This window comes from Epargyreus clarus, unplaced genomic scaffold, assembly GCF_041222505.1.
Source record: "Epargyreus clarus isolate Ecla_fem2 unplaced genomic scaffold, WU_Ecla_fem_2.2 ptg000001l, whole genome shotgun sequence".
Taxonomy (NCBI): domain Eukaryota; kingdom Metazoa; phylum Arthropoda; class Insecta; order Lepidoptera; family Hesperiidae; genus Epargyreus; species Epargyreus clarus.
The window spans coordinates 8759572-8903750 of NW_027332209.1; the positions used below are offsets into that span (position 1 = coordinate 8759572).

General features: G+C 34.3%; 1 protein-coding gene across 1 annotated transcript; it reads right to left on the reverse strand.

Moving 5' to 3' along the window:
- Positions 1–26037: 26037 nt before the first annotated feature.
- LOC140757305 (uncharacterized) lies at positions 26038–88823 on the reverse strand. Its single transcript, XM_073092988.1, has 4 exons — positions 88301–88823; positions 31869–31928; positions 28909–28983; positions 26038–28288 (listed from the first exon to the last, which is right to left on the reverse strand). Exons 1-4 carry the CDS (start codon positions 88430–88432, stop codon positions 27290–27292), a joined length of 1266 nt encoding a protein of 421 aa, XP_072949089.1. The 5' UTR covers positions 88433–88823; the 3' UTR covers positions 26038–27289.
- Positions 88824–144179: the final 55356 nt, after the last annotated feature.

Here is a 144179-nt window from a genome sequence, read left to right on the forward strand (position 1 = left end):
TGTTAGATCGGATCAAATAAAGAAAGACAAACATACAAGATACGCGCGAAAAACATAACCCTTCCTTGGCAGTCGGGTAAAAATTAGCCAAGTGCAATCCGAACTCTGACACGGAGAATTCCATAAATTTTTACATTTCTATTACAAGAGAATCGAAATCTTAGTACCTAATAGAATTCCATTTTGATCTATTAGGTAGGAAACCCTAAAAAACACATCACATACAAATCTAACATATCACCCGCTCCACACACTCGAGACCCATCTGTCCCTGACGTAGAAGTTTCACGCATCGATTACAATCCAATTTCGAGCTCACCGAATACCTGCCGCCCGATCTTTTGTCGCCTCGTCACGTGCTCCAGACTACCATCTTCACCTTTATTTTAGAGTAAAATGAAAAACGTGCTTCTAAAACAAATAGTGGGACAAGTTCTAGGCTCGGCGGTTAGGAATTTTGACGTAGATTAAATAGTAGGCGCAGAGAAATGTAGATAATTAGCTATATTTATGTAATCGTTACAGAAAATACAAAAAAATGTTTATTTATTATCTTGATATAATATTAATTTTATTTAGAATTGCTTAAAAACAAAAATATTTAATGCTTATAATATATAACATGATTATTTTTATATGGTAGAAGTAAATAAATATCAAACATGTAGTTCTACCCTTAAAAGTGTCTTTCTTACCACGCCCTTTAAACTATAACACAGCTGCGCATAACATTGCTCTTAAAATGCATAAGTAGAGTTAGCCGTGGTGACTCCGGGGTCAAATCTAAAAGAGTTCTACCACCTTATTTTATGGTATACAAAGTATAGTATTTATTCAATTAAAATTGTGCCAATTTGAGATACCTACGATACAATATATACGTGGTATGGACGGACGTAAAGTAATAATTATGGCCAGCGTGTTGGATGGTGGACAATGGTCGGAACCCTTCTTATTCTCAGAAGGGACATGTGCTTATTACTAGGGTAGTATAATGAGGTTATCATGATTAAATCATTTTTGTTGCGTAATATTATTTTTATTGCAATACGCAGAAATACAACGATATTTCATAAAGTTACTATACTCTTACTTTAATTATGCTATTTTGGAGCGAAACACGTATTGGTGGTACTCGTATATATTGTAGTTTCTTATGTAGGAAAAAGGGTCCAAGTAGGTACGGCTTAGAAATACACCATTACCAAATTATTCACTGTTTATTGCGACATAAAAAAATTGGATATATTATGTTATACAAAGGATAAAAATCCTTACTTCATAGCACGGATTTAACTAACACGATACTAACTCACTAAAACACTCAAACTTTTAGTTAACGAAAGCTTTATGCGAAAACACGGTCCCTTGAGATCGAACTAAAAAATTGAACATTCGATTCGATGTCCGCGATGAAAGCTCCAAAGCTCACAATTAAGCTCCGTTGCCATGTCCAGATCGGAAATCCCCGCAAACTCTGCCGCTTTGACCTTAATCCCAAAGCTGTATCTAACGAGAACTCAAAATAGGTCATTGCATTGTCAATCAATTAGATAAGATAAAATAATGTTATCAGTACTTTATAACAATCATATCAAAGCATTTGAAAAAAAGTTAAAAACATACCATAGGATTAAAACTTATGGTGCGAATTTAATAAATATAGGTATTAAAGCATCCAGTATTGATATAGTACGGGAGACAGTTATCTGAGACGTTCCAACTCAGATTTCCAGGGGGGGGGGGGGCAACGCATGTGGGCGAACCACAAGAACCATTTGGGGTTGATTACTGATGTTCATAGACTATAGTTGCCACTTACACTCCGGTGGAATGCGTGCTCCTTTGTTACTCTTATAATGACGACCCGCGTGGCGGAGCGGTCACCATACCGGTCTGCGCAAAGGGTTCCGGGTTCGATCCCCGGCCAGACAGATATCTGAATGATGAATTTAGATATCTGTTCTGGGTCTGGGTGTTTGTGTATTCGTCTTTGTGTGTGTTCATGGCACCCACGACACAGGGAATGCTAGTGTGAGGCTATGATATATTTATTTATTTAATGCAAAAAATGTGAAGTTCCCACATCAGTAATATTTTCATACAATTTGAAATGCAGCACATATTTACATAATTCATCAATCATTTCAATACACTGAGTATCATTATCATTTTCAGTGTAAATATTTTAGCGAACTTACCTTACAATTTAACAATATTCTAACTAATAATTTATCTAAACTCATATTCAACTCATCAACAAATTCAACATTGTTCGCTACTTTACGCTTTAGTTATTTACACTATTCCACGAGCTCGAAATTGCAATAATGGTTGCATACTAAAGTTTTAAGTTAATTATAATATCATCCCAGTTTACAATCCTAAAAGTATCGCGAAATAAGTAATTTATAATTTATTTTTTTGCTCATAACATTAATAATTACTTACTTTACATGAAAGTTGGTACGAGTGGAACCAATGCGTTAGATCAGGAAGGTAAGCCGCTACTCTCAGGTCTAGCGAGAAGTAGTTCTGCCTTTCGGAGGAATGATGCCAGCTGAGATACATATGATCGATAATCGTCCTCCTTAGGAACGGCAACGCATCAATGGTCAGCTTCAGGTGAAATCCGATTTCTTTATGTAGTTGGTTACAGATGTCCATTAGCGGTAGTAACCACTTATGGTCAGGTGGATATGCCCGTTTACTATACAAATCTATTATTTACTACTTCAATCTTAATAAATAACATAATAACCCACTCCAACTTGAACAAAGTAAACTCAAACTAAATAACTGTTTGAGTTGCGTGTTAGTGCGAATGTAATGAAGTGTAATTTCAAAATACCCGCCAATCTCCGTGGAGCAGTTACAAATTAAAACCGATTTAATTAAACTGCACCCAGATAAATTACAGCGGCAAAAGCCACAGCTATCGGAAAGCCCGCGGCTACAGGTAAAACCAATAGATAAGTAATACCTATTTCATTTCGCATTAATTCAATTATGAAACCGGAGTAGTGGAACAAATTAGAGCACGGTAGACGGTAGGCAAGTGAGCGCCGTCAATCCGTTCTATCTAGATTAGATGGACTGGCGATAACTTCGTCCAATAATGCAAGTAACCTGAATTCTTATAAAATTTTATAGATAACCCAAAAAGTTTAGCAACAACAGTTACCTTATAATACTAGGTATTGATTATAAATAATTTCAATCTTTCATATAATATCCTGCTCCTTTCCTCCTGAGATTGAGGGTTTGCGTCCTGGTTTGCTCAAGCATACTCCATTACTCTGCTTATATGCCCATTTGTGGTGGAAGATAATGCCTCCAACAAAATAAAAACCTCCGGTGGCTGACCTCGGCGCTACATGAACTACACCGAGATGTCCAACGGAAAACGATCGAGATTCTCTGAGCTCGGTGTCCTATGGAACTCTGCCTAGGTGATCATAAAGCAGTTGTGTCTGCAGTAGTGCAGTTGGACCATGTGAAGTGCCACCTCGTAAATGCCATCTCATCTGTCAATCGTTCATTCAGCAAGAAACCTTTATCGACTACTCCCAGACAGATGCTGACTCGTTTCTACGCATTCCTGTACTTTTATCCCTCTTAATTCAATTAGGATTTCGTGTCTCTGATAAAGTCACACGCCAATCAGCTTGATAAGCAATTCAAATCGTGTTAATCCTATCGCCCGATGCATTATGTATATGTGTCGCGCACAATTCTACTGAGCAGGGACCTCCTGCATATTGATGTGGCTGTAAGGAATGACCTATCTAGATTTACGGGGATTTCTATTTTTAAGAATCATTATTAATTCATTAATGTCCAACAGCTTGACACGGGTGAGCTATTGAGCATCGGAAGATTATAATGCAGAGAGTTAGAATATATATTATAATAAAGAATGCGGATGAATTGCTTCAGAAATATTTTCTTTCATCGGGCGGGATCAAATCTGAAACCATTTATGCATCAAACCGGCATTGTGACAACTGTGTCACATGGCAAACATCTTTGCCTAACATAAACGAAGATAAATTTTATAGAACATATTCAGATTTAACTTGTAACGGTTAAAAGTAACACAAGAACATTTTATTGTTACTGATGACATATCTAAAGAACTTTTTTGAACCGTACATAGTGACAGGTGATATGATTGACACGATATTGTCATGCATTCATCATTGTTTGTTAAAACGTCTAACTGTACCGACTAGCAGACTTTCTATCGTTTCTCTGCCATTAATATATCCCACTTGACTATGAACCTATAAGTTTTTTTCTGTATTTTTTAAATGTACAGTTCGATTGCTTTACACCTATTTCTAGCGTAAAACAGCTCTTGCGTTTTGGTAAGAGAGTTAGTCCCCAGGAATTGTAACTGTTACGTATTCGGTGTTAAGTAGAATCCTTGTTTTATTTGGAGTTAATTGCAAAAGTCCATGGGCTTTGACACTTACCAACAATTGGACTGCATGATAAGCGATCATGCCTCAATGAGAAAAAGTTGCTAGTAACAGATTTAAACACCACTCAAAATCAATTATTGTGAGAACATTAAATCTATTTAAGAAGCTTTCTAAGTTAAGTATTCCGGCGCGCAATATAACAGATGAGTAAGCAGAGGCGGATGTTTCCATTAACATTTCACGTAGCAAAAACTGTTGAGTAACAAATACATAATCAATTACCATTAGCATTAAACCCGAGATGGAAAACAGATAGACGCAACTAAATCGCAACTCTGTGGTTCTACCCACACATTTTTCACCAGTCGAGCGCAGAGATCGTATCAATAATTGGCATATCTTTGAAGCAGCATACAGTAGATCATTTAATTTTCTTAATAATTTTCTATCGGAGTCCGCCTGAGGCGCTCCACGCCGGTCTAGCTTGTATCGTTTTGTACTTTTTGCTTCTACAGTGCAATCAATCTCGCTGTACGGATGCTTAGGCCTAGATGAAGTATATGCAGAGTCTTCAGATTGTAATCATACGTTTTGCTATTGAGAAATGTTTGCTGTTGTAAGATTTAAATGAGCACTGCCAATATCCATCTTGGAATCTAATCATGGCTTACGAAAGATACAGTTTATTTACAACTACAACATTTTTTACATTTTTTTTTAACTTAAATTGATATTTCTTCTTCTTCTCTTTTAGTATATATCGCATTACGTGTAAAGATTCAAATATACAAATATTCCATTTATTCCATTCCATTCCATTTCCATGCAGGTAAATATCAGGTTCGGTTCATGTTTTTTTATTCCATAGAACTCCTTTTTTGGCGAAACGAATAATCAAACGTATTTTCATCCCACATATTGAACTTATAGTAGGTATATTTACTTCCAGTTCCCAAGTACCCCAAAACCTTTATGTTTTTAAATAAAAAATAAACAACTACAACAATATAAAATACATTTCAAGCATTAGTAATTCGCTCAATATTAGCAATATTACAAAATGCCCTTACTCTGTAGGTAGGCAATCTGAATCGGTTGCGGCCTGTGATTTATAGGACGCTCTAACGTCTAACATTCCGCCTTGTCTCGCTGTAATAAAGGTAATTTCGTTACCGGTTGCGGGGGAGTATGGACAATACCCTGGTAATATTGGCCAATAACTGGCTAATAGGGTATCGTAAAATAGAACCGCAATACATGTCAAACATGCTCCGATAGGTGTGTCCTTAATGTCGAATGCAGACGCGATTAATGTGTTTAGTAAGCAACCTAGCAGACTTGCTACTTTTAGACTTATCTTTAACTTTTATCTTATCTTATTTTTAGTTTAAAAGTTAACGATTTATATGATTTGCCGAAGCTAGATTTTAAAGGTAGGGCCATCGGTGATTCGACTCCGGCGGCAACACCGCCACATCTTTTTCTGTTTAATAACAGCAGTGTTAAGCGCTGCTGTGTACTGGTTTGAAAGGTATAGTAAGGAAGACATACTTTTCTGAGGCGTTACAGCCTAGTCCTCAGGAGTAGTGTGGCATATGTGGTTGACCTCAGGTAGGAATATCTAATCCTATCTGGTTATTACATCCAGCTACCGTCAGGTGAATTATATGCTCGTCTGCTACTCCTATAATTATAAAAAAGCTAGATGCGGCGATCAAACTCTTATACTATACACATTCAAGCATCGGTCGCGGTCTATCTACTTTGGTCGCTCGATGCAGGGACTGAATGCGAAAAACGTGATGCAGCATTTAATGCAGTCACTGAAACGCATGTTTCCGATACAATCGACTTCAGTAGGTCGCCAATACGTGATGCAGCATTCATGTAATCGCCAAAGTGGGAATTGCCGATACTAAAAGTAGTATGTCTGCTAACACCATAATGCAACAGGTTCGAAAACTTGTCAGATGTGTTGCAAAATGGCTCGTAATAGTTTAGAGAATAATTTAAGTGATGTTTTTTTTATTAGATCGCAATCGCACTACGTCACTCGTATATCACCTAAGAGCCGTAAAGTAACGCTTTGTTTTTATTACCCGACTGCCAAGGAAGGGTTATGTTTTTCGCGCGTATCTTGTATGTTTGTCTTTCTTTATTTGATCCGATCTAACAAACGGCTGGATGAATTTTAACAGTTAAAGTGTCATTATATCTGTCTCAATGACCCGAGTGTCCTTAGATAGGTGTTAGTAAAAAAAAATCAAAATGGCGGATTTTTGGCGCGAAATAGTAACACATTTAAAAAAAAAGTTAACCGAACCTATTGAGTAGGGTATCAAATGAAAGGAAATTAAACGGAGATTATAAAAACATATTTGTATATATATAAAACATTAAGGTGACTGACTGACTGACTAACTAAATTACTTTTTCATTTTTCAGAAATCAACGTACAGCCTAAACCAAGGACTTTACAGTTCTGAAATTTTGCACACAGGTTCTCTATATAGCTTGAATAAGTACTAAGAAAGGCCTTTTGGAAATTCTACCCTTAAGAGGGTAAAATAGGGGAAAACAGTTTTTTTGAAATCCTTTAATTTTGAAGCAACTACTATAAAATTTTGTATTTGGCTTTCTGGATAGTAACAAGGATGCACTTATTTATCCCCCTCCGAAAAATCAACCCCGTAGAGGGTAAAATAAGGGTTAAAAGTTCATTTGAACTATCGTCAATTTTGAAGCAAACACTATGACATTTTGTATCAGGCTTGTTGGATAAAAATAATGAAATGCTACCTCTAACGAGGTAAAATAATAACCGAAACTTTGATTTACTGAAGTTATATATTTTATAGACCGTAAATGGTGAATTTTTTCGCGAAATAGTAACACGTTTTAAAAAAGTTAACCAAACCTATCGAGTAGGGTGTCAAAATAAAGTCAATTAAGAGGAGATTGCACATACATTATATAATATATCTTATATATAAAATTCTCGTGTTAGTTACCGTACTCCTCCGAAACGGCTTCACGGATTTTCACCAAATTTTATATACATATTCAGTAGGTCTGAGAATCGGCCACTATCTATTTTTTTACACCTAAGTGATAAGGGTTGTTCATCCTTAACATTTTTTTATTTATATGGCAACACAACGTTTGCCGGGTCAGCTAGTACATATACAGGGTGAATTTTTAAAACGGGCCTTCAGGGCCAAATCCGAAACTATAAGGATTAGCGAAAAATGCTGTAAGGAGTTACGAGGCCGATTTTGATAAAAACTAAAACTGCATCATTAGTTTTTTAAAATATCTTTTTCCTTAGCCGGGAATCGAACGAGTTCATTTTGAAAAAAAATACACCCTCTATATTATTCCACCATCTGATAGTGTCGCTTATAAGGAACAAGTTCTGGGAAGTAATGTTATGTGACAAATTAAAGGAAAAGGAAAATTTTGAAGAAAATACATATTTTTCCATACATTCCCATACTAATCCTTAAGGATTATACATAACAAATGATTTATGTATAATTATTTAGAAACATACGTAAGTCATACCATTGAAGAATTTGTTATCAACTAATCAACTAATTATTCGATGTTATAACCGTGACATACGGCTTAGTATGAGAAAGTAATAGTTTGGCAAGTAAATTACCGCCGTTTTTAGGATTTATTTTTAATAAAAATAGATATAAGTGATTAAATAGTAAATTGATATTGTTTGTTGTTTATAACTATGTTTCAACAGTAAATATGAATTTCTATATCTCTTTGTTTAGTTATCACTCGGATTTGACTCGAAAAAGACATTCTCGCAAATTGTCAATTTTACATCTGTATTAAACGAAACTCTGCCCATAGCAAATTAAATCTATTATAATGGTCCTAAAAGTAACCTTAACTAAGTTGGACATAAAAATATAAATTCTTGAAGAACAAAACGTCCATTTCGAATGATTGAGCCAAACAAATTGTTAATATGCGAAATGTTTAAATTGATGAATGGCAGGAACTTAACTGCCAAATTAATATGAAAAAATATGTATTTTCTTAAAATTGAGGCTGTTCCTTTAGTTTGTCATTTATCATTACTTCCCAGATTTTAATCCTTATAAGCAACACTATCGGATAGTGGAATAATATAGAGAGTTTATTTTTTTTTCAAAATGAACTCGTTCGATTCCCGGCTAGGGAAAAAGTTATTTTAAAAAACTAATGATGCAGTTTTAGTTTTTATCAAAATCGACCTCGTAACTCCTTTCAGCATTTTTCGCTTATCCTTATAGTTTCGGATTTGGCCCTGAAGGCCCGTTTTAAAAATTCACCCTGTATACTCGTATATACACATCGAGATGACTGTCTGACTAAATGAGAGAGTTGATGTGCCAGAGATCAACGCAAAGGGAAACCGCTGAACTTAAGCGTGCTGGAATTTTACACATAGGTTCTTTATATAGCGCAAATGAACACTACGAGGATAAAATAAAATAGGATAATATTGTTTGAACATTTTTTGTTTTTGAAGCAGACACCTACTATGAAACTTTGTATTTGGCTTTCTGGATAAAAATAATGAAATGCCTATTTCACTGCTTTTGGAAATTCTACTTCAGCCTTTTTGGTGCAGTCGGGTTTTTGATTTTTTAAATTAATTACTTGTTTCAAGTAAGGCTGATTACTCGATACAGTCAGGGTTAGTTCTCACGTGATTACGTTTTGATAAGACTTGTCTTATTTGGGCTTCATTAATATAAGGTTGTTATCTAGAGGTCAATTTATAGATGGCAGTTGATTTTTATTTTAGTTGTCATTTGCAAAAGCGAACAGTTAATGTTTGAAATGATGTAAATATTGCATAGCTAAAATGCAATTTTATTAGACAGGGTAAATTACAAAAATAAATTCGCTGCTAGTGTATTATCGCGTAAAATAGACACACATTATATGATTAAAAAAAGTTATAATAAAGCATATTTAATTGTAAAATCGTATTCAACAACTGAAATACCTTAAAAGAAATTGGAACCCCACGTAACGGCTACCGCGTTCTTAAGGTAAAGGGCCAACAGGTGGCCCTGATCGGTCACTAATTACAACGGTTACAAACAACCGGTTATAATAATTAGTGATGGGCGGGGAAGGCGGGGCGACTCGTCCGTGTTAAGGCGTGGTCGGTTTTCGGCGATGGCAATTCATGTTTAATTTAACACGCGATCGAGTGTCGCGAGTGCGTGGCTCGAGTTTTTAGGTGACGGTCTGACATGGTTTTCAAATTCTACGGCGGTCTGCGCACCGCTATTTCGTTTAAACGGAGTTTGGAAGGAATGAATTTAAGTTTTTTTGGTTACAATAGCGAATGTAATAACTTTATTTTAATGATTTTTGCAGATTATTTATTTATTGTTTAAAACATTGAATATTACTTTGAAGTAATTTTTATTTTATTTAATTTAAAAAAATAAATGACAATACAAATTGCAAAAACAATTTAACAATAGGTATAACTTTTTATTTATATTCCACAATTATATACAACAGTTTTTTATCTGAAATTGTAAAGTACAGCCATTAATTTTATATTTATTTTTAATAACGTCTTGCTCGAAGTATCGCTTAAACTTAACTTGGCTCTCATGATAATGAGATACGTGGACTCTATAGTTGAATGACTCTTGTTTACCCACCTATGTTTTATATTATAGTTATTTGTATTTCAATGACATATTTTTATAACGCGTAAAAACGTTTGTGTTTATGTAAAACTAGCTGACCCGGCAAACGTTGTGTTTCCATTTAAATAAAAAAAAATGTTAAGGGTGAACAACCCTTATCACTTAGGGGTATGAAAAATAGATAGTAGCCTATTCTCAGACCTACTGAATTTGCATATAAAATTGGGTGAAAATCGGTAAAGCCGTTTCGGAGGAGTACAATAACCTTGTGACATTTCCATAACAGAAACTATCAATATAACTTGCCACTCCAAATAACTTTTCAGTCCTTCAATTTTCTGTACCTATCATCTTCTTAAGTATCGTCGCTCCACCTACACTTATGCAAATAAGAAATTACCATCTTATTTCGTATGAAACTTATTACAGAAAAGGAGTCATCTTCACAAAAGCTCAATTAGCTTGCGATGCGCGTGCGCACTTCGTGCGAGCATAGCGCGTGACCGACATTAGTCGCCGGCTATCTGGCTACATTTGTTTACTTATACGAGACTCTGGAACTGAGTTTACTGGTTGTATTCTAGAGCCTTATTTAGATTATTGGTCTATACTCAAATAGAAAAGGATGAAGTAATAACGATTCACGTGGCGGAACGGTCACCATGCCGGTCGACGGGCAGAGGGTCCCGGGTTCGATCCCCGGCCAGACAGATTATATATAATGATATAAATGATGAATGTTGGATTCTGTTTTTGGGTCTGGGTGTACGATATAGGGAATCCTAGTGTGGGCTGTGAGTGTGGAAAGCGTTTAATGGTACTTTTATTGATATAAATTGTCTATATTGACATAGATGCATAGCATAGCTCGTATTCAGAGATTTTGCTTTGTTTGTGCATATTTTTTCCTCAATAACAATGTTTACTTATATCAGTAAGTCAGTAATCGTATTTGTAAAAACAGAAAATTATTTATGATTTTTTACATGCGCCAGATCTATATGGTTTAGATCGAAACCTTATTTTCGCTCATGACATGAAAGTTTTTCAATTCAAACGAATTTTCGAATCATCCAGTAATGTGTAAAGGTAACATTCCGTGTCTTTAAATATCTGCACTTGGAAAAAGTTCACTCCTGACTGAGTTGAAGTCAGCTCTTTGAGCTGAGAGATATATGACCAAATCCACACAAAAAACGCACTAACTCCTCACCAAATATTCAACAAAGTGAGCAATCCCACGTCGGCATACAACAGAGGTAACATCCTAATTGACTTGCAGCTCCCGCCTCCGAACTTTTTGTAACGACCACCTTTCGTGGTGACGCCGTGAGTTTATTGCCTACGTGACAAGTTCTTTGATGATGCTTAAGCGGGCTGCAGCGGTTCTGTAGATACTGCCCTATGAATGAACAATGCCGAAGGTATGCACTCGGTTCGGGGCTTCTTGACTGCTACGGAATTTTTGTTGCATTTTGTGTGCCACGTATCGAGACAGAATCGTAATAACATCATTTTGGCCATAAGCTTTTTTTAATAAAATATATTGAAAGAAATTACTCATATTATTAAAGAACATGGGTTCATGGGTATGCGCATAGTATGGACTATAGATAGATAGATAGATAAATAATCTGACTATTGAATGAATGGTTTCGTTTAGTTTATTTTATTTTTGATCCCGTAAGTGAATGATCCAATAATAAGTTTACCACAATATTTCTATCTTTCGGAGTGCACCTTACGTCGTTGGTTTTCGTTTGCTTCTTTCTTTCCCCAACCCGCATTGGAGTAGCTCGTAGTATAGTATAGTATAGTATGCTACGGCCTCCCATAATTATAGGAGAGACTTGCCCAATAATTGCAGTAACCATCCAATCAATAGTTACCGGTTTATTTACCTTCAAAAACCGTTGCCAGGTTGCAGAAATAGTTTATTGGAACGATCAAACTTTGAAGCCAGTTACGAATTTCAAATTCGCATTTCTATGGTGGAATCAATTACATCGACAGAATAACTTTAACAATATTGTATTCAATTCTTGGTACTGGAAATTTTGACTTCAAATAAATACAACAGACATTCTGTTTCGTATTTGATGAACTATGATTTATATCGCAATATTCCTAGAAATCATTTGAAAGCTATACCTACCGACGAGAGGAGTTCATATCATTAATTGTTTCGAATCCGAATATAATATTTTGAAGATAGTTTTGTCAGAAGATAATTATTTCGATCCTAGATATAAAGCTGAATCTTTAGTGTTTGACATATAGTATTTAGTGTTTTCCAATTTATTTTCGAAACTTATAATGATTTCAAACACGACCTTACTGAAAAGCAAGTCGATGCTTAATTTTACAAGAAACGACGTCAAATATAAAATTAAATGTTTGATACAAAATACACATTAGGTTAAGGTTAAGGTAAGGTATGTATGTATAGGTACATATATGTATAAGGAAATATTTATTAAATTATTAAAAAATAAAACGTAATGTATATGTATGCAAATTAATATGTCGTACATATTCTACAAATTAATTATATTTTTTTACCGTTATATTAATTTGTATATAAACATTTAAAAATACGTTCATAATCTGACACTGTTAGTCAGAAAGTTAGTTTAAAAATAAAATACAATGTGATCAAATGTTTAAGGAATGTTTTTGCTTCCTTTTCTGAGACAGCAACTGGTATTCAAAGATTCACATATCACTCATTCGATATAAATTGCAAAAGTTTTTAGTGCAGTGTTTTTGTAGCGCCTCGAGGCGGTTGTATATTAATAATTTTAAAGGTTATTAAAATATGCTACTCGTTTAAATTTATCAAATGACCTGTCCTGGGTTGCCTCAATCTACATGGCGTAAAAACAAAACCGACTATTAATCTATAAAACAAAACGTTCTTTACTATACTTTTTTATAATATAGGAGTAGCAGACGAGCATGCAGTCCACCTGATGGTAAGTGGCTACTGCTGGCTGGCTAAATGGCTAAATGGTTTGATCTGCTTTCTTCTGTATAAAAGTATGTCACCACCGTCAGCTTATTATTGTCTGTTATGGACTGCTTGTGTTGTGATCACGCGGCAAATGGCCACTGCTGCCCTTCACAACTTCACAACTGCACTTCACAGATAGATTACACTCCTATATAGTGTATACCCCGTCTTAAATTTTTTAAACCCGAACACAAAGGTATTTACTAGAAAAGGTAATCTATATATATGTCGGAACAGGATAGCCGAATTAGTCAATTTTTGTATGTATTCCCGAACCGACATCTTTGTTATTCCATATTTGTCAGGATAATTATGATACAGGTATCACGTATACAGTCACAGATATTCTTATCACTAGCTTATGTCTTTTAACTCAATCACTGGTAATACTTTACATAGTCCCTAAATAACTTTACTGAGAATATTCTAATTAATCCAACTACAACTAAATGGACACTATCAAAACGGAGACAGTTCCTCGGTGCGCGCAAGTCAACTTCACTCGTCGGGTCCCAAGTCGCTCTCTATGCGTTCGTTCCTTACGACCGCCGCACCGAGACTCTGTCGAAGCTCCACCAAGTGCTTTAGGCGTAGCTTGTGTTCTGAAGTACCCATTTTATGACGTCACAGGTGACCACTCCGACATATATAAAAGCGAAAAGATACTTACGTTCATAACGTATTAATCAAGGTTTTGCCTAAACTACTGAAGCTAGAATCATGAAATTTGGAATATAGCTTCATAAGATTAGATTAAAGTTACAAATTAACAATTACAGTTATTTGTATGTCATATCATATTTTTATACGCGGGCGAAGCCGCGGGTTTTGCTAGTATAGTATATTTCCTTATTAAGTCCAAGAATCGTAATTATATCACGTAACTTAATCGTAATACGAGTATAAAGTTACTAGCTAATTAATAGAATGACTATAAACGCTCATTAAGCAAACTTCTCTACTACGTCAACTTCAGCGAAATAATTACCTTTCACGACACCCGCGTGTGTGATCCGTATCGCGTGTATAATTTCTTATCGCCGCTAACAACATTGTTCGACTATCCGTACTATGTTGTATTGCATAATTAAATATAGGTATACTAATTAAATAATAGAACAAATGCACATGCGGTCTATAACAAGGTTAGCGGCCACTGCTGTCCATATACAACTGCACTTCACACTCACTACACTCTTCAAACTTGAACAAAAAAGTGTTTACTAGAAAAGGTGATAAAGTATATTTCCTTATTAGCTCTAAGTATTGTGTTGTATCACATAACCTAGTCGTAATATAAGTATAAAGTAACTTACTAATTAATAGAATGACTATAAACGCTCATTAAACAAACTTCTCTACTAAGTCAACTTCAGCGAAATAATTACCTTTCACGACACCCGCGTACGTGATCCGTATCGCGTGTATCATTTCTTATCGCCGCTTAACAACATTGTCCGACTATCCATACTATGTTGTATTGCATAATTAAATATAGATTTACTAATTAAATGATAGGAATGCTCATCAATTTCAAAATAGTTTACACAACACACTTTTTATGTAAGTAGTACTTTTTATTGTCTAGCAAATTAACATGCAGTTCACTAGATGGTAGGTGGCCACTGTTGCCCATGCACACCTGCACTCAACTCCAGATAGATTAGAGTAACACCTCAGGTCCGCCACGGGCTTTGTTACCCATATAACTTAGTAAGAATGCCCTATACCCATAAGGGTCTCTTCCTTCCTTCCTTTTTTTAAACCCGAACACAAAGGTATTTACTAGAAAAGGTATAGGTTAATAAGTATATATCCTTATTAAATCCAAGAAACGTAATTATATCACGTAACTTAATCGTAATACGAGTATAAAGTAACTAACTAGTTAATAGAATGACTATAAACGCTCATTAAACAAACTTCTCTACTAAGTCAACTTCAGCGAAATAATTACCTTTCACGACACCCGCGTATGTGATCCGTATCTCGTGTATAATTTCTTATCGCCGCTAACAACATTGTCCGTACTATGTTGTACATAATTAAATATATACTTCTCACTACTAATTAAATAATAGTAATGCTTATCGGTTTCATAATAGTTATTTTTTTACCGACAAAGAAGTTTTAATTGTCCTATATATATGAAATATGTTATTTTTATTTCGTAACATGTTTCAAAGTTTATAATGCTTATTAATATGAAACGATCTGGTGGCGGAGTCTGAGATGCAAGGGCTCAGATTCGATCCTCGGTCAAGAAGAAATTTAAGGAAATTTTTAAGTGTTCTAGATCTGAGGTTTTGTATACCTATTTGTATTTGTGCCTGTCTACTATAGCAACTACGTTGTGTATAAAAAGATAAAAAGTAGTTTTCACTAATAAACGGGACAAAAATATTAAAAAAAAAAACTAAAATCTACTCTATTTTGATAGGTATAATGGAAACTTAACATTTAACCGCAAAATTTATAATTAATACATTTCTCGTATGTAAAAGCTCATAATTATAGTAACTAAATAAATTGCCGCCTATATGCTGCTGCCTATAGCTATAAACCATTCTATTCCTACAAAAACAAAGTCGAGGCAAGCTCATAGTTTCGAAACAGTACTTCCTTTCGTTAATTCTGAGAATTGATTGATTGCATGTGAACGGCAGGCGCTAACATTAATTCAATAACGTTACTTGTTATTCATACGTATGTAATATATGATGTACTGGTAGAAGTCAATTCTACTAGTACATCATATATTATATCTAAGTCATTTAGATTTTTATCGGATGTATTATATGCTATTATATGCTGTTATATGCTAATATATTTCTGTCTTTCAGTGATAAGGTACCTAAGGAAATTAGTCCACAGTCTAAAGAAACATTGCTATCATACTTCATTATCAACCCATTACTGTCTCACTGCTGGGCACGGGTCTCCTCTCAGAATGAGAAGGATTATGCCATAGTTCACCGCGCTGGCCAAGTGCGTATTGGTAGACTTCGCATACCTTTTAGATTTTTTTTTATAAATCTCTTAGATATGCAGGATTCCTCACGATGTTTTCCTTCACCGTTTAGCAAGTGATAATTAATTTCTAATAGGCACATAACTTTGAAAAATCAGAGGTGCCTGGGATTTGAACCTCGGACCCCTCGATCGAGAGGTCGAGTTTCTTAACCACTAGGCTATCACTGCCACTATCATACTTGTACCTAGCGATAAGGCAGAAGGTGACCCTACCCATGGAAAGCAGTTACCGTTGCCTACGGACAATTGGAAAACCAGAAAAGTTTCCTGCATATCACCTGCTTTGAAGAAGAGCTCGTTCTGCATCTTTTTTGCAGAGCCCCGTGTCATAGCGCTCTAGGAGGGAGTTGATTCTACAAGTTTCTCTTGGATCTTGTAGAATGAACTTCCAGAAGATCGTGAAAACTGAATTGTGGACCGCCCGCAGTCCAGGTAACACACACATACTTAATATGTAACTTTGTCATATTGGAGGTGCGTCCCTGAGTATCGAACATTCAACTTCTCTATTAAGATGTCAAATTTCGAACCACTGCTATTTTTTATCAATTTAAAATTTGTAAATTCTCTCACACACAAAACTGTATAACGAATAAAAATAATTAACACAATAATTTAATCAATAAAAATACCTACCAAACAGATTTCTAAACGTAATGCGTTAAGTGTTTTTCGCTCTAAACTGTATAGTTGAAGTTTTAATGTTTCTATTATAACGCAGTCGTGAATTAATTTAGTCTTACAAGTTAATTTTTTTGAAGTCACGATTCGCTAGACGTGAGGTACCTACGTGTGCTTTGAGATTTTAAGTGAAGACCCAAATGGTCTAAAGTGTAAGAAACGGTAATTGGACTTTTTTACCATGGAAATAGCAAATGGGTACCTACTCCATTTGAGGTTCAACGGTCATTGCTGCCAATCCATACATATTGCCTTTAGGTAGATACATAATATGCTATGTTTATTACAAAATAACCTTCATTGTCTGTTGGCTATTTTACAATAACCTACATCTCAAATTATGAGTACCAAAAACAAATACTTCATTTTATTGTACGTTTTGATAGTTTTGAGAGGCTAACTTAGAATTTAATGTACAGATTTATTGATGCTTGAAATCACAAGATAGGGTAGAGTTAATAGGAGCCCCGTTTAGGAATATTGTAGTTAGAAATCCTAGGACAAGCGTAGCGGGCTCCCTTATTTGTGGGGAGACTCCCGTACGTCGGAGTAGGAAAACAACCATTTGCAGGCAACGTAGGTTAGTTTTATTCTGAGAAATACTTAAAAAAATGCATAAATAGTTTGGTGATGTACAGACAACAGATTAAGGACTACTTCCCCAATAACCCAATAATTTGAAGGTGGTAGAACCCTTTGTGGTTCGACTCCGGCGGCACCACCGCCACACCTATTTCTTCCTAATAACAGCAATGTTAGGCGCTGCTGTGTTCCGCTTTGAAGGGTGTGGTAAGGGAGACATACCTTTTCGAGGCATTACAGCTTAGTCCTCAGAGGTAGCGGCGCATCTATGGCCGACCTCAGGTAGGAATATCTAATCCTATCTGGGGTTGATTACAGATGTCCATGGGCGGCAGTGGCCACTTACCATCAGGTGGACTGTATGCTCGTCTGCTGCTCTTATATTATAAAAAAAATAACCGCTAGTTATAGTTGTCTTTGAACGAAATCAAGAGGAAATTCATCAAAACAAAATTACGTAGCAAAACCCCCCATTTGGAATTCATGAGAGTTACTGCATAAACTGTTTCCTTTTGCATAGTGAAATCAAAATGGGATAAATCTTGGGTTGATCCAGGTACCTATCTATAGTTAATTGTAGTCTAGTGATCCACAGGTTTGGTATGGATAGAAATGGCATGTATCAAGTGCTGTGCAGTAATTTTCGAATTGCACAATTTTATCATTTATATGATGAAAAAGTACATTATTTGCAAAAAGTAGCTATAGTTACACTAATTCTGAAATAGATATTTAAACAATTGGAATCTGTGGAGTTACTCATGATATATCCAGAACTTTATAACAGGTAGATGTATGCTGTCAATACTTAGAACTCGTGATTATTAATATAACTCGCTTGAACAAAAAATATACTTCAAAATGCATTTCTCTTTACCTTGAGCACAGTTTCTTTAAAGTGTGTTTTGTTCATCTGTAACAACCAACGCAAATTTCAATTATGCTCTTTATTAAAACAAGTTACATAGGTACAAGCAGTTACACCACCAACATTATCGTATATAGCTTTTAACCACCGTCGGAAAAAAGAGTGTTATTAAATTTTCCTTTATTTTAAAACGTGACGTCACTTACATATGGTTAGAAACAATAATTTCTATATATTGACCATGGCCTATTTCTGTACCTGCTTATGGTGAGCACCTTGGAATCATTTCTATTTAGTAACCATTCTGTGAGCTAGGCTGTGGCTGATCCCCGAGGGAACAACGCAATGGGCGGCTGTCAGCCGGAGCGGCTAAACACCGCCTTGTCAGCGCTGCGCTATCCAATATTTGTCTTCAACGTAATTGCTGTACAAAGATATTGTGTATATCTAGACAGTGTAGAGCTCTTACCTGTGCTGAGAAGCGAAAGAAATGAGGCAGAAAAAATAGTTAGCTTTTATATTGTTCATACACTCTAGGAATATGTACATATGTGGGTTGAATGAGGTAACGCAGAAACTCACACATTGACAACGCTCAACAACAAAAGTCATCATCATCAACATATTACTGTCCCACTGCTGGGCACGGCTCTCCTAACAGAATGAGATGGATTAGGCCATATTCTACCGCGCTGACCAAGTGCGTATTGGTAGACTTCACATACATTTGAAAAATATTTTTTAAGATTTCTCAGGTATGCAGGTTTCCTTACCATGTATTCCTTCACCGTTTCAGCAAGTGATAATTAATTTCTAATACGCACATAACTTTGAAAAATCAGAGGTGTGTGCCTGGAATTTGAACTTGGGACTAGGCTATCACTGCTTCCTATTACTTAATCATATTTACCTACTTACTACTTATAGGTTATCTACTAAGTCGTAACTTATTAGATCCTACGATCGGCTATCAGTATAATATAAAACGTAACCAAATTCTAAAAATACAATTCCAAATAGTGCTTCTACACTTTGTTAACATTTTACAGTTAATATAAGTCCAGCTAGTTGTGGTCCTCGGAGGAGCGTAAGGCTGACAGCTGGAGCGGCTAAACACCGCTTGTCAGCAACTGGCCAATATTTGTCTTCAGCGTAATTGCTGTAATTGCTCGTCTTTGAGATTCTAATACGGGACTAACACTGAAAGGACGTAAGTGAAATTGGTTTCCAATTAAAAGGTTCTACAAGCTTCTTACACCAGGTATTTCATTATTTTAATCACAAACTACATAGGTAAATAATACTTTAATTGTTTGTCTTGGGATGTGTTAGCACTGAAAATTTGTATGTGGTGAGCAACATTTAAGTCACTCTACTTCGTAAAGGATTAGATTAAATTTTAAAGGCGCACTAATTATTAAATTAGACTTGCGGTGGGGGCAATTGAAAAATCATCGTAATTACCAACTAATACTTACTACTTATAGTTACGATTATACGATCACTCAAGAGTAAAAAACGTAACCAAATTTTAGAAAACTAATTCCAAATAATGTTTCTAGACTTCGCGTACATTTTACAGTTAATTTAAGTCCAGCTAGTTGCAGTCCTCGGAGGAGCGTAAGGCTGACAGCTGGAGCGGCTAAACACCGCTTGTCAGCAACTGGCCAATATTTGTCTTCAGCGTAATTGCTGTAATTGCTCGTCTTAGAGATTCTAATACGGGACTAACACTGAAAGGACGTAAGAGAAATTGGTTTCCAATTAAAAGGTTCTACAAGCTTCTTAGGCCAGTTATTTCATTATTTTAATCGGAAACAACATAGGTAGATAATACTTTAATTGTTTGTCTTGGGATGTGGTAGCACTGAAAAGTTGTATGTGGTGTCATTTAAGTCACTTTACAAAGTACGTGAAGGATTAGATTAAAATTAATAGCGCACTAATTATTAAATTAGAGGTCTTCTGCTACTACTCGTTCCGATCCGGTAGTAGTTTAAGAAAATATTGTAACTGACAATTTGTAAGTGCCGCCGTTGGCCTATACAAAATAAATATATGTATTTCATTTCATTTCATTTCATTTCACTACTGCTACTTGCGTTGTGGTCTACTGAAAAATAATCTTAATTACCTACTAATACTTAGAAGGACGTAATTGAAATTGGCTTCCAAATAAAAGGTTCTACAAGCTTCATAGGCCTTATTTCATTATTTTTACCGCTTATTATTTACTTGCTATGTGAGTAGAATGCAATGATATTATTTGAGGGCGGATTTGATGATAGACCAGAATTCCGGCTGTAGCGACATCTCAACTATACAAAACAAAAGCTTCTTAGGGTCATTTCGATAAGTTTCTTTCGTTTTCTTTCTTGCGTTAGTTAAAGCACGGTAATAGTAAGTACTATTATCATGGGTAAATATTGGTTTATAATGATTTAATTAAATATTATTTTCATGTAACAGAAAGTAAGAAAATAACTCCAGAGACCACAACAGGTTATCCAGACGTTAAAATTGATGAATTGACTGAAATTTATAAAATAGGTTCAGAAGATAGGCAAGTCATGCGTGCCGTTACAGACCATTTATTAAGGACCATAGGCCTTAATAAATGCTCAATCGCCAACGCAGATAAAACGTCCTGAGGCTCTTGAAATGTCCACCTGACAAGTGGCTGTAGCGGTAATTGCGGAACGTAAATTTCCGACAGCCAATCCCAGTTCGTAGATGACGGGAGATTACGTCCGATCGCATCTACTGCTGAGCAATGTTTCTGTTCATTATTTGTTATTCAGTACATACCTATATAAATTGTGACTGAAGTCTGTCTCAATCTTTATTTACCTGGTGATGATGTTTATTGGAGGGTCATAATAATGTATGACTATACTTTCATGGTAAGTTATGATGAGAGTTAGTTGTAAGCTACAACCATAGATTAGTAAAGATACTTCGCCGCCTGGAAATTGAATGAAGCCACAAACGGCTTATTAGTAAGTTCTTTTTTTAATTCTTGGCAAATAAAAACATTTTTAAAGAAAATTTACGAATAAATAACTAATACTGCATAATTTACATAATAAATAAATAATTATTTCAAATATTTTAGGGACATTTTAGCACGGAGACGTGGCAAAACTTTTTTATGCAACTATTTCAATTCTCAAAACTGGGTACATTTTATTGTTAGGAGTGAGTAATCTTTACTTATCTATGGCTTCAACATAACATTTAAAAGAACGACCGCGAAGTACCTACGCTATAGACATCATCCCAATCTTAGGGAGTACCTACCTATACAAATCGGACATAAGAAATATAATAATTTTCGTGAAATCTCCAATACTAAGATTACCGTCATTCCTTAGTAACAGTCAAGTTTAGCTAATTTTTGCCTACTACAGTTCTGATATGTTCTATAGATTCTATTGATATAATTAGGCAAAAATAAAAAAAAAAAGAATTTTAGCAAGTAGGCAAAAAATTTGTTAAGCATGATTATTACCAACGTGAGTACATTTGACGTTTAGATGCATGTCAATTGATCTGTTTTTTTACGTTAAAGAGTACATGAAACACGGTTTTTATAAAACAAGTGTTTCTGTTTACAATCTAAATTATTATAAATCAAAAACAGACAGATAAAACGTAAGTTATTAGTAGTTATTGAAATAAGCAGTGGTAAACCTGTGCAGTGGAATATAGTTGCGTTTAAATTAAAGTACCTATAAAAACTTAATTGCCTGTAAGAAAATCATATAATATAATAATTATTAATTGCGATGGTGATAAATAATTAAAATCATAAACAACGTGTTACAGTGTTGTAAATAGACATACAACTTTAGTTTCCTAGCTAGACTGATAGAGAAGTATGAACACACGTTTACAAGAAAGGCTGTCCAATACATTCACCCCGCACCTGCAATTTAGATAAAATTGACGTAAAATATATAGATTGCGAGTATCTTTACCTTATCTTCTTGGGAGTTGTTAATCGAGTGGTAACTCTGTCCGCTGCTTCTAGAATGTTGCCAACTATCTTATGGCAATCGGACGGGTATTTTATGATATTGATATCGGGAGGTTTCACCATGTCTTTTATGGCTCGTTCTACTTTCCCGGCGAAAGGTCTAACGTTTAACTTTACAGCAATTATTGCGTTTATGTGGGATCGCTTCCCGTATAACCGATATTTACCGGTGGTAAGGTCAAGTTATAAAATGTTATTATAATAACTGTTAGTGAAAATGTATATCCTAGTAATAGATGATTATTATTATCTCCTTTAACTCAATTTACACATAGGAGTTAGCACTTGTATATAAATCGAGTTCATTTAACTGTTTATTTTAAAGTACCTATCATATAAAAACATTTTGAAAAAAGCCTGACTTTTTCCCTATTCGATAATAAAAATAAAATAGGAATAGGTTATAAAAGCAGAAAAAGCTACTTTAAAACATCCCGATCTTCTTACAAGTTACATATTACATACTGAATTAAGATGAGCAACGCACCACTTTCTCTCCCACACATATGCGAGAGTAAATGCGTCCTTTTAAAACAAAACATCTCTTTAAATAAGAATCTTTGTCATACAAGTGAAATATTAAAAAGAGAATCGACTAAGAATGTCCAAATTTAAGGGAGTATCGGATGCCAAGGCACATAAGGAATAAGTAATGTGCTCAAGTTCAGTAATAAATCTTAAAAGAATGCTTTGGCCGCTCCCAAAAGGATACTCGTGGAAGCATTCACCTTCTATTTTCTTCGTTATTTATGAGCCTATGTTTTATACTAGGACCGCGGGCCAAGAATAAAATGGATAACTAAAATAAATGGTTCTATGTTACCATAATCATAGATTTTGAAAGCCAACTTTCCTTAATGAAAATTAATGAGAAATGTGGAAGCTGATGCCAAGGACATTATCTAAAGTGCCTTTTTATAAAAAGCAACATCGGGATCCAAAAGTTACGTCATGGTAACAAAAACTTATCTAATCTATGACTTGATTTACGTAAGTCTTGAGTGTAGTGGCTATTATGGTCGCTTTACACTAGACGACAACGACCGATCCCGTTTAAACTTTTAATTGATTTTGAAAAGAATACCATAATTGTATTGACGGTATGTTGTTCTTTTTTGGTTGATAATCCAATCAAATGTAAACTCTGTTTAGGTTGTGAGAGGTTAATAGTTCCGTTAGTGAATAGGCATCAACTGTTTAAGGGGAATAAGATTTTGCTTAGTATATTAAGTTAAAAATATAAATATCATTAAAATACCTTAGGCAGAAGGACATCCTTATACAAGTTCTAAATTTTTGGTAATATAGATAATTTTATAACAGTTTATGACTATCTTTTAAAATTATGGGAAGTGATCTGTTCATGTACATTTTTCAAGAAGAAAAAGATTTCGTAGTCTGAGTTGCCGTCGCTGTTATATCGATGGAGTTCCATTTCATACACATAAAATATTATAGAGCGAGCCTTTGCTCAGTAAAATAGATAGATACTTCACCGCCATGAAATAGAATTGATTTTATCATTTATTTTTTGAATTCTTAACAAATATTTTTTAAGATTGAATTTACGTATAAATAATTAATACTACGTAATATATAAGTAAGTATTTCAAACATTTTAGGGACATGAAGAAGGGAGACGTGGCAACACTTTATTTACGTAACAATTTCAATTTTCAAATCTGGTTATACTTTCTTGTTAGGTTAGGTTATCCATGTCTGTATTTTGCTCATCTAAGGACGGAGTAAATGCTATTTAAGAACAAAACTTAAATAAAGTTAAGTTGATCGAATTTCAAAAAGACCGCTCCAAGCGAACAAGTCCGAGCCGTGTATCAACCATTATAGTTCGAACGTTATCTTCCCATAATTTAAATCGCTCCTTCGCATTTGCATGCCGAATAACCTTCTCATAATCGTCACGTCGTCGGTGGCTCTCAACACGGCGATTAGCTTAATGGATTTCTCAATTTAATGAAACCTAAACTTTGTAATTGCTTTTTAAAAGATAGGACCGAGTAAACTCTCGTTTTATCTTCTTTGTCGATGCCGCCAGTTTTATTGGATCAGAATGAGTATTGTTGTGCATTCTGATAATTTCAGAATTTAATATCTACTGAAAAGTACAAAACTTACATACATACTTGATCAATATTTCTCCAACCTCTGGATCAATATTCAGCAATGTTTTTAAGCTATTGCATAGCTTTTATCGCGGGCTTTGAGCGCGGCGACCGAATCGAGAAATTCCGTAACGAAAATAAGTAACACCTTTCAACAACTCGGTTGCCTGGAGACTTGATATCCAACTATCAAGTCTCCAGGCAACCGAGTTGTTGACTGTCAATAGAAAAATATGGATATAATTGAATAAAGTATTATTTTACATTCCTTATTATTTTATTTGATATTGGCGACGAGATGTCGAATGAACTAAAAAACAATAAGGAAATACGAGCCACATTACGTGGGTTAATGAAACGAACCGAAAATTACATTTCGGGAATAGAAAAAATTGACATTGAAGAAATAAATATACGACTGAATTCTTTACAAGAAAATTTGAACAAATTGTACGCGATTCAAGAAAAAAATGAATAGCTTACAGAAGAAGAAAATTTAGAAGAGGAAATAAAATACAGGTACGAATTTGAAGAAATATATACAAAGCTAAAATTTAAATTTTTGAATGTACAAAAAGAAAATAATCGGCTAATATTTTTTTAATTCTCAATAGCAAAACCAAATTCATTATCTGTGAATTAGGAAATATTATTGAAAATATTTCGTAATTTTCCATGATTATTAGATACTAAGTAAATCTTTTTTTGAACTCTGTAATTGTTTTTATACTATGTGAAGGTACCATAAAGGCTTAGTTTGGGTATCATTTTTGTATATTTCGCTAAGCATTTAAGCTCGTGTAGTTGAGCGGGCAGCAATAATGGAAAAAGGGTTCCGTAGGGCCACGTGACGCAAATCTTTTGTTTGATCAGGCGTTTGTTGACAACAAATTCGTTGACGTTAATCTCTTCACAATGGTACCGTTTTATCCGCTAGAGCAAATGACGGTTCCAGCGGGGTCCTTTAGAAACTCCATGGCGATATTTATTTAAAGGATTACTGAACGCTATTTGAGATATTGCTATGTCTGTGGACTAGTCCTGTGAGTGATTTCCACAATCAAATTGCAATTAATTATCGAGTAAATTTTAGAGAGTGCTTATTGTTTTAACAACCGGGTTACTAAAAAAAGCTGTCACATAAAGGCAACATACATGAATATCTGAATGGGAAACTAAAGGAACAAAAAATATTTAAGTTACACTTAATAATAAAGTGAATCATCACAAAAATTAATTAAGCTTTCTCAAAAGTAAGTATCTTTATGACATATACCATGACATTTGTGAACTAAAATTGCAAATTGCCATAATATAGGTAATCACATATTAGCACTGTCTTGTCCAGTGTTTCCAAACGAGGTAGAAACGAGACCATAAAAAGTTCAGGCTCTTTGGAGGTGTCAGAATTCATCTGATAGGTACGAGTATCATTGTCGCAAGCCGGCCTAAATGGCATAAATACTTCGTTTTTTCCCTTTGTGAAGATCCCTATGGTATGCAATGAAGGTAACGACCTTCGTTCTATAGGAATGTACGACATTCTATATTAACAATGGAATATCTAACTTGGGCAAAAAGAAGGCACGCTTTAATTTGGCAGACATATTTATTTATACTTGTTAAGGTTCAGCTTCAATTATAGCAATATTTATTTACAATTCGAGTGAAGGTACGAAAATAATCACAAACAATAAATAAGTTTAACTAAGATCCTAACTTATTCTACTCTGGATTTGGTCATCAAAAAAACCAAAATGTATTTATTTACTCATACAAAATAATTTTGGCCTTTTTATGTTTTGCACTACGAAACGAACTAAAGTTAGTTAAGTACATTGTTTAAAGCTAACATCAACTTTAAACAAATCACTACATCGTGACAAAGACAAATACGAAGTTTTATTTGACGTATTAAGGTCTAACTGTTTTATTTTGAAAATAACACCACTTAGAATTTCATTGAAGTAACATTACATCCACTCATAACATTAGAAATATTCCCTTCGACACTTCCAGAAAAATATAATCCCTCTTTCATGTTTTTACAATAAACGCTTCAAATATTTACAAGTACATACACGTATTTTATTGCTGAATACGTAATTAAAAAGTTTCTAGAATGATTAAGAATTAGAGTAAAATATATCTAATAACTATTATAACTAAATGATGATAAGGACTAGTTGTAAAAACAGTTTTTATTTTACCAATAAGATTATAAATTAAAATTTTGATTCAAAAGCACAACATCATTAGATACGAGTAGGACTAAAAGGTTGTCATACGCTGCTTTATCAAGAAAAAAAGGTATCGTTCTTTAGAACGGGTGTTCTACTTTCGCGACATTTACATTTGTAACACGAAGCATTTATTTATTCGATAACACTCCTAATATGTATGTACAACATGTAAAATTATAATTAAAAAATTACGGTTTATTGATTTGCTCCTAACGTATGTACAACTAATTTTCTGGTGTTAACCTTACTGATTTTCATAAATACATTTATAAGTACAATTTTCAATTTACAATTTACCTAAATCTACATAAAAAAAAATTCGTAATATAGTTGTTAATTTTAATATAGCTGCATGTACAGTGTCTTTTATAGTTCACATTGATATAATAAATCACAAAAACGCAAGAAACTAAAATGTTTTCACTCAAACCGTTTCCATTGTCTTAACTGTTTGTTGCTAATATTTAACTTGTATCACATTCAAAAATCCATTATTTCACATCATTGACGAAAATATCGTTTATACGGCGAAAATCTCATCCGATATTTTAGGAACTGAAGGCGCGGTCTTCTATCGACAGCATATCAAAGCTGTGACGTCACACCACTACATCCCGTGACGCAGTATCGTTAGTTGGTGTTTGTGGAGCCAGAACCGGCTGGAAGCAATGTGTAGCTGGAGTAAAATCCTCAACTAGTTTTCGCTTGAGAACCGACGAAGATCCTACATAAACGTTGGTCCCGGGAAATGTCCCTCTCCTTCTCCGCCTCCATACGATGGCAGCGAGCACAGCTAAGCCGAAAGCGACCATGGCCGACAAGCAGCCTAATAATAATTCTGAGTCAGGAGCTCTTTCGGGTACACGCTCTCCTCGCATAGAACTAACTAACACTGACATAAGACGATCGCCTTCGCTAACTTCTACATCTTGGACACTTTCCGTCGACACCCGTTGCGCACGGCTAGTATCTATTGTCATTGTCTCAGATTTCTCATTATCTACGCCTGGAGTACGAGAGACAAGCTCGACTTGAATATGATAAATTGTGTCCGGCCACAGCGACAAGGTGACGCGAGTTGAATCTGTGAACAGATTTCCCTTTAAGCCTCCTCCATCAACTTCCCACGTCACTAGATACACGCCGCGTGTAATTCTCGGTTCCCAAGCGATTTCACCAATGACAAGAACCTTTTGATGAATGAGCGATATCTCTTTTAAGGTCCATTTATGTTCGTCGTGGTTGGAAGTGTTAGTGTCGTGGGCTACCCAAGTTTCGTCAGGGCTGTAGATTGTTACTAAGCCTTGTGGGTCGACAACAAGAACTCGGAGAAGTGCTCCTTCGTTATTAGAAGGAACTCGAGTTGCTAGTGCTTGTGTTTGTATGATTTGTCGCCATGGACCGTCAGCAGCTCGGCGCATCACGACGTAAACGAGGGGCGCTGGTCTGGAAGCAGCGCGAGGAGCTGGCGGTGGCCAGCGGGCAAGTGCGCCACTTACGCGCATAACGCCTTCACCCTTAGTGTGAATGACCGGTTGCGTTTGAGATGCTCTAGCTGCCTCCATGTGGAACTCGCACGCGACTTTGCATCCAGGAAACTGTAAAGAAAATCCAAGTTAAGTACTTGATCTTGACAAATAAAAAATATAAGCATCAATATTAATATAGAATAGAATAGAATAGAATAGAATACTCTTTATTGCACACTTACAGTAGAATTTAACAGTAGTAATTAAGGTAAAAAGTAAAAACAGTATGCAATAGGCGGCCTTATCGCTAAGCAGCGATCTCTTCCAGACAACCTATGCATGGGAAAGAGAAAAGGACAAATAAGGAAAGTAGGATAGGGTGTGCGAAGTTAGAGGTGGAGCAGACTACAAGGAATAGAATTACAGTAAACAATAATAACATAAGATGTAGGAATCCGATAATAAATGAAGGCCAAGAAAACAAAAAAGACAAAAGCACATCAGATAAAATAGCAATAATAATAGACCAAATAAAATATATAATAATAATAATAATTGAAAAAAGAAAAGGAGTAAAACTAAAATGTGGAAATGACGAGAGCAAGGGATGAAAAAAAAAAACAAGATTTATAAATAATGTTTCCTCAGTTGATTTTTAAATTCGTCAAGCGATTTAGCGCGGCGTATGGACAAAGGTAATTTATTCCACAGGCAAACAATATAATATACAACAATAATAATATACTTACACAAATATCTTTTTCGTCGCAAACCGCTCCCCACACTTGGTAGTTGGACTGAAGAAGCTCACAGTTCTCCCAGCACTGCAACAACAAATGTTTGCTTAATTGTTATTTGTCGCTTCGTTCCAGCTGGTTAAATAAATGATCATTAAAACGAGCAACAAATATAAATATGTTTTGGGAGAGATGATATATTGCTTAACGGGCCATTACAACAAATGAGTTATACGCTGACACAAACAAATTTATATCTCTAACGCTAACGTTCGTCTGAGAAACAAGGAACACCTTCAAAGAGAGCTTTTGTCAAATTATTCTACGATATCGGGTGGCGACTCGCGTGTAGATGCGAGCATCATCGTTTGTCATTACTTTTGGAATTGGGGCACGCTCGTTATGGGGTCACGGAACGAAGTGTTACTAGATCGGACCTCGTGTTTTTCAAGTTTAATTATAAAATTGTTTGTCTTCCGTACGTTAGAATACAACTATATTACTAATGGAATAAATTCCAAAAAAAATACTCATTTTTAAAAGCGATCAACTGTCTGTGTACGAGCTACTGCACGTACACGTGATGCCAATAATGCGTATTGGCAATTTTTCGTATGTAAGTGCACACATATAGACATTTCATGCACACTCCCATAATTTCACAGTCATCATTTTTACATATTCTACTTAAATAAATTAGTGTAAAACCGACACTCATCGGGATTGGTTTTATTACGCTACCTTTCCCCCAAAACTGTTATCTTAGTTCCTACTACGTAGTGAACGGTACAGTCTGTATTACTTTATTTTGTTTATCTTGAGGCTCCTTCTATAATTATAACGAATTGAACAGTTCCACCCAATAAATAATTATAAGACTTGAGTTATTGGGGCGACAATCCAATTAGCAACAATAAATGGCCGCATCTAGCCGAATTTCCTCAAGATGACCATCTCAAATGCAGCATTTGTCATTGGGAACACTCATTAGTTGGAGTTGACGTTAACTTGACGCCCACTCTCGCTTCAGTAAGCTTTAATAATTATAAGAACCGACGAACCACGGTTATTAATTACTGGTATTGACAAAACGTTCTGTCGCCTGGATTCCGCGGGCCGTTTGAAGTAGAAATTTTATTGATTTTAGCGAGCTATTCCACCAGTCCTTTACAAGCTTCACACTTCTGTGCTAAGTTTACTTCCTTTTGCAAACCAATAAATATTTACTTCTCTGTGAGTTTTGATTAGTAAACCTAAACCTGTAACTTGCTAAGTACTAAGTGCAGAGCCATTAAACGTGTTAACACTAAACTAAAACCCGGAAGATAATTCAATATAATTAAGGAAAACATTTAAAGACGTAGAGTTGTAAAACAAACATGCAGTAACAATACGTTTAAATTAAAATCCGAATAATGAATGTCGATTTTACGATCACCGTCCATTAGCTTTAGGAGTTGCCGTAAAATAGGAGTCTAGTAAAGTCCAGAGATTTAATTAGCGGATATAGGTATTCGTGATTTACTTAACTGTAACTAATTATACGTAATTGTAAATTTAACAGACATATGACTAAAGTGTCATAAGGAAGTAGTAAAGTGTTAACTGTGTGTTTATAACGTGAAATGCTTATGATTATCGCCAATTTCGAAAACGAATACAGACAGTAAGGTTACAGACAGTAAGGTATGTAAGGTTTTACATTAAGACAACTTATGAGGACTCTTCAGTTTGTAAATAACTCGATTATTAACTAGTATTAAAGCATCATTGCTATAAGATTATGTAATGATTAATACTGTTTCAGATCTTTTAAATCGAATAGCCATTTTTTTATAGTTATTTGTCATTTGTGAAAAATAATCCTGTTTCTATAACAGAAGGATGAAATATTACAATGAAATCAATTTTATATACTTTATGAATGTTTATGAAGTTAAATAATAAAACTTGAATTCGGTTTAGGAGAAATCATTCAAATACATGGAAACTCTGTGTTGTTCCTAAACATCAATATTATTATTAAACTTATAAACATTGAAATATCAAACCTCACTTTTATAGGAACCTAACTACCTCTTAGCAGAAGTATGAGTATGATAAATGGGCTCTGAATTAAATGTGACAGGAAGTCCCACAAACGACTTGCAAGTGCAATGAAGGGGAAAATTAAAAACATGTCGCAGAAATCTAGTTCGTAATATATTACGTAGCTTATTATGCATCTATGGAACGGTTGAAAAGTAGGTATCATTGTTACGTTATCAGTATTCTAAAGCTAGCATCAGAAATACTTATGTAGTATGAATTACGCCTTTCACGCCTGAGTTCAGCGAAAAAAATATAAGATATCATGTTTGAGATCTCGAGATCGTTTATTAGGATTATACAAGAAAACTCCGGTTTGCCCATACCTCGTTTTTTTTTTCCAGAATGAATGAACTGTCTTTAAGGTCTTATAGCAGCGTTGCTGTGTTCTAATTTAAAGAATACGGTAAGGCAGCTTTAGCTCATCGAATCGTTCGGTCTTGGTTATTAAGAACAATAATGGAACTGTAACTGTGTAGACAACGTAGGCTTCAGTTAAATTTGAGTTACATATCAAAGCATGTGGCCTACAATTTTCTAAGTGTCAAGTGAAGCACATGTCGATTTGATACTTCCGAACAGTAAAGAAAAAGCCCTGACTGTACAGTGTTCTAGCAACATCAAGTAGGTAAACCAAATATCCGGCTTAGCTATTTGATTTATATTTTTAATTAAGAGGCCCTTTCTTACCCTAATAACTTTAAAATAATTATGCGGTTTGATAAAATTCTTATCACATTTTCCTTCTATTTTTACGCGTGTCATATTTATCAATAATATGTAATACGCGCACAAAGAATCGAAGCTGGGAATTCAACCCCAGATTTTACCGTAACAAGCCGAAATTCATACCACTAGGCTTTATACAACTACAAGTGACTTACCATGAAACAATCAGGGCCTTGCAAGCACGACGACTCCCCGCCGGGCCTCGGTACCGCGAACTGTGAACAAACAAAACTGAATGTCAGTCAACAGAATCCATTTAAGATTAGTGCGAGTAACAGTTCCAGCGGCAAACGGCTTTTTTATCTGTACAAAAACAATTAAATAAACATAGATGTCGATTTTGTACCTAAGTACGATGTACTGACAAGTGTCGCTTATGTGAATGATTGTTGTAGAATACAGATAATATGGGATTGAGTGAGTGGCACTATACTAAACGTTGTACCTTTTTAAATATGACTGTTTTGTGTCCGTAACGTAACATTAAATGTCTAAATTGACAAAATGGCTTTTGCGAACATGTGAGGCAGACAAAAAGATTTGAGCACTTACTTATTGTTACGTTTACTCAGTTTACTGAAGCAAACGGAACAGAATAATGGATGGTGTAAACGTAACGTAAAATTGTGGGATGTTTTGAAAACTCATGGGTACTGATTTCGTGAAAACATGAAAAACAATTGAATGGTTTCTTACGTATGACCGTCACTACTTATTCTCAAAATAAATCGATCTAAATTGCATCTTCTAATGCCGTTTCTAATCTACTCGTAACATTGCCTATAAAATCTAGCTCTCTATCTTCTATGTATAGAAAATAGTTAAACATTTATATAGTAGTTTCTAATTTAAACTATCGAATGAACAAAATATCTTAACTGAGTTATATCGATTGAGATAGTTCACGTGTTGTTGTAACTAGATAATTGATTGGACTGACTTTGGATTCGAACGAACGAAGCGTGAATAAACTTAATTGCTTTTGGTGCGATCATACAATTTACTACGTGAGATAATATGTACCGGTTTTTGTATATAAATAACCCTTTCTACACTCATAGCCTTACTAGGATTTTCTGTCTTGTGGGTGCCATGGACACATAAAGACGAGTAACAAACATTAAGACCTAGAATCCAGTGATAGATTATGTAACACATAATAACATTTTTTTTTATAATATAGGAGTAGCAGACGAGCATACAGTCCACCTGATGGTAAGTGGCTACTGCCGCCCATGGACATCTGTAATCAACCCCAGATAGGATTAGATATTCCCACCGGAGGTCGGCCACAGATGCGCCGCTACCCCTGAGGACTAAGCTGGAACGCCTCGGAAAAGTCTGTCTCCCTTACCACACCCTTGAAACCGGAACACAGCAGCGCCTAACACTGCTGTTGTTAGGTAGAAATAGGTGTGGCGGTGGTGCCGCCGGAGTCGAACCACAAAGGGTTCTACCACCTTCAAACCTTCAACATTAATAACAATGGAGACATTATGATTGTACCACATGGAAAGTTATATGGATTTTATTATGACGTGGATATCAATTTATTGCATATTTTCCATGATAATTTTAAATAGGTAATTAAATATCACACAGACTCACAGACGTGCGTCAATGTTTTTAGCTAATTGAAAAATAGTAGAGATTTGTAGTCTTTGACAGTCATTAGATAGTAGATCTTTTGATGTTTTCGCAGTGAACGATACCTAAGTGATGCTAAACAGATGTATTGAAGTTGTTATTTTATCGGTAGATCAAAGACATAGTTACATCACATTTTTTATCTAATTCTGCGCAAAAAAGTTCCTTCTTAATACATTAAAAGTTCTGGGTTCGATTCCTCTTAGATTTTCTTTCTTCATATTTTATTTTTAGGATATTCGTAAAAATCTTAGTTCAATTATAATTTATAATGCAACATACTTATAATCAAATGAAATAAACAAAAGGTTGTCCAGTATGTTACAATAGCACTGTTTACTTTAAACTTCATTACAATATTTAGTTAATCTAGTAGAATTTACCCTACCTACAATAAATAACGCACACCTTAATAAAACACCTACAATATTCCTGGCATACGTACCAGTATATAACTTCTATAGTTATAATGGCTGACCACGAACGGTTTTCAAACTAGCCCTTACTTCCATTTTGCGGTTTAAGCCCTCTAGGAACGTAAAGCAAAATTTATCCTTTGAGAATAACGGGCAACATTAAGGAAACTATCCTCAAGGACTTTTATTAGCGTCCCTTAAAGAATTTAGGGCACAAGAAATGGTTATTCGCAAAAGAGGTACTATTAACCTAATATATCTTACAAATTGGTAATGTACTTAGATGTTAAGACATAGTAGATTTTGGTATCTTTTTAATTATTTTTTTGTTTTTCTTTTATATATTGATGTAACAAAGGCGACATTTAGTACTATTAAATAAAATTATTTAAGACAATATCGACTTTCTTACTAAAATCGATTCATTAAATTTATATCAACATTCCTTTTATCGAAACATTATTCATAATTTTGTTTCTTTTGTACCTGTCCATATGAACAGATAATAAAATACAAAGTTCTAAAAGCACTGCTTTATGACACTGCGCGTAATAAGTAGCAATCATCGAAATTAAACGTTGGCTTAAAACATAAACTTTCAAATTTTAATTAGCAATAAACGAACTGTAAAGCCGAACGTGCAACACATCCATACCCGTCTTTAATTATTCCTCAGACATACATTACGCGTTATCTAAGAGCTCGAAGTGGGTTTACGGTTGAAAAAACGAATGAAAAAGCTAAATGTTCGATTCGAGGGGCAAGTTTAATGTATTTGATAAGAGTGACAGGCGTCTGCTAACCGTCGGTCCTTTTAATTGCCCGATACAAAGAGCAATCCGCCTGAACTAAGGAGCCCGAAAATGTCAGCTCTCGAGTGATGAAGAGCTCAAATAATGTCATACGATGGCGAAAATGTAACGTCACGATGACTGGTCTTGTTTGGTATTAAGGTCTTATTATAAAACAGATTATCATCGCGTTTTTAATAAAGACCTCTCAAATATAATGCGTGGACTTAATTAAAATTGTGATGATAATATAAATTCTTTGTCACTAGCGCCGTATGTGATATGATTTGTACGCGTGTGTCAGTAGTGTTCAAGTTGTTGTGATTAGACATTAAGTGTTTAGTAGGTAGGCGTGGATAAGGTTGCTCTAAGCCCATTCAAATATTCAGATCACATGTATGTGAGTCGTTGAGCTAAAGCTACAATGTAAACTAAACGGCTTACGACATACGAATAAAGCAGGAGCAAATCAGTCTTCACACGGAGTCATAGTCACGTTTCTAAGAACTAGGCGCGGCATATTTTGAGTACTAAATGAGTTTATCTATGTGTCAATTGTACCAATTGAGTTTATCTGTCGAACTCACAGATAAACTTAGAATTTTTGTCCTTATATACAAACTTTAGCTTGGACATAGGTCACACATAATTATTTAGTCATTAATGTCCAGAGGCAAGTTTTTATCTGAGCCTTAGCAGAAAAGGACCAGTGACCGTCCTCAGGTAGGACTTATCTTAGAGTTTTGTTTAGGTTATGTTAACAATGTCAAATAACCATTTTAAAATACAATACAAGAAACATATTAATTTATATATTATCGTAATTGATTCCATTAATAATTAGATTATCTCTAAATCTTTTGATGTATAATATTCGAAACTTAATTAGATCACACGTTCAATAAAGATTTTACTTTCCTATGCATGACTTTAGCGACAGTAGATATTATAAAGTCATGCATAGTATTAAATCATTTCATGAGTTATAATATTTTATAGAAAGTGTCGTTTCATTTTTTGAATACATACATTTTAAAACTGCAATTTGCAAGCTGGAACCTCTAGCAACTTCATCATGAAGCAATGAATAATTCATGAACAGACCTTTCTACAAGGATTCTTTTTAATTTAAATATGTTTTTAATACCACTATATTTTCTTTGGGGTTTTATTTTATCTGACAGTTTCTATCAGAAAATTAAAATGAGACTTTCTATATTCCTATATTTTCACTATTATCTGTATTTATGAAGACGCGCACAGACAAATATAGGTATTCAACCACCCAAACCTGTGGGTTTGGGTGGTTGAATACCTATATTTGTGAATCGATATTCACAAACCAGGTCCACAGGTCTCCTGGAAACCAGAACGTAAATAATTTCAGACCTAATGATGACCTCTTCAATATGTTAGTATGTACTTATAGAACCTAAAATCATCTATTGAAGACCAACAATAAAATCTTTTTTACATTGTTTTTCCATAAAAATTACTGCGGATTTGTAAATTATATACTTTTAATACAACGGAGCTGTAGCTCTATTTGACGAAGAAAGTGGTAATTCTAGTTTTATAATGAGGAACTTAATTCAAAAACTAATAAGCCCGCGGCAAAATACGCTACGAGTCGCGGCATGGTTTGCAAGTTCAGCAAAAAGCTAAAGCAACATTTTACATGCGTCGGTTGTTTATTCATGGACGAAGTAAATATTTTCTACGCTAAAGTTATATCGGAACGAGTAGCAAAGAAAACAAAATTACTCTTGTAGGTCACTATCATTGCGCTTAATGATGCCAATCTCTGGCAGAGGCCATCAAACGAGTCCGACCGTCCACCCGTTATTAGATATAATCATCGTAATTTTTCACACAATTTATTTTTTTGGATCACGATACAACGCAACAGAAGTGTTATTTCACGTCAACTAATGATAACAAAAAATGTGGCAGAGAGTTCTACGTATGCTACTCTGACACAGAAAACGTACGAGTGTTTATCTACTGGATAATACCAAGACGAGACTTTTGACGTCGAATAATCTTATCAAAACAACACCTATAACTTCAGCGCAGTTTGCGAAAACATTTAAGGTTTTAGCCTAATCAATTTTCACCTCTCAAGTACCTTCGCGAACAATGAAATTTTAAGCAATTCAATTATTACAAGCATTGTATAGCACGGCTCGGTCTCAAAGACTTTGAAATATGAAAGTTAAACAAAACAAAACGGGTGAATATACTTCGGCAACTGCAAAGGGAAGTGAGTGAATAATGAATGACGGTGATTGAAATCAGCTCGTCGAGTGGCCGCGTATTTGTTTTAGATGCCGCCGCAGATTACCCTTTTGTTAATCAAACAACGCTTATTGAATATTATTTAATTAATCTTTCGTATTTGACTTCAGAGGTAGAAGTCACAGAAGAATTGCTCGACGAAATCGAAAGCTAGTTGAATTATGTAACAGTTGAGCGATTCGATTTCTTCGAACGTCTGTGTACCGTCATTAAACAAAGTCATCTATTAGCCGTAATAGAAAACGACCAAAAGCGATCACATTTTTTACACGGCCAAGGATCTCGTACTCACACTTGAATTTTCTAAAACCCATTAAACATAATCGTCCATAAGTCAGCCCTGGGGCTCTCGGGCAGGAACTAATCGATCGATGGGTACACACACGGTCGTTTACAATCAATCCATCAGCGTTTATGTAACGCGTAACTACCGATGATCTTCATTTATCATTTTGTTTTGTGGGTAGCGCCCGGTCGCTCTTGGGGGTCAAATAAAGGTCCGTACAAAACAAATGCCAGCTTACGAAATATAATAAGCAAACAACATTTTTGGATCCCGCTGTGCAATGTCTGTATCGATTAAATATTGTTAATTCGCAATAACTACGTACTGTTTTAAGAGAACAAGTTTATCAGCATAATGCATAAAAAACTTGTCTTGTTAAAGCGATCTTTATAATTGTAAGAACTATCAAAGTTATGAATTTCATCGGTTTTAATAACAGAAATAATAAATACTATATTGTAAGAGAGATAGTCGTAAAAAACGTTAAACACGTAAGAACCTTCTTCAGGCAGAAAGCAAAAACAGCATGAATTATGATTTCACATAAAGATAAAATACAATCTAAGCTAGCGCGCCAAATGGCGGAGAAAAAATGTAATTTTCTTGGGAGAACAGAGACCGCGACCTGAGCATTGGGACAAGAAATGGGAATACGTTCTTGATGTACCTACCTTGGATAAGGCATTGGTTTTACTGCTGGCAATAAAAAGATATGAGTAATAAATATAATATGAAAATACGAAAACGTAAATATTATTACCTAAACAATAACAATCATAGCGGGTTTTGTAATGCTTTTGCAGTCCTAGTGAGGATGAGAAGTCAATAAAGAACACTTAGAAACGTTTAGCTAGTGCAGTAACGTTTTATATAAGATTAGTCGTAAATATATTACTATTCTTGAATACTAAGTTAGATCATTATTATGTACGATCACATTACTGGGGCGATACAGGGATAGGGTAGGATTATATTGCTGTTTACGAGCGTATATGAAAGAAATAAAGATTATAGTAATGTCTACACAATCGAAATTACACATAAGTATTATTTAATTGAAATAGCTTATTTGACGAATATTGTTGTGATTGTCTATCGTGGACAACCAGTTCTTGTCTCATAATAATAATAAACAATAATAAAGCCTTTCTACGCTCACAGCCCCACACTAGGATTCCCTGTATCGTGGGTGCCATGGACACACACATAGACAAATACACAAACACCTAGACCCAGAAACAGACACCTAAATTCATCATTTAGATATCTGTCTGACCAGAGATCGAACCCGGGACCCTGCGCATCAGACCGGTATGGTGACCGCTCCCCCACGCGACTCGTCATAATACGTCATATCGTATCGCATGATATCGATTTTTTATTTCCTGTCTTTAGCGAGTAAATCGTTTATGTGCATGTGGTCGTACCTACACGTTATACACCTACTCACACTTGATGCGTTACATTATGAAGTAGTAGAACAGGAGCTGGAAGGCTTTGTCCGACCACAATACGCGTTATAATGACACCGGCTTCAAATGTAATATTCAAATTATAATATTCTGATTTAAATGTAAATTCAGTTGGTTGTTTAGGAAATCTGGTTCAGGCACGTATGCTTTAGATTTTTGTTAAATGTGAAACATCTTAGTGTTTGTTGAACACATGTTTAATGATGGCAATAAAAAAGAGAATAAATATTATTTAAAAAAAAAGACAAACCCGCTGAGTTTCTTACCGGATCTTCTCAGTAGAGGTCGCGTTCCGATCCGGTAGTAGTTTAAGAAAAATATCGTACCTGACAATTTGTGAGTGCCGTCGTTGGCCTATACAAAATAAATATATTTTATTTCATTTCATTTCAATACATTAAGTGCTTTTAATGATTCGATGTGCATGACTCATTACAGTGATATTTTAAAATAAATTTACTTAAGTGCCACTCTGTTTGTTTGATTGGAAGTATTCGTAGGATATAGTTATGCAAATAACACATAAGGATCATTATAGCATTTAACCTATTATACCCCACGTATAATGATAGAAATTGACATGTTAAGATAAGGTAGTAAATGTTATGATTAAGGTGGAAAGAGATCATCTTGTGATTGGCAATAGATATATAGCTATAAGAAGATTTACAAAATGAAAAATGCATTAGAATAGTCTCAAGAGGATATATCAAACAAGTCCACTGCTAGAAAAAATAACAATTCGTCTGGTATTGTAGCCCTTTCTTCAATTATATAACTTTTATTGCGGACAATTTTGAGCGCACATCCAAACTCTATTAACTGAAAGGTTAATTCAAATGATATTTGCTGCAACCACACCTTCAACAACTAAAAACGTAACCGGTTCCAAATACTAACGAGTTTGTAGTAGTTAACCGTATTAAACCCAATCACTACGATCAATGGAAACATAATTAAAAGATAGAAAACACGTATCGGACTCAACCACGTTGCAATTGGAAAATAAATCTCTCAAAGTAACTTGCAGGGACTACAGTCTCCCGTACGTTAGTTGTTATTTTATTTCATCTGCCGAAGGTAAACTCTATTACCGGTCCGTTTTTACAAGTAGAAATTCAATTTCAGCTCCCTCCCTGTTCTAAGTAAAAGTAGGTTATTGGATATGGGAGACAAAAAGTAGAATTGAGTGAACTACTCGCAGATGTGTTCTATATTAGTTTTCTTATAGCGATACAGATTTGGATAGGCGGATCATTTTGAACGAAGTGCGGCTTACAACTTTATTAGTTTTTTTCTACTTACAATATTTTGATGTCTTTACAATCATAGATAAGTATAGATATCTCACCGCTTTGTAATTGAAGGAAGCAATTAAATGACTTAATACTAAGATTACTTCTTTAATGGCTGTCATGGTGTAATTTACGCGGAATAATGCTGATATGCGGAGTTAAGACACGAAATAAAAAAAAGGTGCGAAGAATTATCGTTTCATTCTTAAATGATCTAAAAACTACATTTTTTAATATTTTTCAAACACGAAAATAATTGACGGTGACAATTGTCAAAAGGCTACTTTTCTTGTTAGGAGCGAGTAATCTTAACTTATCTATGTTTACAATAGATCCATTTTTATAGTTTAAACTATGTCAAATGATTTTAAATAAGTGTAGCAAGTTATTATAATTACTGTCTTATGCGCAGACGATTCCGGATTCGATCCTAGGCCAAGCAATTTAATGATTATGACCATGGTATGTATGATACGGAAGTTTGGTTATAGTTTTGCTTATAGAAAGCAGCATTTTAGCATCATATTTAGATGTGTTGCTATAAATTATATATTTCAAGCATTACAAGAAATTAAAATAACATTATAATCGAATTGCTGTTAAATATCAATTTGCAGTAACTATTTTATTACTCAAGTTTAGAATATGACTCTGTTACATAAGGTTAAAGGGGTACACATTCTGAAAGACGATTAATGAAAGATGTTCCTGTTAGCAATAAAAGATGGCATCGGTATCATTAGGGCCGGGTCGTGGCATGAATTTTTCATGAAATATGGACCCGTATATCGCGTTTATTACAAGTACAACGTAAGAAACCCGTATTATGGTTCATTTCTTTCCTTATCCAACGTTGCGAGCGTTACGAAGAACTCGGGCATTGATAGTCTAGTAACTCGACCTTTCAATTGGGAGGTCCGAGGTTCGAAACCTAGGCCACCCACTTCAGGTTTTTAAAGGATGTGCTTATTATAAATTTACTTTAACTTGCTGTACACGGTGAAGGAAAAGTTCGCGCGAAAATCAACACACCTGAGCTCTTTTTAACAGTTCTTATTTTTATAATAAAGCAGCATTTTTATAAAAAAGAAGATCTTTTTAAAAGTTTCTAAACCTTTGTTAACCACCAATTCGCACTTAGATGACATGGTGTAGTACCTGTAGTACTACAAAATATGGTAGGCTAGTAGTGTACATAAGTGAGATAGTTATGTGCTAACTCTGAAAACATTACTATTACACGTATAATAACGTCTAATAACAATATTAAGTGCTGTTTGGATTGCTTGTAAGGTGTGTATTGTGATATAATCCGTAGCCAACCTTAAATAGGCCTCTAAAGCATCTTATATTTATTTACGATATCCATGAACGTCCATCAGATGAACTGTATACATGCTTGGGTACTTACACATCATAAAAAGAAATCAAACAATGCCCAAACATTTCTTACCTTCCAACACTCCTATAGATTGTCACTGAACAGCGCTAAGAAACGTGATCGAGAATTCATTAAAAAACAACGCGATTGGATTGTTCCTTTCAATCAACTCCGAACAATGGCTTCAAAATTGACCGCAATAGACCTTTGAGAACGTACAATTAGGTAAATTACGTAAATATCTAAATAACGAGCCGTTTTGAATAGCAAACCGAAGTGTTGACCCATTTACTTATTATGGACGCATCCTGCCAATTTAGTTTATTGATGTAACATTATAGGGTCATTAAAGTTTTTATAGCCATTGCCTTTGATGGACCACCTATAATTATGATTCGAGACGATAGTCCTTAAACTATTTTTAAATTACCTCAGAATGGAGTAAAACTCAACTTTTATTATAAAGGGATAAATGTGTTATGGAGTGGTGCAACCTGATAGACCCACAAAGTCGTTTTAAGCTACTCTATGAATTATGTATTAAATAATCCTAAAAATGATTATATTACTTGTTTCTGTGGATTTTAATAGCAGATGATTATTTAATTACTAAAACTCAAAGTAAAGTAAGCAGTGATCCACTAAAGAACCACTAGTCTGGTTGAAACTTGGTCTCTCAATAGAGGGGCCTCAGGTTTGAATACCAAACTTTTATTTTTAAAAATAATGTGCGTTTGAGAAAATTAATAAAAAGTTCATAAAAAATGTTCTCAACGATAAGTTAAATATATCAATTCTAACAATATCTTTGACTATGGCTTGAACCTATGGAGACCCATGCCCAACAGTGGGACAGTAATGCGTAGATGATTCCAGCTGATAAAATGAAACTGCAGTAGGTATGTGGTGGGACAATGTGGTTCGCATAAAAGAGAATCCATTCCATTCTCCAAATAAGGGTTGTTTTTAAATAAAGCAGTCTGGATGTCGCCCGTTTGGGCGCGTAAAAGGTGAATTAAATCAAGTTGGCACTACAATGATACAAATGGTCAGAAACATGTACCAAATTTGATCGTGCGGGGAATAAATTAAATGTGAACACAATCAAGGATTAAATTACTGCTTCATTCTACCTCCCACACGATCGCGAGTTGCGACACATGCGACACTCAGGCAGACGCGTGGCGTAGCAATGTATGTAGGTGCCTTAACATATAATATTGTAGCACAATGTGCGGCTCGGCGACCGCATATAAATGCGCCGAGAGCAAATAAAACGGTGCTATAATTTCAAATCATACGGACAGAGAATGGGTGTGGACGGGACCCTCATTGTGTGGAAATGATGTAACCACTATTAAAAGTGTGGGCCGTATCCCTTGAATATTTCTTGCAACGAAGACGTCGTAGGGTCATATCGGTATTTTATATCTCGCCGGAGACAATAGCATACATTTCCAGCAAGAAAACTGGATCTGAACGCTAAGTGGTTATGGACTCGGATTTCAAAATCATCGCGACACTTCCTACCATTACCCATAAAGAGTGTTTGTTATGTTCCATAATAAAAACGATGATTTTAAAATAATGTATTTTGATATAACTGCTTAAATATGACACTAAAAACGCTCATATCAATTAAAAACACATGGGGTACGTAGGCACAGTTTTATGGACAACAGTAACAAGAAACAAGAACGATAAATTTAAACACTTTATGTAAAATAAAACAGTCAAGTTTATAGCATATTATAAAAACTTTGAAAATAAGGAGTGATATTTCGACCACGATATTAAATTCCCAATTTATTTGGTTTACATGGACAGTTTATTGAAATTCGTTTAATGTTTGAATATCATTAGCTCATTATAAATTAATCACGGACTAAGAGAGCGCGGGTAAAAAATAAGGTATCATTTATAATGTTCGTTAACTAAAACAACCTGCTCCCATTTGTGTCGATCGGAGCTATTTGTAATACGGATAGTAAATCTATTATGGAAACTAATTAAGCAAGATAAACAAAAGAGAATTATACACCTAAATTATTATCCCTTTCACAGTCACCACAATCCAAGCGTATTCAAATGAAATCCCAGACACAAATCTGTTCCCTTTTACGATACAGATGCGTAAAGGATTACGAGAAACTATTATTACATTCTATTTCGTTCCGAGGAAATTCGAATGACTTATGTTCACTCGCCCTATTTCGAAACCAAATTGAAACTACTTTTTCTCAAAAAAATCAAAGTTCGCTACATCCATTGTTGCTATCGCTTATCAATATGACAGCTCATGAATTCCGATTAATGTAATTTTTTCGACTCAAAACCAAATTTCCTTCGAAACCCACCGAACTTGAAGGACAGTTGTTCCCCCGTTAGGGATAATTTTATTCGGTGTCGTCTCTCTCTAGCCTATGCAAGAGTTGTATAGGTTCGTCTCTGTCTGGCAGGCCTCGTCGGTTTTTGTAAGTCTCAGAAGTTCCGTGGACCATGCGACAGATGTGCGCATGGATGCGGCCGCTAACGAAGCGTGTTTCAATTGGGATAATCAATCAAATCTTTGATTGTTTGACCGGTGAGCGGATCTTTGATTTTGAGCGTATTGAAGATTATCGAGAGGTGATCATTATACGCGTGTACATTATACGTGCACTCGAATGTTATCTTAAACGTGTATCAAAGTAATTGATATGCTTTTAATTTCTTCTTTTAATCTTACGATTCCTTTCTTTTAACCTGCACTTAGAGTAGCATTTTGATACACGATCTAGGTCTTATGCTAAGTTTTATAATAAGATATATGTACATTCTATAGAGTAAGTTAATACCTAGTAGTGACATATGAACTTGACATTGTCTATTGGATTTTCTCAAGTGATATAAGTAATCATTAAACAACTTATTAACGCAATAAAAAATAGTGACAAACTAATCAGATGCGAAGCTTTCAAAAGCCACAGGAACATAATAATCATGCCAATATATGTACGTCACGTAGATACAATCAAGACAAATGCAATCGAAAAGGAAATGCGTAGACCAATACAAGGACCGTTACACACCGATATCGACACCAAATCCGATAGCCGCAACGCGAATATTATCCAACCAGTATGCAATTGTACGAACGAAGGCGTAAAGACGAACGGAATGGTTATGTTTTGCTATGTATCTGATTTAAGTTCTGACGCGTCGTTTATTCTGTACGGGTTTACCTAGATGTGATCAACTCGCTTCTCTATACCTGTTTAATAACGAAATTCTTGTTTGTATTATTGGTTATCCTAGACACGCGATGTTTGAGCTTAATGGATGAAATATTTTGTTGTTGATCCGAGTTGTATGAAACCCATAAATTTACTTTTTAGTTGTTATTTATGTACAAAATCACGAAAAAACGTAAGCGTTTGCTTAAAAAATACTTTTATGAAAACAACGGAAGTTGTCTTTTAAATACCACGAAAATACACAAGAATCGAAACTATTTTCTAACTAACGGTCCGTTCTATAATTAAAATGAAATTCCTTTGCATAGCGACCGATAGCACACTTGTTTATTCGAACTACTCCGCTACTTTATGATCTTGATCGCTCGAATCTCGGGCTAATTCAATGCGTAGACCTTATTTGTGATTTCCGCAACAACTAACAGTGTACTCGAGTGTACTTACGATCGATCTGAAACGTGAACAATGCCGATATCATTAGTTGGAATGTACAGTTGCACGAAACACCCGTTCGATCTCAGTTCGAAGCGTTTCCTTTGATCACAATCGACGATACCACGACCCATATCAAATCGAATCATAACTCTAATCACATCAACCCACTATTCAACGCGTTTATTTTTGAAAGCAAATGTGGAGCATTTTTTACGGGTGCGTTTACGACCGGCTTAATTTAATCGCGGCCATAATTCAAAAGTATAAAATAAGAAGAGCAATTAAAGGGTTCATAACCGAGAGAGTAAATGGGCGCATTCTTACAAATATTTATGTAGGCGGTCGAGCAAACAGTAGCGTTAAAAGCAAAGACATGCGTTTAATCCAAGACAAACAGGCTGAAAGAATTACACGAGAGGGACACAAACACCATGAGGCCCTCTCGGTCCCTAGGGGTAAACAGGAGAACATCCGCGCGAAGTGACGTAATCCCTAGCACAGAATGTAACCCGTTAAGGCGCAGCGCTACAAAATGTAAATGACTTGCTTAGACACTCAACTGGATTAAAATATAATGCATATGCATGGTAAGTTCGGTATATTGTTGCCGACTAATAAACTTTTCGGGATTATATCTTTATATCTTCGCTGTGTTTGTTGAAAGGCGACTATTTTGCCACAAGTTAGTTAACCAATATGTTATTTGTGATTTAATATAGTCAGCGTAAAACTGCTAGTCCGCTCTGAATACAGAAATGAATAGCGTCGCCATAGCAAATTGTATGACTACTGCTCGCAACAACTTCAGAGCGGAGCAGTTTGGCGCGGACTGTACTTAATTTAAAAATGTAGTGCGTCTCAAATAAGATCAAAGTTATCTAAAGCCAAGCAAAGTCTATTAAGTTTAACGCAGTTGTTTGATATGGAAATTAGGAATTGCGTTGAGAGCGGTGGAGCTTAACTCATAAATGTATAATTACCCCGCATGTTAACTTCTTAGCATGTCATGTACTATGCACCGTTAAACTTAATGATACTTACGCGCATAACCGTTGAAGTACGTTCTTGTGAAGATAAAGTTCTTTGGCACTAAACTGTTCGTTGCTCCGCCTTAACACACTACCCTCGCAATGTAAGGACGCGGCCATATAACTTGTGTGGTCGAACCCACGACATTCAACGATTTATAACGGATAATTTTTTGTCTATGTATAAAGGTAAGTCCGAATCTGTCCTATGTTTGTGAGGTTCACAGTTATGTTATGATTTTTCAATTCAATGTATATTACCGAATATGGTTGTTTTTTACAAAGGAACTAAAATTCTCGTGATAGAAAGTAACTAATGTCACTACAGAAGTTAAATGTCGAATCTCCGATGATATTATAGTTTGAATTTCGATATTATCTATATGTAATGGAAGCGCAACCGAACTATTTTTAAGTGGTTACTACTGGTCATATCTATTACTGCCCAAAACAGGATAGGAATGGAATGCCTTCAATAACTTACTCAAATACCTCACATTTCAAACTAAAATACTTCAGTTTCATATCGCTACTGTTAGCCAGAAGCAGATTTGCCTATACTGTTAAATTTTACTTATTTGTATAGAAATTGCGGAGTCGCAATAGTAGCTTGGTCGCAATGGTTTAATTCCATTTATACAATGCATTACGGGACATACATTGCATTATGCTGATTTACACTATATGTAGAAGCTACATAATTACAAAATGTGAAGACCGCCTCGTAAAACCCGGTTTACGTCCGTTACTAATAATTGGAAAAATTGGATCAATCTATCCAATTCATGAATAATCCATCCAAAAATATAAAGGCAATGTGTAGTAGGCAGAAATTGCCAAATATCAATCTTTGTAGGACAAAACATTGTATTGTTAATAATCATAATCCGATATTAGTAATTGGTAATAACAGCCGTTACAATAAACGTCACTTACATCTGCTATGCGACATCAGCAGCAAACTATCATGTGTTCGCACCCTAATGTGGGCGTAACAGACACTTTTACACTTTAGTTCTGCCACTAATTGTGACTCCTCCTCATGGCTCGACTAGGACGAACTCGGATGTGAAATGAAAAGGGGAACACGAAGCCGTACACAATCTGTGCAATCATTTGCGTCCACTGTTGCGCGTTTCCATCACATGTTGCGACGGAATGAACGCTCCCTTTGTCAGGATCTCTGTTGCTGATTAAACAGACCAAGTGATTTCTAATAATCATTTTTATTCAAATAGCTTTCCTTTTGATGTAAAAGTGGCCTTAATTGAAAATAGGCATTTAAAACAAGGATTCAATTGTTGTGGATATTATGAACACATACAAAGAAAGGTACACAAACACCTTAAATCAGAATTACATCTAAATCTAATATTTAGATATTTACCTGGCTGAGTATTGAACCCAGAACCCTCCACGCATCAGACTAGTATAGCAATCGTATAGCCATGTAAATCATCTATATAAAGATGTCATTATACTCTTATGCAACCTGTAATCGTACCGACAACGCATGATTAAACTTCAGTTACGATCCGCTGTAAACCTCAACGTATTATTAAAACTGTCCCACGTCCTTAAAACATATAAACTTTACGATAAATCATAAACAACTCGTAATTTATCAGAAATTACGAGTCATCATATAACAACAATGCACCGTAATAATGTTCAATGTAGATTAAACCGACTCGCATAAATTTTCCACATCTCCCCGCTGGCGATAACCTTCTTATCTTCGAGACGAGAAAGCGTATCGCATAGTCGGGAACCGGCCAACTTGTAAGAACTTAATTTATAGCCAATTAAGTTAGTGTTAAGCTAAACAAACTGACAGGAAGATAGCACAAGTAGCTGGCTATAAACCTCTGGGATTGGACTAGAACAAAACTCGAATCGTTTTACCACCCGATCCCCATAAATATTCCGGTTTGTCCTGCGTTATACTCCCGATGACAACTACACCAGTATTTGATTTATAGCAAGGTGCGCCATAGAAATTATAGCAGCGGCTGCCCTTGCCTCTTATTATTGCTTATTGAAACGACTACCAAATGAGGATTAATAAGAATTTATGTTAGCTGAAACAGAATAAGTATTTCCTATTGATATATCAATAGCTTTCCAAGATAATATGCAGCTGAATGCAATTACGCTACTTTATAATTCACTTGTCCATCGCTTTGTGCTGTTCAATTCATTTCAAATATAATTCACTTCGCTGCAGTCCTCTTTATTAATATAAACTGACATTGTATTCGCATTCATAACTAAATAGAGCCGAGACGTTTGCTTTTGAAATAATTTTATCAGAAGTTTAAAATGACAAAGTTCGAAATGGCAACTAAAAACTGAGCTAAAGAAGCCAGATGCCACAGACAGTTGGTAACAACTGGCTCCAAGTCGCTTTATAAAAAGTTAGCTTTTAAACGTAGCTATAAATCAATAGAGGAGTTCAGAGGAAGTGGAAGCGTAAGACGGATATTTACGGTGATGCCCGCTCTTCGCGATAAATCTACTGAACCCTCTTTGTGCCTTATTTTATGGAAGCGCTAATCACTTGTAATGTTTACACTGATTTGTCGGTTGCTTTTGCTGTATGACGAAACAAAAATAGTGCTAAAACGCGGTAAACTTTAAAAAGAAGAAATCTTTTTAAAATAGAATAATTCTAAATTGTGCCAGTGATTGTAATTGGACAATTGATAAAAATTAAGTCTGTCACTTTCACCGTCCGTCTCTTTCGCAATGTAATGAAGCTTCCACGATTTTCTCACAAAATTTCATATTGTTCTTCGTTTGACGATAAAATTACCGAGACCATTCCATTGTGTACACAGAATTACGTAACGATATCAAAGGAAGGGTTAGAATTTTTTGTTGGATAAAATTGTTACGCTTCGATCGGTATCCAATTTACTTGAGGCCACCGTCCGGTATCTGATGCTGACGGGACGCATTGTCGCGTGGTCGCCGTCACGCCCGCGACGGCCTGTAATAGCGTCTTATTTGTGTACTTTCTAATTAAAATATTTGTGGTCCGATATCGTGGACAAAAAACGCTATTAAACTGACTTTGATGAAAATAAATTGGATTGAGCGAGAGACCTTTGACTTGCATTTAATAGATGTCAGATGTACTGATGAACGAATAACGGTAGCTGCCGCGAACAGCGCATGACTTCTAATGATGTTAAAAACCGAGGACTTTCTAACGAACATGTCTGTGAGGCAAATAGTTGTAAAAGACCTTTCCTCCTTTTTAACGACTTCTGTTTGTTAGATAGATAACACGGACATAATTCTTCTTAACAAGCAGAAAAGGTATGTTTACTTTGGGAATAGTTCTATGTGAGGTTTTGAAACTGTCATGTTTGTATTTGAAATTTATTTGATGTTAATCAATTACAGAATTGATTATTATTGATAACACTTAATAGCTTGGGTTGATCAAAGTCCTCGCTTTTTTATTTAGGAGTATGTATGAAATAAATTTACTATTTACTTGTACTAATTGTACTAACAAATGCAGCTTGTAAAATTGTAGACAAGAAACATTTATTTAACTCCAGCGGCACTACCGCAACACCTATTTCTACCTAATAACAACAGTGATAGGCGCTGTCGTGTTCCGTTTTGAAGGGTGTGGTAAGGGAGACGGACTTTTCCGAGGCGTTCCAGCTTAGTCCTCAGGGGTCGCATCTGTGGCCGACCTCAGGTAGGAATATCTAATCCTATCTGGGATTGATTACAGATGTCCATGGGCGGCAGTAGCCACTTACCATCAGGTGGACTGCATGCTCGTCTGCTACTCCTATATTATAAAAAAATAAGTTCTCCAGTAGTAAACGTTCAAACGCTAAGAAATCTAAAATATCGTTAAAAGCCTAATTATGACCACTTATACAAAAACCAAGAGCTTTGAATATTACCTTAATATCGGTAGGAAGTCACGTTAACATACCGAGCCGAGCCACTTACGGTAAACGTTTGGTGGGGCAAAAACAAAAGTGCTTAGTAAACACTTCTATGCCGACATTTTTTCTAAGCCAAGTAAATGTACGATTTAGTTCATTTATTAATTAAAATAATTTCGCAAAGCACTTTTAGTATAGTGATAAGGCAAGTTTTGACATAGCACTCTAAGGTGGTTCTGTTTTCTTTGGCTGTTTTGCATGAAGCTGTAACACGACTGTCAAGTCTATTTTTATATTTTAAAAGAAATGCTTATACAATGTTTTATTCCATATAATTGGCAAATAAACTAGCAGTACATGCTATTAAGTGGCTGCTGATGCCCATGGATAATTTTAATAAACCCTAAATAGAATTCGACGCCTAAATGAGATCAATTATGGAAACCTTAATGTAGTGCCTTTCTTCTCTAGAGAAAAAAATACCTGTCTAAACAAATATTTAAATTAATCAAATATATTTAATAAGTATTATGTAACCATTTTAATAATATTATTAATGTTTTAAAAGAAATAATAATAATACCCTTTAACACACACTCGCGTAAGTAATAAAAACAAATACATAAACACATACAGAAACTCTAAAAAACACATACAGAGCTTTTAAGCGCTCCAAATGACAGAGCTTTAATATCGCTAGGAAAAGCCGAGTTAACATACCAGGGGAACTGGCCACTTAGAGGCGTTTAGTACAAAAACAAAAGCGGCTAAGTAAACGCTGCAGTCCTCTTTGTACTTACACTATCTAGTCGTCTACTTATCTAAGTTACGCCGCTTCAGTTGGTCCTCTAGTAGTAGCTCTGTTTATTTTGCAATTTAATACGAGCTGAAAAAGGCAGGAATTAAAATGATTTAGAGCTGCCAGCAAATATTTTTAGATCGTTGCCTTGAAGCTCATTTTGTTTACGCTAATTTTAGAGGACGTACAGAGTAAACTACGCGAATTAATTTATGTGTTGGTGATTTAAATAAATAGAAGCGTATTTTCTGAGCGTATTTATTTGAGTAAATACCATTTTATAAGATCCTATGCTTGTTTGAAATAATTTGTTTATTCGTCTGTACAGGAAAATCTTTGTACTGACCGAACTGATATTGACAAAGCATTTAAGTAAATATGAAAAATACTAAGGACAAACATATAGGTACTAACTTGATTTAGATAACATAAAAAATAACCATGTTACGAGTGGTTGGAATTTCATTTTTATTATTTATGTTCAATTCTTAAGATTTCACTAAAAAACAAGTAATACAAGCATAATAAGGGAAAACGATGACTGATAAATTACGAGTACAACTAAAATCGAAATAAAAAAAAAGTTTAACTTAATAAACATTAATGCCAGAATTTCTTAAAATATCCGTAAATCACTGTTAACATTTCCGAAGTAGATACAATGTCGTTAGGAAAATAAGGGCTCTTATTATTTAAAGGCAACACAATCTAAGCACAGCTTGTCCCTAACAAACTGGACCGGGATAACAAAACAGTGACAGGACAAGATTGAGAGTCCACAGCGAGACGAACACGGTTGCTGGACACAAAACCAGGAAATATTTATGTAACAGCCAATAAATTCATAGAATGGAACCGATCTTGAATCTATATCTCGTCCTTTGCATAGAAAAGCCAAGTCGCAGTTAGCCGCCGGTTCTGTATTCTGCGAGGAATGCGCTAACTTGACGTAATGTATCAGAACTGCTTATAACTTTCTTGATGTGTTAATATATATGTCTTACATTTATTTCTGACTCATCCATTATTCATAATCAATCGACCAGTGTTTTACCACGACGACGACCAATTTTTACACTGTTTGCGTACTAAAAATTGTCAAATTTAGATTGTTGGTACACAAATTTGGGATAGATTTATCATCAATTAGTAACGGACTTATATGTGCGTCTATTTTCAATAGCTTCTCATGCGTCATTAGATTAACATTATTGATCTACAAATGAGAAACTTATTTCTTTTATTATATCCAGCACTTCAGTAATATGTAATTTGATTGTTTTCTATTCCAAGTATAGAGCATTACTTTATCGCAAGATGAAAGTGAAATAAGTGTTCCAGTTTATAAAGAAAGTTATTGCTTTATTGGTAGCTTTTACGGTAATTTGATGATCGTAGCGCAAATTGCTGTGGATCGAATCTCTTCAATATGTCTGTCAACATTAACGTCAGCTAGTTAATGCTAAGCTTGACTTTGTATGTTACAGAGCTTGATTCCACGAAGTTACTTGCAAACACGTACACTGTCCGTTATACAGATGCAGAAACTTGCGGTATCTGCATATAAATGTAAAATTAGATTGTTTGTTGGCTTCCTTGACTTGGCTCTAGTTTAGGTTCAATTTGAAAATATTTCTCTCACCGATAATATTTGATTTGCGGTTACGCTTGCATGCTTTCTTATACTCAAGGTAACAAAAAGTAGAATTATTACGGCAATCCCAGCAAATTCCTCTACCTTTCCCAAAGTGCCAACAAAATTGGTTCAGCTGTTTCTAACTTGGCCCTAGTCCATTTCTGCTTGTGATTTAGTATTTAAGGTAAACGTTTCCTTAAATAAAATTGTTATCGATAAAATCGTATTATATAAAGTAAGGCGTCAAGCACTTAAATTTTTAAACGAGCAGGTAGTAACTATTTTGGACACGACGATAAATAAATCAGTCACGACGCACACCTTTGTTACAATTGATAATAATAATATGTGTCTAGTAATAATTAATTGTCTGATATTTCAGACACCACGATCGACATTATCAGCGGACCCATCGATGTCTAATATCAGGCTGATTTGGTACAACTCTACCCACCAAATGGTTTAGACCCCTGTAACACACCCACAACAATAGTGCAAGCGGTTCATATTACACTAGTGAGGTTTTTATATCACGTTGAGACTATAGACCTCCTAGGGGGCAAGTCGTTAAACTGTTTATGAGAATTTTATTGCTATTTGTGAAGTTTATTAAATGGATCCATTGGGATTTTAGTCACGTGATACATTCACTCAGAGTTGTCAAGATTTCTGAGAATACGTGATCTTCAGGTGTGAGGCGTTGCCAAGCAAAGCTTTAATATAGAAAACTAAATATTCTCACTACATCGTTTTTCTAAACCTTTGAAGTAGTGTATTCACGTGAAATAACGTAATATGAGCACTTGCTTTACATAATCCGATACCATCATTGTATTCGAAACGGCTTAGTACTAATATCTTTACCTACCTAGTAGTGAATAGAATCTAGTATGTAAAATATTATAATGTCTTGTAATTTACATTGAATAATCACTATCACTTGCTTTACCGCTGAAAAAAGTATGTTTATTGCAGATTCTCATATAGTTCTTAAAGATGAGCCAAGTTTACCGATCCAGATTTGGCTGCCGTGGTCGATTATAATCTAAACTCTATTTTTTCTGAAAAGTGACCAGCAGTGTAAAGGCAATGATCAATGCATTGCTGAATTATGATATGATTTTTAGACTTAACGAAGATGTTTTAATATCGGTTTTTGAGTAAATCACAGCCTATAAACGTATCTTCTACATAAGCATACCTTAAGGCATTTTTATATGAATATGAATACATTTTATGGCTATTATTCGGTTAATTCTTCACACCGGAGCTAATATTAAAACTAGATCATCTCTCATGTTATTATGAGATACGTTATAAAAATTTACAAGCGTATAAAACTTACGCTTCGTAATGTTTCCTTATTGCTTAGTAAAACTATTTATGTTTATAGATAATAAATAATGACTATATATGTGTTTCGGATTCAGCAGCACCTATTTCTGAGTGATGTCAGCAGTTCAGCGATGCTGCGTTCTGCTGTGCAAGATATGGTAAGGGAAACTTACATGATGTATTCCAAATTAATACTTAGTGTTAGCTAAGTATCTGAGGCTGATCTCAAGTCAACTTGAGATAATCCTAATTGAGTTGATTGGGACATATGGATATCTACATCTATTGGGGACAGACGTCACTCCTCTTTAGTTTGTTGCTCGTTTGTTATTTTAATTTTATTTAAAATCATTGGTATCCTTACTTTGACTGATGTGTTAATCAAGGGTTATTAGATGAGGCCATTTTTGAAAAACCCAACTTAAAAAAATAGATTTAAGTTATGAGAAATCAGAATTCCCATTCAATAGTTTCCACGTCCATGAAATGAAAGTCTGTAGATAAAATAAGGAAAAGGGTAATCTATTGGGTAATCTTGTTGACCATTTTATTTTCTTATCTATGGTAATAAGCATTCCATTAGCTAACTAGTTTATTAAGATAACTATAATCAGATCGTTCAAATGATGGGCCGTTCCGTGAGATAGTAATCATGGGTTTATAGATATGACATTACAGATTATTTTTATCTGACTGTCCCGGAAGAAGATTTTTTTAGTTGTTCGTTCAGTTTGCTGGAATGATCTGTAGTCAAAAAGGATTGATGGGTTGTAACTTTTGAGGTAACGATAGATTCGTCTACATTTACTTTAAAATATTTTAGCAAAGAAACATATTCCGCCATGTTGGTAACCATACCTAAGGAGCGCAGTGCTCCCATACTGTCAGTCGATACATGGTTTTTGAAAAACTTCGAAAGCGTGATTCAGAAATACGTGTTGCCATCTGTTGCCGAGTTGTGGTAAGTCATCTCAATATTAAATACAAACGGCTAAGTAAACTTTCTAAATCGAGTATTTGACGGTCGTCAATTTATTTTTTAGGCAGTAGACTTATGTTTTATTCGTGATAACGGTATATTACCTTTTATTAATTTTTATGTATTTATTTGTTTTGCTCCTTAAGCTAAGAGTTTCAAAGGGTAAACTTAATGCCTAATGGCATACCTTTTATTACACTGTTTATAAAATAAATCTGATATCTTCGCTAAGATCTGTTCTATATGAAGCCCTTTTAGTCTTAGTAACGACGTTAAATATTATATCCGTAACATCGCAAAAACTAAATCTATGAAATATAATATTCTGCAGTCTGACTATTTTCAGAATACTTCTCATCTAATGAGCTCCGCAGTGGGGTCAAGGCGGATGAGAAATGACCTTAAATGTAAAGCTATTCCAAAAATATTATCTCCACTATTAAATTTCAGAACGAGCATTAAATCTACGTACAGTATTATAGCGTTAAGCCAACTTACATAGAAATTTTATATGTATTTTATCTAGGAAAGTATGTTAAATATAGGTATTTGAATAGGTTTTATAAGTAGCAAATAAGTGTACAATCAAGTTGATGGTAAGTGAGTCTTATCGTTCATGAACATCTGTAATCAAACCCAGATAAGATTTAAATCCTATCTGAGGTTAAGCACAGACGAATTGCTACCTGAGGACTAATTTGAAACACCTCGGATACCTTTGCCTCTCTTATTTTAAATCAGAACACAGCATCACTTAGAAATGATGTTATCTAGGAAAGTATGTTAAATATAGGTATTTGAATAGGTTTTATAAGTAGCAAATAAGTGTACAATCAAGTTGATGGTAAGTGAGTCTTATCGTTCATGAACATCTGTAATCAAACCCAGATAAGATTTAAATCCTATCTGAGGTTAAGCACAGACGAATTGCTACCTGAGGACTAATTTGAAACACCTCGGATACCTTTGCCTCTCTTATTTTAAATCAGAACACAGCATCACTTAGAAATGATGTTATTAGGCAGAAATAACTGTCTACAACTTCACATCCTATATATATTTAATGCACAGGCACATCAATTACATACAAGATATAAAACAAAAATAACTTATGTTTCTTAAACCAGATAATGAGATTAATTTTTATATCTATGCACAGACATGCCATTTTTAAAGTTTCGCACGACACGGTTTTAAAGGTGAGCTGGCTATTTATAATAATACCTTTATCTTGTTAGCTAACGTTACCTACAAAACAGGTCATGTCATAATAATAGTATGCATTATGTGATAAGCTGAAGACATTATGTGCAAATATGACCTCGTTATGGCTAAACGTTTCTATGGAAGGACGTTAAGAATATCACCGATGCAATCACGTCGTTTTGGTTATTGGAGCGATAATGTTGACATTCGTTTGAGAATAAATTATAATGTGTTTATTTTTAACGATAAACTGTACTATATGAATCGAACTGCATAGTTAGACACCGAAGCATTATGGTACATCATTTTTTTTCATAACACATTTGTAAGAATAAAAGCTATCTAGCACTGTGATGTTATTAGGGTAACATTTAACAACAATGTAAGAATTATAACACCTGCAACACCAGGATTAGATGCCACGATTCTATAGTGCAAAGACTCCCGCTTAATATTTCAACCAAATGAATAGCTCGTGCGCTTAAAGCTTGCTTCAAATCCGTTATTTATGTAGAAAATAATAAATAAAGTGAATACTTTTGTACAAAAAATCTCACACGTATTTCCGGATATCAGTGTCATTCTGTAAAGGATTGTGAATGGTCGCCTTTACTGTCGCAATGTAGTTTGGACCCGCTATTCGCTGAAAAAGTCAATTAGAACTATATAGCTTGTACGCACAATGGCCCGGCGGCCGCTGGACGCGTTCCATTCGACGCTCACAATGCACAAATTATAAACAGTCCACTTGCTTCAATACACGAACTCACATCGTTTCCTGTGCCATCCATTGTCAGTTTTCAATACAATAACTTTTATTGAAATGATCCTAGAACGGAGCTGTTGGCATAGAATAGACATTATTTGTGGGTTCGTGCTACATTGTGTCGCGGCCAATTTCAATTACCCCGATTTCCGTTTTATCGAAAGAATGCTGTGCGTCCGATGTTTGCCGAATGCTTTCCAGTTACCGTAGTAGATTAACCAATTTATCGTGACAAATTTATGTCGGTTCCACAAAGGCTGGGCGGCTGTCGTATCCGTTTAATGTGCGGTTACTAACTCACCGACTCAATGGGATGTCATCTCGGGTTAAATTACCTGCAAGAAAAAAACCACATGAGTCCACATTACAAAACAATATTCCCTTGCTTCGTCCATAACTTTTCAATAGCTTAACTTGCTGGAAAATTGGGTACAATTACTTAACACTACGTAAGCTGTTACATGTAAGACGTATATATGTAAGATTACACGTAAGTTCTATTTACTCGTATATGGCACCTGGATAAGTAGTCTGCAAATGTCGGTCATTGGACCGATTTTCGGTATAACAAGAACAGGAGGTTTATAAGGTAAAGTAGGTACTATCGAATTAACAATATAATTTAACTATGTATTTTACAATTGTTGTAATTATTGTGCCAATCATGATCAACCTATATTGTTATTAATAAAGCTTATCAATTTCCAAAATTACAATAGCCTCTTTGTTTTTAGAATAAACTTCATTTTCTCGAATTTGATTCACAAGTGACTAAAATATTGGATATAAACTGAATTTTGTCTGTACTACATTTATTGGTGTATTTACCTGAAATTTTACGATTTCTTCAGACACTAATCTCATGACAATGCATAATTGTTCAACTGAACCGTTTTAAACTGTCTGGTTCTGTTATAAATACCATAAAATTTCTTTAACTAGACACGTATAAAAACGATCTAAAAATAGCGGCACTGACCGTTTCAAATTAAGTATTTGAACTTACAAATACGTACAAGAATTTCGAGCTTCTGGTTAATAGTAAATGATCCCAATGTGAAGCGTATTTTTATATTGATTTGTTATAAGATAAATTCATTTTATAAAAGTCTTCCATTACAATTTGTTTATACTTTTGGCAACGTCTAATTGTCAAACGTTTTTAAAAATTTTAAGCTATTTTCCTTTAAGATTTCACAGTTGTTCCCTATCATAAATAGAAATCATCTTAAACTGATATCATTAATAGAAGTCATTTAGCTGTACTTAAGTTATTTTATAACGGAAATTGTCTAGCCACGAAGAAAACTACATATTTTATGTAAATTGAATTAAACTTCACACAAAAACATACATAACACACACATCGAAGGTTCACTCGTGACACACGCCCCGCCGTGACCTAATTTGTATGTATGCGTCGTCTCTACTTAGGAAGTCGTTACTGTTAACTTGATACAAAGTTGCCGATTATTATACATATGTTAGAAATTAATGCTCATTCTCAGCCATCATAGATGTAGAGGGCGCTGAACTCGATCTACCGTTATCTTATAGGTCGGGATACACTGATCTTACCTACATAGTCGGACAATTAATCATAATAACATGGACTGAAGATCGTAGATTACTTTACGCTATCGGTGTGACATTTAAAAAGATCCCAGATCAATTTCAAAGTCATGTTTCATATACCGTATTAAGATTAAATGTATCGCTCTTATTGTAATGCCTTGCGTAGTTTTGTTAAAAATAATAATAACAAGTGATGCCTGGTTAATGTTCAATGAAATTCTTTTAGTAAAAAGTTATTTTTGTTTCATATTCAATTGGTAATAGAGAAGTGTGAGTTTTCCTAATTTTAAGGTAGGTAAGTTATTTGTTTATATTGTAACCGATAATCATTACGATCAGAAATCATTCGTAATATGCTTTTTTTTAATTATATATGTAAATGTCATTACCTACACAATTTATTTTCGTTAACTATCTTGAATGAACGTGTTATTTATAAATGTAATTACTTCAACACCACACAACCCTAAATTTTCATTTATATTTAATAGACGACATTAATGCATCATTAATTTCATAGCAATGCACGTGAGTACATGCAAGTGGGTATTTGTTAACAGACCGCGTGCACGACGTGCGGATCGCGCGTGACAGTGACGGACTTGTGTGAATGGCGAGCATATTGAATCGAATTACACTGTGAGTCATTGACGTTTATTGGGTTAAATTATCAATATTTAGATAATTTATTTAACTATTTTATTAATTTTAATTTACACTGAATATAAATTAGTAATTAATTTCGTAAAAATGGCCATGATTATATGCAGGTGGGTATTTGTTAACAGGCCGCGTGCACGACGTGCGCATCGCGCGTGACAGTGACGGACTTGTGTGAATGGCTAGCATATTGAATCGAATTACACTGTGAGTCATTGACGTTTATTGGGTTAAATATTGATAATTTATTTAACTATTTTATTAATTTTAATTTACACTGAATATAAATTAGTAATTAATTTCGTAAAAATGGCCATAATTATATGCAGGTGGGTATTTTTTAACAGGCCGCGTGCACGACGTGCGGATCGTGCGTGACAGTGTGTAACTTATGTGAATGGCGAGCATATTGAATCGAATTACACTTAGAGTTATTGTCATCTATTGGGTAAATTTTTGATAATTTATTTTACTATTATCCTAACATTTTTTCCTGTGTAAGTTTCATTATATTTAATACACAATATATTAATGCCTAATAAATTTCATAGACATGCACATGAGTACACGCAGGTGGGTATTTGGTACAAAACATATTCAAAATAACTCGGTAATGGTACGAGTATCTTATTTTGTTTCATAACAAACAGATTTGCAATCAACTATGTAGGGAATTTTTAATCTCAAAACATTCATTCGATAGCATAATTCAGATGTACTAAACTATGAATGTTAATTTATGCAAATTACATTTATACCTGTATCGTTTTAACGTAACAAAACAAGCACAATTTTAATTTAAAATCCGAATGAAGTTCTCGATTCATTGTATGCCTTCAGCGTATTTATTGTTCCCGCAAAACAGCGACTATTGAGCAAAAATATGGCTATAACGATGGTAGTAAAGATACCCTTTTAACGAGGACCTTAATCAAAATACTCGCGCGAATACATACATTTGAAACTTTAATTAAAATAAAACCGAGTCGTAATTTATGCAACGTTGCGTAAACGCTGCGCTGCAACAATAAGAATACTCATTCCAAAGTTAACGTCACATAAAGTCGTGGGCGAGGAAGACGGTACGAATAAAAACAAAATCTTTTTTTAATTTAAGGCGAACAGACAATGAGCAAACACAGCTGGCGGAATGCAAAACGAAGCTTAAATAAAGAGAGGAACCCACAGTTGTGCTACGCGAACCCAAGCGATCCGCGGTAGCTGAGCGGAGTAATTTATGTGGAAACAAAGTGTCAAGAATAAAAGAATTGTCACGTCACATTCGATAAATGACCCCAGCCCAAACAGCGGGTCCCAGAGGCCGACGACACGACGCTTTTGGGATTCCGTAATCCTTATCTTTATTTTTTGTGTTATTGAAGTAGCGAACTTGCAGCAGCTCGTGCGAAGAAGTTACTCCAATGCACATAATAATATTTAACTTCTAAATACATCGTGAGTGCATTGGATATGTATAACTAAAAATAGAAACAGAAATGATAGTGCATTCAGATCTTAACTTTCTTGTCGTGTAAAATTTAAGGTCATTTATTATTTCCAGCTTGTTTATTTATTTGTTGGACGCCACGTAGAAACAGTAAAACTAATTTTATTGGCACGATCGAACGAGGTTCTGACTGAAAATACTTTAAACATTCAATGAAAGATTATAAAAATAGGAGCCACGTTATACCGATAATCGTTATTTAGCATATCTGCTTAGGTCGTGAAGATTTCTAGAAATAACAGACAACTTTATTAATATACGTATTGATGTTAACTAAAATAGTGGTGCATCTGGTGCAATATTACGAAATATCCTAAGATATAAATACTAAAGCACTGTCGTCTGCATCAGATAGTGTGAAGATTTTTTGCTCTTCAAGATAAATTTATGAAAGCAAGATTTTTATTTTTGTTCAGATATAAGCATTTTTAGGTTTCAGAAATGTTACATCACCACAATTAAATATGATAGTGATGTGTTGATAAAAGTCAATTGTTATTATAATTATGATTAGAAGTGCAGTGATGTGTGAGCGTAGGAAAAGATATTATCTTTAGCATGTGCCTGTGCCTATGACTATTGTGTAATATAATATATACTATGAGAATTTATTAATGTTACCAATATATTGGAAATATTTAGTAGTTTAGTCTAAAATACTACTCATTTTATTTTAATACTTTAAACAGCTAAAGACGCTATATCGGGGACCGAACCCGCAACTCTTTGGGTCTCAGACCGGTACAAAAACTGCTCTACCACGCGTCCTCATAAAATTAATAAAAAGAAAAAAAAGTCTATTCTCAAAAACAAGTGAACTAAAAGTCGACTCGGACCTTCGGTTAGACAAAACAAAACTAACATCAACTTCCAACTACGACAGTACAATCTAGTAGCTGTTCTTTATTGAGTCTACAGATAAGAAAACAGAACGGATATAAGAGCTCGAATACCTCGATACTTACGACATCAGATAAACCGAGATCTTGCTGAGAAAGGAAACGCTGCCATGTATTATTGTTGCGACTATTGCCGGCCATAAAGTTTGGCCACCAGTCCTTAATTAACAAGGAACGGAACCGTATAGGCCTATTTAAACGATTTATAAACTGCGTACGTGCGGCCCTGTTCACGAATGTCCGGTGCGCAATGGATTGTGTGGCCAACGTTTGAATTTTGAAGTTGAAACGGCACTTTGTAATATTAATAAAATAAATTAAAAAAAAAACTCTATTCTTCGAAGCCATTTTGACAGCACTGTGTAATTAAAAATATATATGCAAAGGGTCTTGCCAAAATACGCCTAGAATGCGAAGATGTAGGAATTCCACTTTTTAATGTTAGTGTGCTTAAAATATTGTTATCTGCACTTGTTTATGTTAGTGAGTGAGACTCTACACTTATCTTCCCAAACTAATGTTCGAAGTGTATGGACGCCATTTACGTAGTCGGACCACATTGAGTTCTACTACCTTCGGATTTACCGTTTATTTTATAAATTGCAATATGGTTCTTAAAAATTCTAGCGTAATTAAAAGACGTGTTATTCCTAATTCAAAAATTGCTTACACAATAGTCAATTCGGCGCCAGACCATACTTGCTTAGGTTATAAAAATCTACTTTACAATCATGTATTCAAATAAAGGTTTTTATTTAATGCCATAAAAAGAAAAGAACGCTTAAATAGATTATATATTTATATAGGAATGTCATTTCCATAAATCACCTACCAATTTGTCATCCGCCCGCATAGGGACTAAAATTACTCTTCCCGTGCTTTCCAATAAATATGTCAAATTGACACGATTCACGGCCGAAAACAACGATATTTAGGAGTCAATTAGGTACAAACATGTAGGAACGCCCGGCGTGGTTCGCGTAAAACGTGGCTAATGGCCGTTTAGATGGCAACACTAACAGCAGGTAGCCATGTTCGATGGCGTTGCTCGCTTCGCCACAGGAACTAAACCGGCGTTTACGACACATCGCTTGTTCCCATTGATTGAATTCACAACAAATTAAAATCTTTATTGCCCGCTCTATAGCTGACCCGTCTCAAACTTTTTGGGCAATAAATTGTCTTTGTTTTGCATTGGATTTTTTGAAAATAATTAATTCGAATGATGAATGCGATGGCTAAAGTCATTGTCATTTTAATTAAAACTTTTTGTGATTTTTATTTCATGTGCAAGGACCCTGTTAATTTACCAGGAACGTGTTTTCAAAGTTATTTTTATGCAAGCGCTGATATCCAATGGAATGAATTTTGGCTTCCCACGCTAGAGGTTCGCATTCAAGGCAATTTTTTTTCTGATATTCCGAAGACATGTGCATATTATTATTATGAAATTATCACATCCTTCGTGGGTTCAGATACATATTGATAAGAAACCCACACAAAGTTCATTATGATATTCTCAAAGATGTGTAAAATGTAAATGTAAATGAGCAATTCATAGTAATTTATTAATGTTCTATATAACGAATAAATTTCCTTTATACTATAAAGAAAGGGAGAAGTTAAAAAGTAAGGAATTCGTTTAAGTTAGTACCTATATTGAAAATTAATAAGTCGACTAAATTTAACTCAAATTTTCATTCCTTGTATTGACCATTTCATGAAGCTAATAGCAACTTCTATCTCATCTATGAGGAAGCCTAAATAGTCTAAAAGCTTAATCCGATTCAAGTTAAAAATTAAAGGTCATTTGAGATTAATGAAATACCATGGTAAGTATGAAGACCAACACGCAGCAGAAGTCACGAATGAAGCAAGTCGGTCAATAAACTTAGCTAAACATGACTTCTCTGAATCAGTTGACTCATTACTTAAATCTTGACGGACAGGTCCGTTCCAAGCCACGATATAAAGTTTCACATGATATACAATTACTCACAGTTCGTTGAAGAGATCAATAGTAACGAAAGGATAGTAATCGTAATGAGAGATATAAGCGGCTATTGTGTTATCCGATATCTGTACGACTCAAGAAGCCATACAATCCGACAGAGCACCGATGTGTCGGTTTAGCTGTGAACAATACTGCAAATCTGTTTAGTGTTATTCGGACAATTTCTTTTTTGATATTTCTAGAAATTCTTTATTGTTGGTCATTGTCATAAAGGGATTAGTAGCTGATAACAGTTAACTGTTTCAAATAACCTTTTATGAATAAGCAGGAAGTTATTTCGGAAAATAAACAACAATATTTTGGTTTCTCAATTTATGATAATTACATTTTGTTATGATATCAATATGTCATTTTCATTCATGTTTTAACGTTTATTATTTTATAATTGTGATTTAAATAACATATAACACCATGAAGGCATGTTCCTATCTTCCTGTTCCTACATACATTTGCACTTTTATTGTTAAAGATACTTAGTCGTCATAATCAAAAAGCTTACCTCTAACTTGTCAGTCATGTCACCTATAATAAATTCCTTTTTCTCCTATGTTCGTAAAGTATTTATAAATTCCGCTTATTCAATTACTTTATACCCTAACACTTCAAGATAAACAGCGATAAAGTCCGTAATCTTAAACAATGGTAGAATCTTATGTCATTCGTAGTAACCATTTGTTTCTAGAAACACAGTATTTGTTTTTGTTGCTCAGTTCCTCGGATTTGTGCGCTGTACGTATTTGTCTCTATGTTAATTAAACATTGTTACCACTGTTTTTGGTTGCATAAGAGATAACCCGTTCGTTGCGCTGGGTGGGCCGGCGGCAGGTGGGTTTGATACAATAAGGTTAGGCATGTGTACCTGGTTTTGGATCATCGTCTAAGCAAATAAAGGGTTAAGTAAAGATAGGTTAGGATTCGTATCTTCTATTTTCTTAAGCATATCTGTTTTGTTTATGTACCTTTTGTAGCCATATTTTAAAAGAAATAAGATAACCCACATAAAAAGGCAATAAAATAACTAAAAAGAAATTCAATCAATATACAGTTTGAAATTTTATGTATTAAATTTTATTATGGCGCTTAATAATTTCGTTGTAAAAATCACTTACTTTGATATATTGCTGCAAACAATAATTAAAATTATAAGGCGTATTAAATTTAAACTGCTCTCATATTTCATTAAAATTTATACCTTATTTGGTTAAGTCCATTAAAATGCCGTTGTGGACATTTAGAGCTTTCCATGAAGTTATTTAGTTTGTATTATTGATCTCAACGTTTAATAAAGTACCTAAAAATACCGTGATCTGTTTTCAAATTGATGTTGTAAAAATTTTCATCTCCGAAATAACCGAACGATAAAAAGTGAGACAAACGCTGGCAATAACATTCACACCGTTATCGTTAGTCGCTCGTAAATATTTAAAGTCTCCACGACGCGTCAAATCGTCAAGCGGGAGTCCCTCAAAGAACATATCCGAACACGTCAATTTGTTTACGAATTACGCATAAATTCGTCCCCGAAGACAAGACATCTCGTGCTGGGATCGCTGTTGCGACATTTCAATAAAATTTACGATTGTGACTTAAATGGCGTGTCCGATGAACAAAAAATGCTCCGACATGTTCCGCTTTTATTTTAGACGTATCTCGACTTCGTTAAAATATCTCCGACGATAATAAACCTGTCCCTGCTTTGTGCAACTAAACAGCAATGAAATGGATGAATTATTGGTATAACCAGGGATAATTAAATGTTTGAGTAATGGCTGTAAAGTTTTATACGTGGACCATGCACATAAAACACTATCTTGACCCGCGGGTGTTTTGATGGCTCAATCATTGAAAAATCTTTATCTCGCCGTTCAAATTGTTTAAACTACCTCTGTTATTAAATCATTGAAAACGTGTATAAATTTGTATAACTACTGCCTTCGGAGTTTATCGATACAAATCAAAATTTTATCTCTCCAATGATTTATTAATATTTACTAAAACGGCAAACGTGAAAAATATGGACATAAAATAACAATATAGGAACTTTATTTCGATGACACATTTTGATTTTTTTCGGCATTTGCGAGCAATCTTTTTTATGAATTCGTCCTATATAATTTCGGTTTTATCGCTAAAGAGCAAATTCGGACTTTAACGTTTGTAGTGTGGGTGTATCTTAAGAGCTTCTAAGAAATATGAATTCTTTAGAATCGCATTTATTTCGCCACGAACATAAAAAACACTGTAAGAAAAAGGAATACGATAGGAAAATGCGATATCAAACTCCTTTTTTTAAATTTCAAAATATAAAATTCTGTTATTATTTTAGTTATATTTTATAATCTATTAATGAAAAAATCATTTCATATTTATCTATAAAACTTTGATAATGATTGATTGACAGATATATGTAAACAGATGGATAGTGGAAAAAGAAGAAGAAGATTTGTATAGGATAATATTTTGTATAACATAATAATCGAAGAATTTACCATAAATTTAAAACTTACTTATGTTTGATAAAGCTTATTTATTTGATTGTAATAAATATTCTAAGTTTATCAAATAATTAACATATTGTTGCCCTTATTCGAAGAAACAATGAGTGGTAGTTAGAAATTTGGGACAGACTTTACATATAATAGAGACACAATGCATCAATTGTAGTTAGGAGTGGTATTCCAAAAATAAAAATATGCAAGCAAATATTTGATTGGAGTTCAGTTTAGAATTGTACCAGAAAACACTTACCTACGTATCAATCCAATAATACCATCAAATTAAAATTTAAATACCATTTATTTTAATCATTAAGTACTATACTAAATAATCTATATAATAATAATAAACATATGATACTAATTAAATTAAAAATTAACTAATATTAAAAAATAAATTAAACTTATAAGATAAAGATATCGTCCAAAACTCCAACTTGTGGCATAGTGCCCAGAACGCTGGCAGCGTTGCCTCGCTGTATGGCGAGGCTAATTTTTTGGGCAAAATAGCTGCCAGCCCTCTGGTCACCCGAAGCGAGGATAAAAAAAAAAATTAAAAACTTACAATGAAATCTTGAAAATTATATTTGACGAAAACAGATATGAAATAATGTGAAATTAAAAGCATTAGTAAAAAACCTTTTTGGTTCTACAATAAACTTAGTAATCACGTAAGTGCTCTCAATTAGTTTAAAATTTAAAGTATCCGCATTTTCATAAGGAATTTAAAATCTAGTGCTCTTTCTAGAACATTCCAGAAATAAAGCTGAGTGGCATTGCCAAATGCATGTTACACTGATAGGTATGTGTGATATTTGCTGTTGGTACTACACACTATGACACACTTAATATGTAGGTGCCCTGCACAAGGTGTCAATTTATTATTCATTATTTCGCTTCTTATATAAATCAATCTAATGTGTTATCTACTAAAGATCGTAATTTGCCAATTGGTTTTATTCTAGAAATATCGGTCTTTGTTTAGCAAAAAATAGGACGGATTGATTATTAATTAAGGGCGTAGATTGGACTTTACGACAGATGTCTATCAAATTCTAAACTATAACAATTATTGAACGATTCCATTCGAATTTCAAATTAAACATTTGAATAAAGCGAATTTCATAGCAGAACAACAATGCGCTAGAAAATTCCAGAAATAAAGCTCTGAGTGGCGTGGCCAAATGCACGGCACATTGATGTGTGTTATTGGCCATGACAGTCTTGTCTTCACGACAGATCGCTATTCTCCCTCTATCGATATTTTTGTATCCTTCAGACGAGCAATACAGTTTAGTACAGTTAGTTAGTATTTGTAGATAACTTCGTTTTGAAAAAACTCCTGATGATCAAGGACCAAAGAAATAATGCTTATTCCGCGTGGTTTCAATTTAAATGTTACGTTGACCAAGTGAACTTTTCGATAGATGTCTATCAAATTCTAAACTATAACAAATTATACTTTAAGCGCGTATTGAACGATTCCATTTCAATTTCAAATTAAACATTTGAATAAAGCAAATTTCGAGCAGATCAACAATGCGCTAGAAAATTCCAGAAATAAAGTTCTGAGTGGCGTGGCCAAATGCACGGCACATTGATGTGTGTTATTGGCCATGACAGTCTTGTCTTCACGACAGATCGCTATTCTCCTTCTATCGATATTTTCGTATTCTCCAGACGACCAATATTGTTTAGTAGCGTTAATTAATAGTTTTATTTATTTATAATAGTTATTAATTGTCCTATAGATAACCGCGTTTTGAAAAAGCTCCTGATGATCAAGGGCCAAATAAATAACGCTTATTTCACGTAATTTCAATTTAAATGGTACGTTGCCTGGTTGGATTTTACGACAGATGTCTATCAAATGCTAAACTGTAACAAGTTATACACTAACCGCTTAAACGATTCCATTCCAATTTAAAATTAAACATTTAAATAAAGCGAATTTCGTAGCGGATCAACAATGCGCTAGAAAATTCCAGAAATAAAGCTCTGAGTGGCGTGGCCAAATGCACGGCACATTGATGTGTGTTATTGGCCATGACAGTCTTGTCTTCACGACAGATCGCTATTCTCCTTCTATCGATATTTCTGTACCCTCTAGATGATCAATACTATTTAGAGGCGTTATTTTATAGTTATTAATTGTACTATTGATAACTTGGCTTTGAATAAACTTCTGATGATCAAGGGCCAAAAAAAATAATAGTTATTCCGCGTGGTTTCCATTTAAACGTTACGTAGACCAAGTGGACTTTACAATGTCAACTTCTAAACTATAATAAATTATACTTTAAGCGCTTATCGAACAATTAAATTCCAAATTCAAATGAAAGTCATTCGAATAAAGCGAATTTCGTAGCAGAGCAACAATGCGCTAGAAAATTCCAGAAATAAAGCTCTGAGTGGCGTGGCCAAATGCACGGCACATTGATGTGTGTTATTGGCCATGACAGTCTTGTCTTCACGACAGATCGCTATTCTCCCTCTATCGATATTTTTGTATCCTCCAGACGAGCTGTACTGTTTACTCAGATGAGTTGAAACTTTAAAATTAGGTGTGTGATTTTCGTGACGATGACAGCTATTTAAAGTTTGTTTAGGATATAATGGGTTGTATTATTGTTGTTAGTTTTGGAATGTTTTTCTAGCTGCGGTTGTGTACTGTGCAAATGTACGGAAATGCACATTATTATTACGAAATCCGATATTTCATAAATATGGAAGTAGCAAACGAGCATGCAGTCCACCTGACGGTAAGTGGCTACTGCCGCCCATGGACATCTGTTATCAACCCCAGATAGGATTAGTTATTCCTACCTGAGGTAGGCCACAGATGCGCCGCTACCCCTGCGGACTAGCTGGAACGCTTCGGAAAAGTATGTCTCGAGGCGTTCCAGCTTAATTAAGGTAATTGGATATAAGACTGTAAAAACCTTCTGTACTATTTTTAAAATTTGTATGACTACTTTTTATGACTTGTTAAAATCTCTTAAAAGTATAAACTTAAATTAAAGCAAGACACGATTTCAAAGAAACGCTGTAAGGTTGTGACTGCCTCGAGGTCCTAGCCATCTGTTTTTTATTACAGGCGATGGATACTCTTATGTTGAATTTTTTAATGAATATGTTCTTTATATGTACACTTTCCGGATAACAAATATTTCTATGTAAGATTTAATTATGGGATATGATGACGTTATATAATCATTTCTTCTGTAGAGTCACAATTTACTGAAAAAAAGTGGTTCGATTGTACATATAAATGCATACGTACGTACAAAATATATTATAAACATATATTAAGTACATAAAGAAACTATTTTAAACTTTCTTTATGAAACTGCAAAAGTTCTTATAGCCTGAAACAATCCAATCGAATGCAAATTTTATTTTCAGCTTTGTCATTTAATCCGATTTTTAAGAATCCGTAATAAAGTCTCTTTTATACGTCTAATATCATATATTAAATTTTGTAACTTTGTAAATAATGAACCCATATCCGAATACGATGTCAGGATTTTCCATTTATACGAAAATTATATTCACTCTTACTATTCAATAGGGGACAAAATTCAACCGAGCAGTGTTCGAACTCAAATTTTATTATTTCCTGCGGCTGTTCATTTTAAATACAACACTTAGAACACTCAACGTTTTACATAAAAAGCGTTATAAACAGGCATATTTCATTATTTTTTTCCTCTAAAACAACGGGGTGCCGGTGTTTTTTGTAAGAGAATGCCAACTGCGCGGCCCACGCGATCCCCAATGATCGTTCACACTTTAAGTGGCTGCACGGTAGTGATATACCTACTCAACTCAATATTCCAAACTTCTAGGAATGTTTTTTGTACGAAACACTCGACTATTTCTCACACATGTTGCTGTACCACTTAAAAATTCAAAACTCATTTGTAACGCATAAACTTATTATTGGATTTAGAATTCATAAAGAGCTCAAATTAATTTTATGCGCGACAAAATTTATTCAATAAGCCATAGTAAATTAAAATAACTATCATTCACATCTTCGACATACTTCTAAGTTGTATCAACACCTCTAGGAATGTTGATCGCCGCGTAGATTTCAGCTCTAGATAAATGACCGTCTCTCCATCAATTTCGTAAAAAATATTTGGTAAGATCCAAAGATTCGTTTTTATGGTTTTTAAAAGATTAACGAGATAAAGAGATTTGGGGCGACCCGGACGGTGGAATTTTAGGGACACAGTAAATTCTGACACCTTATTTGCTTTGTATAAAAATAAACGCGCGTGTGTTTTAAATGATTTGTGTGTGTTTTTGTTTCATGGTTATTTATATGAAGAAATAATAACGAACTGAACGAATTGTATGGGGCAAATCCCTGGTGGTTCAGCTTTGGGGGCAATACCGCCAAAACTAATTCTGTTTATGACAGACCAGTAAACTCTGATGTATTCTGATTTGAAAAATATTGTAGAGACCTTTCTAGGAGGTATTTCAACTTGCTCCTCAAAGTTATAACCCCAACTGTAACTGAGTTCAGAAAGAACTTAGGGCTGTAGTGGGCTGTGTATAGGCTGTAGTGGGCTTACTTTTAGATTACATTCGTAATTACCACTTCTATATTATAAAGAGGTACATTATCCCCTCCAGGTCTGTAAAACTGACCCCTTTACAAGTGCACTTGTAAGTTGCGTGTACGCATCGGTCCGGCCCCGCCCTCCGCGGACATCCTCCGCTTTGTTTGAAACAACAAAATTGCTCTTGCGTGAAGTATCTCGTGACCATGTACAAGTATTTCTTACTTAATATATAAAAGTTTGTAAACGAACTGTTCAGTGTTCGTGCTGTCAAGCGCCTGTGTACTTTATATGGGGAATCGATGATCAACGGAAACGTAATTATACCTAATATGTTAAGGATAGTTTTATATTCTAAGTAGGTACTAGGTTTGCTTAAATACTGTGTTTAAGGCCTGCCTGAGTTTTTCATTCGCTTAAATTTTACTAGTAAAGTGAACAATATAAAATTAGGAATATTTATTTTTATTTTTAAAAGAGTAGCAATGATGAAATAATGCTTTTGACTTATTTTGCAATAATTAATTGCATGGTTAGAAAGAGGTAGAAGAACTTGGTAGGTAAGACGTTGGTAGAAAGCACAGGTGGTTATAATACCCACTACTTTACTATCTTTAAACTTGTATTAAAAAGCCTCATAATCTACATCCATTGGCCCAACTAACGTAGTAAAATTTATTAATAGAGTTTTATCCCCGAAACTAGCGCCGATGCATAATAATTTCGATGGTTTTATACAACGGGATGTTCGGAACATTCTAACGAGAGCGATTAGTCGATCGAACGACGGAGTCTCGGAACAAAATTTACGGGCATTAAAACTATCTCCATTTCATCGCACGCTGCGGGCTTTAGACTTGTAAGGCACTTGTTTAACCAAAAGCGAGTTGTTACGTAGGAAATATCTACTGGAAGAAATTATTCCAATATTCCAGCTATTGAACTTGCATTGACGGATAGAAGCAAGTTTATAAAAAATAAAATGACAAGCATCAATAAGAAAGTAAAAAGTAAAAACAACATCTGAAAGACTAATAATGGAAATGCCTTATATTGTTTTGCGATGAATATCTATCGTTTATTCGTTTATAGTAAGACGAGTCAGCGAGAGCAGCTGCCTTTAATCGAATCCCAATCAACTACGGCCATGTTAAATAGTTTACTCGAGTATTAAATGTGTAATCAAAACTATGCCCTCACAACTTTAAAAACTGAACTGTTAATTTTTTTGTTTATAAGCCGTCGATTTGTTTATCTTTCGTTTATAGGATCGTTGGGCATTGTATCCGTCGTCAGTTATGATAGGGCGTTTAAACTCTAAAGTTAAAAGCTTTATGAACGGCCTAATATAACCACAACTAACACCGAACATGATTTTCAATTTCCAATGTATCAAATTAATCGTCGAATTTATGGATAAGGATAAAACATTAATATTAAACAAACACCCGTGTAAAATGATAAAGGAATGCAACAAATCATTAGATAGCGTGCCCGTGTGATTGATCGTAAGCGCGATAAGGGACCAGGGAGCATTAATTTGTTTACCGAATCACAACGTAGGTGTTGGGAGAAAACAGTAATGTCAAAAATTGGACGGCGACACAATGGGCTTTAGGATTAAAAGCGAAGCGATGTAGCAGTAGCTGCGCATCATTTATCAGGACAAGCCTGTCTTTAACACGCCCGTGCGATGGCACCGCAAGATATTTTTTTCGAAAATAACGGACGCCGTCTTTAGGTGCTTAAACTGCACACAATTGATTATATGAAAGCGACAAGCAATCATGTTTAAATGATCGAATAAAGTTTGTTATTAATAATCAAATTTATCCATTTTTTGCAACGAAACATCGAAAAATGACAATGTCTTGAAGAATTCGTCAAATGTTGATCTATCGTAGGCAAAACATTAGATAGATTGATTATTAATAACGGAGTCAATTAGAGAGACGTAAATAGTAGAATTGTTTTCAAAAAGCAAATCGATCTTATTAAACCATTCGGATATTTTAACTTCGAAAATTCTTATGTGTCATTCGCTTACAGTCGTTTATATTCCGGACCATTACTTACGATTCAAATCCATTTTGCTGGTCCTAAAGTCATAAATTAAAAGCAATTAATATTAAGCAAATTACTAATCAATGCCTAGTGACCATTTAGAACGATTATTGACTTATTTTGCATAAAAACCTCTTATTTTATCGGAAGTGAATAATGTTTATAGAAGTTAGAAATAAATAAATAATTTATAGAACTTAATGAAGTTGGTTTACTACCCAATTAACAAATAGAAGCTGAGAATTTTATTTATTGGGGATATGATTATTAAAAGAGAACAAAGAATTTGGGTTTAGGACATTGGAAATTATTGCTCGAAATTCCTAAATTTGCGTGTTTCTAAAACTGGAAAGATTCGATCATTTATCAACAAAACGCACACAAACATAATGTTATGCCGTCTCGGAATCCAGTCTTGTCCACGTTTAGTTTAGCTTCAGGCTTTATCGCCGGATTGCGTGACAAGAGCCCCTACTTCAAATTTCGAACTAACGGATGTCATGTAATTTCTGGTAACGATGTGTTTCTTTTATTGTCATAAGGCACCGAACTGTTAAATTGTTACATGCGCAGCCAATAACAAATCCTCGAGGCGTGTTCCATGTGAATTATTGCTTCATTTACGTCCCTTTATCATGTACGATTATGAAGAATTGCCCAAATTTATTTTCGAGTTACAACAAATTGTTTCACACGTTCCCTTCCCTACGTAACACTAAGCTACGATGTGTACCGTTCATTCGTTTGAAAGTTTAGTAAACTCAGCCGTTCAACTTATTATAACTTCATGATAAAGCCGATTGTAACATCAGCTTATTACCAGCAGACAAATAAATTCCATCGGTTTCCTTATCTACGATCTTTAAGAGAAATCCGAAACCGTAAACATGCGCGCTGAGCACACTGTGTTAACTATTCATTCGGTGTCTCTGGAGAATATATTGAACAAAAGACGGGCTCAACATCCGACTACACTATTTCTCACTACATCGGTGCGATGTAATCAGAGAAGACGACGTGTCGCGTTTATTTATGTATGAACGGGGCGCGGGTGAGGGTGGGCCAAACGCGGGATACAAACAGAATAATATTGATGACACTGCGCTACGAGGGGTCATGAATCATTAATCGTCCGCTCTCGTCTACGGCTCTATTACGACTGCCTTGTTGGATAAGCCGCCCTTCACGAGGTGATGCCGTACGATACCCATAACGCGCCTCTTGCGTACGTGTGCCTTTTTCATAACTTATGGGGTTCAAATGCGACGTCCAATGGTATGTTCCAATGCTCTTTGCATCAAAACGAGCTAACATTAGGGCCTTCGCTAAAACTGACGCGTACGGAACGGGTATTCGCTCCATATAGTTTGGGACCTGTAGCGGGTGTCCGTATGTACGATACGTAGCGGCGGCGTTCAACTGATTTGGAGAAAAAGTATTCGAGCAGGCTCCCGTCGCGTGCTAGCCGAACGTCGCGCGTGTAAAAGCTTGTCCCACACGCGCGTGCATAGATGCTCATACTAATTTACAATACAGACACGCGAGCGTGCATCCACGCCAGTTTTAGCAGATGCCCTCTGAGGGCATTGGGCACACAGCTTGTAAGCAGCTGTTTTATAAGTACTAGAACTTCTGATCTGCTGAAAATGCTCAGCTTTGAGCTTTGTCTTAAAGTAACTTTATCTCAGATACAGTACTTAAGTCTAGGAACGGGCAATTATGCAAATACGCGTTCTCTGAATTCGGGGACAAAAATTACTTTTATAATATCAACTCTGGGATTCCATTAGATTTTCATAAAATATCCAGAGAACTAATTTAAACCGAAACGTTTCCAATTTACCAACACCAACCTGTGAAGTTACGATAACAAAAGAAACATAAAGTGATCTTCTTAAATACAAAAAGCGAGGGCAATTTAAGTTAATTCAGTAAGCAACAGACATGGCTACTTCCAAATGAACTCAAACGTAACAAAAACGAAAACAAATCGTGGACAAAAACGCAGGTCATTTCGGCGTGGACTTTCTCGTTTATTTTTTCTAAGCGCACTGGGGTCTGAGGACGTGTATCCGAAACCTTGGGTAGTTTTTGTTGGATTTTTTTTATTCTTCCTTGTGTATAACTAAACAGCGATAAAATAATAAAGCTCAGCGCAGTCGCTTCGAAAAGGGACCGTAAGGGAACTGGCGAACGCTCCTAAATTTCTAATCAAGATTGTTATTTTGCGATCAGCCGGCTTATTCTTTATGGTTTATTTTTCGCAATGCTTGAGGGTCTCAAGGTGAAACAGCTATTATTCCTGTCGATTGATCTTGCGTTACTGTGCAGTCATATAAAATCGGTCATAATAACATCAACATAATTATTTTGCTAAAGTTTAAATACCGCAAACGAGCCAAAGTAAAGAAATTTGAATTCAGCTCGAGCACTATTTAAAAGATCTACAAAAAGGCACATAAATTCTACATGACAGCTCGAGCTACAAACTTAATGCAGTCATAACCATATCTACATCTTGGCACTTATGGAAGGCACTTTTTAAAATTCATCACGTGTAGTAAAACTGCCTCGCCGTCGGGGAGGCACGCTTCTAACAAAAAGACCCAAAAAATCTCTAAAAAAGGTAGAGAAAAACAGAGACCAATATATTTAAAAGGACGCTGTTACAATGACACAATAGAATAAATAGTTTCTGGCGACAGTAAGGGCAGAGTCACAATGTGCCTACTGCCTGGATTATTGGGAATTTGTATTGTTGGACGAAGGCTTAAAGTGAACTTGGTTCATGTGAATAACAATGAAATTTGGTATTAGAGGCCTCATTATGTCGAATATTAAATTCCTTTAATGATGGAAAATAATATTAAAAGTCAATGACAATAGTAAATCTTATTAAAAAAACAACAAACTTTCAGATTGATAAGTGTGGTTTATTATAAAAGCTTTATTTTAATAGTTCATATTCATATTAAAATTTCGAGTTTTTAAATGTATGAAATATTTCTAATAACAAAAAATGCTCACGGTGGGAATTTCCGGCATACGATTACATTATTTAGTCAAATTTAAATTAATATCATCGGCTGTAAAATATTTCCTTTATTATGATTTTGTCTAAAATGTCACATTTTTAATACCTACAAATAAAATTAAATAAGTTTCTTAATTTTTTAACAGTATTGTATAAAGTAAATCATTCAAACTATTCCACTCTGCGTACTACTATAAATTCTTTGTAACCGTAAAAGGTAGAGGCACTCCATAGCAAGTACGCAATCGTCTGTTGTTTAAATGAAGTAATTAAAATTAAATATTTTAACAGGTTATACACAAAAAGTAGAAGTAATTTACATGTATAATTATTATCTCATCAGTAATGTATAAGTTGCAGGATGTTTTTTGCTATAAAAGTACTTTGAAGCAAGGAATATCTGATTATTATGACTGAGTAGATGAATTGCAACAAATACAAAAATCGGAATGTTTAGAAAATATGCCAATTGACTCCCACAAGTAAGACAAATAAAATGATATCTGATATTTTAAAATCCGTAAAGCCGTTTGAGCAGCAATGCGTGCCAAAAATGAGACATACAGACATTCGAAAAACATTACCTTCCGCTGTCGTGTTAAAAGAGGAAAAAGCGAGATTTCTACAAAGACATTGAAAATTTTAGGTATAAGTTGTAACATCTTGCCAAACCCTTTACCGTTGTAAGCTTTTACCAAATTTATTAAAAAAAAATAAGACCTAGCAAGATTTTATACTACTAAAATTTTGTCCAAATAAAAAACTTGCTCAAAATATTTCCCTTAAGATTCGTACTGATAGCCCTGTTATGAGTACCTACATCAACTGAGAAAGAAGCGTGGGATCTGAGACGATTCACATGTGTACAATACGTTACACGATGCCGTTAGGTCCCATGCATCCGCTAGAACCAGAAAACATTATGACATGTGAAAGATGCCTTGTTTTCTGCTTCGGTATTGAACATGAGAAAAAGGTCTTAAGTACCTCTGTTTGTTAGTAAATTGTGATATATACGAAATAAACTCTGTCATTGTTAACCGACTTCAAAAATGTAGATTCTATATTTGACCGCTATGTATGTATGTAATTTGTATGTCCGCGATTTTTTCAAAAACTACTAATCCAATTCGGAATTTGGATAAAAACTAAATTATGAAACACCTTACGATAATGTAGCATTTTTGGGAACATTTGTTTTTTTCTAATAAAATGTAGAAAACTCAAAAATAATTCTCTACTAAATGCGTATTAGGTAATATAGTAAAATGAAATGATTATTTTATATTATTATTTTGTTGGGTAGGTAATAAATATTACTAGCAGAGCCATAAATATTTTCAAACGATATGAATCATGCGAAATTAACTTAAATTACGACCTCATTTACAATAATTAAGGTTTCTAATGAATTGCTCATTTTTAACAAAAATGTTAAGTAGAATCATGCGTGTAAACAAGTTGTTAAGTGATAAGTCTAACTAAATGATTAAGTGCTTTGTTAAAGCTCTAAATTTTACTTAATCACTGAAATCTTTGTGCGTAAACTTCTAAATATAATTTAGAGCTGATTTCAGGCCTTAATTATAAAGGAAAAGCGGTTTGTTTGCGAAACGTGCAGATTTTTCAGAAACGATTAACATGACCTAAGCAAAGTTCTGGGTTCGATCCTAGCCAGGCACATATCTAAATAAAAGCGTTTTAAAACTATATTGGGTAAGAGTGTTAAAATAATTGTTTGTCTATATATATATCACTCATCACAAAAGCTTTTTTTTATATTTATAGACATTCAGTAACAGACAAATTAATATTTTTCTATATAATGCATCTGCCGGTATGTGTGTGTATAGAAATATATTACTACACATTGTATATAAAAATATTATTTTGTCTCTCACGATCCATGTCTGATACGGTCAATGCCTGTTTAACAAATCTTAATCCTAGCCTCAAAACTCTGAGACTCGAAAGTTCATTTACTTAAGCTGTAAAGTGACTAAATGAATTATTAATTTAAGCCGAATATTTAAAACTTTAATAGTATTAAGCGAGTTATGAAGAAGTTATAAAATCATAATCATTGGCATTTCTATTTAATTACTACTACTTATACTTTCTATTAACTATTTTTTAGCTACGATAAATCTCTAATCTTAAATTTAAATTAAAATCGAGCTTGTCGTCGAAAGTTTTCGTTTATATTAATATCGATTTATAATAATATTATGTTCTCGGAATGAAAACATAAATCTTTTAATGATAATCCGCGTGGTATAATAATCAACATGTCTCTAAGCATATCTTGGGTTTAACGCGACCTATCTAAATGGCTAATTTAGGCAACTATCTGTGTCTCATATACCTATGGTTAGTGATCTCTCTGTGAGACTTCGTCAACTCTTTACTATACCATTGCTGGGTATGAGTCTCCTCTCAGAGTGAATGGTTGATACCAAGTCGACCGCGGTGTATAATCGCTAATCCATGCACGTTAAAACTTTTTGTAATACGCGTATTATAATTAGTTAATTGATATTCATTTTGATTAAGATATTTTTATAATGACATGAATCCTAGAATCCTAAACCTGACGAGCATATTACGAGTATTTTATTTGTTTGAGACATTGTTTTGGTCAGCATTCGAGTCTATCATCAGATTTGTCATTATAATATTTCATTTTCATACAAATGTCATACATATTTTATATAACATCTAAATCAGTTTAGTGACAGTAGATTGGAATTAATTTGCAAGACTTAATCCATATCAGCATATCACCGTAATAGGTAAGTTAACTAGTATAATAACGCGACTATAAAAAAGCTGTAACTAATTTAATTTTAATGAGCTTAGATTTTATTAAATATGAGAATATTATATTATTATATAAGAATATTATATTCAGAGCATAATTTGTCGACTTTTGCATACTACAGTAGAGTGATAACCGCGTTTTCGGATGCACTAAAACTGAAAACGGTGAGTAGCGAACGAGGTCGAGTGCTTGAAACTTGTCGCTAACTAGAGCATTCGTATCATAGGTGCACCAGATTTGAATAGAACACTACTACTAACCTCTGTTGAAATGTAGATTTTTATTATAACTTATTTTTATTACACCTCTGCAACAACTTCTCTGCAACCAGATTATATGTCGCGCGGATTTTTCATAATAATTATTATGAAATGCCATGCCATGCTGCTTCTTTGCGAATTAGGAATTAAAGGTCTTTGACAAGTAAAATAGAACGATACTTTACCGTCTTGAAATTGAATGAAGCCACAAACGGCCATGATTAGAGAAAATTTACGTATTCTGCGTAATTTACGTGATAAATAAATAAGTATTTCAGACATTTTAGAGACATTTTAGAACGGAGACGTGGCAAATTTTATTTATAAAACAAAAGCAAAAAATTCAATTCTCAAAACTGGTTATACTTTCTTCTAAGGAGTGATCAATATATGTATTTTAATCATCTAAGTGAATGAGTACCCAACCTTTGAATAACGTTTCATCCCTATTAACCAGCCCTCAGCGTGCATAAGGCCTCTGACCATATTTAAGGATTGCTATCCAATGATAACGATCGTCATTGGTGTGTTCTTAAGTGCGCGGAATATCGCATTTAATTTAGCCACTACTGGTCTCCCATCAATCTTCTGACCTCAGCCAATGTTCCTTAGTTTTATAAACCGTGTAATCGACACAAGATATAATGTAATCTTTCAGATATTTCTTTAAAGAGTTCCCATTATTTGATCTTTAATAAATGTTATTATTATTTATCATCAACCCATTGTCAGGATTTATCATCAACATTGTCAGGATGTTTCATCAACATCATCAACAACCCATTACTGTCCCACTGCTGGGCACGGGGCTCCTCTCATAATGAGAAGGATTAGGCAATAGTCCACCGCGCTGGCCAAGCGCTTTTGGTAGACTTCACATACATATGAGATTTTTTTTAGAAATCTCAGGTATGCAGGTTTCCTCACGATGTTTTCCTTCACCGTTTAGCAAGTGATAATTAATTTCTAATACGCACAGACCTTTGAAAAATCAGAGGTGCGTGCCTGGGATTTGAACCTCGGACCCCTCGATCGGGAGGTCGAGTTTCTTAACCACTAGGCTGTCACTGTCTTGTCAATTATTAATTAGACGATTTATTTTACTATAGTTACGAGCGATAATGCTTAAATTGCATTAGCTAAATTACGTGTTGCCATTTATAAGCGAAATAGTAATGGTAGAGGTCAAGTGTATGATACTTATCCTTTCATTTCTATATTATGCTTTCATTTCTGTAGTGTATGAATAAGTCATATTTTCTCTTTTACTTAATAATTTTTACTGTCTATATTTTAATATTATGCAAACAAAGCAACGTTTTCAGTTAGTATTTTGTTTGGCGGTTTAACTAATATTTTAAATTAAGGTCACATTTAAAACACTTTATGAGACGCAGATATCTAATCAACGTTATAAAATCATCGACGCGATTTTTATTCGCACTTGTTATTTTTATTATCCTGCTATTGTCCAACTCTGATAAAACATTTTTAAGATGATAGATTTCTTCTTAGTTCAACTGCGACCTGTCCATTCATTACTTAACCAATCACTTCAGAATAATTAGACGATTCTGTAAAGCTTCGGTAGTACAATGGGCAAGTGTAACGTGTTTACAAACTGGAGCAGTAATTACTTTGGGTTTTTATTTAATAAGTACCCATTCTATTTGACGGGCTTTGAAACACTTAAGGCCACTTTCGCTGTCATGTCTGTGTTTTAAACAGCTATTAATATTAAACAAACTTTGCTTTTTTTGTTTATAAAGAAACAAAAACAATCATGACAACCAAATCAATTTTATTTTACGGACTTACATTGTAAATAATGAGTAATAATTTTGTAAACACACATAATGTTATAAATATTTGCTCCCGATGGGCATCAAGCCCTGACCAGTCCCGCATTAGTCGCAATATTACAAAATTTGTGTCACGGACTTTCTGGAAATTTTCATTGAAATAACACTTATCTATTCGCAGAATGTTATATTGCAAAAATAACGAATGTGCTTTTGGACGTCATCGAACCCGAAACTCAATACACTGTAGTATGCCAGTTATAAACCATTAAACATCGTATGCCATAAGAACTCCATTACTGAGGTCAGCGAATGCCAAGTTCTTTAAACTAGGACACTCACTTCCATTGTTTTTAACCAAGTACTTGACTCTGTTTAACTAATTGAAACACCTGAGAAAACTTTCACAGACTTGTCAAACTAATGATTTAGTACAGTTTTTATGCCGTGGGTAAATAACAGTTATGGTTTATTGAAAGATATGTTTAAGTAAGGTACTTAATAGTTTATAGGTACAAAGTTTATAAATTAAGGAGGTTTATGTTTTTTTGTAATTAAATCTTTGGCATGTTTATTATTAATATCTTAGTAAATACTTATTTACATGGATGCTACTTAATGCGTTATCTGATTGTAAAATAATTCCAAATAGATCAACTTTTATTATAAAGCTAATTACAGATTAGTCGTTACTTGTAAATTTCAACGTATCATTAATTTATATATGTGATTAAAGTAGCAGACTAGTTCTCCTGACTCTTCACATAAAACTGGGGTTCTATCTGATACAAATATGTTGCCACTCCCTACGACAAAGTTGATCACCTCATATGTAAAACTGGCATCGCACTCTTCTGTCAAAACATAAAAATTATGACACGCTAGAAATAGGTATTGCGATCCAACCATACTTTATATTCCTCCTATCAAGTATTAAAATTTCCTTGAAATCGGCTCTCGTCATGAACTACTATAAAAAGAAAATAGGTCGTCGATGCCCAGCAGAAGACTTCTACCACCTTTCAATAAAATTATTAGCTATTGTTCGCAGTCATTAAATACAAATATTGTTTTACGATCAAATCGGTGATTGAAAGTTACTTGAAGGCACAAAAAGTAATTACTTCCGTTATTACCGTCTCTCACCCAAGCACACATACAAACTATACACACGTACAAAGACTCAACCATAATCTTAATACAAAATTATGTGTTACACAAGGTATTAACAAAACCAAATTATTTTATTTGTCAGTGTATGTACGTTTCTTTAGTAAACATGAAGCCAGAACTACTTGACTAATGAGCAGTTCTGAAGAAAATTAGTTAATAAGCAATTCTTAAAGTAATTAGTAATCGGTAAAAATTCCTACTTATCTAATCTTAAACTGAAACTCATCTTCAAGATGGAAACATATTAAAATACAGGTTTAAGGAATCCATTAATTAACTTTTATGCCTTTTTTACTACCATGATTCGTAAATGAGATGGAGATACCTAATATATTTTTTGAGATTTCGCGATATACATTATTAGTGAAGACTATAAAATTAAATTGAAAATTCTGCTTGCTGTTGTATTCTGTGGTATTAAACTGAACAAGGAATAACTTTTAGTGTAATGACTGGTACATGCTTGCAAAGTAATTGATTTTGAAACTGATATTTCCTTGGTGCCGCTATGCAATAATGTTAGTATTATTTCTAAAATGTTACTATTATTTCTACAATACTGTCTATTTCACAACTATTAAATAATTAAAATTCTATTACCGACTTAAAATGAATTGGAGATTCACCTATAGAAAGCAAACCCATCATAAGTAAATACCACTCATAAGTAATACAATTGTTTTAAAACATACTTTAGTCCAGTAGGACTACCATGAGTTTACAAAAGTATTACTCGCTAGCGACTGCGTAAAATAAATGTATGAAAAATTGTACAGCGCCTCTGGTGGTTACTCGTAGAACTAAAATCCGTAGTGATGTAACTCGATACGTAAAAAACCTATCGAAATCAAATCGCTAGCGAATGTCATTATGATCTATTGCCATACAAATTCGGTCCCATGAGTCATTAATTTGACAGACGTTGTCAAGAAATACCGTAACGATAGTAGTTATGTTATTCACTAGCAAAATGACAATAGTTTTCTATTTACCATTTCTATAGTGGCGTTTCTATGCCAACTCATGGTAGTGCTACTGGACACAGAAACACAAGGATTCGAAGGCCATCTATCATGTTTAGATGCTCATACAAAACTGTATTTTAGTATTAAACTTACCATTTACTCATCCATAATCTTAATACAAAATTATGTGTTACACAAGGTATTAACAAAACCAAATTAATAATGATGCATAATGATTTAGTGTTGCATCGTGTCGAATGAATAATTTCCATGTTTGGTGAGCAAAGCCATGTAATAATCTAAATGGAAGTTTCGTCGTAAATCAAAGTATGACGGACAGGCATACAAAGCATAAATTGGCTTACTGTTATTACACAATGATAGGATCCTTGAAATAACTACAACTAATCTACGTTTCCGTTCCGATACCTTAATAATATGGACAAAGGATCCATCCTTCCGCCCTTGAAAATAACACGTACCATCCCTTCACAAACAGATTGAAAAAAGTTAATGGCGAAGCGTTTATTGTGTATCTGTGCAGGTAGAATTTGAGAAAAAATAGACCCCGCCGACGCAAAAAGTGAGTGAGGCATGATCATAGTAAATAGGCCCGTTTGATTACTAACAGATGTCGATTTTGTGATCCCCGATAATACCGTGATATGGGTTCCTTTGTGCCAGACGTTACCTCGTAAAATATTTAGTAGATCGCAAAATCTTGATAATACATACAAAACATGGATGTACAGGTAACTAATGGTGTGGAGATCATTTTGGCTGATAATGATATGCCATTTACACTTGTGTTTTCTGATTTCTTTTATATTCTTCGCTTTATGAAAAGCATTTGTAACCTTTTACTCATACTGGAAGGTTTTGTAAGGTATGATATTTTGAGTCATATGCGTATTAGAAAATAAAATTGGAGTAAAAGAGTATGATAACTTATTTAAGAAAATTCTACAATAGTCTCAAATAAAATAAGAGTTCTTTTAAAATGTATTGTTTCACTTTAAGGAACATAATATGCTAGCAGAACCTGTAGCCCAAGAGGAGTTGATGAATTTTAACATAATTATAAGGTATCATTAGATTTAGTTTCACATGTTTTTAATTCCATTAAAATATTCGGATAAAGGTTTTATCTTCTTTCATCAATCATCATCATCATCAACAACCCATTACTGTCCCACTGCTGGGCAGTGGTCTCCTTTCATAATGAGAAGGATTAGGCCATAGTCCACCGCGCTGGCTAAGTGCGTATTGGTAGACTTCACATACCTTTGAGATTTTGTTTTATAAATCTCTCAGGTATGCAGGTTTCCTAACAATGTTTTCTTTCACTGTTTAGCAAGTGATAATTAATTTCTAATAAGCACATAACTATGAAAAATCGTAAAATAGGTGCGTGCCTGAGATTTGAACCTCGGACCCCTCGATCGAGAGGCCGAGTTTCTTAACCACTAGGCTATCACTGCTTATCTTCTTCAATAAAGCTTAACGTATGTAGGTAAACTATTACTCATATAATGTGTCTTTTTTAAATAAATAGAAGCATACTGTTTTATAATGTAGATATCTCATATATTTTTTGCATAAGGGTAATGCACGCAAAAATGTCACAAGATAATGGACCCAAGTCTACTCTCCATTATCAATATTCTCAGGCGAACGCTATCAGCACTTTACGGTAATTAATATGACTTCGATATTATCTTCAGTTATAAAAATAGTTCGTAATTTAACGCACTATTTCGAATCTTATCGATTGATAGTAATGGTCTGCCCACGCAGTAACTTTACCGACAAAAGGTCAGTATGAAGGCATTTTCATTACTGATTTAAGCCCGCATAGTAAATTAAGTGATAAGCAAATACAATATATTAATATGCTAGTAATACCCGCGGATGTACTTCTAAGAAAATTCTTCAAAGATATTATTTTTGAAGCTTATGTTTTTTTTATAATATAGGAGTAGCAGACGAGCATGCAGTCCGCCTGATGGTAAGTGGCTACTGCCGCCCATGGACATCTGTAATTAACCCCAGATAGGATTAGATATTCCTACCTGAGGTCGGCCACAGATGCGCCGCTACCCCTGAGGACTAAGCTGGAACGCCTTGGAAAAGTCTGTCTCCCTTACCACAGTGTTCAAACCGAAACACAGCAGTGTTTAACACTGCTTTAAATTAATTCTATCACCTTCAAATTGTACTTTATGATCTTTATCTTTTATAATTATTATAATAATTATCTTACTTTTCAAATAGTTAATATTCAACCTCAATACTTTATATAGATAGTAGCTATATCCCGTGGCTCTACTCTGTCTTCAAAATAGTCAAATAGAGATTATTTCTATCCTACAAAAATCTCATCCGTAGTTCAGTGTTCCATCGAAGCAAGTACCTCAGGGATTTTTTTTTTTTTTTTTTTTTTTTTATAATATAAGAGTAGCAGACGAGCATGCAGTCCACCTGATGGTAAGTGACTACTGCCGCCCATGGACATCTGTAATCAACCCCAGATAGGATTAGATATTCCTACCTGAGGTCGGCCACAGATGCGCCGCTACCCCTGAGGACTAAGCTGGAACGCCTCGGAAAAGTCTGTCTCCCTTACCACACCCTTCAAACCGGAACACAGCAGCGCCTAACACTGCTGTTATTAGGTAGAAATAGGTGTGGCGGTGGTGCCGCCGGAGTCGAACCACAAAGGGTTCTACCACCTTCAGATATTTTTGCCTAGTCAACTTGAGCCAGTTACTGAGCGAATAATATAAATAAAATCGGTTTATTCGTTTAAAAACATATTTCATCAAAGTAATAATAAATGGCGTTACGAATATTTAACGTAACAACGGTTTTAAAAAATATTAAGGTCGATCTAATATTGACAACAAACATAATAGTCACTATAAGATCCATATATATATTGGTCCATAATTATTGTGTTAAGGGTAGATACAGAAATGTCAAAATAGATCAGTCAAAGCGATCAACAACATGAAACTAGTTAATTGGGTAACTTTGACTTTAGTGAGTCCAATTATCTAGTAACGTGCCTAAATATAGAGTTACAATTCTTCGAAGCTCAAAATTTTGAGAGTAGAAGTCGTGTTTTCATTTTAAAGGATAAATCTTTAAAACTTAGTTTTGGAAAGTTAAAGTAGTAATGGGAAGTTTAATTTTAGATTTTAAAGTTAGGTAAGTGATTACTAAAGTTGGTTTTAGCAAATTTGCTTTGCTTTTAATTCTATGTTGCTAATAGTTGTGATTATTTTGGAAAAAAAATAATAAAATAAAATAAATATATTTTACTTTTCACTACAATTAAAAGATATATTTTTTATGATTAGCTAATTATGGAATGATACATTTTATTATACATATCAGGATAGATTTATGAATGGATTAGGAAATACTACGATTTTATAAAACAAAAAAAATAATAGTCGATTATAAGTGTCTTTAAATAGTATCGAATTTTCTACAAATTAATTTCTTGTACATTTCTTCCCATAGGTGCCTAACTTATACTTTAAGCGTCTTTATATTTAATAATATAATACAACGTTTACCAATCGTTAATCTCGAAGTAGAGTCGAAACAAATAAGTTTATTCCAATTTAAAGAGGATAGCCGATACAAATTACATTTATGGAGGCATAGGCGATACAGATAACCAGCAGGCAACCTGTTCGGAATGGTTCAAATAAATACCATAACCAGTTTAGATAAATTCCATCTGTAAATATTAGTCGATATAAATTGAACGTACTTATCGTTTAACAGACCCTCCATAAACATTTCGTTGTTACCTAATTGCATTGCGTTTGAGCGAATTAAATGCTGTTTGATTTCGCAATTCTAAACGTTCTACCGCACCTTTCATTATTTATATGAAAGCGGGATCAGATATTATAAACTATTTATACGTGTCTATTCATCTGTAAATTGTTTCGCTACTACTCTTTACGTGATTTATACATGTTAATAAAATAATAGGACAAATTTTACCCATTAACAGAGAATTATTGACACTTAAAATATAACCAAAACGAAAAATGATGTTTTTATTTTTAAAAACACAAACCAGGCTGCTTTAATTATAGCCAGTGTTACTTGCACAATTTAGACGAATCCAACGACACCTTATATATTAAAATCAGTCAAGCCGTTTGATCTGAGGGCATGCCAAACAATGTGACATACACTAAAAAATATTAATCTCGGCAGTCGAGTAAAACTATTTTTACTTGTTTAATACACGTAATGATTACTTCTATTTAGATTCATTTATATTTAAATTGATGCCCTGCGCGAGATGAAACTTGGAGTCACTTGCAAAGTACACGGCAAATTTGTCTGAAGGCTTAAAGCATCCATCTAAAGTTGGTCGTAGACAACTTAATTTGGACTCCCAGGGGACTTTAGTCGCTTCATGTGAATCGACTACTAAACAGGCTCTTCAGCACATAACCTACCAGTACAAACAGTGGATTTCTACACAAGGAGCTTTTTAAAAAGATAATTATTTTTTTCTTATTAGCATTTAAATTATGTGTACCATGGGTTACATGCATTGTCTCACATACACAGATGCGAGAAATGGATCCTAAATCCATTTAGATATCTACCTGTTCGGGGATCGAATTAGATACCCTCTCTACATCAGGCCAATACGGTGGCCGCTCCGCCACGTGGATCTATACGGAAATTAAAATGGAAAGCGTTGGTAACCATTAAGCACCTCACTTTAGCTTATTACATATCATTAGCAAAAACATGAGGACCACTAGAAGTGACCATTGCTTATGGATTCCTATTACCTACTCCAAAGAAAGCAGTAGTTCAACATGAAGTTTGTTATTAGAATTACTACATTGTTGAAAAGTTTTATAAAAGCACTTAGTCTTCAGTTCTGTTATATTAGTAGGCAGAGATGGGTGCCGCGGTGGTTCAGTTATCGTAGAGCCATAGAGACTCGTACCAACTTTGCCGTAGAGGTTATAACGAGCATTTAGTGTATAAGAACGCCATGAAACATTACTTCTTGAGTAATAAATGATAGCATATAGTATTTGTATATGCTGTTCTAGTACTATTATGCTTTCTGGCATTTTCTTATATGTCTATAATATTGATAACTCTTGATTCTTACAGCCGTACCATATTGACTCTACATTATATAAAGTCCAAATTAAAAAAGTATATATTTTAGAATATTGACGCCCTTTTAGCAATTATACATTAATTATAAAAAAATACAGTAAATATGTATAGGAGTAGTTGATATACTCTCCCTTCACCCCTTATCTACATGAAGAAACGAATCCCCAGATGAGGCTTATAAAAAGTGAAACAAACAAAGTACATATAGGTAATACTGAACTATACTATAAAAATAGTATGTCAATGTAGTAAAATAAATATCTATTTTCATACGGGTTTGGAAATCTAAATATCTCAGGTTACGGTAGTTTTCCATTTGAGCATCATTACTTCTAGGCGGGGAGGGTAGCGGAACAACCTCAGTGATTGATTTAGGGGCAAATGAACAATTTGAACGGACATTAAGCTACCAATTTCGCACCTGCGTACAAAATTGATTTTAAATAATTTATAGGAACGTTTACCGCACATTTTTCACAAGTAACGACCAATAAAAGCTCTACAGAGCTTAGAACTACGTAACTCAATATATCTTTTTAAGTCTTGGTCAAAGATTGCTTCTAAATCTAGAAATTGCTTGAGTTTTAATTTAAGTGTCTTAATATAAAGCGTGGTAATAAAGAATAAGAAATAAAATACTGACCTTTTGTAAGCACGTTGCTCGACACTGAGCCACTCGTAGAGGAGAAGACACCTCCTCTTCGGCGAGCACTCCAATCCATGATATTAAAGCGGAAAATAAGGAAAAACTATACAATAACATTTTGGCACACATTTTCTTTGGTAACCGGCTAACAATCCAAGTTTCAGTCAAAGTTCCTTGCTTATCATAACCGGCACATGTAACCGAACGGCGAAACGCTTATCATAATAATGTCCTAATCTTAATTACTTTAAACTTACTCAATTTCGTAAGTTAATCAAAACACTTCGAACATGATATTTTACCGACGAAATAAAATTTTATTGTATGGCGCCAAAAATCTAATTACGATCTCTAGTGACCGTAATGACATGACTAAACAAACTCAAAATCAACCAAAGATAAACGTTTGTTATACGAAAACGCACAAAAAATGTTTCCACAACTTGAATCGTTCGCCATGAACTGTCTCCCGAGAGACGACGCAACCTCGACGGCGGTCGAATGCGGACTAACCACCCCGCCTGAAGAAGCTCGGCTCCTCTCCCCTCTGATGGTTAATTTTTACGCCTTTCTCGCTCACGCACGAGGGTTACCCTCCTCTCTTTCTCTCCCAGCGCAAGTTGTACGTCCGCGGCTACTACTACGTATGCCGCTCTCTGTCCTCTCTACTAGTGCATATATTTTATTCTATCTCGTTTCATCTCGGGCGGTTTTACGTTGTTTTTCCTTGATGCAGTTTAACGGATGGGAATGTAGTGGTTATTGTTAGACAAAGACGGTGGTAGTAGAATTTTTAGGGTTGTTCAAAAGGGGTGACAAAGAATCGAGCTAATTCAGGGCTTGCGTTTTTATGGGAGCTCGGGCGGTAAAAAGTATCCCGCCTCTCTCGTTTGTTCAAGTTTATGTTCCTCGCGTCGTGAAGCCGTATTAATAATATTAATGGCTGCCGCATCAACAACAATATTGTGTTATGGTATGAAAATGTTTTATGAAATCCCATTTGTCGCATTAATTCCTAATGCTCGGTAATAAAACGAAAAATCAGGATACGCCAGTCTTCCAGAGTTGAAAAGAAACAAACAATACGAGTAGACGATATACGACGTATCTATATACATACAGCAGTCATTATCTCTAGTCAGGAAACGTATTTTTGTGAGAGGCAAAGGCTCGTTCAAAAAACCTCGCGCAAAAAGATTAAATAAGAATACAGTGTACGTGACAGCGCACAAGCCTTTCTCCGTAAAGGCATTTTTCGTTTTCTTTCAGCATCTAGGCCCGTCCTATTCATGCCGCCTTAATCTTCCAGTTCCCACCCAGACTTTGTCTAGACAAGTTGGATCGCGAGGATTGCACACCATTTCGATACCCTGGACGATGGCCGATATCATCGATCCGTATCGCTATTGAGTGTTGTCGATGACTTTTATGGGATATAAAAGAAAGGACAACTAAGTTGCCCTTTGTCCTTCTTAAATGGAATGTATATAAAAAAGGAATCTGTAAGACAGATTTTATCATGTAACTTTTTTGTGCATTTAAGCTTTCAAAAAGCATAGTAGCCGTCCTATTGATAAATAGTCATCCACTTTTAAAATGTTTGTTTCACCTGAGACTTCGTCATTGTATTGTCATCTAAGAGTGTAGACTAGTTTTAATATGTACATATGTAATGGTAACTTCCATTAATATTCTGCTCCTCTACTTTCTCCTCATATTGACTATATCTATAATCTTAACAATGATGCAATTTGTCAGCTGGTGTTACACTGTATTTACACAAGGCGTTATGGTCCTTTAAATAATCTATAAATTATAATAAAAATTGTTGTAAGTAAAAAACCCAAGGCGTTAAAAGATAATTAGTTGCATATATTACTTAACATCCATTGGGCTTTCTTGATATTATTATAATACGAAATAATTAAAATGAAGCATAGATGATAACCCATTTAGATACGCGTTGAATAAATGCCAAAAAGGTTCAGTAATCAATTTCGAACCTTTCAAGAAACTTCCGTCTCCAACGAGTTATTACCCAAATAGAAGTACGAACCGGAACAAAACGAAGTGCCTACATACAAAAAATATGCTAGGCTATTTGCATTTCATAGGAAGACTTTTTGGGAAAAGCTATACTCGTGCATTTTTATTTTTAATAACAGGGAACCCGCTCGTGCCCCAATTGTTTATAGTATGCCAATGCTGAATATTTTTCTTTTTTGTGACCTTTGCCACGTATGGCGTGGTCTTGTTGGTATATCTTTGTATTTACTTATTTATTTTTGTTTTGAAGGTGGTAAAACCGTGCACAGTAGAAATGGTACATCTTAAGACAGTTTTAATATAATATTTCTAATACAACAATGAGCCTGCTACTTGATCTCGAATGGTGACTAGCGCATGTGAAAACCTGATAAGCAGCTACGAAAAGAAGACGATGAAGGTGGTAGAACAGTGCACAATAAAGATCTTAAGACAGTCTTAATATAATATCTGTAAGACAACATACTGCACGCTTGGTAGTGAACGGTAACTAATGAAAACCTGATAAAGGACTACGAAAAGGAGACTATATCTAATTATGAAATATAATAATTATTGTCTACGAAAGCAATTAAATTGCCTAATTTTAATATTTTGATGTTTCATCAGATTGAAGCAGTTTACGCATATTTTACTTTGTTGTAACTACATATGCAAACATAATATGATGGTGGTACGATGATAGTCAAGCCATGAAAAGTAATAAATCATCGTTTTTAACTTTAAATCTCAAAAATACTTCACGTACAAAGAATTTGATACCATATTATTCCCCATCCTTTTAATTTTATATCTGGTTTGTTAAGATAAATAAGTTTAACTAGATTTATATTTTAATGTCTCAAAGAAACAGCGAAAACGTAGTTAGTAATAAAATTCCTTTACGTAAAAGGATCTAAATATAACATTGTTGACAAACGGCGAATAAACGGATACAATTGAACAATCAAAGGTTTAGTACGTAGTAAAAGTAGAGACTTTACGTAGGCAACTAAGCTTTCGCGAAAGGTATTGTGCGTATTTTTCGAAACTTGAAATTCCATATTTTATAATTATGAAAATGTATTCATTTTGTACTTTAAGATAATGAAAAATATTGGTATGAGGATTAATATCTTATTGTGAGAAAGCAGAAACAATGGGCATTGAAAATTGCTGAACATTGTATACTTACTTTAAATTGAAGTCGTTCAATGTGTTCATAGCTCCACAGGGAATTGTAGTGTGAATGTGAAACGTTTATTTGTTATTCATTTGGGAAACTTTATAATTTAAATAAATGTTACAATATTTTTGTGTTAGATGAAGTTTCAAAAATATTTGCACAAAAAATCCTAGTCAATAATAAATCTGTTCGATTGTTAATAGACGCAGCAATAGACGAAAATCATCTAATATTATTAGCATACTATTAAAGAGAAATATTAGAATCGTGATTTAGATAATACGATTACATGTGCTAAAAATTTTAGATTTTAATATAAGCTTATTGCTTATAATCCATGACAATTGATTTTTTAAAATACTCAAGCCCTTATATTGTTGGCAATCACTACCGCTCGTGCCACAGCAATAGAGTACTAATGGAAGACGAGAAAGGTTTAGGGCGTAGTAAAAACGTAAGTCTGAGTATCAAATGTAATAAAAATAAGTAGTTTTGGCTGATAGACATACCTGCAAATACCACTTAATGTCAGGACGATTAAGCTCGTATTTCATTTCTGTTACGTTAAAAAATGGTAAAATGCAACCCTTAGTATGAGTTTATACGTTTTTACAAAAATGATTGTTTTGGTATGTTTTTACGTAAACTGCCCATACAGTTCCAATCAGCGCCTCTAACGGAATATCAGAACTGATTGGAAATATGTGGGAACTATTATGTAAACAAAAACAAAAACAGTCATTTTTGTCAAAACGTAAAAACTCGTACTAAGGGTACTGGTAAAATGCCATTCTTCCATAAGTTGGTCATTGGTCATTTAACCTATAGTTTTTCATTTGTCGTCTGTTGCAAGACTGATTCAATTTTCCGAAGCCTTTGCTCTGATGTTCACTGGCAGTCATTACTATTACGACTATAATTAGGTACACTGAACGATCTTTAGCTACAAATATTCTATAAAAATACATTTCTGGTAGAACTTCACTTCTATTTAAACTTGATTTCTAACATCCACGGCCGGCAATGATAATCATATACGACTATGCGACTTTGCTACTACACTTTCGTATAAAGAAAAAGGAAGACAATGACATCACTTTTCAGATACCTGCTTATATTATTGACAACTGCGTACTCCCAGTTTATGGCGCGCGGGGACGGTACGCAATTGAACGTTGAAAGTTCTAGTGCGTAGTAGAACGGGTGTAGCGGTTCAGAGGTCAAGGAAGAAATTTTGGGTAGGTTATTTAAGCTTAGACCTAGTTACCAAACTCAAAAACGTGAAAGAAGGAGATTAAGCTCCTAAAATATGAAAGATAGCTCATTCGATTTGGATTGACGTATAGAAAAATGTATCTCAATGATTTACAGTACATAAAAAATGCATTTATTTAAATTAAATAAAATGTGATAAAAAAGCACTTTACTTTTTCGTTCATAAACCAAGAACTATTAAGAGTTAAATAATTTACAAAGAAGATCCTAAAAAAGAGTAAATCTACGATAAAACACTACAATTTCTGCAACTCTACCACTATTATTTATAACCTATTTTTAACGCCAAATATCTTCGCGCATCAGCTATGACATTGACTCGTACTTCACTTTCATAAAGAGAAATAGGAAAACAATGACGTTACTTTTCAAATACCTGTTTAAATTATTGACAACTGCGTAGCTCCAGTTTATGGCGCGCGGGGACGGTACGCAATTGAACGTTGAAAGTTTTAGTGCGTAGTAAAACGAGTGAAGCGGTTCGGAGGTCAAGGAAGAAATTTTGAGTAGGTTATTTAAGCTTTTCTTTTAGACCTAGTCACCAAACTCAAAAACGTGAAAGAAAGAGATTAAGCTCCTAAAATAGAAAGATAGCTCGTTCGATTTGGATTGACGTATAAAAAAATGTATCTCAATGACAGTACATAAAAAATGCATTTTTAAAACAAAATTAAATGTGATAAAAATGACTTTAGTTTTTCGTTAATAAATCAAAAGTTATAAAGAGTTACGCAAATTTAAAGGAATCCTGAAAAAAGTAAAAATCTACAATAACATGTCATAATTCCTCCAACTCTACCACTATTATTTACAACTTTCACGCCAAATATAGGTCTCCGCGCGTCAGTTATGACATAGACACGTACTTCACTTTCATAAAGAGAAAAAGGAAGACAATGACGTCACTTTTCAGATACCTGTTTATATTATTGACAACTGCGTACTCCCAGTTTATGGCGCGCGGGGACGGTACGCAATTGAACGTTGAAAGTTTTAGTGCGTAGTGAAACGGGTGTAGCGGTTCAGAGGTCAAGGAAGAAATTTTGGGTAGGTTATTTAAGCTTTTCATTTAGACCTAGTCACCAAACTCAAAAATGTGAAAGAAAGAGATTAAGCTCCTAAAACATGAAAGATAGCTCATTCGATTTGGATTGACGTATAGATAAATGTATCTCAATGACAGTACATAAAAAATGCATTTTTAAAACAAAATGAAATGTGATAAAAATGACTTTAGTTTTTCGTTAATAAATCAAAAGTTATAAAGAGTTACGCAAATTTAAAGGAATCCTGAAAAAAGTAAAAATCTATAATAACATGTCATAATTCCTCCAACTCTACCACTATTATTTACAACTTTCACGCCAAACATAGGTCTCCGCGCGTCAGTTATGACATAGACACGTACTTCACTTTCATAAAGAGAAAAAGGAAGACAATGACGTCACTTTTCAGATACCTGTTTATATTATTGACAACTGCGTACTCCCAGTTTATGGCGCGCGGGGACGGTACGCAATTGAACGTTGAAAGTTTTAGTGCGTAGTAAAACGAGTGAAGCGGTTCGGAGGTCAAGGAAGAAATTTTGGATAGGGTTAAGTACATGCTAAATAAAATATTGCCACGCTAACATGCGAAAAAAGCCGTTATTTATGCAGTTAGTGTAGGACTGTATAATTCATAAATATAGTCTATAAAATGAAAATTTTGGTATTTATAATTTTTTAGAAAAATCTGTCGTGCTTAATAAAATTTGGTACATTAACGCGTCTATGGCTAGTCTCCGTTAGGACTCTAATCTTATCTAAGATTAATTCCAGATATCCATGGCCGGTAGTAGCTTCTTTCCATTAGATGGACTTCATACTCGTCTGCTGCTCCTATAAAGAAAAGTATGTCTCCCTTATCCCACCCTTCAAACCAGAACACAGCATAACATTGCTGTTATTAGGCAGAAAGCACGTCAACATCACACGGCACATTATTATGGCTAACAAGATACATTTAATCTAAACGTATTCAAACAAAATATAAAATCTTTGCAATATATTCTAATAGTTAAACCTCGTTTAGTAGCGAAAATCATCAAAAGGCATTTTAATAGCGAGTGATTCCCACGCTGATTTAGGACTCCGGAGCTTTTAAATTCTATATCTAGAAATATAAAACTGAAATACCTATGCATATGCATATGAAAGTAACTACGATGCCGACTTGGAAAAAAAAACAACTATCATTTTTTTGTCTATGCGTCTATCCGTCTGTCTGTCTGTTGTCTATTCCGACTAATCTACAAAACGACTGGATGGATTTTGACAGGACTTTCAATAGCACTTAGCTGATGTTATAAGGAGTAACTTAGGGTAATTTTATTATAGAAAAACAATTAACGTAACGCAAAAAACTGCAGAGTATTTACAAATTTAAAAGTCGGTTTCTTTTTTGTAATAATATAGTAATAGCAGACGAGCATGCAGTCCATGTGATGGTAAATGGCTACTGCACATGGGCATCTGTAATCAACCCTAAATGGGATCATATATTCCTACCTGAGGTCTGCCACAAATGCACCGATACCCTTGAGGACTAAGCTGGAATGCCTCGGAAAAGTGTGTCTCCCTTACCACACCCTTCTAACCAGAACACACCAGCGTTTAACACTGCTGTTATGAGGCACAAATAGGTGTGGCGGTGGTGCCGCCGGAGTCGTACCACAAAGGATTCTACAACTTCCAAACCGGTGAAACCGCGGGACACGGGTCGTGTAATCATATAAAACTTATAAATTAATACAATTTAATTTCTTTTCCCATGAGATCACAAGACCATTTGTCTCACTAAACGTATGTTGTTTTAAATTTCAATAAATTAGTTCTTTGCATACATTACGAAATTATGGCCACTTTAAATAAATTTAATGCATTAAAACAAAGTCTAAATTATGCAAATTATTATCACATTTTTCGTTGGACATGTTACGCATAAAATTATAGTTTTGAAATTCCCATATCTAACATAAATGGTTAGTAATCACACTGGGTTTTTATAAATATAATTTGTTAGAGAAACAGCTATTGGCGATAAACTCGAGTGGAAATAATAAACGTAAAATGTTTTATCTTCAGTAAATAGATAATGCCACTGTTATAAAATGGTAATAATGGCGCTTGTCCAGGTAGCTAGTCAAGAATATTATAGTTAATAACTAGTTGTACCGCTCTACGTAGTTATTACTAGTGTTTCCGATCGATAGTCGAATATCGATACTATCTGTTGTTTAGCCTCTCGATAGTGTTTCAATGTCCGATAAAATCGATAGATTTGATCATGTGACACTATTAATTACCAGATTGTCGATATTACCGATACTAGAAACCCTCATGGCTTCACTCTGGAAGCACCACCGCTGTACCGATTACTCCCGAATAACAATAATGTTGAGCATTGCTGTATATTAATTTGAAGGATGTGGAAAAAAATATACCAATATACGAGGTTTTTAACTTATCTCTCGAGAATAGCTACTATTGCCGACCTCAGATGGGATTCTAATTCTATTTAAGCTGATTACTGATATAACATAGAAAGTACAGTTAGACTCTATCTCGAGTTATAAGAAAGATACAATAACACTTTTTTGTTTTGGTTGGAAGTGGAGAGACACTTTTCCGAGGCGTTCTAGCTTAGTCCTCGGGGTAGCGGTGCACCTGCGGCCGATCTCAGGTAGGAATATTTTATCCTATCTCGATTTGATTACAGATGACCATGGGCGGCAGTAGCCACTTACCATCAGTTGGACTGCATGCTCGTCTGCTAATTCTATAATAAAAAAAAACATCAAAGGTGACCCCTTTTAGTTTTATTGAAAAAATATTTCTCTAAGCATATATTGATAACATTACAAATAAACTAGTATAGTGATTTACTTTGAAACAAGCGAGCTAATTAGTTGTAAGAAGTGGTGGAGCAACTAACGTCAGAGTTAAGGGGCAACTAGTCGCATTAATAGGACATTACGTACTGTATATGTGAGGGTTAGTAACATAAATAAAGTAAGGAGTTATACTACATAGGATTTATTAGATAACATTACCGCTGACGACATGTGGAGGTCTATTATATACATCACTCAAAGGACTTTTCGTTCCTTCTGAAATATAATATATTCAATGTGCTTGTATCAATTGACTAATATAGTTTATAGGTGCAACCAAGATGTATTAGAGGAAAGACTCGAGATTTTGGACTAAAAAACGGATCTTTTGCGTAAAAAACACAGATTGAAAATATTTTAAATTAAAAAGAGGATATGTCTTTATTGTCTTCAAATTCGTACGTAGCCGATAGATATTCGATGACTATAATTTCACCGTTTAACAATTAATATTATTAATTACTGAAACGTAGGAATAAACTCAACATATTTCTTAATATTCACATAGCGCGAAACTTGTCTAGCAAAAATATGATTTTTTCAGATAAAATAGACAATTGTATCTATGACAAGATATATTGTATGACAATACCTTACCTGTGACGAACACCTTAATTAGTAACCTATTTTTAAGTCTAGAATTAGTTCAAACATAAGTCATAAAAGTAATGAATAAGTGCATTTCAGCTTATGAAATTCAATTCACCATATAAGGACCATGTCACTGTCGCGATTTATAAACGTGTTTTAGATATACAACCCATACGCTTCTCATGTGTGCGCAATAACGTCATTGTATAGTAATTGGATTTTCTCAACTATTAATTCAGTCTACATTACATACTTTTTACACTCGGACCACAGGGATTTTCTATCTTAGAGGTACCATGGAAACTTACATAAGTCTTGTGTGCCATAAAGGAAAAGTAAGTTAATCTCTTAGATATTAGATGCGCGGTAGGATCGAAAACATATCGTCATAGAACATTCGTGTCGCCTTATCTTATTCCTGCCTCCTTGAGAAAGTCACATAAGACGACACATGACAGATATTGCAAGTAACTTGTACGGAAATCGCTAATGTGATTACAGCCTTAGTGATTAAGCAATCCCTAGTTGGCTCGATTTCAAGAGTACGCTATTCATTTTGTTTATCAAGATTCCTGTGCATTTCACTGAGTGTTGAGGTTATACACAATTTATAACTTAGGTTACGTAATAGATGTTGCAACACTTAGTCCATCTTATGTGAAGTCACTGCAGTGCACGGATTAATTACAATTTCAGGTATATTTCGTGTGAAAAATCATACATAGGTGGGTTGATCTTCTTAAGAATTGGCTTAGAATGTTATAATTATGTAAATTATTATGGAAACACCATAATTATGTTTGAGGTACCTACGAAGCCAAAGTTGCTTGTTGATTACTATCAGTTTTTTTAAGAATAAGTAAAATACTAAGCAGGACAAATTATGGAGTCGACCTATTAATAAGGCCAATTATGAAGAAAAGAAAAGATTAGTAATTTTAAAGTTATATAAATATAAAAAAATAAAAATAAAAAGGAGTGTTTACTATTACAAAATAATATGCATCATATGGTAACTTGCATTGTGGAAACAGTAATAATAGCAAAGCAATCAATGTTAGTATCTATATAAATATGACTAAGGAACACAAATTAAATTAATGTCGAAGTTAACTATAACTTTCACGTAAATTGTAGACATTTTGGTCTTCATATTCTTTAAATTGATGCCATTTACACGAAGATTCCTGTTATAGTCATCTCGTCCGAGAGCTTGGTTTAAAATTCCATTACTGAAGCGGAAAGCCATCTTTCCGAAATTCAAGAGATATTCTGCTAAAAAGATTTAGAAGTGGTAGTAGCACATGCTTTTAGGGTTGTAATTTGAACTAAAAATACAGTGTATGTGCCCTTTGTATGGGGTTTTAGGTAGGGGTAATTAAAATAAAAATTTCCTCTGAACTCAGACTTTTGTTTAAGTATTTTTATTGTGTCGATATCCGATATTTCTGCATCAGGTACATCCTAAGAAATACTCCGAAGCCTCTTTCGGTTAATGCTTCTATTTAACTCTGGAAAACTTTTTTCGACTCAAGAAGGACCACAACTTGTAGCCACAGAAACTTCTTCATCTCCATGATTTAAACTTCACATCTTAGGTCGCGCAAAATGACAATGGGGCATGGGATGGGCATGGGATGATAGGACAACGCGCTTGGAGGACTCCGGTTGCGTTCCTTGGAGATCCCGGACTGGCAACCGGGCGGGTTTTAGTGCGGTAAAAATCCCACATAACCCCGTGCCGCTCCCACGACATATGGTACCTTTAGAAGGTTTCCCCCTCGTAAACAAAAAAAAGGTCGCGTAAAATGAGTGGTCTACTACTACTGTGGCCGTTTCCAACGCCACCTGAAAAATATAAATGCTGATAGACTTAAACACGTTGATGAGATATTTAGAATAGTCACCTGACTAGCTGTTACAGCGCCATCTTTTCCTAATTAATTAATACTTCTATGATTGTTCAGATGTATTTATAAAAAACCTGATAATTAAAGTCTTGTATTCATTATTTTGAAGTCCCATAATTTTAATGATGGACTACATTAGAAAAATACTGTACAATTTTGAAATACTACATAAAAATGATTTTATGATGTTAGAAATACATACGAATATTCCTCATACGAGCGTTCCATTTCGTGCTTAGTTTAAAATTCTATTACTGAGCGGAAAGCTATCTTACCAAAATTCTCGAGATGTTCGGTTGAATAGCTTTAAGTGTAACACACAATTTCGTCTGTTTTTCACTGGGGACGACAAACGCCTGTTATTTTTAAGAAAATAAAATGATTTTTGCGTATATACAGGGAGTCCCGTAAATATCACGACAAACTTTCAGAAAACATTAGCGTCTGACCTCTCAGAGAAAAAAAATACCTAAGTAAAAGTGTCATCGTTTTTGCAGAATTTATTGTTTTATAAATTATTAAAAATTTAACCCTCTTGAGCTCCTTTCGTTTACTGCACGTACAACTTTGGAGATGAAGTCTTTATTTTTTCTATAAAACGCGATCAGACAGTTGATTTACTATATTTAAAATGTGAAACTGATGAAAAGATCTTGAGGAACAATGAAAAATATAGGGCTATTTTGAGATTTAAAATTTTCAACTCGTGGTGCTTACGGGATACCTTGTATAACATGTATGTGTAAATTTCGCATAATTCAGACAGATCGTTAGTAAGTCTTACGCTTAATTTAGCTTGGTCGCTGCGGATTTTATTTAATAGTGTTTTTTAAATAGTAATAATAGGCTTTAATGCCTTACTAAGTAGCAAATTGTCCACGTACCCGAAATGTTTATTTAGCAATAGGTCAAAGTAGCAGATTTCCCTTGTTGGAAAAAGTATAACTATCGAAAGGTCTGTATAGCAGAACATCTAAAAAAAATAGTACAGTCAAGTCAGCACAAATAGATCACTGTATAGAATCGGCAATCCACTTAAGATCTGAGCCTGTATCAAAATCGTAAGAACGCGTCTTTATTTTTTTCTATTAAGAATAAAAAAAATACCGTGAAGATAATTAGATATATGCGTCATCCATTATTGTCATTGTAAGAAGTTTATCAACTGTTTTACTTTGTCACCAGATGGAGTATGACCTGTCATTGTGAAATGTGTCCCACGCCCAGTTTTCCAGTAGAGACAGTAAAAGGTCGACGTCGATACTGTGAGTATTTTCATTTCTATTTTCATGACAATTTTTCCAGGAACATTTAGATTTCCACCGTAGTATTTTAGCTAAGTATCAAAGTAGAAAAGACAATTTTAATCCGAGATTCCTATTCGAAATCGTCATCATAATAATGCATACTTTCGTTTATTTCCAGCGACTCAGCGTTTTTATTTTACTCATCCCGTCCGCTTTGCAATGTAGAGTAATTCATATCAGAGGCTGAATATTTGCAAAAGCTTTTTGAAAAACATTTTTTTTTCATATCTTGCTTTTTATTGCTTATGACTGATTCAACACCACTTTATATTTTATGCTAACATCTAAAATTTTAAACTTAACAAACGTAATTTAAGTGTTGAACTTTGAAGGGAAAAAGATTGTTCGTTTGACAGCAATGATACAAAAAATTATAAACAAAGAAGTGCTTAAATAAATAATAATAAAAATACGTTGAAAACGTTACGTTAGTGATCGTGTGCTAAACAATTATTATATATTTTACTTTCTTTAGTGAAGGTCAAATTATAATTTCATAATAAATGTACTAAACACAATTTTCTAATAACATAAACGTTTTATCTGCGTTTACCCTACTCTATGTCTTTCGGTTCCAAAGACGAGAGAGACGGTAACACCAAAGAAAGGACAGAGCCTCTGTTTACTTAACATTTTTTATGACATTATTTTTGTAGTGGAATGAGTTCTGTAGTTTTGGTATTCAAAGAAGGAAATAGGAGTAAAAAATACCTTCGCTGTTTCCCATTGTCTGGAAATGTCCGAGTCGTTTAGACATTTTCCATAATAACGCGTTTTTTAAACGTTTTAACTCTTACTTAGGGAGATAAATACTTTCAAATGCTCTATGATTGCTATGTGCGAGCAATTTTCTAAAGAGAGTTTTAATTCTGTTGCTTGCAACAATTAAAAAAATATATCTCGTCGTACAATTCTAAATTGCAGTATGGTATTTTACTGTCGTTTTTAGGTGGTAGATTTTGCTTCGACCCCCTGGGCATCTCTATTTCTACATGGATTAAGTAGTATTAACTACTACTGTGTTCTGCTTAAAATGTATGGTAAAGGCGACGTTCCTAACCAGTGTCCCAACTTAGTTCTCAGGGGTAGAAATGCATTTATAGCCGACTTAAAATAGTACTCTTATCTTATCCGGGCTTGATTACAGATGTTCATGAAATGAAATTAAATTAAATGAAATTTATTTATTGCATGGACGGAAGTAGACACGTTTAGACAAGTGTAGTCATACAATTTGCTATGGCTACGCGATTCATTTCTATATTCAGAGCGGACTAGCAATTTTACGCGGACTATACCTACCATTAAATGAAATAATAAAAAGGCTGCATTGTTAATATATTTTCATTCTTTCATTTAACCTGCGCTGAACGCATTATACTTTATATAACCACAGACCTGTATCTAAAACATAAACATCAATTATGTAGTTACGATTTACGAACAAGATACAAGTCGTCCATTATAAAAGATTTAAAATTTTAATAAAGAACCTAGCACTAAGTTCGGCGATAATTCCTTTAACTTCTCATTCTTTAAGATATAGCGAAGTTTCTGGTCTCGGGAGGATGAGCTCACGTACTTCGATTAGAAGTTCGCCGGCTATCCGATGTAAGTATTGACCATTGAAGGCAAAGTCGATGTAGATAGTTTTTTGTGAATATAAAGAATATTTATGTAAGGGAAGCTTATTATTAAACGTAAAACATGGTGGATAACACTTTGTGGTTGCTCAAAATTAATGTCAATCAAAATTTGTGACGAAAAATGAAATTGAAGTGCAATATAAAACGACTGCTGTTGTTTAAGCTACACATATTTATCTTTATATTTTTTCTAAAACATCTTGTCTATATGGATAAAATTTATTTTTTATTTTGTTTTATTTTCATACACATTATTAAAATTCACACATTCTTAAAATATACCCTTACACTTATTAGGTAAATTTTGAGACTAAGTCGACTAAGTTGTAATGTCTCGTACTATAGATCATATCCTTCTAATCAAAAGCAATAAAGATAAATAAACATTGCAAAAATAGATGTCATGGTTACTACAAAGAGAATACCATCACTAAATGTACACAATAACTGAAATAAGGACTGAGTGTAAGCAGTTTGTACTACTATAATTACGTCATAGCTTCAGAAACACGCGAAATTTACTCACAGTACTTCGCCGGTATCTTCGGCCAAGTTTAATGAAGTTTCATTTTATTACCCCCAGTCTTAACCCCAAGGATCTTTGGGTTTATGATCCTGTTCTAACTTTAAAGAAATTCCAACGTAGTAATAGTTAATTTTTTATTAGCCGGCTCCCGGTTCGCTTTTGCAGCTTTTAATAAGCAGTCGGCGTGGGCTTTTACAAAAACTACCCACTTCTTTGTTTGCGAATTACTAGAGCCGTATTAAAAAGTAATTTAAGTTTACAAAAGTATCAGAATTTTAAAGTATTCAGAGTAAAGTTTACAGAATTTGTTTTAAAAGTTAAAGTATTTATGTAACGAAATAAATATTTCGGGAGTTAAAGTATTTATGTAACGAAATAAATATATAATATCGTCATTCTCTACATACTCGTAAATAGTAAAGTTACAAATTATTTGTGTAAAGTTGCAAATTTGTAATCATATCTTGTGTATTATATGTGTATGAATATTTCGTTTTTTTGTAAATACAATACAATAGAATAGAATACAATACAATAGAAAACATATTAAATATTAACATTTAAAATCAGACTAAGTTAAAAATTAAGCTTAATTGCATATTCTACCACACAATAATCTACACTAATATTATAAAGAGGAAAACTTTGTTTGTTTGGTTGTAATAAATAGGCTCAAAAACTACTGGACCGATTTTAAAAATTCTTTCACCATTCGAAAGCTACATTATCCACGAGTAACATAGGCTATTTTTTATACGAAATATATTTGATAATTAGATTTTTAGGCGGTAAAAAGTTTGCCAGGTCAGCTAGTATAACTATAATTATAATCTCTCACTGTCTGTAGGTCTACTTCAACGTCAAAAACACTTATAATATTTGTCATTTCAGTTTATCATTTAATGAAACAAGGCACCAATATCATAACTACATTTAATCCCTCAAATATGCTTTGACAAACGAAGAGCTGCACCGTCATCGTTCTCTAAGAAAACTTTTCCGACTTACATTACACCGTCGGACATAATGCGGAAATGCAATTTCCATAAATTTCACACACTGTGAGCATGCTCCGGCCGAAAAGATTGGACGTGACCGCGTCATTATGAAGGGGAGGCCTGTCTGGCGCAATGTCGTTATGGTTCGCTTTATTTTGAATGGTTTTTGCGTTTATTTTCGCAAAATACTATAGAAATAGAAATAAGTACACCTGTCTGCCTATGTTTAAAAAAATAGCAAACACATGCAATTCACCTGTTAGGTAGTTAGCGCAACCTATAGATAACAAATTGTGATTAAGCTGATAGACAAAAGGTGTGGAAAATAGAAATCCATCTGGTATACGGGTTTTATAGCCAATTATTCTTAATTTTATAATTAATTAAATAATATATATATAAATAGAGTTTATTACCCATTAGGACTGCCGTTTACTGTAGATTTTTGAAGGTGGTAGAACTCTTTGTGGTTCGACTCCGGCGGCACCACCGCCACACCTATTTCTGCCTCATAACAGTAAGTTAAGGGAGACATATTTTTCCGAGGTGTTCCAGCTTAGTCCTCAGGGTAGTGGCGCATCTGTGGCTTACCTAAGGTAGGAATATTTAATCCTATCTGGGGTTGATTACAGATGTCCATGAGCGGCAGTAGTCACTTACCATGAGGTAGAATGCATGCTCGACTGCTACTCCTATATTTAATAAAAAAAACTTATATACCTCTAAGATATTTTGTCAAAGTTATTCTGCTCGGTTGTACGTGTTGATGACAGTAGATAAACGATCTTTTAATCTCTTTGTTAAGCCTACTACATTTACTTATAATAATATTATCGCCTTATAAGTATAGTTGTGTCTACGCTTGAGGACAACACAACATCCTGTTAGACTGTCTCAATACACTAGTCTAATCAAAACACAGCAGCATAACCACATCTGCTAACAGAAAGATGAGTTCTACCACGGTCAATGGCATGCACTTGAATGGTTCGACGGCAGTCACTAGACGTTTAATACATACTAGTACGATCAGCGTTTGTATTGCAACTGTATTGGATTCGAATCCCTCGATCCTGGCTGTATCTATGCGTCTATCTCTGCAAAGCGTCGATTGTAAGGGTCCTTATTAACTATCCCTCAGGAACGGTATTTCGGAATAAAATGTAACTTATGTCCTTTTCTGAAACCTAACAACGTGTGTACAAAATGTGAATGTAAGAGAACGAACTAACATTCGCATTCATAATATTACTAAATTGCTAAATAAGTAAGGATTGATGATATATTTTACCTGCAGCGAGTAACGTTTTTATTATCTATATATAATTATAAATAGTGAAATGAAATATATTATTTGTGTAGGCCAACGATGGCACTTATAAATTGTCAGGTACAATATTTTTCTTAAACTACTACCGGATCGGAACGCGAGCTCTACTGAGAAGATCCGGTAAGAAACTCAGTGGGTTTGTCTTTTTTTTTAATAATAATTATTCTCTTTTTTTAATGCCATCATTTTTACATACAATTAATGTAAGTGAGTGATAGTAATTGTATAGATAGTAAAATTATTTTATAACGTAGAATAAATCGCATTGATCGACCACATCAGAATAACTGCTAAATGAGTCTACGAAAACGTGCAATTAAACGATAATTACGGAAGCGATGTTTATAACGCTGTTACGATAATTATAACTATCAATAACGCCTATAATGGGTTTTAGTGTAATTACGCATCTATTCTATGATTCGGTTAGCAGTAGATTATTTTAATTAACATGTATTATGCGTTCATAAATTTTGAATTTCGGTTTTAGTGTTAAAGTAGTTGACGTTATAATCATCGTGTGATGAGCACAGTTAGCTTCAAAATATTTCTAGGCAATCTGACTTTGACGATTTGCGTGGCTGAGCGGTCATCATACCGGTCTGACGCGCAGAGGGGCCGCGCTTCGATTCCCGGCCAGACAGATATCTGAATGATGAATTTAGGTTTCTGTTTCTGGGTCTGGGTGTTTGTGTGTTTGTCTCTGTGTATGTCCATGGCAACCACGGTACAGGGAATCCTAGTGTGGGGCTGTGAGTGTAGAAAGCGTTTTTTTTTAATAATGTCACTTTTGATCATATTTTCAACTAGCTCAGTGATAACAAAATATTTTATTAACTAGTGAGTATATTTTTAAAATAATGATTATTGAATAATTATAATAATTCTGAAGGTGGCAGAACCCTGTGTGGTTTGACTCTGGTGGCTTCGGACCACCGCCATACATATTTCTGCCTAATAACTTTCAGTGCTGTTGTGTTTGGCTTTGAAGGGTGTGGTAAGGGAGACATACTTATCCGCCGCGTTCTAACTTAGTCCTCAGTGGTACCAATGCACCTGCAGCTCAGGTAGTAATATAATCTTAAGGAATATAATATTATTATTTAAATCTCATAGAAAAAAGTTCAAACATGTCGTTAAACAAACGCTATGTAAAAAGAGTACTATAAACTAAGTGATTATTTGACTGACAAAACGGTGTGGTCTGAAGTAGTTCCAGCTCCACATGTACCATTAGGTGTGGTGTGAAGTAGTTCCAGCTCCACATGTTACCATTAGGTTAAGTTTAACATTGTAAAAATCATTTTTTTAAAAGATGTGTGTTATGGAGTTTCTTTCGCCGCTTCTTCTCCATAACGAAACACCTTGTGAAGTGGTGGTAGTTGTATTGACATTCAAAAAGTGCTCTATAAAGAACCTTTTTTGAATTTAAAAAATGATTTGATTTGATTTATTTGGTGTTGATTACAGATGCCCATGGGCGGCTGTAGCCACTTAGGTTGACTGTATCTTCTCTCTCTATCTCCTATTGAATTTTATTAATTGTACACAAGAAGTGGAATCTACGAAGCAAGTGTAGGCACGCTAAAACAATTCCACATTTATTCATTCATTGCACATCTAACCGGACATATATTATTTCGATAGAACAACGCGGACGTGGTCGTAACAAACCAAATAAATTATAAAAAGCGATCTCGGGTGGGAGACAAGGCTTTACTTGGGACAAGTCGTAAATTTAACGGTCGAAGGAATCCTTATTTCCCTCGGTTATTCACGTGGTCGCGTTAGCAAAACTATCCCTTTGAGGATATAGTAAAAATTTTATCACCGGCTTTGTGTTGTCGAATTAAATGCTACTATGGGTTAACGTTACGTATATTTGAGTTTTTATGTCATGAAGGCGGTAAATGTAGAACCCGCCTAATTTTAGGTAGTCACTGACCTCCAGCAGCAACAATGGCAGCCTAGTAGTTAAGAAACTTGGCCTCTCAATCGAGGGGTTCGAGGTTCAAATCCCAGGCGCACCAATGATTTTCTAAAGTTATGTGCGTATTAGAAATAAATTATCACTTGCTAAACTGTGAAGAAAAACATCGTGAGGAAACCTGCATACCTGTGAGATTTATAAAAAAAAAATCAAAGGTATGTAAAGTCTACCAATACGTACTTGCCAGCGCGGTGGACTATGGCCTAATCCTTTTCATTATGAGAGAAGACCCGTGCCCAGCAGTGGGACAGTAATGGGTCGTTGTTGACTGACCTCCATAGGTATGTGTAATGAAATAGACTAAAAGTACAGCTTAACTTAGCTAAGAGATATGAAGTGAAGTTGATTTCTAATTTTAGAGTGTGTGGACCTTGGACGACGCGTTACAGTTCAGTCCTCCAGGGGTGGTAACGCATCTGTGACGGATCTCGATAGGACCTAAATTCTATTTGGGGTTAATTACAAATATTCATAGACAACAGTGATCATTTACCATCAAGTGGACACATTTTACATCTACTTTAAACATTTAAAAAAACCTTAGAATCTTTCGTCTAATAGTACGAAATAAATCCAAAGCATCATATGAATGAAGCAATTAACTTAAACTGAACGAAGTATTTTTGTCTAATTAATTATAACACGAATTGTTCCTTTCAGCCTATAAACACCAACGTTTAACAGGTAACCCCATCCCACGCATACCAAAATATCGCCTCTTACGTAACTCTTAATTAACTTAGTATATTTCCCATTCGGCTTAGAAATTGCTCCATTGTACAAAATTTGTAACGTTGTAAAATTCTCCGGACGCGGCGTTTCTACGGAATTACGAGTATAATTTAATTATGATATAACAACACCTTTAATACCAATTAGTCACACGATACGTTTGGGCGTAAGTAATTTGAGATCGTAATGGGTTTACTGTGGCTTTGGTATACCTCCCACTCGGTGCTGACCAATCACAAACGTAAAACATTCGGTGGTTCGATGGCTTCACTGATTTAACACTCACTTGGCGAGATTCAATCTAATTCAATTACTGATTGACGCGATGAGCGACAGAAGTCATAGGAATACGATCTCGTTAGAATTAAAATTTAGGTATTGATTAACGAAGCTTTTGCGTCATTCCACCCATGTGCTCTTACGTCATATGTCACAAGTCACTAGTATTCAAAAGTACGCATGAAGCGTTTGCATATAGAAAATATTTATCTTCCGGAAATATATTAATGTATGTATTAAATTTTGTAAAAATTGTTCAGGCGAATTGTCTTGGAAATATTAGGTCCTAATTGTTTAGAGTAGTCTCTGCGACCCACTACGAATTAATAAATTCTGGGATACTTTACCCTTATGACCGTTGTCAAATGTTAAAGTCCACAGTCCATAGTCTTTTATTATTTTTAATCATGGACTCTTTCGTGTATGTTGACTCTACGTAAAGAATGATTTTTAAAAGTCCGCCTTTGTTAACTAAGTGCGAATACTTTAATTAAACAATGTAGAACGTGTACCGTTATTTGAAACGTAACAAAATAATTATCACGCATTCATAAAGGAAATGTCTAGCGCGTAATGGGTGCACATTTTACAGTAAATAAGTGTGAGATTGCATGGCATGATCTTAGACAAAGGCAAGTTAGTGGACGGCAGCGAGCGTGCTAATAAGCCCCTACGTCAGTTCACTCAAGGCCGGTATTATTTTTCTAAAAGATAGCATTGCGGGAGTTTTCAATATAATTGCCCCGGTTCCTTCAAGAGGCTGACAGCTCAAAGGCCAGCCTCTGACGTGCTCATTGTCGGAACGCCCACGGTTTACCTTATTCAAAGATTTTCACTCTTTTTATTTTAAATATTCACAACGAGTAAGACGGTAATACCCGGTAATAAGTATTTCGTGTCTCGGTGTATTTTATTTCCTGCTGCCGCCATAAATACCGGATTGTCACAGTGCCCACTTAAATGGCTAACTTTTGCAATTATTTCGGAGTATGACTCTACGATGTGCACTGATAGTTTTACGTTGTGTATTCTACCGACTTAAAGTTTGCAGTTTGTGCCAACGTCCACGAATACTTTGTTTTGTGTTTTCTAACTCATTTGGTATATTTTACAAGCTGTGTTTACGTAATACTTCAAACATAAAACGTAGTACGTAAGATAAGTTAGAAAAATTACTACATTTCTGGTCAATTAAATTAGTTAATAGTTTAGCGGCATTTTTTAATATTGTAGGTCTAATTTTGAGGATTAAACAGTACATTTTATTTAGTAGGTACTACTAACCAAAGCCACCAATGACTTATGTGGTGGAGCGGTTGTCATTTCGGACTCAGACGCATAGGGTTCCGGGTTCGATTCTAGGCCAGGCAGGCATCTTAATGATAAATTTAGATTTATAGTCTAGGTCTATTTTTAGTCTTGTCCCTGTAGTTCCGGGACCAGAATAGGGCTACGGTATCCCCTGCCTGTCGTAAGAGGCGACTAAAAGGGGCTTCCGGGGTTGCGGGCGGCAAGAGTGGGAGCTCAAACCGCCCGGCCAGCAACCCCGGGAAGGACGGCGGTATGTGTGGTCGCATACAGTCGTGTACAACAGACGGTGCGGTGAGCGGCATGCTCACCTGGACGGAGCCCGACGGGGCAACGCGCTAAGAGGACTCCGGTTGCGTTCCTCTGGAGATCCCGGAGTCCTTTACGCAGCGCCGAGGACGGCCACCGGGGGGGTTTTAGTGCGGTAAGAATCCCACATAACTCTGTGTCGCTCCCACGGCACCGGGTACCTTTCGAAGGTTTCCCCCTCGAAAACAAAAAAAAAAAAAAAAAAAGGTCTATTTTTAGTCTGGGTATTTTTATGTTCTATATTCGTCTTTTTGTGTGTCCATAGCAAGACTATGAGCACAGAAAGCGTTAAATAAAATCATAAAAATAAGTCGTAATAAATGACAAAATTCTAAAGCTTTTTGATTTACTTGTCATGTAGTAATTAACGATATTACAGGAACGGACTGTAGTCTAGGTGGCTACTAATTTTATACCTAAGATAAAATCTTTGTAATTACTTTCTTATAGAAGTTTACGAGTAAGCTGAAGCTATAACATAGCTTGTTTTATTACACATTTCAAAACTGACTATATATATCTCTTATATATAAAATTCTCGTGTCACAATGTTAGTTACCGTACTCCTCCGAAAAGGTTTTACCGATTTTCACCAAATTTTATATGCATATTCAGTAGGTCTGAGAATCGGCTACTATCTATATTTCATACCCCTAAGATATGGGTTGTTCACCCTTAATATATTTTTTATTTATATGGTAACACAAAGTTTGCAGGGTCAGCTAGTACGAGTATACCTATAAGTAGACGTGCATGTATTCATATGAACTTGCTCATAATACACATACAATAAAATACTGTTCATGTAAGAAAAAAAAAGTTATCACTGAAATTGAAACAAATAACTTTACTACGTTTAAGTCAAGTTATAGTTCGCGCAAACTGCTAGTCCGCTCTGAAGTTGTTGCGAGCAGGTGTAGTCTTAAAATTTGCTATGGCCACGCGATTCATTTCTATATTCAGAGCGGACTAGCAGTTTTACGCAGACTATACTAATGTTAAAAATTTAACAGTAATGATTGTAGATAATTTCAAATGTAGATTAAATTAGCCGACAAGTTTTACAACACGAAATGATGGGATGCCGTAATAATTTGTTTATGAGCTCCCATGCCGGGTAAGTCCAATAGAAAATGCTTCAATAGCAATAAAACTGGATAGAGCCAATAAAATCTCGGAATTAGTGAAACTAATAGCGGTAATCGACTTCTATGTGTATAGTTTTTTGTATAAACGAATTGTTATTCGTACTAATTAGTCGATTTTAAAAAACCGTGATTGACAAGCATAAATAGTCTGAACTTTGATGGATTCTGGTATCGTTAGTCCAGAATAAGCAAGTTTCTTTAGAAATCGTATGACAAGGTTTACAAAAAGAAAGCAAGAGTGAGCCCATTCGACGGAGTAACTTGATATTGCTCATACGGTTGTTTTCTGGCTGTTTGGGTATAAGATTACAAGCAATTTATTTCAATATGGCAATTGAATTTATGAACAGCATTCGAACTGTTTAAGGAGAGCATTTTATAGTCTACAGTATTTTGTTTTGTAGGAGACAAAGTTTTATTTTTTGTTTCTGTTGGACGCTCTGTAACCTGATTTCGTTCTCAAATATAACAAATATGTGGGTGTTAGCTATTTATATAGTATATTTCTGGCAGTGATCGCCTAGTGGTTAAGAAACTCGGCCTCTCGATCAAGGGGTCCGAGGTTCAAATCCCAGGCACGCACCTCTGATTTTTCAAAGTTATGTGCGTATTAGAAATTTATTATCACTTGCTAAACGGTGAAGGAAAACATCGTGAGGAAACCTGCATACGTGAGAGATTTATAAAAAAAAATCACAAAGGTATGTGAAGTCTACCAATACGCACTTGGCCAGCGCGGTGGACTATAGCCTAATCCTTCTCATACTGAGAGGAGACCCGTGCCCAGCAGTGGGATGTTAATGGGTTGATGATGATGGTATATTTCTGGCAATATTTGGTAAAATTCTAGATATTACTGAGAATTGCGTCCTAAAATGATATCGATAAAAATAATTATCGATATTCGTGAGAAATAATGGGTTGAAATAGAAACTGAATAGCTTAAGAATTATATTTCTGCTATATTTTTAATTTAGTTGTGACTGGTCCTGACACGTGAGTCTACTTTAGACAAAATGCTGTTTAGAATAATAGTTTGAGAATAATCTCTATATTCAAATTGAGTTTCATCATGACAAAATTGAAATAAAAATAATGAAATGAAAGTCAATTTACCTAAAGTACATAATATGAATGGATAGTTTGACAATAGAGGTCTAAGTGTGCCTATTATCACCATCCACACGCTAGAATCTAACAACTCATAAACTATGTACTATCACAAGTCAAAATATGTGTGAAAATCAATAGAGAAAAACAAAAATAAATTTCACACTTTTACGCAACCGAACCAAAATTCTACCTTCTTTCAAACACACAACACAAAACGAATAACAGAAAACACTACATAATTTCAAATTTAGAAATCAACACGCCAGAACCTACAATCATGTATAAACTACTATCAGAAGTCAAAATATGTGTGAAAATTAATACAGTAAAAACAAAAATTAAGTCAGTTTAAGGGCAAATGGACCATTAAAACCCATACATCCCATAAAACGAATAACAGAAAACACTACATAATTTCAAATTTAGAAAACTAGCCGCACTGTTCAAACATTTGCTATTGGTCTTCGGAACTTCGATGTCCAGATCGCAATCTTCGGATAGCCTATCGACAGGTCAGTTTAATGCTGAGATTTATTGCTACGTCCAGCCGCACTGCTACGTTTAACTGCATGTTGTGGGAAAACAGTCTTACATAGAACATATTATTTGAACGACACTACAAAAAGTAGTAAAAGTATATAAATACTGCTTTAAGATAACAAGATAAGGCTAAATGTACAGATACAGTCATTATAATAATATTATGTATAATAATTTACATGTAGTAGAGTCCGTGCCAAATTGCTAGTCCGCTCTGAAGGTGTCGCGAGCAGGACCAGGTGTAGTCATACAATTTGCTGGCAACGCGATTCATTTTTATAACGACTGAATCGCATAACTTTTAGCATTTCATCGTTATGTATATTATTATATAAATATAGGATTAAAGTGATTGAATTTACATAGTTTTTTAATAATCGATTTGAAAATATTTGTGTTAGCCTAGTTGAGTGAGTTTTATTATTCCTCACACATTTGAACCTTAATGGTTCAAATTGCAAATAAGCATCAGCTTCTCAGAATTTTGAAGCTTATCTGCTAGTGAATAACCACCTTTATCATCCATTTTATTTAGAGACAACACACAATAAGTTACGTCCCAATTAGAAATTAATTAAATGGAAAACATTACGTGCCAGAGAATTCTCTATAACCGCGTTTCCCAACCTGTGGTCCGCGGACCCCTGGGGGTCCGCGAGTATATGTAAGGGGGTCCGCGGTGTCATGTCCGGACCGAACATAAATTGCTCATTAAATGCGAAACAATCGGTAAACGAATCAAACGAATAAAAATCAGCAAACCAGTTTTATTAGAAAAACGTGATGTAAGCACACGGTATTTCGAAAAATTAAAAAAGTTGCATCCAATGATGTATAACACTATTATTAATCTAAAAAAAAACAAAATATATAAGTCGGTCTTTCAAATTATGTTTTGGCGGGTTTTTTTTTTTTTTGCTCTTCATTTTATTAAGGGGGTCCGTGAAATATGTGCTTGATATCGTAATAGTAGACGAAGATCGCTATCTCATAATAGCTTGGTTCGATATATAGATTTAGGATTCCTGATCTTTTTTTAAGTAAATGAAATTGATTCAGTTTTCTTTGATTTCTGTTTTGTTTTGAAAATACCATACAAATCAAATAAGATTATTACTCGTACATCTTTGTAAAGTTTAAACTAACATGTTAGAGTTTTGTTATTAGGTAGTTAGAAACTGTTGTATATGCTACTGTAAGATCCCTAAGTACGATAAATCTTGAGATTTTCCGGTAAATCTTAATATTAATCAACCTGACTTAGTAAAAAACAGAATTTAAGTTGATATAACGTTCGTTATTTGCTTTCAGTACACAAAAATGTTACGCAATATTATAGTCGTACGGAATATCAAACAAATATACGTTATCCGTAAATAAATCCGTAACTTTCAGAGCTGATTTTGTAAAAACCTTCGATTGAGCCTTGTAATTCGAGTTCGGGAAAGTAAACAGGTTGGTTTTTCCTTGAGAACGGATTAAAGAGTGGTAGCGGGGCCATAAATCTGCGCATTAAACTAACCTATCGAAAGATTGCGATCTCCGTCCGCGCCCGTAATTGTACCGGTATCGATGTCCCGCCGGGCATTAGAAAATATTTATTTAGGTACTTTAGAAAATATTCAGTCTAAGAAAAGTGTATGTTGCTTGATTTTATTAGGCGATGGGATTTGGCCCTCATTGGATTGGTTAAAGAAACTCATGAGCCCTAGATTCGGGCTCGAGTACTTATACTTTTTTCTTTACTGGAATTGATATAAAATAGTAATAAAATATATGTCGAGAGTCGTTCAAAGTGTAAAATAGCACAAAAATAGACTTTAAACAAATCATAGTATTTCTTTCTTAGTAAGCTAATACATGAGATATACAGTTCTTGTCGACGAACGTCGCCGATTTTCGCCGATTATAGTCAGCAACCGTTGTCGCCTGTCGTTAATTACCGACGACTGACTAAAGTCACTAGCGACAGTCGGCACCAGTCAACGACATATGGTGACAATCAGCAAAGATAGTTGAAACAAATGTCTTTCGTATCGATAACTGTTTCCCTTATGTTACGTCACTTATACCTTAAGCGTTAACTTGAAACCATGTGTGAAGAAACGTTGCTCTTGCCTAATTACGAACATTAAACTTTAAAAGCTTGATAAGACCGAAATGTTTGGCCAAAACCCCTAATAAGAACTATAAACTGCGGGAGGAAATTGTTTGCTCATCTAGTTACGTGTAATTAACATGTGGAGGCTTATCCGGTGCTATTGGACTCAGAGGCTTATACTTATTAGAGCCTTCTCTCTGGCGGACCGTTAATTACAGTGGGATTTGAAAATATTTTTCGTTTGTTTTTGTATTGTGCTTGGGTTTTTACCTGTACTTTCTAGGGTAAAGTTTTGCGGATATAAATAAAACTGATGTACCAGGGTTTCTGAAATAAACGTTCTAACTTAACCTAACCTAATCTAACCTAACCAGTTCTACAGCGTTGCATATTATATTCAGTGTTTTTAAAAGTACTTGACAACATTTGTTACTACTTGTTAAATCGAAAATATAAATTTAAGTATGTCTTTCCAATGACGTAACTGGCATTGGCAAGAGATAATTTTGCTTATAGACAGTTTGATTATAATTTGCTGTTTTTTAGAATTTTGTGATAATTCAATATAGACATAAGGCATTGTGTTTAGGCAATATGTATATGATACTTTCTAATTTTCTCCCTACTCTTTTTGATATATCGACGGTTATGAAAGATTATTTTAATTGTAGGAAGTACCTGCTCATTTGAAATAATCATTGTTAATCATACTATTAATAACACAAGACAAAAACATAAAAACTTACTTACCGAATTTGTTACCTCATTAAAATCAGTAATTACATCCGTTGCGTTTTATTGTAATGCAATTTACACAAAACCTCACAAAGTAGGAACTCATAGGGCTTTTGTACGTTAGTTCTAGAACCCTTAACTTTTGGAGTATAATCAAACTATGCGGCATTCCGGTTTGAAGGGTAAGTAAGTATAATTACCGGTACAAGAGTACTCCTGTTTCTATCCTAAGGGCTACTGGCCACTTACGATCTTTTCACTTCACTCTTTCTATCTGACGGTTTAATTACATAATTGGCAAATGTACTCATTATTTTGTATTATGTATTGTGACGGAAAATTTTAGTTATAAACAATATAATAATCATGTTTTTTTTTAATAATTATTATGTACATTTTATATTATTTCACGTCTTTTATTAATCTTAAATCCAACTTTGTCATCTACTAGAATCATATTTTTGTAAGTAGTAGAATCTTTTGTGGTTCGAATTTGGACGCACCACCGCTACACCTTTTCCTAGCCGTCTAATAACAGCAGTATTCAGGCTGAGCTTCAACTTAGTCCTCAGTGATAGTAACACGTCTGTGACCGACCTCAAAAAGGAATCTTTTGTTATCTGGGTTTGATTTTCAGATTACTATGGGGGACAATACCCACTTATCATCAGATGGACTGCATGCTAGTTCGCTATTTCTACATTATAAATAACGTCACTGCAGTAAATAATTCGAAATTAATTTTACTAATGTATTATAAAAAACCCATTTTTCAAGACCAACAGTAGCAGTAACTTCTATAAAAAAAAATATGCCCCGAAGAATAATTAAACTGCAATTTGTCTCTACCGATCCTGTATTTACGTAAGCAGAAGCTTTATAAATTGTGCGGCTAACAAAAACGGGTACACGCTCCGTATCGGCATAAGTTTGATGGCTTAATAAGAAGCTATATTCATGGTATACAAGAAAATTACAGTTGCGAATCGATCATTTTAGACACTCGCTCCATTACTGGCGAGGAGCAGATTAACAAAATATGTTTTGTCTTGATATTTTCTTTTATAATACTTGTCAGTTTCAATAACGATAGTGTCGTTAAAGTATTTGCTTATTTAAGTAACAATCACACGTTTGTAAACGAATTTCTACAAAAAATTACAACCTCGGAATATTTAGATGAGACAATAAATGCACTAATGACATGACGTGATAATGGCTCGCACGATGACTGTATGACACATAAAATGCTATAAATGAATTTATTTTAGAAATACTCGTATTTATTGCTTAATAATTTTCGTTCAGGAGGTCTGAAGAGCAAATTTCAGCTACCCTCCTCTAGTTTATACGTTACGTTTAATAGTTTTTTCTTTTATTGCGTGGATATTGTTGATTATCCCAAGTTACTTTACATGATAAATAATAAAAGCGTAAAATTATCAGTACCCTTAGTACTAGTTTTTACGTTTGCTCGAAAACGTTCAACGTTTATGAATTTGCGCATACAGCGCCCACGTGGACCATATCAGAACTATAATTCCTCGCTATAAGTTTCAAAAACTGAACTATAACGCTATCAAAATTAAATGAAAAATGTAAAAATAAATGCATTCTATTTATATTTATAAAATGAAATGTCGTTACAATTGACTATTCAGTTTTCTTAAACTTTTAATGCGAAATTTTAGTTCCGACGCGGTCCAGCTGGGCGCTGTATGAGCTAATAAGTAAACGTTAAACATTTTCGAGCACACGTAAATACTCATACTAAGGGTACTGATATCTTGTGATAAATACACTATTTAACCGCGTAATGCTTTATTTTTGATATTAAATCGTTATTCGCATTTCGCTATGTGTATGAAACGTTCTTATCCAGGCTCATAACAAACAAAATCTTGTAGTTCTTAATCATGCAGGGCAATTTGATTCGGCGTCGACAAGACCGCCGCCTGCGATCGTAAATTGGGAATAAAAGGGTTGATTTATTTTATTATATCCGTGTTGTACTTAAAACATTTTTTAGGTTCGCTTTATAAATTACTTTTAAATAACGCTTATATATTATTTTAAAAATATATAAACGTAATTTACATCTTAGTTAAACCTGAAATGACAAACGCGGATAATACTAATACTTTTATTTTATGTCGCGTTCGTATTGCCGCAATCTTCAAACCTCTACATACGTTTTGCTCGATCAAAAGCTATGATATAAGTGCTAGTAAACCTACATTTGAATTGTTTGAATTGAACACACGTTTAAATTTGTGACGTTTTAGCAAGCGTGACGCGGAATTATATTTTATATTCAGTTTTATATTTAATTTTATAGCAATTTTGTTTGTTGAGTTACCGTCTATATCCTGCAGCGTAGTTCGCTAGCCACTATCTCTGTGATATTACTAGTTGAAAATCGTTTTTGTAAGTCGGCTTACAATTTTTAATTACATATACCGATAGATATATTTTAGTCAACTGCACTCTAGTTATCGACCTAAGGTTAAGTTAGAGACTTTTCTTTATTGATTTTTCGTACAAATATTACTGATACCTATACGATATATGATATACAACGCAATCTAATGATAATCAATTAAATACACAAGACAGGTCCAGTCATGAACGTATTAAAAAAATGCTGAAGTTTAAATAACATAGGATTTTGCGCAAACTCGTTTAGCGTGAGCTTATAGTTACTATTCTGAGCCAAAAATATTTTCAAACCAATGCACCGAGTAATGCCTCTAACAGCATGATAGAGCAAATTGCCGTGTGATCCACACATCGTAACGGAAATCCTCAAATCTGACTGAAAAATATTTTTAGACCTCTATTTACCGTAGAACCACCATAAAACGGTGGTATTTTCGGACATTTGCACGTTCGCTATGCATGGGAAACGACGCATACACTATGGCGTCCGAGTTAGTGATATTGCCTATCGGTGCCTATTGCTCGGATTGGCAGCTAGCATTTTACGTGTTTTTGTTTACAAACAAATGAAAATTAATTGTGAAAATTTCGAAAATAATCCCAATTGACAAGAATATTTTTATATTTTAAAGGCGCGTGGCTTGCTGCTTAAAGCTTCAGTAGTCAAAGCAGCCATCTCGTTGCTTAAGCTACTGAATAGTTGCTTAAACCGTCTCCGCTCGGGGTTCCAATTTGTTGTTTGAGTGCCTTAAGTGTTGTACTTATTACATCTTACATAAAGCATCTGTCAATAGTCAATGAGTCTGTATAAATGCGTAGGTCACTAAATAGTCAGTGAGTAGTTTGACAAGTTTTGACATTTGCATAAACCATTGCTTAAATGCTTAAGCTACAGCTTGTTGCAGCGATGGTTGCAAATGTGTAGTCAGTTTTAATCTTGACAAATAATTTGGGAACTAAAAAACATCAATAAAATATGTTAAAAACATAAGTACAGATGAATATCATATTTGTCAAAATAACATCAAAGACGATTTAAGACCTACCTAATGATTCTGTTTTTTCCATAAAATTTGAGATAAATAAACATTCAAATATAATGTTTAACACCAAATATTCGTGTGACGTCTATATATGTATTTATATGACTAGTAGTTGCAAAAAAATCCCGTCATGCGTGATATATCGTGGTTTTAGCTACAAAATTAATCACATATACGCACCACAGAATCCAATATCTAATTTAATACAGCGTAATAAAATATTCTGCGCTAATAAATAACTGATTCCATTAAAATCATCCGTGTTTTATTTAACCGTTTAACTATTTATTAACGCGACTAATTGTCACCGTAATTGTTTGTTCGATTGTTTTATAATGATCCTGTATTTTATTCAAGGTTTTAAAATATTTAGATTGTGATGAACATTGAATTGGGTACCAAATACAAAAGTGGTAGAACTCTACGTATATCGACATTGCCATGTTAATAGTGCTAGTGGTTAAGAAACTCGACCTGTTCAATGAGGAGTCTGAGGTTCAGAGCCAGGCATACACCTCTGACTTCCCAAAGTTATGTGCGTATTAGAAATTAATTACCACTTGCTTACACGGTGAAAGAAAATGTCATGATGAAACCTGCATACCTAAGAAATAACAAAAATATTTAAAGGTATGTGAAGTCTACCAATTCGCACTTGGCTTGTATGGTAGACTATGGCATAATCCTTTCCATTCTGAAAGCAGATCCGTGCCAAGCAATGGGACAATAAGAGGTTGATGATGATGATGATGTCAAACGCTACTATGTTCTAGTTTTAGGGGTTTGGTTAAGCATTCACATAGGGTCGTCTAACTTAGTCTACAAAATACGGTACAACGCATGTGTAACGGAACTCAGATACGATGGATGCTCGTGAGTGGTAGTGTCAACTTATCACAATATTCTTTACATGTTTACTACATTCCAATTTCCTAAAAGAAAAATAATGAGTGTACTAAAGGCAGTGTCTATTTAAATTCAAATTAACTGCCGTACTTTTGTCTTCTCAGTAACGTTTTAAAAGAATACCAACCTAGTTATAAAAACATAAGTAAACAACGTCAGCACAATAAAAGTAAGAGCAATAACTACAGGATAATAGTCATTACATTATTTGTACAACATAAAAGTGGTACAAAGCATTAATTTGCTACCATTAAACTGTTTGCTCCTGCATCTGACTTTGTCGGTACTTTAGTAGCGTTGGTGATTTTACCTGAATTTCGAACAAAGCGACAAAGGATAGATGGTTTATTGGTTCAATGTAATAATGTTTACGATGCCGGTTTGAAGAAATTGGATTACGTAACGCACGCATTTTTCAAAGAATCGAAACATCATTCAAATTGTTGGTAAACGTGCTTCTAATATTGGAGAAATCTTAGAAGGTTGACTATAAAGCGTTACCGCCACAGTAAGTAGTATTTTTTTGGGGTTTTTGACTAATAATAGAGACAAATACAGTGACATAGGCTACTTTTTACCGCGAAAATTTCTAGATTAGTAAAATTATTAATATTCTATGAATACGATTAATTTCATAACATATAAGGTTTCAACGTACATATGCTTAAAGACTAGGTTAGGCTAGTTTTTTGGGACAATCTATTAGTATTTTTACCACGCTTTTATTAGCTTGACCTGTATGTATGTATGTATGTAACGGAATCTTTGAACTCTATTTTTACCCACTATGAACGGTTCGATTAATTTGAAATTTTGAACAATTATGAAGAACCGATGACACACGATTTAAATAATTTTATCCCATTCACCTCATCAGAATCCACAGGAATCAGGATTAACGATTTTCCTTGTGCGATTTTAGCGTGGTTTTTAGTTTTAACTATAATAATTATAGGTTTCAATGTAAGTGCATTATAGTCTAGGTTAGGCTAGATTTTTGTACTGTATTAATTTAATATTATTAATATTTGGAAGTCCTCAACTCCCATCAACACTATAATTTCCATCAAGTACAATGTGAGTCCGATTGCAAGTTTCAGAATACAAATTTTTAATCACATGTCTTAAAAGTTTCTCGATTAAAACATAACAAATACCTTACGTTTCGATTCCTACGATTCGATTCCTACAATTAGCAGGTATATGTACGAAGTAGCTCCAAGTTTCTGATTAGGCCATCTATACCGGGAACTTCTGTGAGGTTTTAACAAAAGGCAATTAAAAGTATCTATGTCGATGTCGATTTAGGTGTATTCACTCGATTCCTACAATTCATTTTTTCTTATCTTTCTCTGAAGAGCCGCATCACGTCAGTAGACCGTCATTATTGAAATGTCTGGGTCGAGACCACCCGTGACACACGGCCCCACGGAGAAGAAAGCTTTTTGTTCGTTCTGAGTAAACTACACACGTCGTCGTTGTTATTATTACAAACATTCAAAGTGACCAAAAATAAACCAATAACAGTATTAATATCAATATCAATAGGATTTCCTATTAAAAACGAAGTGGTTTTATGTTACTATTATTCGATTAATCTAATTGTTTTTTCTCACGCGGTAGATGTATCTGCATACAGGCCATAAACAGCTACCATGCATGTAATTATGGTACAACTTCTTATGGATTACAAACTTCTCATTCCGAGGACAAAGTGGAACGCCTCAATTAAACGATTCTACTTTACTTTTCAAAATCATCGGTACCGTCTAAGACTTGCGCTAGACTAGTAAAGCTTTTGAATTAATAGATAACTACTATTGATACTGGGTAATTACTACCCCATAAGTCCTATTACATGTTTATCTCCCTGATACTTGGCAGCTGATTTTATAACTTGTACTACTAGATGTTTTGCTTTGTTGTTAAGCCCAAAAGCCCGTATGTACAGAGGATCGTTGGTGGCCGCAGACGGGACTATTCCAAATATTTCACAAATTGCAAGATCTTTCGCCGCGACGACATCACGACGCGGCTATAACTGCGTCGTTACGACAATAGATTTCTTGTAAAGATTACTGATGGTAAAAGTTCTTTATGCCGGGGTACTTCACTTAATTGGTGTTTTGCGGCGATGAAGTCTGAAGTCGAGTTTCATCTTGTAATGTGTTGTATGTGTTGTTCGAAGAAACAAAGGAATAGTTAAAAACTTTGCTCTAAAGTCTTAAATATAAAGTTAATTTTGATAACATTCTCCTCTGTGTTTGTGTTATTTTTTATTTTGTTTTATCAAATGACGAGAAATAGTCTGGTATTCTAAGCATGTTAGCATGCCAAAATATTTATTGCGGAATTTATCAAATCAAATAACCCATACATTCGTATATATTAGGTACCTAATAATATTAGGTACTGGTTCGTTGATAATCCTTTACTGTCCCACTGCTGGACGCGGATCTCCTCTCAGAGTGAGAGGGGCTTAGGCCGTAGTCCACGACGCTGGCCAAGTGCGGGTTGGTAGACTTCACGTACCCTTTATAACTTTGCAAGACCTTTCGGGTGTACCTGCGATTTGAACCTCAGACCTCTCGTCCCAGAGTTCGAGATCGTAACCACTATGCCGTCATTCCCTTCATTAGGCTATCACTGATATATTTCTTTACAATATATGATTATTCATAATAAGATTCATAATTACCATCAAAATTAAGAAAATTTTGTCAATTATTTTAGTTAACCCTTATGACAATTTTTAATTTTAACAAACGTTTATATTAACGTCAATTATAAGGTCTTATAAATGCAGCCACCTGATTAGGAAGAGTGAATTAAAAGACCCCTGATGGGAGTTTTCAATAGTCTGGTCTCTGAATAAATCAAATAACTCCACTGGATCCGCTGTCGTTGGCAAATGTGTCTTCATTCATGATAGCACACCAACGAACATGGGAGCTATAGAGATGGTGTTAGTAAAAATATATAAAATTAACAATTTCATAAAGATTTTAGAAAGATAACGAATGACATTTTAATTAACGAAGCAAGAATACTAAGCAGCAAGATAATATGCTAGCAAGAAACAAGAAATGCTAGCAAGAATACTAAGCTAGGCAGATGATCATTGGGTCATGATTTTACTTAATAAGTTAAATATTTTTATAAATTACGAAAATAATATACAAATGGCTCAAATTAAAATATGTATGGAATTCCTAAAATAATGAAACTTTTATTTTTGTTAATTAGAAAATAAAATGATAAAATTTAACATTTTTTATCATTTTTAATTTAATTTCGCATGCTTTAATTTATTTACCAAAGAAATTGATTGTTTGTTTTATATTATTAAGTGTATGATGATTTTTACAATGAATCACGTTTATGAATTATCATATCATACATATACATAACAATACTAATATTAAAACTATAGTTCATTAGCGACTCCACATCTTTTTCAATGACAGACGCAGACAGGTTTAAGCAAAAATAGTTCCCAGCGCAAATACTGACGGACAATGCATTCATTATTGAGATACAAACGACGCTAGGCGCATCTTCTCCAGCTACGAGTGGCAGACAGATAAACTGGTCATACTATACGATACATAAATACACGATACAAAAATACACCCGTGTAATGAGAAAAAATATGTATTTTCTTAAAAATGAAGCTTTTCCTTTAGTTTGTCATTCATCAATACTTCGCAGAATTTGATCCTTATAAGCGGGACTATCCGATGGTGCATAATAAAAGGTATTTTATTCCAAAATCATCTGGTTCGATTCCCGGATAGGTAAGGAATCTAAAACTCTAAATCGATTTTTTTCAAAATCAGCTTTTCAAAGTCTTTTAGCATTTTACTTTAATTCTTATAGTTTTGGATTTGGCCCTAAAGGCTTATTGAAAAATTCACCCTGTATAGTACATACCCTGTAAACATTTCAAGTATATATCTATTACGGGTCAAGAGATAAATAAAGACAGACGAAGACAGCTAGAATTCCGTTTTTACCCTTCGTGTATGGAACCCTAAAAATGATGTACATAGGAGTAAGAAATTTACGTTCATATTAAAATTCGCTTTCTAACTCTTACAAGCATAATATGATGATGATTGTTGTTTATATAGGTTTGCTGCCTGTATAAACAACAATCTTTATATACTTTATGCCAACCAATTTACTTTAACAAATCTTATGTTTACATGAGAAAAATCATGTACAACGAAATATTGAAAAATATTTATTGAAATAATACATCTAATCACCAACCATATTTTTTTACAAAAGGCCCGACTACATAATAAATCTTATTTTAATAGTCTCCTTATAGCTTATGCTAATACAACCAACAGTTAATTTTATGACTCAATGATTATGTATGCGTTATAATCGTTTAGTTTTATAAAAATGATAAATGACTTAATCAAAACAGTAATTAGCTATGAATAGTTTTGAATTACCTTTACATAAAAATGTGAGTTTATTCATTTCTTTTTTTGTTTTTAAACATAAATTACATTTAAATAAACAATACATGTAAGAACTTAAACTAAATTAAAACAGAAAAACAAATAAAAATATGTACATTATTCTAAAAATTACTAAAATTATATTTTAAATTTTATACATATTATACAAAAATATTATAAAATTATGTTTCATACAAAGTTTTGTATCATACATTAACAAAACCTTTTTGTTAAAAAACAATACCTGCATTTTTTAAAAGAAAAACTATTTTAATTACTGCTACAGTGTTATAGTAATATAATAAGGGTTTGACTATGTTGTTTACAGGAAATATCAAAGAAAAAATGTTGCACATAAAGACAATAAATACTTCAACAGAGAATTTAGAATTCGAAAATCATCTCAGCACCAGTTAACACAAACCAATTTAATATTGTTGAACAGGAATCGGTATGTACCAATACCAGCAAAACATCTCACGTATTTATAGATGACCATTAACGAAGGAAGAACATCGCTCTGTATTTAATACATTTCAACAATTCCCTTTATCTATGCTCCTATAGTAAACCCGCCATTCTAACCGCAGGGATCGCAGAACAAAATAAAATAGAAGCCAAAGATCACCGTTCGAAGACCGAAATAGTGTTGGACTGTATTCAAAACTCTTTGGAATTACTACACTATTTGTTGCGATCGCCCATTCAGTAAGTCACCGCGGCTTGGTAATCTTTTGCAAGGGAATTTAATGGTTATTATGTGCCTATCCAATAAATATCGTAATGCTCAAAGATTAGGGGAGAACTAGTAAGTCAGGAAATGCGTTGTGGAGTAGGCCGTAGACTTCCTTCAGTTAATACCAAACACGTAATTTTAAGACATTTAAGTAATTATACTGAACGTTTTGGTAATACTAGTGATATTTATAAGCACTGGTTATAATTAAGCAAAATATGTTATGTTTAATTTTCTTTTAACATATGTAATATGTCCATTATTAATATTTCTGTTTAACGCTATTTAAATTATTTATATTTAGATCTACTCTTTTTATAGTCTTTTAGAAATGACATAACTATTTTAGGGGACTGATTTAAAGTTAAATTTAAATCTGTGGTATTGTAAAATATCTGTGGCTTTTCCTGTTTCATTTGAATTCAAAGATTTTCATGTTCATTTCGTAAAATAAAGTATGTTTATTAAATGATAAAATAAACATTATTCAAAACTACTTCAAACAGTAAATACAAGTTTCAGTGGGTACCGAATTACTAAGCAGCGTTACCAAATTTCCAAACCAAATACTCCTGTTATCCACCGTCCAAAATTTACATCGTAAATGTTGTGACGTCATCCGTGACTCCCAAATTCATGTTTGAATACTTATGTTGAACGAGATCGCACATTGAAGTGCATACCGCATAATGGCACATTGCATATGCATGTTTGGGACAACATAATAGCTCGTTTTTCGGCTGTTCTATGCGTCTTTCGTTTTTGTTCCTTTTCCCGAATTTTCGTCAACAGCTTTTTGTGAAGAAGTTTTCGTTTTGTAACCTGCAGAGTAATTGCCGCTCTCGTCTGCATGGCTATACTGGCTGAATGGCATGACTTATGAAAGCTGACCTTTTGGATTATTGCTTTCCTATAGCGAATTAAAAAATATGTTTACTTATATTAGCAAAAAATGTGGAATTATAAAAATTCATGTTATGAGTCATGCGAGTAACAAAATGTTACGTAGTTCACTGAATCTACCGGTCCATATCAGGACAGATCTTATCACATTCTTCAGGTCAGAACCCATAGTTTAATGCTCATCATATCGGTTCTGAATTTAATTCTAAATTTTTGTATTGGGTTTTGGCATTTGTCTTCTGTGTCCAATGCATGCAGGTACGCTGGAAATCCTAGTAAAAAAGCGTATATGGTGATAAATTATCATGAATGTGCAATTAATAATTTTATGTCAATATGCAAACTTAATGTTACTTAAATGATTACAGACTACGAAGTTAAATTTGGGAACACTTGTGACAATTTGGCAAGCATTAAGGCACAATTGATTGCCGAATTATTTGGAGTGTCCTTATTATTGAAGTTCGACTTTCCTTGCCAAATGAGGTTTTAATTATCCATTAAAATTTCTTTTGAAGATACATTATTATCAAGTTTTTAAAGGTGGAAAATTAAAATGACCTAGAGATTTATTTTAATCACCCGTCTGCTTAAATATTTATATAGTTTTTGTCACTCCCCCAATTTAGATGAATTCAACGACACCGTATGTTTTTCAAATCCATCAAGCCGTTAGCCCTGCAAGATTGGTCAAGGAATGAGACATAAACACCAAAAGTATTACTCCAGGTAAAATATATTATTAGATGGATTTCGGATTTAATTTAAAACGAAACACAATACAATTAAAAAACGCATTCCAAACTCGATTGCTTACAAATAGTTAAGACATTTACACCTTCTAGAGTTTATGTGAGCACGCCGCAACTGACATTAATTACTAGCAAAAGCGTACTAAAACAAAAGGTAATACACCTTTCCTAATCTGATTCGCATTATTGCAGTTGTAACGCAACATTCCGCGGGATTTATTACAAAAGAGCTGTTAAAGTAACTTTGTATTGTGGGTGCTTTGGACGGCATCTATGGGCTGAATCTGCAAAATGAAGTGTTAGAATGTTTTAAACGAAGCATGATTTATCGAGGCGGCCTTAAGTTTAAGAGCTCGCCTTTGATGCTTACGCGAAACATTGCTTCGTGCAAAATGGAATTCTAGTTTCACACGCAACAAATGTACTCATTATCTGATGAACTTTGCAAGGTGTACTCGCTATAGAATAATTGTACTCGCAGAGGCTTATTGTAATCACGTTCACCAATAAATAATTTGTGATCTGAATATGTTATGAATTATTTTACGAAATAGGTATATCTAAATTCATGAAATAGAAAATTGCAGATAATTATTAACTAAAAGTAATATTTTAACAAGAAACACTTGAATGTCACTTCCAAAACAACGACAGTATCTTTTAACTGAACCAGGATTTAGTGTGCTTGGTGTAATATGAGTTGATTGCACCTGCTAAAGCCACATTTAAGTTTAATTTGAAATGTTAGTTTCGGCATACTATAATGAACGTATGGGCCTATCTATAGGAAGCAAGGATTTAAAATCACTGTTCAAGTATAACTAGATATAAAAGTACAGAGGCACGTGAGTGTGTAGTATACAATGCTTCAATCTGTAAAGAAACTAATCATATACAATTAGGATTATGAATTGACCATCCCCGTGATACAATGGTAGTTATACCAATCTGACACTTAGAAAATTCCGTCTTCAATTCCCACCTGGATTTGTTCTCTTTGTCACAATCTATAACACTAGAAATAGTGGGAAATAGAGTGTAGAAAGCGTTATTTTCTTTATTGTCACCTCATCGTATCACACGAAATTACAATAGCCGGGGAACCTCTGTCCACCATTACTCTGGCTCCCCTGCGTGTCGTCGCTTCGATTCCGCGATCGACATCGCACAATGGATGGGAGTTTCGATGTTCGCTCGAAATTTACTCCCCACTGATATCATTACCACATATTGGATGTATTTATTGCGCAATCACTGTTGCCTGTCTGTGTGTGAGTTGATTGCGAGTTACTAGATCTATAGGTCTATTGAAGAGTAAACAAAGCTATTTTTCAGGATAGAAAATAAGTCTGATTCATTACGTTCAAGGCTACTACATATCTATTTGGAAAAAGTTGAACTCTTTGATCAAAAAATACTATAAGGTGTGTGAAGTCTACTAATCCCTCTTGGACAGCGTGGTGAATTATGCTTAAACCTCTTTAACTTTGCCCTGAAGTGTGCACGTCGAACTCTAAAGACATTATAAGTTTTCTGAAATATTTTCATGTAGAATTTTAGTCATTGGTAGTTTTCATGGTAATATAGACAACACAGTAGATTACACAAATATTGGTACGAAAACATCTGCGACATTTTGAAATTGCATTCCCTAAAAAAACCACAAAACTCTACTTCCACATCCACCAACTCTTTTTAAGATATTTTTTATTGATTTAAGACAACATAATATTAAAATCACGTTTATTCGCCACAAAAAGATAACAAATGACGGCCCCAGGAGTCTCCGCGGACGTTATATGAATTTTGAAGTTCAAATTAGTGGAAGGGGAGTCAAAGAATCTCGTATTCTAAGACATGAGCGTGTGAAGAGAACGATGATTGCAGAGAACGGTAAGTATGTCGAGATAAGAGGAAGATGCATTTTGCTTTTCTTGGAGTCCTAAGGATCACAAAGCAAGTTGAAGTGTATGAGACGCGAATGTGGATTTTAAACAAAATAGGGTGTACTTAAAGTTTAAATATTTTTGTACGAGTATTTTCTACGTTGTATGTTTATGTCTTGTATGTTATATATACGGGTATGTTTATCATCGTTTATGTAATTTCATTATGTACCAATTCAGATTCAATTACCCTATTAAACCGAACGGAAGCAATTCACATTTTAATAAAACTCCAAAATTTAACGCACATAATTTTAGCATAGCTTCCACAAAAGTATACCCAAATGTTATTACAGGTATCGCTCGCAGGCATCTAGAATTAGATCGGTAAGAATTTCCGAAAACACATAATGACGTTAACTTGAGCACAACATGCACTTCGAATGAAAATTATGCGGAATTACGAAAATTAGCCGAAATTATCTTCGTAGATGGTTACCGTGGACTGCCCATCGTCAGAGCATCAAGACATGCCTTGAGGCACACTGTTGCGTGACAGAAGCGAAATATTAATAATTACAAAGAGTAATTACAGTGCTCACAAGTTGTAAGAGGAATTCAAATCTCGTGCTTAAATCAATCTTATGGCTAAAACGTAGCCAAAACTTGTGTTTAATTTCATTGTTATTTTAGCGTTTGAGAATTTGTAGTCTTCTTATAATTTACGAGACAGATGTGGGTAATCCTGTCTTCATGGGAATGATCACATATTTTAAAGACAAAATATTTGTTGGACCTGGGATACGGATCTAGATTAGTGAGCGTAATGGCTGCTGCACTAATTATATTTTTGCTATTACACAAATTATTAACATTTATAATTCTCCAAATGAATGCTAAGGCAATAATGGTAAGTAAATAGGCAGCGAAAAGACCGCTATTATATGAAACTTATTATCTAAGTGCTCGGAAATTAGATGATTTCCTAAGCTTTACTTCTTAGTAGTTTTGGAATTTATAAATTTAAATGAAATATTTTATCATATTATGGCAACATGTAAATACAATGTTTGTGGTATAATTACGTAGATTGTACTCATATTTAGTACAAAAAATGAAATTACTTTGTATGAAAAAGTTAAGCCCACACAGTTATTATTCTGTGTAGTTTGTATTCATTGTACCTTTTTATTGTTTAAATCTCAAACAAAGGCAATAAAGCAGAAGGGTCGTCCGGTAAAAAACATTTGTCAGTTACGAAATGGTATTTTCTTTTATTTGGTTTGGACACACCACCTAATATAATTAGTATAGATGTCGTGACAAATCCTGTTTAGAGGTATTGTTCTAAATGGTTTAATTTACGATGTAATTTGACCTGATAATTGTGTTAACTGTAACATTAAATTGTGCAAGAATATTTTAGGTACTCAATTATACAATTTTCAACGGGAAATGAAGTGGTAATGATATAGAACTTAGAATTTTAACTGTAAGTCTTAGTATAAGTGTAGGTTTTGTAAAATTATTTGTCACTCTAGACTTTCTCGTGAATTCTTCTTTGGAAAGGTAAATGAATCTGGAAAATTTGTATTGTATGAAGTGCCTTACTTTTTGGATATGGATGGAAAGATGAGTGTCAAGATACTATCGACAACACGGAACGAGAATGATCGACAACCTGTGTAAGATTTAGGTACTTATATTTAAATTTAAACGTTAGAAGTTTTTGAGTAAAAACATTTTTAAACTGTCAGACATTTTTAGGCATCAATTATGGAGACAGATGGTTTGAAAGTTTAATATACGAAGATCAAAGACTGACGTTTGGATCTGTAGGTCAATTGTCAATTTAATGCTGACTCGTTAAATGTAAGCATATGATACCATGTAGCCGATTACTTAAATTCCGTGAACCTAAACAATGGTGATACCTATTGTAAAACCCGACCTCATGCTTAGAAGAAAAAACATATTAAGTTTTGAATAACACTGTAAAGGAAATGGGAAACCACACATTCTGACTATAATGTGATACGGCAAACGGATCACATTGACAATATTACGCTCATAAAACTCTCTTATCTAAAGTTTTTAAAACGTAACAAATATTTTTATTTGTGTGGTCCTCATCTTATGTGATGAAGATTTACTTACAAGTGCCGGCCGCACCAGGGGATTATGAACCCGTCTCAAGTTTTGAAAGAGAAAAAGTTTAATGTAAAGATCACTGACAAATTTGTAACAGAACAATGAATCGGATATTAAAGTATCTTCTTTCATGACACGGGCGAGCGGATGGGCCGGTAAGGTTGCGTGCATAGTGAGGCATTTATGGCAGGTTGATACTTTGTGATCTATCAGATCGATTTCAACCGTAGATTTTATTACTCGAATGCTTGGTTGAAAATTATTGGAGTGATAAATCCGTTGTTTACGTAAGAGAGTATAAAGCGAAATGCGTGACATCTAGTAGTCGCAAGCGAGATAAAAGTCGCGGAATAAGTTACGTGCGCTGAACTATCGGCTGCGTCCTTCGGCTGGCGCATCGCTCATCGCTGCGCTTAATGCCCTGCTCTCACGCGAGTCCCGACCGCTTGCGAACCTCTCGGTTGTGTTAAATGTATCCGTCTGCTTATATCGGGTTACCGTACCAAAGGCGTGGGCATTGACATGTCTAAGTTGTTTTGTTTTGTTCACTCAACCATCGTAAAGGTTGACTTTCTACGCGCATCGACGTGACGTCGCCGCCCGGTTGGATTACGTTAAAGTTTATAGAAGACGCCTGTCACACGCCAACTCGACAGACTGTCGAACCGTTACAAGAGCACGCAACAGGACCTTTACACATAATTGATATCGATACCGTGTTAATTTTATATTCCTTCGTGAAATACGCACCTTATGACAATATTGAGTGTAATTACTTTTTATACTACCATATCGTTTTACAGTCGTTTTTTTTCTTGGAAATATATGTTTCATCGTTTTAACGTTTGTGTAGTAAAGTTTCCTTTTATATTTTACTTAGATTACTTACTTTATTTAGATACTAAAAACAAAGTTACTTTAATTTACAACTAACAATGATCAATAAAATGTGTTTATGATTTCTTAATTTGGGCTTAAAATTTATGGAACTTTTGATTATGACCGAGTGCATCCAAAAGTTCCACGTAAGGTGTCACTCCGTTGAGAAATAATTACAATGTGTTGGGTTTGCGTCATGCTGGGTCGACACGGCCCTTCGAATATTAAGTTGTTAGAGTCCAGTGCGCATTTAACGGGTTGTCTCTTATTGTTGGGAAGATAATTCCTTCTGATACTCGCAACATCCCAAGTTGGGGCGACGACTCATTTAATGCCTGTCGCTTCGAATAAGTCGATCCTTTTTGAATTGTTATTAATATTTTGCATTCTCCTACCACTACCTATTTTTGTTCTGCAGAACATTGGATAATCCGCTACTGATTTACTACCCAATTATGCTGTTATTTATGATAACTAAGCGAGTATTTAAAGTCTAATTTATCAAAGGTTATATTGAGTTCTAAACATATTGTATTTTTGGACTGTGGGTGTGGTAGGGGTGACATACCTACAAATATTAGTCCTCAGCGGTAGTATCTACGGTTAACCTCGGGTAGGACTCTAATCTTATCTGGGGTTGACTAAAGATTTCCATGGGCGCCTGTAGCCACTTCATTCACAACATTCAGTGGACTGCATGCTCGTTTGCTACTTCTATATTTCAAATATAAATAAACAGAAATGGTATTTTAATTAAAACGTTTGAAATAGGTTTGTTAAAGGTATGAAGATGAAGGTATTACATTTAGTTTTGTTTCCAAAATTATTACATTGTAGTTGAATTAATTTTGTTGTGGGTTACATTATGCATGTTCACCCGCGCGTTTAATAAGTTTTAATTATATTTAGCACACTAACATTCCTCTTTTGATGTAGAAGCGTAACATGTGAACTGTGAACCTCATATGTGGAAAATTAACGTAAAAACTTTTAATAGAGATTTGTTTATAAATTATTGCACTAAAGGAGTAATAAAAGGGGAAATTATTAAAATAGTGCAGAAGAAGGGTGTAGATAATCCCATCTTTGAGTATTAAGTAAAGATGTAGACAGGAAATATTCTTAATTAAATTATACATAACCAATTGACCATTGGTATCCAATCCAATAGTCTGATGGTCGGCATCTAAAAACCTACCATCAAAACCCAAGAAATGCTACACGCTAGAAATAGATGGGAGATGTATTTTAACGAGGCGTTCCAACTTAGTCCTCAGGGATGGCCATCTGTAGCTGACCTCAGGTAGGACTCTTATCTTATCTGGGGTTGATTAAAGATCAGTCTATCAATTTTTATTTATTTCTAAAGTGAGCCAAAATGGCTTCTACAAATGACGACAGGTTATGTATTTTATATTTTGAGCACGTCTAATATGTTGGACGTCCGCAATTGAATTCTAGTCACAATATGAACTTGCCTTATGCAACTATAATATTACTAGAGCTTATGATTTTAAAGTTATATCATTGCGGAATTTATATGTTTTATATAAAAATGATATTCATGATAGGCGTTTTGTAGTGATATTGTAGTAAGATTGTTATAAATCATGGTCAAGGGGAACAGGGAGAGTGGAACGGCGGAAGGGAGAAATTATTAGAAAGAAATATTTATTATAATATTTATATAGAGAGACATTTATTTATGTTATGTTTCGTCACTGCAGGTAACTAAACTAACACTTATTGTATCTTTACACGTCTAAAAAATATTGCACTATTTTTAATTTGCAGAAAGTAATCACCGGATTGCATTTAAATGTCTAACCGTCTTCTTGATTACTATTATAAGGGTAATCTTTTTAGTTTGATTACAAATGTCTATACAGGGTAATGACATCAAGTGAACTGCAATCTCATTTGCTACTTTATTACATAAAAAATAGAATATTATGATTTTAGTAAAATGGTTCGTGCATGCTAGGCCTAACTCCCTAGATATCATATTATACACATTTGTATCTTACACGTGCGACTTCATGTTTTCTTCGCGAATAATATGATTCAGTGTTGTGTTCAAAATAAACCCATAATTCACAGCAATGTTGTGTTGTGGTAACAAGGGTATAAGCCATACGAAGTACTTAGAGTCGCCACCACGCGGCGCCACTAGTCGACGTGAGACCATTTCGAGCTTCTAGCAAAATTACTTTTGCGCTTTCCTTAGGTTTTATTTCAATATAATAGGGTTGAAGTTAGTAAAATGGTTTAATTTGTAGGTAATGTATGCAAGTTGTACTAAGAACTACACTTGAATACATATTCGGTTGTAATGTAAACAAATATGTCGCAACTCGATCAGACCTCGCAAGGCGACAGGAAATATAACATATATTAAAGAACCGTTATTTATGAATAGGAATTAAGTATAATTATTTTATATACATATATTATTATATATTTGAATAAAATGTTTTTTAAGAGCAATGAAGCAGTAGTTTAGTTGCTGAAATGATATATGAGGAGGCACATAGACTCATCACTCTAGGTTTTAGTATAACGGCATCAAAGTTCTTGAGCCGTTTGAAAATAGCTCGCAAGGGTTGACTACTAACGGACACCAATCCATATAGGAGCAGTGAGCCTGCCAATACTCCAGACCTTCCTAAGATACGGGAGTATAGTTGGGCCGAATGGTGGGACTAAAGCAAAAAAACCAATGTGCCTTTAATTGCATCTAAAAAAGAAACGATTCATTGATACAGTAATAGAAGTATTATTAAAACTAAAATATATTTAATAAAAAATATTTTACTAAAATATTAAACGCTAAAAATAACTAAATTTATTTCCAAAAATATCAATACAATCAGATAAGAACACAACATTTTAATTTATAACTCCAACGTGTAAAAGGTACAAATCAAGCTTCCGAACGAAAAATAATGACTAACAAATTCGAACCACACAAATAATAATGTTATCAAAAATTCTTGTGACAAATATAAATAATTACAAAAGGGCGGGTCATAATAAAAATCAGCCAAGTGCAAGTCAAACTCGCGCACGGGCGGTTCCGTAGCACCAACTACGATAATTATATTGAACACTATAAGTATATTTTTACTTTTCGTATTACTTATCATAACAGCTATATAAGTTACTAAACTTCTATTACTACTACTTGTACTGAGTAAATAGTAGCTTAGTATTAGTGGCCGGCCGTGCAAATTTGTCATGAACTCAAGATAAGACTAGAGTCTTATCTGAAGTCGGCCACAAAAGCGTTGCTACCAAGGACTAAATAGAAACGCCTCAGATACCTGAGTACCTATCTCTCTCCCTGACTACTGAAACTTATTGTAGTTTTATTTTTACTATTAGGTTGTGAAAACTCAAAGTATCTATTTGTTACGGTTCAAGAGATAGAACCCTGTGACAGTCAAATATAAAATGAAGTCTTACTAATAAGGTCCCGCTTCTACTCTTTGGATACGGAACCCTAAAAAGCGACACCATTAACTCGTGTCGTGTCTCGCTTTATAAAATCCCTACTTACTTATTCAATAAACGTTTACAGTGTGGGAACGAAATATAACCCACTTTGTTCTAAAGAAACTACATCTATTTGTCAAAGTGCATCCGTATTCTGTGAATACTAAGTAGGTTCTGTACTGTAGTGCTTGTGGATGTGTGGTCGTGTGGCGCTAGCGTCTCGTAAGGCCCGCGCTAAACATAGCACAAACTTTTGAACACATATTTGAACACATGTTTGAACACAGTGAAGCATGGGTATTTGAGTATTTGTCCAAATTTGCACTTTGCCATTTGGTGTCGGTTTTTCGAGCGCACATCAAAGCGTTGAAACTTCGAATATGTGCGGAGCCTGCTACACATGCGCAAAGTTTTCCAGTTGCTTGAAGACCACGACGTGAGTGACAGGTAAAAAAAAAATGTGTTCAAATGTGTGAACAAAGTCTTTGTTCAAATATTTGTTTATGTCTGGCGCCGGGGTAAGCTATATGTTGAACGATAAATATCACTAAAATCAATTGCGAGGCGATAGATAAAGACTTTTTTATAGTGCTCACTGCCACCCATGGACATTGGTAATTAATCCCAGATAAGATTAGATGCCTGTGGTGATGAGTAAATAATAGAGTTGTAGTTTTTTTTTGCAATATTTTTGGTAATTTATACATAGCACCGAACGGATAATAGTACAGACTCTCCCATAATTATTTTCGTAATAGACGATTAAGGATCTTCGTGGTCTTAATATCCATTAACCCTAACCTGCGACTTGTTAGTGCAACTCTGATAACGAAATTTTGCCTGATATTAAACCCTGATTTCTAGATCCTAAGATAGATCAGCAGTGTTAGGTGCTGCTGTGTTCCGTTTTGAAGGGGAAAGTATACTTTTCCGAGGCGTTCCAGCTTAGTCCTCAGGGGTAGCGGCGCATCTCTGGCCGACCACAGGTAGGAATATTTAATCCCTTCTGGGGTTTATTACAGATGTCCATGGGCGGCAGTAGCCACTTACCATCAGGTGGACTGCATGCTCGTCTGCTATAAAAAAAAGATATAAAGATTCGGCTTTGAAACGTAAAGGTGTAGTAAAATAAAATTAAATGTTTACGAAGTCTATCAATCCAAATGTTTTGAAAATAAAAATTTGGCTACTAAGTTTAACATGTTAACTATATTACCGTAATTACAAATGAAGCTTTCATTTTCTAGATATCATTTAGCTTTAATTGCTCCTCAACATTGACCTTTAGGATTTGAGCAATGTCACATAAAAACATTAATTTACAGCATTGCGCTCGGAGCCGCTAGCTAAAGCTTGTCAGCTATAAATTACTCACATTTGTTTAATAAAACACCGTACCTTATTTTTGTCAGATACAAGAGTCGAATATTTTTCAGTACATAACGAAATACCTGTACAGTCGCTTAGGAAGACAAATGCGACCATCGTTCCCACTATAAGCAGGTAAGGACGCATTACATCTAAATTTTACAATACTACCGGCTTTCACAAACAAATTCCTTCTATTTCCCGGAACAATTTCACGCCCTATTTTACTCCTACGAATTTTCACAATTGAAAATCGACCGTAAAAGCGTCAAGCTTTTGTGTTTCGGATTTTTATTACACACTATTTCAATGTTTTCTGTATAAACGATACACGTTCCTTATTCAATTTCATACACACCGGTGAAGTCGAAACAATTTACAACTGGTAGTATGTAGTAGCAAAATAAAACAAATTTTAAGAAATAATACCAAATTCTATCAAAACTAATGAGACTTTTTTATAAGCTTACATTACATAAAATACGATGTCACTTAGATACGCTCTAACAAGACGAAAAATCTAGACGGTGTAAAAAATAAAACACGAAAAGGATTAGAGTGCAACAAAGATCGAGACCAATTACCGAAGAACAAAGAAACGAAGCTGAAAGAAGTTCTTTGCGTAACAGAAGACGCTACTAACAAGCTTAAGACGTCACTCGCGAATGTCACTGTCAGCTTTGTCATATTTTAAAAGTAAAGTCCCAGAAACAAAATTCGCGTTAATCACGTTCCGCGGCTCTCCTAGCCTCAATTTATTTGAACCTGGGCCGCAGTCAGTGGTAGATGTTCACCGCAGGACGCCACTCTCCGACTAAGTGATTTTATTTGTGTCCACATTCCAATGTGTATCAAATTACGTGGCCTTGCGACCAGCTGCTTGATCGATCGCTGCTAAAAGCACAATATTGACTAAAATAATTATCTCTGTCTTGTACAAGGAAGTTATCTGCCCGAAGGGAAAAGTAAAATTATTTCTTGCGATTCGCTGCACTTATAAGGAGTTACAATTCATATGATTGTCAGAAATGAACAAATTGTGCTATGAATCAGTGCATGGTACTCATTCCTTTACTAATAAAGAACTTAATTTATTTTTTATAGATATCATTAAATACAAATAAACCATATTAATTGCGTCATTAAATACAAATAAACCATATAATTTAGATATATTCTAGAAGAATCCTCTTAAAAATACCTTCTTCAACGTATTCAAAAGGATGGTATGAATATTTTCCCCCTGCATATCAAGAACAGGCATTACACCGGTAGGTATACGCGAGATTGAATTTCCATCTTGATATTCTCTATGCAAATCTAGGAACGAAGGAGTGTAAACCTTATCTAGCCGCGTCACTCCCAGCTGCGGAATCGATTTGGAAGTTTATTCAGTCCGACGACGTGTGGCGCGGAGATTGCTATCTATTCAGCGTTAAATAATGCAAATCTATTACGACTTGTTTTGTAGGTAATTGTATTATCATTATCATTGGCTATTTACAGACAGATAGCCTATTACCTAAAACTCGTAATCTCAATGGAAAGGTCCGAAATTCAAATCCTTGGCACACAACATTGATGTATTGAAAGTGATGTGCGTATTTAAAATTAATTATCACAATATGGTGTAACGGCGGTGGAAACATTGTGAACATGCGCACCTGAAAGATCTTTAAAAAGTTTTCAAATAGCTGTGTTCTACCAGTTACCACCGGTGCACTGATAAGAGACCCGTACCCGGCAATGGGATAGTAGAGAGGTGACAACGACGACTGTCCTATTGCTAGACACCGGTTTTCTGTCAGAATGAAAAGGAATAAGCTAAATTTATCCCGCGCGGTATAGTAGACTAAACATCTTTTAAACCATTTTAAAGCAATTTTGGGTAAGTATGTTTTCTTATTTGTTTGTTTTTGGATGTTTTCCATTAAGATAGATAGATAGATAGATAGATTATTTATTTCAAGAACTTAAGCAACAACAACAAATTATAACACATAATAAACAGTGAAATCAAAAATACACATATGGAAACACCTAATTATGAACTTATTGACTAAATTTTCTTAAGAAATAAAATTATACAAAATTAAAAAAAAAAACTGAAAATAATAAAGTAATTATAAATATAATAAAAACATATTATTAACGTAAAGCGACTCGAAACAATACTTACATTTACATATTTTCGAAGAAAATATAAGATCTGAACAGTTAAAAAAGCGTATTTTATATCACTGCTAGTTAACTATAGACTGATGATTTAGTTATTACAAAATATTAAAGGTTTATAGATAAAATCATGTTTGTTAGCAATTGTCTACGTTTATATCAAACTCATATTCATTTGTAAGAGCTTATATCTTAAGCTGCCTTCTGTAACTGTGAATCTAGTCAGTGTGGTCTTTCCCTGCGTACCTCCTCCAATTTGATAAGAAATTCAATTAAACTTTGGTGTACTGTTATATTGTTAAGTATTTTGAACGGATTAAAATAAACCAATATTATACTTATTAAAATAAACTAATTTGAAATTCTACGTAGGGGTTAAGATTGGTGTTATTAGTATTTTTACGTTAAATCTTTGTTTTTATTTAGTTTACTTTTATTTTAAATTCGGAATAATTTTAAATTAGGTTAAAGAGTATGACTAAATAAATAAATAATAATATATTGAGTAGGCTAAATAAAAAAGTTTTTAGCATGATTAAATAATATTTAACTTCTTATATATCATAATTAAATTTAAAAAAATATATGACCATTAAACATTCTTGTTATTTTGTTTTCCTTTATTTAGACTTTTGTAAAAAAAATGTTTAAATATTCATTGTGCTAACGTTAAATAATATTTTAAGCCGGATCGCACTAACCTGCAATTCAAATATTTTTGTTTGAACAAAATTTCATAACAAAATGTTATGAAACAGCAGGCTTTGTAACTTTGTGAATAAATTCAATCCTAATTCCCGGAATCTATGAATTTAAATTTATTTCCATGAGCCCTATCTACGTGGAATAAAAATATGACGGTCATTTTATTGGCTTTGATATTAAAAAAAACCGGAATAACATTGTAACTTTTTCGTCGATATATTTCCTGGAAATCGGATATTAAAATTTAGTTATATTTTTAAATTTAACGGCGACATAACGCCTTGGTTTGCTTAAGGACTTAACACTTAAGTGTACTTAACACTGCTAATATAGTAGAAATGGGTGCTATATGACATTCTTCACAATAAAATTTGGTGTATCGTAGGTACCCTGAATAAAATAGACATATAGAGTCAAAACGGGAATTAAATTCATTACATAGATTTCTGTGACTGATCGAGAATCGACCCGGAACTCTTTGCGTGTCAAACCGATGTGGTAACGGCGGCGTCATGCGGGTAGTTAAATTGGCTTACAATTACATCAATTGTTATAAAATAGAGGAAAAAATATTGTTTAAAAGTTAAATGTATTGCATTATTTTTAGACAAAAAAATCTATTTCTTTTTAAATAGATCAGATTTGAAAATAGTACACCTGCAATGACGTAGAAAATTCAAACACCTCGGCCCTGACTTGTGATGCAGAGATCTTAGGTAAAATTTATGTGGCAGGGTAGCTGAGTAGAATTGGATGTGACAGACAGCGCGCTTCTGGGAACCGAGACGATTTCGGCGTGCAAATAGATACTGGCTTACATTAAGATTGTAGTGACATCAGCACATTGAAAATCCTTTTCAATATTAAGAACTTTTTTTTTTGTTAAAACAAAATTTCTACTTTCAATGTTATATTAAAAGGTGTTTCTATTTATTTTGTTTTGGCATATACATGTAATATTATGGGTCCTTTATTATAGATACTTATCCTTATTTATAGAGACGAATCTTTCAATAAAACAATAATTAATAAAATATTTTTATAACTTGTTTTTGTTAGTGTGAATGGCTCAAATTATGCAACTAATTTTTAACTACTATCGCTTAATTAATATAGCTGATATTTGCAAAACTATTGTAACTTCGGTGATAATGCAACAACATAATATCACAGAGCTTGTCTCCTCAGAGCCTCCTCTCACCCCAATGAAACAATCAATATATTTTATACTAGCTGACCCGGCAAACTTTGTACCGCCTCAAAATCTATTTATTAAATATATCTAAAATAAAATATAGTCTATGTTACTCGTAGAAAATTTAGCTTTCGAATGGTGAAAGAATTTTTCAAATCGGCCTCAATTACCGCCTATACATTTAAGTATACGACTTAACACGTTTTGAAATTTCTATTTAAATTTAATTTTGATGCCTCGTCAATAACTTTGTACCTACTTACTTTGTAATAGATATTTAATACAAAATAAAACGTAGGTTACCTACGACGATCAAATAAAATATGTGTTAAAAATTAATATGTCATACAAGAAATGACACCCAGAACAGTAACGATTCTGTCCGGTACATAAACAACATTTTCCATGTAAATTGGCATCGATAACAAAGTTGTGAATTTTTATTACATTCATAAACTTTTGATTGGTTTTATAATCTCGTGCGGAATGATGGTTTTTGTACGTGACACTGTTATTGGAGTTTACTTATACAGAGAGTAAATAATCGTATGGTGAGTGGTCAATGAAATTCATGAGTAGCTGTAGTTAATACCAAATAGGATTTTAGCAAAAACCCTAGGTCAAGTTTGTCAAAGTTGGTTGCTTGTTCTGAGGACTACGTTGGAACGCCAACTGTATTTACATGGGTTTGTATTAAAATTTTAGAAACAGAAGTAGAGGTAATCGACTTAGGCATGTATGAGTCGATCATATTTATCAATCATAACGCATCTGTGATCGGCTCCAGGTAGAATTCTACTTATCACCAGATGGATTAGATATTCATTTTTAACTTCAGTCTTACATAAAAACAGACAGATAATATAAAGTACAAAAAGTATTACGGTATTAAGCCTGGAAATGTCCACCATCTATAAATCTTGAAGGTGGTAGCACCCATTGTGGTTCGACTCCGGCGGCACCACCACCATACCTATTTCTACCTAATAACAGCAGTGTTAGGCGCTCCTGTGTTCCGGTTTGAAGGGTGTGGTAATGGAGACAGACTTTTCCGAGGCGTTCCAGCTTAGTCCTCAGGGCTAGCGGCGCATCTATGGCCGACTCAGGTAAGAATATCTAATCCTATCTGGGGCTGATTACAGATGGCCAAGGGCGGCATTAGCCACTTACCATCAGGTAACTGCATGCTCGTCTGCTACTCTTATATTAAAAAAAATCAAAACAATGATATAACTAAAAAATATTTACTGTATTTAGAAGTACAAAAACAAAAATAGGTATAACATAAATATTTTCTATAACTTGACAAAAGTTCAAGGTCCATTATTCACCTGCATTAATACCAAGTTAACTGTTAAATTGATTAAAAGTAAAGATAAAACAAATTAGTACGTAATATTCATGTTAAAATTTAGTTGATAATCTTGCTCAATTTAATTGGAGACAACCATCACAATTATTGTAATTGACTCGGAATTACTTCTGAATTTGCTTTTTCTTTGAATCGCTTTTTGTTATAGGTAAATACAAAGTAGTTGCGCATAGTGAATATAATAAATAGACATGCCATCAACGCCAATTTACGATCATTATTTTTACGGTGAAAACGTAATATCTGGTGTAAACTATACCAGACTTTATAGCTTCATACTCGTAGAGTTATGCTTTAGACCTCTACCATTCAAAATAATTAACGTGATCCCTAAGAACATGAAATTGCAATATTTTATAAAAAGATTGCCTGTTAATAAAGACCTTAGATATAACAGATATGGACATTTTTCCCTAACTAGAAGGTGAGAGGAATCTTTGTGGTTCGATAGGAGCGGCGTCACATCCACATTTATGTCTGTGTTCTGTGTATTTTCGGGTTTGAACAGCGTGGTAGAGAAAATAAACTTTCACGAGGCGTTCAAACTTGGGCTAAGTTAGGGGTAGCAACGCGTCTATGACCGACCTAAGGTATGATTGTAATCGGTCATCGGTTTTTGATAATTCTTCAAAATTTTGAATTAAACTGAACGTTCAAAGTGGATAGAAATCGGGCTCAAAGATTCCGTTACTGTTACGTACATACATACATAAAAAGTTGGAAATAAAATAACGCGTTCGTATTCTATTCTACAGTCTCAACAGTCTACACACTAGTTAATAATAATCGCTACAACATATTTATCGATACTGCATTATTTCGATAATCGATTTTTCACACATTTATACAACTTTGTTGCAAACTTATTCTTTTGAGATCACCGACGGGATATCGGGACCACCGAACAAGATTTTGTTTTGAATTCTGGATAATCAGGTTTGTTTTACAAGCCAGTTTGAAAATAAGCTCTCATTTCTTCTCTCTCTTCGCTCTTCGCTCTCTTCTCAAAGCTTTTAAAACAACAAACAGGTTTTATTTTTAGTGTAAATGATAGCCTGTTTAAATGTTTGAATAGTCCTTGATGTAAAACGTGAAATATAAGATTTATTATAAAACGCTTTGCTCTGCTTTTCTTTGGTGACTTTAAAAAAAGCGGATCACATTTTTTGATTTTATAATTCCGAGAATAAAGGGATTAAAAATAAAACTGTGTGGTTAGATATCAGAAAGACCTGTCGAATCTAATCGGAAATGTTGCCAAATTAGTAACGACAGTTGAATTCGTATTAAATGTCTAAAAAAGTTACGAACACCTGAGAAAATGGACATTGAAGCGGATGTGTGGTTTGTCTGAACGTTAATTTTGTTTGTTTCATTTATTTCACACACATGTCGCTACAAGCGAAAATTATATGTTTTATTCCTTCCAATTAATAATAGTTTAACCACAGACCTGTAATAGTTCTAGATACAGGTCTATGAGTTTTATTACAATATTTACAAACGCTGTTATATTCACTAAAGTATTAGTTAATTGAAAAGTAAATAACTTAATTCAAATTGTATTCTGCATTGATAGCCTAGTGGTTAAGAAACTCGGCCTCTTGATCAAAGGGTCCGAGGTTCAAATTCAAGGCACGCACATCTCTGATTTTTCAAAGTTATCTGTGTGTTAAAAATTTATTATCACTTGCTTAAACGGTGAAGGAAAACATTATGAGGAAACCTGTAAACCTGAGAAGAGTAAAAAAAAAGGTTTTCAAAGGTATATGAAGTCTACCAATACGCACTTGGCCAGCGCGGTGGACTATGGCCCAATCCTTCTCAATCAGAGAGGAGAACCGTGCCCAACAGTGGGAAAGTAATTAATTGATGATGATGGTGAGTATAGTAGCTCTCTGTACAGAAAAGTAATTCTTAATTTCTTATAAAAAATAAGTTACTAACAACATAAGTAGATACTTACAAATACGTAGTTGCATCTATCAAAACATTGCGCAAAACTTTCTAATTCAGGTCCAAACATCATTCGGGTGGCCAAACGTTTCCAGGAAGGATTTTTTACTCCGAACTAATTATTAAAGTTTGTTAAGAATCAAAAGTAAAAAATGTTTCTATTTAGTCCAAGAGCTCATCGGTCAAAATAAGAACGTTATCTTTTTTGTCGTCCACCGATTTGTCATTGAGGAACGTCAGGGCACAATTATTGAGACCACCCAGAAATGGACCGGCTGTGGGTGACTTTGTCATCGATTATCAGGGATTATGGCTTAGCTTTTAACTCTTTAAGACAAGGAGGTATTCCATTTGGTAGTACCTATAATATTTAGAGTACCTACGTCATCTTTAGGTATGCGCAGACTGATAAGATTTGATTCTAATAGGATGGTTTAAAATGTTAATGTTGTATGTT

What these genes read in the sequence shown, in the direction of transcription:
- LOC140757305 (XM_073092988.1), bottom strand. Translation starts at nt 88,432, where the DNA reads ATGTGTGCCAAAATGTTATTGTATAGTTTTTCCTTATTTTCCGCTTTA. An exon ending in AAGGCCCTGATTGTTTCATG is followed by an intron (nt 28,984 to 31,868) that starts GTAAGTCACTTG and finishes TTGTTGTTGCAG; the next exon opens with TGCTGGGAGAACTGTGAGCT. An exon ending in GCGACGAAAAAGATATTTGT is followed by an intron (nt 28,289 to 28,908) that starts GTAAGTATATTA and finishes TTTTCTTTACAG; the next exon opens with TTTCCTGGATGCAAAGTCGC.